Here is a 141,613-nt window from a genome sequence, read left to right as displayed (position 1 = left end):
TCCTGAGATGTCTGCTTTTCTTTCAAATTGCTCTCAGGAAAGAGAGCCATAAGCTGTTGGTGAAGCGATGAGGGGGTCCAAGCAATGGCCCCCTGGTGCTGCAGCCCGCATGCCTTCCCCTCCACCCTGGCAGCCTCTGCCCGTAGTCCCTGAGCGACAGTTCATCACCTGCAGCTGGGCTTCTCAGGCTGTTCTTCGGTACCACTAGGGGCAAAGTGTCCAGCTTTGACCCCCAGAAATGAGATCCCTGATCCAAGCCAAATTCCTCTGGGGACTAGAGATTCTTCACCACACTGGGTGGAACAGCACAGGGCAGGGACTCCCTGTGACGGACACTCCGTGAATGTCTTCTGGATGAAGGAGTGTCTGACAGCTAAGAACTGGCAATGGAGCAGGCATTTCTGGTGTGATGGTCCTGCTGTCTGGGCACCGTCAGTTGGCATCATGGCAGTTTCCACCCCTCTGAGTTTTCATTCGGACCCACTGCGCTGCCCACCCTCTTTCACCCTCTCAGTATTCTGAGTGATTGCCATGACAAGAGGAACTTGATGCTAAGCAAAGTAGCAGAGAATCGATTCACAGAGAAACCAACTCTTCCCCCAACCTCCCTAGTTTCCCACAGATGTGGAATGGGGATGATGAGCCACCATGTCAGGGAGTGTGAACTTCCTGAGGATGAAGCCGTGTCTTAGTCATGGCCCCATCCCTAGTACATGACACAGTGCCTGGGGAGTGGTTCAGACTTGAGGATCAGCTCTTGCAAGGAGCCTGAGCATCCCAGCCCTGCCTGAGCATCAGTGCCCCTCCTGGGAAGGACCCTCGTGCTGTAGTAGACCACTGGGCAAGTCAGCTGCCTCAGCAGGCGTTCCTCAGGTGGCAACTACATGTCATTATTCCCCAAGAGCCTCATTGGGTAAGCACAGAAGCCCCTGCTTTCTTCCCTGAATTTTATTTGCTAATTTCTCAATGGGTAACACAGCCCTGCCAAGATCCATTTCCCTCCTATTACCAGGCTAGCATTTTTCTAATGGCCCCTTTCCTAATGATCCTCAAACAAAGAGACGATGTTGGAGGGTGACGTTCCAGTGCTGCCTCTCACTCCCTGGTCATTCCTGCTAACGGGCTTAGCTGCGCTTCACAGTCATTATCACATGTCGCACTGTCTTTGGGATGCAGAGATGATTTGCCAGCTCCATGATGCTTCATTTTTACTAAAATGAAGGCAGAGCAAGAAAAATTCCTGTAGTTAAAAAAGTGTACAATTACTCCTGACAGATCTCATCCTAAAACCCTCCTATGTCCCCTAGTCCCTACACGATGGTGTCTCACTCCTTGGCCTGGCATCCAAGACCTTCACAACCTGACCCATGATCTCCACTTTTCAATTCCCTTCACATTCTCCTCCCATCACTCCAACTCCCCTGGTGCAGCTATATTCCCGAGTGCCTTGGGCTGCGTTCTCTTTGCCTAGAACACCCTCTGTGGTCTGCCCAGCCAGGCTGTCAAGGCTCAGCACATGCTTCCCTCCCTCTCTGGTCCTCTGTGAAGCTCTTCCTGACTGTGTGCCTGGGAGTGACCCCTTCTCTTCCTTTGTGCCTCCTTTAAACCCAGCAAGGTTCTCTCCTGACACCTGGGCCAGGCAGTGCCCTCATGTGCCTGTCTGTCTCTCTCACGAGGCTGAAAGCACGTCAGTAACAAGCCACACTGGAGTCCTTGGTGGCCCCTAGTGCCCAGCACAGAGCCTAACTCACAGTTAACCCTGTGAACATCTGCGGAGGGCAAGGAAGCCATCTCTGAGAGGCCTTCTCAGGCTTTCTATATAGAATGCATCTCTGTCTTCCTCTCTTGTTCCAAAGGAGTCCCTTGGAAATCTTATCTTCTAGGTGTTTCTTTAGAATTACGTGTCCCTCTCCCATAAGGTAGTAAGATCCAGCACCCAGGGGTCAAAGACAAAGCCAACTGGCCCAATAGCAAACTCCCCTCCCACCCCACCCAAGTCTAGGGTTGCATAGGAGCATGTTAGAGGGTGAGGACAGGAAATAAGAAGTTTGGTTTGGGACACATTGATGTTGACACAGCACATTCAGGTAGAGATGATTAGTAGATAGTGAGACATTCAAAGTAGAGGGCTGGAGAGATCTAGGGCTCCCAGGGTCCTGGATGGACTGGAGGGCCTCTAGCCTTGAAGTCCGTGAGAACAACTGAAAATGTTCTTTTTCTATGAGATGCAGGAAGAGCAGTCACACAGGGTCTATAAGTGGGGAGGAGCTCAGAGACCCTTCTTATTCTTTCTGTTCACCAGTCAGCTGAGACCCAGCACGCTAACATTATACTAGAGCATTCATGGTAGACCCTCACTTATAAGCTCCTTGAAGGCAGTGGCTATGCAAAGTAAGGCCCCACAATGCTAGTATCCAGCCACTGGAATTACCTGTGAGGCTGGCCAGAACAGGCCTTGACCACCTGAAGGAGGAAATGTCTTTGGGTGTGTACGTTCTGGTTTGTTGGCTAGACAGCCAGTCATTTTCCTTGATGTCGTACTTAGCATCTCAGAGCCTCAGATCAGAGAGGACGTCGACTTCCTATCCATGCAGATAGCCTCTTTTGCAGGCTGTCTGGCTTTGGCCTACACAGCTCCCTCTGCTGTCAGGGAAACTCGTTCTGTAAAGGGCCCAAATGTCATCATCATGGTTTTCATGCCCTAGTCCTAGTTCTGCACTCTGCAGCCACATAACACCAGATCGTTGCTGGTGATTTTCCCACTAGTGCTAGAAGGATCCGGTTCTTCTCCACTAAGCGTTCTCACTCCCAGTCCTTCAGATAGTCTTTGCCAGGCTCTGGTTTATCAGTGTCCCTCCTAAAAGGCCTGAAATGCCAGATATTCTGGATATGGTTCTGTTGAGAACAGAGTGTAGTGGACTTATCTCCACCCCTACTCCAGCCTTGTCACATTCAGTACAGTGGCCTCTGGCTACATGTGGCTGCAGAGCACTTGCAATGTGCCTCACCCAAATGGAGATGTGCCGTAAGGGAGGAATACACAGCAGTGTCCTGTGACCTAGGATGAAAAAAACAACATAACTGTCATTAACAATTTTCTATATCGATTAAGTATTGAAATTATAGCATATATTGTATGAAATAAAATACATTATGAAGATTAATTTCCCTTGTTTTTTTTTTTTTAATGTGCTACTAGACAATTGAAAATTATGTACGTGATTCACATTATATTCCTGGGGTTTTTTTGTTTTTGTTTTTTTTGGTTTGTTTTAGATGGAGTCTTGCTATGTCACCCAGGCTGGAGTGCAGTGGCACGATCTTGGCTCACTACAACCTCTGTCCCCTGGGTTCAAGCAATTCTCCTGCCTCAGCCTCCCCAGTAGCTGGGATTACAGGTGCCCACCACCAGGCCTGGCTAATTTTTTTGTGTTTTTAGTAAAGACGGGGTTTTACCATGTTGGCCAGACTGGTCCGGAATTCCTGACCTCAGGTGCTCTGCCCATCTAGGTCTCTGACAGTGCTGGGACTACAGGCGTGAGTCACCTTGCCTGGCTGATTATATTCCTGTTTCTATTGGACTCCACTGCCATTGAATACAGCTCAGGATTTTCTACTTCTGTGAATGTAGTGGGTCGCATTATTCTTTTGTTTGAACTACATCCTATACTGGCCATTGCTGAACATGTATTGAACATAAAACTTTGCACCTTGTACACCTACCATGGAAATTGTTTTCAAAACAGGCCAGCCTTAACTAGTACTTCTGAAGGTGATTTTTTTTTTTTTTAAACAAAGTGTAGAAATCTACAGTTGTCCCAAACACACCTCAACTTGTTCGTTTCGGCCTATTGTTCCAGTCTCCTGAGAATTTTTCTGGTCCTTTTTGTCACCAGCTCCTTTATAGATTTTATCAGCATTTTCTGTGTTTTAACCTAGGTGACTACTGATGATGTTGGTTGGGATCAGAACATGCTGGGAGCGTACAAAGCACCTTCACCAGCAGTGTTGACAACAACTACTAACCCACCGTCTAGCTGTGGCTGTTCAGCCCGTGTTTTTCCAGTTTGCCCATAAGGAGACTGAGTTTCTCCAGATGTCTCACTGACACCAGCCTGTGCTGTGTCTAAAGTAGCCTCCTCCCACTGAACTCAAGCCCCGCTCCCAAGCCACCTGACCACCGGTTAGTAAAAGAAACTTGCCCTTCACTGCTTTTAGACACCAAATGGATGAACTAATTTTCACTAAGTGTTAGTGACTGATAAGAGCCAAACTTGACTTTTATGTGAAACAACAACAAGCTGTAACTGGGGTCTTCAGTACCACAAGCAGAGGAAGAAATTTATTTGGAGCTCATGCCACTGAGACAGAGTTAATAGAGAAGAAGTCGGGGGACTTGGGTGAGGAAAAAGTTCAGTGCCCTTCGGGCCATTTCTCATTGCTGTTGCCAAAGGATGAGGCTTCCTGCAGCTGGTGGTAGAGACCTGGTCAGGATCATCTACTCCAGTGCCAGGATTCATGGATGGAAGCATTTCCTGTGTGTGCCACTGCTGTGTTAGCGGCTCACATGGAGCGCCTCCACCTAAGCTCGCTCTCCCTTACTCTCCTTTCATCATAGTAAGTTTTGGGAATAGGAATAGAACTTCTAACTTCAGATCACTTGCTTTTGGCATGACCTTTATCTGTGGTCTCAAACACAGTCCCCTCCATTCTAGCTAGGTCTGTGGTTTTGGTTCTTGCCTGCAGCTGTGCATGTGCACGTCTGAGGGGTGTGTGTGTGTGTGTGTGTAACAGGGAAGAGGAAGATATTCTCTCAGCTGGCATAGGGCAGAGGGGAAATCTTTATTCGCTTCTCTACCTTTGAAGCCTTCGCTATAGGAAATGTTTTGAGTGTGGGAGGCTAGAGGGGAGCATTTGCAGACCTCCTGCCTGGCCAAATTGTAAGCATTAGCTGTCTTTCCCGGGTGGCTCGGCAGGCCCTCTCTCCCTTTCTTTGGGGATGATAGATGAAGGCAGGCACCATGCGAAGGTGCCTGTTTTCAAGCGCACCGCATGAGGGATACTCACTTTATCTCTGGTTTGTGGAGCATCTCTCCCCCAGAGGACAGAGTTTACTTTATGTAATGTTAACATCTTCCTTTAATGCTGTCTCCTTAAGAGAACTACATCCTCTGCTTTAGAGATTTTGAGGTTCATGTCCAGAGGGTCTCTAGTCCAGGGCCGTGGAGTGGGGAGGCCCCCTAAGGACCTCACAGAGGGTCTCTTATAGAATTAAAACTGAGGCAGGCTGGGGGATAAGCCCTTGAGCCCCAAATTAGTAGAGGATGTGTATTTACTAATCTTGCCCATCAAGAAGAGAATGATTTCATGATTTGGACCAAACAATTCTGGTCCACTTTTCAAATTGTGGGTTACAAATCAGACTCCTTCATTGGGATCTGTCTCAGAGGCTGTGGTGTCTTTTGCATTTGGAATTAGCCGGATGTAATGAATTCTGGATTTTACATATTTATTACCATTGTCCATGCTCCCTCTGGTCTTGTAACCACTTCTGCTACCCAGCCTGACTCCCTCCAGGGAGAACAAGAGGGAGGCTCAGAGGTAGCTGGGGGAGGGGGAAGCACTGTCTCACAATTGAACAAGCAGGGTTCAAATCATGACTCCATTGTCCATGTGTTTACTCCGTCAAGTATTCATTGCAGCCCTGCCCGGGCCAAGCTTTGTGCTGGCGTCTAGGATCTGGAGGTGAATGAGTAATGGTGTCTGCCTTGAGATCCCATCTACTGGCAGAGTCTGCCCCGTAGCCAGCAGGAGGACACCCTGTGGGAGCTGCTGGCTGGATGTCTGTGGGTGCTCTGCTGCTGGTTCTGGGAAGGAGGCTTCGGGTCACATGGGAGGCAACACTGGCTGGGCTTGAAGGAAGAGGAGGAGACATTTGCCCAACTCTGTGTTGGAAAGCAAATTAACCTCTGAGCCTCAGTTTCTTCATCTGTTCTTCACCTGTGAAATGGGGATAGTACATCAAACATAAGGGCTCCAGAAATATCAGCAGTCCCCTTTCAGAGTGCTTGGTGCTTATATTTAACGGGAGCAAGTCTTTTGTTCCCCCAGCCCCCCTCTTTTTTTCAATTCTTTTAAAGCTGTTGATTCTGCGGGACATTGTGTATGTTTATATTTCTGTGGTGTCTGTTGTCCAGACTAGGAAAATGGTAGAAAGGGATCTCAGGAAAGACCTTTGAGAAACAGAGGTCTTTATAAGGAGCATGTGGGACAAGAAAGTGTCCACAGGACAATCGCATCCAGGAAAGCCATTTGGGGACCATACGTTTGGTCTGAGAGTAGCCTCAGGTCCTGCCATATATTTGCTCATGGTTCGGGGAGAAAACCAAGAACTGTGGCCTTGGCTCTTGACTAAAAGACACAAGAGAGAAAACTGATTCTGAAGACCCTGCTCTAGTCACCAGCAATAACCTGCCGGCTGACTGGGCTGGCTGACTGGGCCCTAGACTCGGTTAAACCCTGGCTTGGCTTCTGTTAATCGTAGATGGTAGAAGCCCAACTTAAACTAACTTGAGCGAAAAGGATAGCAGCGAGAAAGTCTTGGCTTATATAACTGAGACGTCCCCGGCTTGTCTTTGCTTTTCATTACCTGTTTTATTTTCAAACATTCTCTTGCTTTGCTATAGAAATATGGGGGCCTGTATGGTCCTTCTAGCTTGAAGTGAGTCCCTCTCAACACCAGTGTCTGTGTAGCAACTCTCAGTGGAGACTGCTCAAGTTAGTGTAGGTCACTTCTGGGCTACCCTGAACTCATTGCTGTGACCAGAGGATGGAGTCCTCCAGTCAGCTCCCAAGATCACATGCCCACCCCTGTGGCTGGGCAGGGGGTTGGCAGGATCAGTCCCAATGGGAAAAGAGGGTTTTATTATCTATTTCCAGAGGAGTGGAAGAGACAAATGTGTGGTCAGTAGTAGGGTGGAGGGTGCCCAGAAGGTTGAGGGACCATGGAAGGTATGGAAACTAACATATGAGGTAAGGGTGAGGACTTGGATATCAGGGATGGTTTCACCAAGGTGCTTGCGCTGGCACTGGGCTCTAAGGACAAGGAGGATGATGCCAGCACACTCATGCTGAAGTCTTGCTGGCTGGACACATGCAGTTTAGTTGGTGCCAACTTTCCTAGAGGCTCCTGTTGGCCATGGCTGCAGGTTAGAAGATTGAAGGGGTGTTTTATGGAGTGGGATTCATGGGGGAGACAGGAACCAGCTGCTTCCTTCCTGTCCTCCCAGAAGTCTTGGGGTGTATCAAGCTGAGGCAGAAAGATTCCAGGGCTGGACTAGCAGCTCTGGGGCTGGTGGCAGAGCCCAGAGCCAAGGTGGCGCTGTCTGTGAACAGTGCAGAGACGCCCCACATCTGAGAGCACAGTGTTCCGGGGGTGAGTCTCTGTTCCTGTAGCCTTGACCTGGAACACGTTGCCCTCTGACTAGCTCAAGTTCACGGTGCGGCCTTCGCTGGAATTACCTATCCACTTCCCTGATATTCAGCCTCTCCCCGCTTTTACTGAAATTTTAAACATATTTATAATTGAGCTTCTTTTACAGAGGAGGACATTAGGGCTCAGAGAGGTTGTGACTTGGCCAAAGCCACAGAACTGAGAAAAGTGGCAATGCCAAAATCCATCGATCTCTTCTCTTCTCACCTGCTCCCATCCATCCCACCATGCAGCCAGTGATCCATGGCACCTGGGGTATGCCAGCCACTGAAGATCCAGGGGAATCAGCCCCTTGTTCCCAGGTCACAGAGCCCACAGACCAGGGAGGAGATGGGTTCAGAAAATGAAATCTACTGCAGTGTGAGCGAAATGTTAGCAATGGCTAGAAAATCCAGAAACCAAGGCATGGGAGTTTTATCCTCCATGTGTGGAAGCCAAAAAACAGAGTCTTTGATCCATTCATTATATCCAGGAAACCTTGTAAAACCAGCACATGCTCCTCAAAGGTGAGTGCACACTAAGAGCAAAGCATCTTCTTGGATGCTCTGGCTTCTTTCCCCAGCAGCTGACCCCACACTGCGGGTGTCTGTGTGTGTGTGTGCGCACGCATGTGTGCATACGCTCGCACGCGCAGTGTCTCCTGGCGGAACCTGGCACGGGGAGAGGTAGGGTCTTTCAGCCTCTCTAAAGCCCATGGTCAGGTAATCAGGTGGGGGAGCCCTGCTCGCAGCCCCGAACCTGATCTACTTGTGTTCAGCAGAGGAGATTACAGAGCTTAATGATTAGCTCCTCCAAGCTGCAGCTGATGCCAACCCCTACCCCCTTTACACCTAATTACTCTCATTAATGAGCTCCTCTGCTCTCCATAGAGAGAGTTTCCTCTTTGGAATAAGAGGCAAAAATACCTTGCCCAGGTAGATTGCTGAAGCCTTTAATTATTGCCCACACCTGCTAAGCCTTGTGACTCACACCTAGTGATAGTGCTGAGCTGAAATGGAGCTTGTTTATAATCACAAGCAGATGTTAACTCTTTCAGCACCAAAAAGGCTTCTGATTTCAAGAGATGTGTTTCCCCAAGATTTCACACATGCTCATTTCATGCATGCACACCAGGCTCTGCCCCCTCAACACTGGGGATCCTGAGGCAGCAGAAGTGCAACTCCTGCCCTGAGGGAGTGCACAGTCTAGGAAGAGTGACAAGCTAGAAACTACACAGACAATTATAGTGGCTGCCACTCACCACTTTCCTACATCGGGTCTCCTGTACCGCTCAAAATAAAACTTTGAGGCAGATGTTACTACCTCCATGTTACAGAAGAGGAGAGGGGGCGCAGAGGGAGGATGTCACTTGCCCCAGGTGCCACAGCTAGAGAGGGTGTGAGGAGAGTGGGATCAGGTCTGCTGGGCTCCACAGTCAGTGTGCACCCCACTGTTGCCCAGAACCTCCCTTGCATGCCAAACTGTATTGAGGGCCACAGTGAAGTCACTGCAGGACACGGTGAGGTTAGGTGGAAACAGGACTATGTGAGTAACAACCGTCTAGGCAGAAGGAATGGGAGCAGAGGCTCAGGGGAGAAGGTGCCCTGTGCGTTCATAGACTCTTCAAGCACTCAGTGTGGCTAGAAGGTGCACTATGGGGTGCGGAGCAAGGGGCAACAAGGCAGGAAGGGCAGGCGTGGGCCACAGCAGGGCCCTAAATGCAGGGGAAAGACCTTGGGCTTCCTGTCCGCTGCACCCTCCCTAGTACGTCGCAAAGCACCCAGTACATAGCAGGTCAATACATGTTGATAAATGGAGGGACAGCCATGCTAAAGGCACGATAACCATTGAAGGATTTAAGGCAGGGGAGGGACAGTACCAAAGGGCTATCTGGAAGAATCTCTAGGCGGCTGACTCTCTGAACACTGAGATTCAAGGGCAAAGTCCTCACCACAGCCCTTTTAGCCCCAGTTGAGAGGTCTGCGCTAGGCTGTCTAGTTGCTCAGTGTTAGAGGTGCGATTAAACCCAGATCTTAGTGTCTGCAAAAACCCAGCTCTGTCCCCTTCACCTTGTGTCCTGCTAGATAGAAGATAATATACTAAATGGCTTAGAACAGAAAGACAAGAGTTTCCCGGCATGGGCTGCTAAGCGGATTCTGAATGAGAAACTTTCAGGATAGGAGCACAGATTTCCAAAACACCAGAGCAGCTCAGACAGAACCAAGGCCCTCTGACCAGATTTAGACAGATTGTTAAATGAATCGATGTAATATTTAATAGCACATATGGCATGGCTCTGATGACCAGGAGACACTAACCCGTTTGCTACAAGTCCTAGGAGACTGAAAATAATTTAAAAAACAAACAAAAAAACAACAACGCTGTGTCTCAAAGAACAACAACCCAGAACTGAGTCTCTCTTACATATCTGACCCTGGGGCAGGTACTTTATGTAAAATCTGTCTGTGCCTGGCAGCAACTCTGGGAGGTAGATGGAATTATCCCCACTTTACAAACAAATTGCGACTTGGGGATCTAAAGACTTCTCCACAGCCACATGGATAATGAGCGACAGAGCCAAGAGTCTCAGCCCAGCCTGTCCCACTACAGCGCTGGAGCCGCCCCAGGACACACTGCCCCTTAAAAGCCATCCAGCACAAGACATCAGTCACCACAGGTGGAGCCCAGAACAGACCTTGGCAGACTCAGTGTGTGCATGTGTCTGATCAGCCCAGAGCTGGGGAACCCATCAAGTGCTAGCCCTGGGAAGCCTGTGTGTTCTGGATAGAGACTGTCTGCACTCAGAGGCTGGCCTACAAGACCCAGGCTTTGCTCTGCTTGAGATTTGTTTCCTGAGTTCTTGGAGGCTGCCATGGTGGGGGTCATCAGGCAGCCTGATGACTGGAGAGGAGAGCGGACTGGAGCGGCAGCCATGGCATGGCCCCCCAGCATCTCTGGAGCACGATCTGTGTGCTAGCCCCTTCTCTTGGGGTTGGGATTCCAAGGTACTCCATCCCACAGAGGCCTGGGGCTTCTGCCCACCTTCCCCTCTGAGCACACAGGTTACTTTCTCAGGAATGCTCTCTGCGGCCTCCAGGTCTCTTCTTGGCACCTTGTTCTTTGTTCTCTGCACAGCGGGAACCTCTGCTTCAAGGCCATTGTCCCAGGGGGTAATTGTTCCTTTATGGGGCTGCTTGACCATCCTCAGGTAGCTGACTGCTGCAGTGAATCAAGATGGCGCCACTGTGCTCCAGCCTGGACGACAGAGCGAGACTCTGTCTGAAAAACAGAAAAGGCCAAGCATGGCGGCTCACACCTGTAATCCCAGCACTTTGAGAGGCTGAAGCAGGTAGAACACTCAGGGCCAGGAGTTCAAGACCAGCCTGACCAACATGGCCAAACCCCATCTCTACTAAAAATACAAAAAAAAAAAAAAAAAAAAAGCCAGACATGGTGGCACACACCTGTATTCCCAGCTCCTCAGGTAGCTGAGGCATGAGAATTGCCTGAACCTGGAAGGCAGAGGTTGCAGTGAGCAGAGATCACGCCACTGCACTCCAACCTGAGCAACAGAGCAAGTCTCTGGCTCAAAAAAAAAAAAAAAAAAAAAAAGACAATATGCATATTGAATTACAACTTTTGTAAAAGCTAACACCCTTTTTCTGAATAGGCGTAAAGAAGCATAATCAAATTCAGCTCAAGTGTTCCCCCTCCAGGAGGTCTTCCCTGATCACCCCACCTTTAAATAGCAGGGGCAATGATGCCTACTGCAGACCTCTACTTAGTGACTAGCTGATGGCAGGTGGCTGGTAGGGCCTGAACCCACCACTCTTTATTTGGGTTTCTTAATCTCTCAGAACCTCAGTTTCTTCACCTTTAAAATAGGAATAATGATAACTGCTGGGCAAAGGCTGAGTGAAGGATGGCCTCTTCGGCAGCACCTGGCACAGGAGGGCCATCTGTAAATGCACGCGTCCTTCCTGGTACCTGGGCTTCCCTCACTGTTTCTTCCTCCTGCTCCCCCTTCCTTGTTTCTACGTGTTGCTATGCAGCCTCACCGTCCTGGTAGGTTTCTAGGTAGTTGCCATCCCCACCATTGCCACCTCCACCGACTAATAGCTGCTGTTTAGCTCACACATGCATATTTTAGCCTTATAATTTTTCTTCCTGAGTCGGCCTCTGCAGATTCTAATCACCTCACTTTCTCTTCCCTGAATTCCCTCCAATTTGGAGATTCAAAAGAGGCGCTTCTCTGCATGAACATGCTGTGATTCAAGTTGAAAATAAATTTCTGCTGGCAGCAGCCAGCTTTCTGAAAAGTGACATTTAAGACTGACAGTGGACAAGATTGTAAACAGGTTTCCAATAAGAAAAAAAAAGTCAGTGTGAAGTGCATTCTATGAATTTTTTTAAACAATGTGTGCGCATGTCTATAATTGCAGCCTTGCTGTGACGCCGTCTGCTTCAGGAAGAATTCTGGGACAGTGTATGTCTGTTTCAAACTATCTTGGTATTCTTTTACTTTTTGGAAAGCAGCTTCATTTCATGGGACTCACTCCCATACAAGAGTGTAGTGTATTCATTCATTTGACACACGTGTGTTCAGTGCACCATTGTGTGCCAGGCTGTATCCTTGGTAAGGTCATGAAGACGGTTCACTCCCTATCTGTAGAGAGTTCACATTCTCAAGGGGGAGGCTGTGGATCAGCAGGTGACTTTTATGTAATAGGATGGAGGTAAGCTTAGAGTGCTATGGGACCCCAGAGGAAGACCCCAAGAGGGATGGCTCTGGGGGCAGGGACAGCTTCCTGGAACCATGGCATCTGAGTGTGGCTTGTGAGATGAGGAGATGTTAGCCTAACAAAGAATGGAGGAAGAGGCATTCTATTCTAAGCAGAGGGAACACCGTGAGCAAAAGCAGGGAGGTTTGAAAGCACAGCGTATGGAAGGCTCCAGGCCCTTGGCAATGATTGAGACTTCTGGTTTGCAGGGCCAATGTCAAGAGGTGTGGCTGGAGGGGCCTTGAGGGGCTGGCATGCCAAGCTAAGAAGAGCCGTGGAGCCTCTCACAAGGGTAGTGCAGGGCTTCCGCAGGTGTGGCGTGATCACATGTCCAGAGTGGTGCCTTGGGGAGTTCTCTCGGGAATGTCGAGACACAAGGTTGGGTGGAGAGAGTCTGGAAGCAGGGGCCCTGGGAGGAGGCAGTTGCCGCTGTCCAGGCGGAAGACGGGGAGGCCGGGAACCCTCACAGAGTCAGATGGAGGGCTCGGGATAAGAACATTTAGAAAGTAAAATAGCCCATCTGCAGAAGGTCTGTTATTTTGTATTTCTCCCAAAATAACCTTGTTCATGAGTGCCTCAGATTATCAGCTCCTACTTGGGCGGGGGAGGTCTGCCCTGACACTAGGGAATATGTTGCTGACATTTGCCTTCCCCATTCATCATGACTAAATGAAAACTCTTTCTTGAGTTTCTTGGAATGGTCTTTTGACAGTCCCCTGGCCAGAACCACAAATCACCCTGCAGTTAGCGTCTAAAGGAAGCAAGAAGCAAGAGGCTCCCAATGTGTAATACCGCCAGAGCAAGCGGAAGATTCATTCGATCCTTGTAGAGGGGTTTTGGCAAAGGCATTTGGGGTCCTGCAGGGGCAGACAGGGCAAGTGGGCAGACAGGGAAGGGCATGGCACTATCTAGGCAAAACTCTGGCATCCAGATGCTCTCCTGGGGCCGCTTCTCTTTCCACCCAACTAACCAGTCCCTACGTGTTTCAGTAGCCCCGCGACAGAGGGGAGCAGAGGGCTGGGCAAACAACGTGTCACTTCGGGCCTCACGGGTCAAATGGGCTGAAAACTACAGGAATTCCAGGCCGTCTTTCAGGGCTGTGTGCAGGTTAAATGAGGTAGTGATTGGGACGCCACCTGAAAAGCCGAAAAGTTTCCCAAGTGAAAAGAATTTCAACAGCAGCCGTCCATTTGCCAGCGTTCTAAGACTCAGTCTGATGAGAAGCAGGGCTAAAAGTCATGGCTATAATGGAGTTCATATAATGGAGAAGTGATCCTGGGATGTCAGTTTCCTTGTAGCTCCTCTCATCAAGAGCAAATGAGAGGCGATCATGTTGGTGACCTTTTGAAAGGTGGCAGGTGACAGAGGAAAGAACCCAGACTTTAGACTCAGACATGTCTCATATGAACCTGACCCCAACTGCTTGTCACGTGGACTTGGGCAAGTCACTTGGCTTTTCAGAGCATTATTTCCAAATCTGTGAAAAGATAGTAGATGCCTTACCATGCCTGTCACATATTTATTTGCTTGTTTATGTGACCGCCCCACCCTCTCTGAGAGGTGGTTTATTCATTACCATTCAGGTGCTTAAGCAGTGCCTAGCCTGTAGTAGGTGTACAATAAATAGTTTGGTTTTCATTTATCACTCACTTGTTATACCTCCCTGTCACTGCATCAGCAGTAAACTGGATTAACACAGTATCTCATTTGGTGTCGGTTGTGGAATAACACAGTCAGCTACCACTCACATCCCTTAAGGTTCTGGCTCTTCATGTCCCCTTGTGGGTCTTTCCCCAACATTTTATTATAAAAATTTACAAACATACAGAAAAGTGGAAAGAATTTTATGGTGAATACCTGCATATCTACCATCTAGGTTGTACCATTAACATTTTACTAGACTTCCTTTATCCCATATCTGTCCATCTATACATCTATCAATGCATCTCATTTTTGATGCATTTCTGAGTAAGTCACAGATATCAGTACACTTTCCTGTAAACCATTCAGCATGTCTATCAATAACTAGAGTAAATACTGTTTGAATGTGAGTAGCAGGCACTCAGTAAATGTTCACTGCTATTATGGTTATTGGAAAGGAGGGAGGGCAGCTGATGGCAATTCAGTCTTCCCAAAATGAGACACCTGCTAGCCAGTGTTGGGAAGGGCCACCATTTCCCAGGAACCAGACTGCTCTTATTTCACAGGCTAGCCTCGGGCAGGGACATGACTGGGAGTGACAGCTACCGTGGTGCCCCCAGGCACAGACTTCGGCCCCATCCCCTGGATGCTTATTCCCCTAACAACCTCCAAAAGCCTTTTGAAGACTTAATAATGTGACAGGAACAAGGGAGGTTGGGATTCTCACAGTGGATTTCTACAGGGCACAGTTGAGTTTGGTTATCTGGGTTTAGTCCGTGTCAGGCCCTACTTGGCCAGATGCAGTCCCAACCCTCTTTTCTCAGCATTGCCTACCTCAGAAGGGACGCAGGAATTAGGAGATCATAAATCCAGGTTCTAGAAACTCAGAATATGGGGCCCTGACCAGCAAATGCCTTGGCCTTGCCTAGGACTGGTATTTTCCCCATGTCCCAGTGAAGAGCCCGGGGATGGACAGACCCCTCTGAGAACTTGAACTTCTCCAAGAACCACGTGGAGCCATCAGCTCAATTCATGTGTTCACATTCTGTCAACAAATACCACTGAGCACCCTTGCCTTTGAAGTTAACAATCTTGGAAGAAACTGAGGCAGTCCCCAAGCAGGATTTGGAAAGCAATTTCATTTAAAAGGGGTGGGGGGAGGGGGAGGCACTTGTGTTCATTTAATCTTTTTTTTTAATTATTATTTTTTTAAGTTCCATGGTGCATATACAGGATATGTTCATTACATAGGTAAATGTGTGCCATGGTGGTTTGCTGCACCTATCAACCTATCACCTAGGTATTAAGCCCAGCGTGCATTCATTTTCCCTAATGTTATCCCCGAACCCCCACCCTCCCCTGACAGGCCCCAGAGTGTGTTGTTCCCCTCCCTGTGTCCATGTTCTGTCCCCCAGGCTGGTGGAGTGCAGTGGCATGATCACAGCTCACTGCAGCCTCAACCTCCCGGGCCCAGGTGATCCCCTGCCTCAGCCTCCCAAGTAGCTGGAACTACAGGGGCATGCCATCACACCCAGCTAATTAAAAAAAAAAAAAAATCGTAGGGATGGGATCTCACTCTGTTGCCCAGGCTGACCTCAAACTCCTGGCCTAAAGCAGTTCTCCCGCCTTGGCACCAACCAATCCTGCCTTGGCCTCCCAACGCACTGGATCACAGGCATGAGCCACTGTACCTGGCACATTTAATCTACACCCATCTTCTGGAGCAGGAATTTGCTCTCACATCCCATTAGGTTGCAGCAGGAAATAAAGGAGCAAGCCAGGCTTGGCCTCAAATTCCAGTCTCTTCACTCACTATTGAAATGACGTTCAGCTGCTGATGGAATACCCTGCCCTCAGTTTCTTCATCTGAAATTGGAGGGTAATGAGACCAGCGTCCTTGGGATATAGTGAGATAGAGCCTGTGCCGAGGGGCCTAATGGTTTCATTGGCATATTGACCACCTACCCTGGAAGGTTCTACGTGGGGCATTGGGGATACAGCCATGAGGAAGAGAAGTAGAGCCACCGCCCTCTTGTGCTACCATCTGGGTCAGGCATGGAACCAAGCATGACCCATGCTGCCCTCGAGAAGTTATGTCACATTACTGTGGCTCAGTTTCCCAATTGTAAAGTAGACACAGCAACAATATCTAACTCGTGGGGTTGTTATGAGAATTAAATGAGTGAATACAGGTAAAACACCTAGAAAGGCACCTGGCACATGGGAAGCGCATACAAGTGTCTGTTACCCTTGTACTACTAGACCACCACCACCACCACCTACCATACCTGGTTCCCAAATGCATTAGAATCATCTGAGCAACTTGGTACAGGTCTAACCCATGGCCCAGGAATGGGCATTGAAAAGAACCCCCGTAGGGGAATCTCCATATGCTTCAGGCTGTGGGAACCACTGATCAGGTGACCAACAAATGCTGGGTTCCAAAACACAGGTGTAGAAGCTGAAACTCAAAGGGAAGGAGCATGCTCAGGAACACACAGCTAAGAAGCGCTAGAACTAGAACACCATGGAAAGCTGGATACTCCCACATCCAGGCTCTTGGGTGGACACTTGCCCAAGATCAGCCAGCCCAGCCTCCTGCGCCTTAAACCAAATCTGGGTTCTCCACACCACCGTGACCCCTTTATCAGCTGGAGAAGATCACCTCTCATCTAAGGAAATCCCTGTATCTCAATATTAAGACACTTGCCAAATATTGTAACCAAGAATCTCCCAAACATTTTTTTTTTTTTTTTGAGATGTGATCTCTCTCTGTCACCCAGGCTGTAGTGCAATCGTGTGATCTCAGCTCACTGCAGCCTCCACCTCCCAAGTTCAAGCAATTCTCCTGCCTCAGCCTCCCGAGTATATGGGATTACAGGAGTACACCACCACACCCAGCAAATTTTCGTACTTCTAGTGGGGACAGGGTTTCACCATATTGGCCAGGCTGGTCGTGAACGCCTGACCTCAAGTGATCTGCCTGCCTTGGCCTTCCAAAGTGCTGGTGTTCCAGGCATGAGCCACCATGCCGAGCCCACCCAAACATTTAAACTCCCTGGAGGAGGCGTATAAGAAGCTGTCTCCCCAAATGATCACCTCACCTACATACGTGTATGGAGGAATATGCATGCCACTCTAGCATTCTATCTGGGCAATTCTTATAATTAATATTTACTTAAAACAATCATTAGTCTCTGCTGGGCGACATGAAGCCCACGTTAGCAATATTTTTAGCCAGGCCTTCCCCACACCTGCGATGGCAGGTGAGTGTGCAGCAGCGGGAACCCCCACGGTGCTTTATAAATAAGCCTGCCTGCACCTGGACCACTCAGGCAGCGGGCCAGGGGTGCTCGGATGGGGTCCCCACATACACTCAGAGCAGCCCGTGCTTCAGTGGGTGTCCACACTTTGCTTTTCTTTCCAAACATTAAAAATGCAACTCCTCTCCCTCGACACATGTGGCATCTACCCCAGGCTAGACCCGCAGAAAAGGTCTGAGTTTTCCTTCAGTAAGGGAGAGGGGGATCATAATAACAACCATTTATCGGATGCTATTAATAACTTATTTATGTTCATTGTTTCTTTAAAACCGCACAACAGGCCGGGGCGGTGGCTCATACCTGTAATCCTAGCACTTTGGGAGGCTAAGGTGGGTGAATCACTTGAGGCCAGAAGTTCCAGACCAGCTTGGCCAACATGGCAAAACCCTGTCTCTACTAAAAATACAAAAATTAGCCGGGCTTGTTGGTGGATGCCTATAATTCCAGCTACTCAGGAGGCTGAGGCAGGAGAATCACTTGAACCCGGGAGGCGGAGGCTGCAGTGAGCTGAGATCACACCACTGCACTCCAGCCTGGGCGACAGAGCAAGACTCTGTCTCAAAAAAAAAAAACCCCACACAGCAGTGTGACAAAGTACGTCTTATTTTTATCCTGCTTTCCCAGAAAAGGAAACTGAGGCTCGGAAAAGATGAGTGCCTCCCCAAGGTCATGCAGTGAGCAAGTGAGATTCTAACCTAGGCTGGCTGAACCCATGCTTTTCACTGTCCTCTTCCTCAGCCTCAGTCTTTTTTGATTCCATTAAAGGAACGAGGTGAAGGTATATGCTAGGCAGTTTACATACATTGCCCCAGTTACTTCTCACAACTGGAATAATAAGCTCATGGGAGCTAAGAACGATGATCCCCATTTTACAGAGGAAGAAACCAAGGCTCTAGAGAGTTTGAAGTCACTTGCTCACCGTCACACTGCTTTTAAGCTTCAGAGGCAGAATTCAAACCCAGCCTGATCCTCCAATACCAGACAGTTTCCCACCTTATCAAAGGCATTAATGAGAGACATTTGCCATACATGTGGGTAATAAAGTATTACTTTATATAGACCCTAGGATTTTCTCATTTTCCTACTGCTCTGCATGAGCTTTTTGCTTAAAATATTTGAGCTTTTTGTTTAAAATTTTTTGCTTAAAATTTTAAACTTCTTGCTGAAAAATTTTTATCCCAGCCAAAAACTACCATGGTAATAACAGCTGATGTTTATAGAGAGTTTTATAATTGTCAGGATTCTTCTGTAATTATTTGATCCTTAAAATAATGTTGTGAAAGTAAATGGTACAGGTCAGGCAAGGTGGCTCACTTTGGGAGGCCACTATCAGGTGGATCACCTGATGTCAGGAATTTGAGACCAGCCTGACCAACATTGTGAAATCCCGTCTCTACTAAAAATATAAAAATTAGCCGGGCATGGTGGTGCAGGCCTGTAATCCCAGCTACTCAGGAGGCTGAGGCGGGAGAATCACTTGAACCCAGGAGGCAGAGGTTGCAGTCAGCCGAGATTACACCATTGCACTCCAGCCTGGGCGACAGAGCGAGACTCCATCTCAAAAAAAGAAAGAAAGAAAGAGAGACAGAGAGAGAAAGAGAGAGGGAGGAAGGAAGGAAAATGTTACCCCATTTTACAGAGCAGACAACTGAGCTTGGAGAGGCCAAGTGCAAACCCATGGCCGGTACCAGCAGAGCAGGAGCTCGGCCACCGAAGCCCGCGTCCTCCCCATACTGGGCACAGTGTTGCTCTGAGGCCTGGATATGTTAGATAGGGCCTAAACAGTGAGAGATTTAGGTGCTTTTAGTGGAGAAAGAAACTGGGATGGGGAGCCAGCAGGGGAGCCTGGCCCTGGAGGACCCCCTCATTATAGGTGATGACATCTCCTCACCCAGAGGAACAGGCCGGAAGTTGTGGTGGTCAGAGAACTACAAAAACAGCAGCCCTCACACTGCTTCCTACACAAGAGGAACGGGTGGTTCCAGGGCAGATAAGAATGACTTTACAAGATGAAAATGATCAGTGAGGGCACGCAGGTCTGGAGAGGAGCGGAGTTGGCATTTTTTGGCCCTGCAAATAGCTGCCCATCTGCTCTCTGTCAGAATATGTTAGGGGTGCATCTGGATTGCTGCCCCTGAGTCTCGGCTCCAGGCTGGTCATGTGGTTGTCTCCACGACAACTCCAGGAGCGGTGTAAACGGCTGTGCTTGGAGCCAGATGCTGCTCTGCACATGTGGTCTAATTAAACGGTGTTCCCTGTCTCCCTCCGCCCTCCCCTGCCCCTCCCAGCACACACATACATTCTTTCTTTTCCCTCCCTCCCTGCACCCCTCCTCCTCCTTGCATCCTCAGTCAGCCTATCTGTCTCTCCACCCTGTGTGCCTCTTCTTCAGAAATGTTCCTGTTGCCTGATCTGCAATAGAATAATTCATGCAACAAGCGTCAGAGTGCTTGCTCTGACCCAGGCATGGGGCTAGAAGCTGGAGGTGCAGAGGCGAGTCAGACATGGCCTGTGCCCCTGAGGAGGTCACCATCTAGTAAGGAACTGACGGGCAGCCAGGCAATGTAATGCATGGCAATAAATGCTACAGCAGAGGTGAGGGTAGGGCTGCAGAGCCCAGAGGAGGGATACTGACCCAGCCCTGAGGGGGGAGGAAGCATCCCAGGGCGGCTCACTCTGGGTTAATCCTCCAAGGGTGAAGGGCAAGGGGGACTCCCCAGCCTGATGAAGCAGGGGATGGGGTAGCCTCCCCACAGACAGCCCAGCACACACAAAGGCAGGAGACTTACAGACCTACCTGGAGACCCGTGGCTGGCGCCGTGTTATGGGAACGCAGGATGTTTGGTGAATGAGGAGCCACGGTGGGCAAGGTGGGCAGGATCACGCCTTGGGGGCCTTCTCTCCAACACCATACTCTGCTTGCTTCTGCGGGCACTGGAAGCCAGGGAAATGGGAGCAACTCAGTGGCTGCCTGGAGGGGCAAGGGGCCCTGAGTGAATGAAGCCTCCTGGGCATATTTCCCTCCATGCCGTCCTGCCCTGGACATCCAAGGCACTGTTCAGGGCTGGGCGGGGTGTGCCGGACATGCTGAGGAGCTATTTTGTGTGTGTATTTTGAGGGTCTGGCACCCACCACATCTCAGATCTCTGGCTCTCAGGGAAGATGCCCCCAAATGAGGAAGAGGGGAGCCAGCAACTCCCTCGCTCACTCTGTCCATGACGTGCCCACCAGCCCCAGTGACACAGCTCCTCGCTGCGAAGCCCGGGCTGGCTGCTCCACCAGGCCCTCCACCTGCTTCCCAGTTAGGGAGTATCTGCTTCTTCCTGGTCCTCGGTTTTTATGCCTCCCCCTCCCCAAGTGGCCTTTCTTGGACCCCAGCCCACCTGGGCAGAGCCCCCTCAGTCACACATATTTGTGGAATGACAGGTACAGAAGGCCCCATCCAAGACGTGATGCCCAGCTCGCAAAGGGCATCTCAAAAGAGCCATAAAGGGTGTTGATCTCCCCTGAGGACCTGCTGTGTGCTCTGCAGTATGGGCAGCTTGACACGCATCGTATCACCTTAAACCTCACAGTATGAAGTTGGTAGGTTCCCCCAATTTATAGCTGAGGAAACTGAGCTCAGGGAAATTCACTTGCTTCCCCATTTCTTTGGAGGCCCTGGGCCGTACAGAATCCCCATCCAGAGATTCCAGTTTCCTCAGTCTGGGACTGCAGCTGCAGTACATGGAAAAGGACATTTTTGTGTAAAAAATGGTCTAACGTATCTTGGGTTTCCCAGAAGCCCAGGGGAAAACCGTGTTTGGGTAACTGAGCATGCTCAGAGCTTGGGGGTGTCGTGGGAGGAGCCTGGGCTTTGGGGTCAGAGAACTGACTTCAAGTGCAGCTGTGGTTCTTCAGCTCTGTGACCTTGGGCAAGTCACAGCTCCTTCCTCTGTAAGATGAGGCTGAAGAGCCTGTCTTTGTAGGGTTCTTACGAGAAGTCACCACGCAGCCACAGAGAGTTGCCGTGTCCTGCAGGTGTCCCAGCCCTAGCAGGCAGCTTTGCGGAGGCTCCTTTTCTTCTTGCTGTACGTTGTGGTCTCACCTCCACTGCCCCGTCGCGTGTCCTGCACAGATAACGCGTGTCACATGCACTGAAACAGGGCTGCTTGAGTAGAATCACTTCCCATGTGCTTTGGGCAGGAAACCGTCCTAATTTAGGGTGGAAAACAGATTCTTTCTTAGCCCCTCCAGTAAGAGTCAGTCTCTCCACTAGGCACTTTCCATGCATCGATTGTCAATCCCTGCACAGCCCTGTGAAGTAGGAAGTAGCTCCCCAATTTGGCAGATGAGAAGGTGATATCTGAGGGGCTAGGGACTTGCCCCACGTTCCAGACATGTTAAGTGGCAGAGCCTGCATTCCCATTCAGCGTCTTTCACTGTTCCCGACTCTACATCAAGCACTGTGCGTCGTGACACATTTCTCTGTGAGAGGCTGTGGCAGACCTCGTAAAGAAAAGCCTTTTCTGTATCTAGGAACAATACATTCGCATTAGAAAGCACCTTGGAGATTTTCCAAGCTTCCCATTTTATAGAGGAAGAAACCAAGGCTTAGGCAAGGAAAAGGAATCCAGACCAAGTCAGGCGTTTGACTCCCCTGGTGCTCTTTCCACTTCCTGATGCTGCCACGTGCTCGCAACTAGAAACTTCCTACCGAAGCCTCCTGTGGACCAGGCCCGTTTCAACGCCAGAGACTCAGCCCTGGACGAGTGACATTGTTAGGAGGGGTAATAATAAATAAAAGAGTCACGGGGCTAATAAGTCTAACAATTAATCATATGGACAGTGCCACAGAGCACTCCCCAGGGGACTGTGTCACCAAGTGATGGGTGGGCAGCACACCTTCAGGGGGGCCTGTCTCCTCAGTTAGGGGGTTTGGGCTTTTCATTTGTAGAGACGAATCTGTGCCTCTTCTGTTTTATCACTATGTCCTTTTTTACCTTGAGATCTGTGAGTCTCATTCCCATTGCTGCAGCTAACGTTGGTTCTGCTGCTGATTGCGTTTCGGGTAGATTTCTGTTGCTCTAGGGGCCTATCAGGTCCCTGACACCTGTCCTCTCTCCAGTGCACTCCCTCAAACCGTGTTCTCCTCACTCGGCAAACGGAAATCTCTAGTCAGCTTGGCGCCTCCTTTCTTGGGACTTTGGATGCGAGTGTCATTGTGTTGAAACCAGGAATCTGACCCCCGGTGAGAGTGAGGCAAGCCCTGGCGCTGGCCACGTGGTTGAGCCAGCAGGTGTTTGAGGTTGAGATTTCAGTGGGCACCCATTTGGTTTCCGTACCAGGGAGAGAGCTGTAGCTCTGCGGCAGCACAGGGGTCGTCACCGTCTCGCTCATGTCAGCTTTCACCTTGCGCCACCACTGCTCTGTGGACTCACCCTATGTAATGGGGTTGAATGCGTAGAGCATGACATAGCTATTATTTCCATTGTATCTGTAAGCAACAGACGCTCCAAGAGCTGAGATGACTATAGCAGGCATAGAGTGCAGCCAAAACCCACTTCATTTCTCCAAAGCCTCTTCTGTTCAACATCACCTTAGAATCCCTGTCTTTGAATTGCTACTAAGAGTGGCCACTGATACGTCAAATACAATCTTGTGATTACTTTTCTTAATCAAACATAAATAATATTGTGCTGCATGAGCCCCAGCACCAGACAGACTTCGCTTCAAACTCTGGCCCTGTCATTGCCCAGCTCTGCACCCTCAGGCAAGTGACGTCCCCTTTCAGAGCCTTGATTTCCTTATCTGTAAAATGGAGATCATCATCCTACCTACCTCACTTGATGCTGTGAGGAGTAAGTGAGCTAATGCATGTAAAACCACCCAGTGCAGGTTTAGGGCTCAGCAAGCGGTAGCTGTTTTTAATCACTGCACCTGCTTTCCTCTTAGAGCCGATTCCCATCTGCATTTCTTATGGGAAGAAAATCTTACGCTAGTATGCATGAAGACCACCTTCATTGTGTCTCCTCATCTTCCACAGGCCTCCCAGCTCATCTGCCATTCCTGCGCTAATCAGAATTTCCTGACTTCTCCCTGTTTGTCTCGGTTAATGCAGAAGGAAGGGGCTGCTGGCACAGAGGAGCCGAGGCGTGGGCCGACACGCCTGTGATTTGAATGTCTTTACTGTAATCTAGCAGGGGGCTTCTGTCAATACCAGAGCGGCTGGCCAGAATGGGCAAATACCGGCAGCCCGGCCATGCCTGCCCCTGCAAATCATCAGAGTAGCTCTGGGCTGACACCCACATTTCCCCTAACTTAAATCATCTGAACAGTGAGCTGGCTTCACGATGAGACATTGATTCTTTGTTTAGGGCTTGTTATAGTGACAGGGGCCCAGGCTGGGAGTCTGTTTCTGACGTGCCTCATCCGCTGTGCAAATGGTTCAGAAAGCTGCCTTGGTCCTGTCACCCCAAAATGTGGCATGGCCCAGCCCAGCCAGAGTCATCTGACTGTGGCCATGCAATGACCTACCTTCCCAAGTCCACTTGGTGGTCCCGGGATCCCTGGTAACACAGGCCCTCTGAGGGCGGGGAAGGAGTGTGTGTGGGCTCGGGGGTCATTAGACCTTGAGCCCTGGGACCACAGGCAATGCACTTTACCTGTGTGGGCATCCCTTCCTTATCCATGAAGTGGAAATCATTTCGGAATATCTCCTTTCTGGCGAGGATTTGGTGAGTGAAGGATGCAGGTCATCTGGTCCCAAACAGGAGCTCAGCAGACATTGGCTGCCTTCTCCCCACACTCATGCCAGCGTCTGGCTAACCTGAAGTCATTGTCATCTAAGCCTGCTGGCCCCACTCTCCCAGCCTTCTGGTAAACAAGGTCTTGGCATTCTTTAGGCTAGACACCACACTAGCCTTTTCTGTGTTGGCTGGGACCTCACCCTGGCTCCTTGGCAGCTGCCACAGCTGACACTGTAAGAAGAAGCCCTCGAACCAGGACAGCGTTCTCCCAGCTCTGGGAGGGATCCTGAGGCCCCAGCAGGGAATTTGGAGGCGTTTAAACAAAATGCAACTGAGATGGGACTGCTGGTGAGAAATGGGGCCAAATTCCCTAGCTTGCTTTATTCTTAAGTTTTTAAAAAGACTTGTCAAGTGGGTCCAGGCTCTGTGCTGGTCACTTTCACCTGCACCAGGGGTTGTCCGCCTTAACTGCACTGGAGTCCATTGGGGAATTTCAAAATCTGTGACTCTAGCATTGGGGATTAAAGTAACCCAAGTAATTCTGGTGCATAGCCAAAGATGAGAACTGTGAACCTCCACCATCTCATTCATCCCAGCTTAATCCCCCAGTAGTCCCCAGAGGCAGGTAGCTCTCCCCACATTACAAGTGATAAGGATGAGATCTAAGAAGTGTAGTCACTTCCCCAGAGTGGCACCAGGGGCAGCAAGAAGCTGAGACTGGAACCCAGCTGTGTGCCCCACCCCCGCAATCTGCCACTTCTCGGAGTGACCTTGAATCAGACCCTGCCTTCTAGGAACTTGTAGTGTGATGGGGACAGTCCTCCTGGGCACAGGTGGAGACACTGAGGGGGAAATGGGGTCCTCTTCATCTGAAGGATTCAAGTAAGGTTTTCCCAAGGAGGTACCATGAAGAAGGCAGTCAGGAGTGAGAGTACACAGAATGCCCAGGGTGCGGTGGACAGTCCAGAACCTCTGGAGGAGGAGATGTGTGTGCGAGTGAGGTGGACAGGGTGTCATCGCAAGAAAGGCAGCTGGAGAAGATCACTTAGAGCCTTGAGTATCATGCTCAGGAGCCAGGCTGGCCCCACCTGCATGGACCTATGCAGTCACACAGGGCCCCAGGCTTGGCTTAATGCTCTGCTGTCCCATCCTGAAATTCCTAACATTTTTACCTTTGAACTTGTGTGGGGTTTTGTTGTTTGTTTTGGTTTTTTGAGACGGAGTTTCGCTCTTGTTGCCCAGGCTGGAGTGCAGTGGCGCGATCTCTGCTCACTGCAACCTCTGCCTTCTGATTTCAAGCGATTCTCCTGTCTCAGCCTCCTGAGTAATTGGGATTACAGGCACCCACCACCACACCCAGCTAATTTTTTGTATTTTTAGTGGAGATGGAGTTTCACCATGTTGGCCAGGATGGTCTCCATCTCTTGACCTTGTGATCCGCCCACCTCAGCCTCCGAAAAGTGCTGGGATTACAGGCATTGCACCTGGCCTGAACTGGTGTTTTATAAATGGGACAGTAGAGTAAGGACATTAGCAATGGAGACATGCATAGAACATGTGTCTCCATGGGGCCTCGCCATCCCAACCCCATACAGCTTTCCAGTGCCCGCAGCACCGAATTCCAGTGGACCCAGGATGTGGGGACATTCAGCAGGACTCTAAGTGCTCACAAAGTAAACATTCCATGTCCGACAGCCCCAAAAGGCCACACTTACCATTAGAACCAGAACTTGCTTCGAATACAGAGAGAAGGCAATAATGTTTTTTTGTTAAGTTTTTGGTTTTTTGGTTTGTTTGTTTTTTCTGAGACAAGGTCTTGCTCTGTCACCCAGGCTGGAGTGCAGTGGTGTGATCATGGCTCACTGCAGCCTTGACGCCCTGGGCTTGACTTCTTCCTGCCTCAGCGTCCCGAGTAGCTGGCATAACAGGCTTGAGCCACCACCCACACCCAGCTAATTTTTTTTTTAAGAGATGGCATCTAGACGGGATCTCTCTATGTTGCCCAGGCTGGTCTCAAACTCCGGGGCTCAAGAGATCCTCCCCACTCGGCCTATGATGTTCTAAGAAATATGAATGACCAAGGAAACCTATAATATTTCTTATTTATGTTACTTTGTACTTAGCCAATCATTTATCCCAAAAATGATGACATAGAAGGAAAGGAAAAGATAAAACAACCATGGTTCCTTTTCCTTTGTCATCAGTAAGCTGGAGATAGATAGAGAATGTGCAGATAGCAAGAAGTGAAGTAGGCCGGGTGTGGTGGCTCAATGCCTGTCATCCAACACTTTGGGAGGCCGAGGCAGGCGGATCACTTGAGGTCAGGAGTTTGAGACCAGCCTGACCAACATGGTGGAAACCTATCTCTATGAAAAATGCAAAAATTAGCCAGATATGGTGGCAGGCGCCTGTAATCCCAGCCACTCAGGAGGCTGAGGCAGGATAATCACTTGAACCCAGGAGGCAGAGGTTGCAGTGAGCCAAGATCACATTGCTGCTGTCTTACCTGGGAGAAAGAGGTAGACTCCGTCTCAAAAAAAAAAAAAAAAAAAAAGGCAGACACAGTGGCTCATGCTTGTAATCCCAGCACTTTGGGAGGCTTAGGCAGGTGGATCACGAGGTCGGGAGATGGAGACTCTCCTGTCTAACACGGTGAAACCCCATCTCTACTAAAAATACAAAAATTAGCCGGGCGTGGGGGCGGGCGCCTGTAGTCCCAGCTACTCCGGAGGCTGAGGCAGGAGAATGGTGTGAACCCGGGAGGCAGAGCTTGCAGTGAGCAGAAATCGTGCCGCTGTACTCCAGCCTGAGCAACAGAGTGAGACTCTGTCTCTAAAAAAATTAAAAAAAAAAAAAAAAAAAAAAAAAGCAAAATAAAAACAATGGAGTTAGTTTCGTATGGTGTTTCCACTGTCGAATAAGAACAAAATACAAATGCATGTACAAGCTATAAAATGCAATTCTGCATATGAGTTAGCATTTAAAACTGGCATTGCACAAGGCCAAGCTAAATGACAAAGTCCATGCAAATATAATTTACATTTTTATTTTTCCTTAGAATGACATTAAATAGTAAATTTAAAAGCATAGTGATAAGTCTTAAAAAGACACCATAAAAGAAAAAAGGTTTATATTTTAGTTCGGCACTTCTATATTTTAACAGCACTTTTTTCCTACATATTTATTTTATATTTGGTCTTGCATATTATGTTGCCAGCCCTGGTAAGACCCAGTCTCCACCCTCAGGGGAAACAGTTATTTGTTGAAAGTCTATTGTGGAAGAATCTGTTTGTTATCATCTGTTTTAATCTTCAAAGCAACCCTGTGAGGTAGGTTGGCATTATATAATTGTCACAGATGAGGACGGACAAGTTAGTCGCGTAAGAGCACACAGCTAGTACAGTCAGAGTCAAGGTTCAAATGCAGGTCTTTCCACCCAGGACACATTCTCACTCCACCATGTTGTGTCATCTAAATGGATCAAATAGAAACAGAGTTTTAAGTTTCCATAAAGATGTCTCTGCAAAAAAAAAAAATCAAAGACAAAAGCCAGCCCTCTGGTGTGCTAGCTGTCACACTGTACTGTTGCTATTTGCTCCCTGAGCTAGACAGGATTCCTTGATAACAGGAGCTTTTCTTTTCAACTTTGTTTTTTTTGTTTTTTTTTGTTTTTTTTTGAGACGGACTCTTGCTGTGTCACCCAGGCTGGAGGGCAGTGACTCAATCTTGGCTCACTGCAACCTCCGCCTCCCTGGTTCAAGCGATTCTCCTGTCTCAGCTTCTCCAGTAGCACAGGTGTGTGTCACCACGCCCGGCTAATTTTTTTGTGTGTGTGTATTTTTAGTAGAAATGGGTTTTTGTCATGTTGGCCAGGCTGGTCTCAAACTCCTGACAATTTGCCTGCCTCGGCCTCCCAAAGTGCTGGGATTATAGGCGTGAGCCACTGTGCCCGGCCTTTTTAACTTTTTATTATGGAAAATTTCAAACTTACACAAAGTCAATGAACCCATCTCCCAGCTTCCACTGCTATAAATATTCCATTCTATTTTTTTTAAGTTAAAAAAAGTTTTAATTAAAAATTTTAATTTGTCCTTAAATATACTTAAAAGTTGCCATCTTAACTATTTTTAAGTGCACAGTTTAGTGGCATTAAGTACATTCACATTGTTCCATCTCCAGAATTTTTTTTGTCTGGCAAAACCGAAACTCAATACCCATTTAAAAACTCACCCTTCCCCCTGCCCCAGCTCCTGGCACACACCATTGTTTCTGTCTCTGTGAGTTTGACTACCCTAGGTACCTCATACAAGAGGAACCACGCAGTGTTGATCTGTTTGCAACTGGCTTATTTCACTTCGCATGTTGTCTTCAAGGTTCCTTTGTGTTATAGCATGTATCAGATCTCGTACTTTTTAGGGCTGAATAATATTCCATTGTGTGTCTATGCCCCATTTTGTTTATCCACAGATGAAGCCTGGGGTTGCTTCCATCTTTTGGCTGTTGTGAGTAGAGCTGCTGTGAAATAATGTTCTGCCATTCTTACATTATCTGTATTTTCATCCACTTCTCATCCCTCATTCAGTTATTACTATTTGTAGCAACTCTGTTTTATTCATGTTTGCATTCCCCTAACACAGAGCCTAAAACATAGTAAGTGCTTTAAAAATGTTTGAGTGTATGGATGGATCTTCCAAAATTATGTGTTTTCTGAATTTTAATTTATATTTTATTGTTTTTAAGTTCTGGGGTACAAGTGCAGGATGTGCAGGTTTGTTACACAGGTAAGCATGTGCCACGGTGGTTTGCTATACCTATCAATCCATCACCTAGGTATGAAGCCCAGCAGGCATCAGCTCTTTTTTTTCTTAATTTTTTATTTGTTTGAGATGGAGTCTCGCTTTGTCACCCAGGCTGGAGTGCAATGGTATGATCTCGGCTCGCTGCAACCTCTGCCTCCCGAGTTCAAGCAATTCTCCTGCCACAGCCTCCCGAGGAGTTGGGATTACGGGCACCTGCCATTATGCCTGGCTAATTTTTGTACTTTTGTAGAGACGGAGTTTTACCATGTTGGCCAGGCTGGTCTTGAACTCCTGACATCAGGTGATCCGCCCGCCTCGGCCTCCAAAAGTGCCAGGATTACAGGCGTGAACTACCACTCCTGGCTGACATTAACTCTTTTCAATGTTAAGCAAAGTCCATAACGAGGTCTGAGATTCTTTCCATTTCTCATAAGAATCTCATAAATGTACACATAGAATTTTGATAAAAAATTAAATCAGTAAAGGAAGAATGTAATACTCTATGGGTCTTCAGAACAAGGAAACTTGCTGAAAAATCTGATGAGAGATTTTATTTTTATGCCAATAAAAATATCAGCAATGTTGTGGATAGAGTCATTTATTTCTGGAAGTATCAAAAACCTTTGAAATCACCAATTTTACCTGTTAACAAGGATTCAGCTCTTAATGATAGCGTGTCCAATGGATTCCATATGTCAAGAAGATAATCCAGGAGTAAAATTTGTCTTTTTCTAGCAAAGTTCTTGACAGGGTTAAACAGCTGTGTTTTACTGTCCTTCAGGTCATACTTGGAAAACTCTGCTAATGTGATCTAAGCTTGAACACTCACGGCCTGAATTCCCTGAATTAACATTGCTATCAGCCAGTAGCCCCAGCGCCTAGAGTGTCACCTAAGAAGACAAAGGGCTTAATCAGCCTCGTAGGAGAACTAAATCAGCACTTCTTATGAAGGGGAGAATAACGAGACACCTTGCCTTACTCTTCTCCATGCACAGTGGAGTGGGGGCTGCCATTTCTACTTGCAGGACGCAGGTGGACGAGCTGGTGGGCGTGGCTTGTCACCTCGCCTTGGGCCTGTGGCACAAAGAGCCTTCACAGTGGCTTGTTTACTCCCAGGAGCTGTGTGTCTCTGAAGGGCTGGTGCTTTGTGTGTCCAGGAGAACCTAAAGGGATCCAATTTTATTTTTTTGTTTTTATTTTTTGAGATGAAGTTTTGCTCTTGTTGCCCAGGCTGGAGTGCAATGGCATGATCTCGGCTCAACTGCACCCTCCGCCTCCGGAGTTCAAGCGATTCTCCTGCCTCAGCCTCCCAAGTAGCTGGGATTACAGGTGCCTGTCAGCACGCCCAGCTAATTTTTGTATTTTTAGTAGAGACAGGGTTTCACCATGTTGATCAAGCTGGTCTCGAACTCCTGACCTCAGGTGATCTGCCCGCCTCTGCCTCCGTAAGTGCTGGGAATACAGACGTGAGCCACCACACCCGGCCAGGGTTCCAATTTTAAAGAGAACTCTCCTGTCCAGGGAGGTCTAAGGGCAAGCAGTTAAGACTGAGGCCGCAGGGAGGAGCCAGGCCTGCGGTAGACCACATGCATGCTGCACACCTGGGCTTGGGAGACCACCGGCTTTTAACCCTGACTCTGCAATGTCTGAATCCTGTCACCTGGGCAGATGTCTTTACCTCAGTTATTCCTCTGTAAAATTTGAGTGTAATTTGACTTCATAAAAGTTTCCAGAATGTTGAAAAGAGTTGTGAAGTGCATAACACTGTGCCTCACACAGAGTTAGACTATGATTATTGCCTTTGTCTTAACAAGGTGAGTTGCTCCAGGGAAAAGAGCCTTCTGTGCCTGATGCTATGCAGACCTTTATGCATGGTTCTGGGTGACAACGTCACTGCCTTGTGGCAGGATTAAGATAGAAGAGTTGGGCCCTGAACAGACAGGATTTGCTCACCTAACTCCTATTCACCCTTCCAGGCCCAGGTGAAGTGTCCACTTATCATGTTTTCTGACCTGCTGCCCTGGGAGGATTCGCCTTTTCCTCCTTGGACTCCTGTGGACACATTGCTGCCCACCCCACCCCACTCTGGTAACACTACACTGTGTGGTAGACTTTCTTCCCATGTCTAATTCACACATCTGATGCTGCTCTTTAAGCTCTTTTCAGAAAAAGCCCATTGTCACACTTCCCCTGATCTTCCCCTTCCATGTCATGTCCTGTTGCATTTTTAGGGCACAGACATCTGGCCCAGGGGATATCACCTCCCGTGAGTACACACACAACAGGCCCAAAATGTTTATGTCTCCCCAAAGGTGAGATTCTTTCTGCTCTCCTGCAGCTAAATTCTGTCTCAGGCTACCCTTGTCTACGAATCTGGTCGCAAACTCTCTTGAACGTATCAGGCCCTCAGCAGATGTCTTCCTGGCAACCCTGGGCCAAAGCTCCAGGAGTGAATGCCAACAACTTCAGTGAGCATTTCCTTGGAGCAGCTCAACTCACTGTGCACGGGTGGTACTTGCCTGGCATTGTGCTCTGAGACCTCTTTACCATCAGGCCAAGCAGTGTCAGAGACACACTGAGACCACAAGGCTCCTGTGGCTGGAAGCAGGGTTCAACTCATTTCGTGCTTTTTTAACCAACATCCCTGAGCTTCTAATTAGGCGCTGGGCTCTACCTGGGGCATATAGAGATGAGTTCAGCCTCTGGCCCCTTGAGCTCCTGGTGAGCGGGGATACCAGTGAAGACTATCCCAGCGCCCAGGAGTGCACGCTGCACTGGGAGCAGCAAGCAGGGATGAGTGACTGCCACACAGAGGCCTGCATGTGTCAGGAGGACAGTCCAAGGAGGAATAGAACTGGCAAAAGCAAAGAAGAAGGCAGGGAACGAAGGATGTGGCGGGTGATCATGGGATGTGTTTGGAGCATGAGGTATGTGGAAGGCCAGAGGCAAAGTGACACAGAAGGACTCTAGGAAAGGAAGCCAGGGTCAGCTTCGGGAGGGTGCATTTGCTGGTTAAGGAGCTCTCCCTTTCTTCACCCACCCATGTGGGCCACACATGTTGCTAGGCGCATAGTGTTGAACAAAACAGACACCATTCCAGCCTGTGTGAAGCATATAGCCTAGTGGGAAAAAGAGACATTCGTCAAATAATCACACAAAGGTAACATCTGTGCAGAGTTCCTGAATAGGATAGTGATGTGGTCTGGTTTGCATTTTAGAAAGCACTCTAGCCAGAAGAGTTGGAGTAGAATGGGAGGGATGAAACAGGAGAGGAGCATGGAGTTAAACCTCCACCATGGTTTAAGCCTGTCCAGGCATGCGCCAAGGTAGTGAGATGGAGAGCCAGGAGTGAGCGTGAGACAATTCTCGGGTAAAATAGGAAGGAGTAAGGAAGTCTGATAAGTCCACTGTGGGTAACCGTGGAAAATGACAGTTAAGAAAAAAACAAAAATAGATTTGGGGCTCAGTCTTGATGGGATAATAATTGGAAGTTTCAGGCTATTTTGAGTTTGAGACGCCAGTCTCAACTTTGGCTCAAGTTTGGGCCATCAGGTGGAGGCTGAGATGGATGGGTATAGAGCTTCGGAAAGGTGTCTGAGCTGCCAGGATTTGTCAGGAGTCATCAGTGTATGAGTGATGCTGGGTGCATGGATGAGATCACCTGGAGAGAGAATTAATTGCCCTGCTCTGGTCCCAAGAGTGAGAACAAAACTTCCAAGCCACAGGAATGGAATTCTAGCTGGGCTTCTGTTAGTTATCACTAGCTGGTTTCTCGGCTATTGAGCAAGGAAGATGTAAACCCATGCCAACGTAATAAATGGAACATAAAGCTATTTTTCCCAAGGAACTAGTGTGGGTTTTTTTTTTTTTTTTTTTTTCTTGTACACAAAGTAAAGTTTACATTGTTTTCCTTCTTGCTCCAGCAGCCAGGAAGTTTAGAGCTAATTTTGTAACTTAACTTAGAAGCTACATAGGACCTACATACCCAGCTACTTTTTTCTCAAATAAATACTTTTTATATATCTATGTATTTTGCAGCCCTGATGTTTTTCTTTGTTGTTTTAGATGCTCATATAAGCTGCCTCAGATCATTTGTAAAATTTAGGTAGGGTGCAACTGTATAAAAACAAATATTCTCCTTACCCTAATATTTTTGGGTCATCTTCACAGCTCTTGTGCAATAAGTCTGCCCAGTTTCTGAGTTAATATTGGCTAGATTTAAGCAGGAAGAACTCTTAGAACTTACAGAAGCTCGACAGTAAATTTAACACTCATGCAACTCATTAAAATAGGATAAAAGTGGAGCTTCAAACATCTCTGTGTTTGCTACCAAGGCTGGGGGGTGGGGTGTTACCCTTAATTCAGCTCAAGATCTGAAAGTCTGATCTTTCAGAATTGAGAATACACCGCTGAAATTAAAGACTTGTCTGTGTAGACAAGCACTCCAGATGTGTTCAGAGAAAGATTAAGGTGTTAACTCTATACGGATAGGAATTTTTTTTTAACTCAGGGTATCGTCGTCTTGACTCATAAAATATGGTTTGGTAAAAGCAAACTTGCTTATCAAACAGCATAAGCACAACATCGATTGGATAGTATATTTTATTTTTTATCATCCCTGTTCTTTAAAATAATTATTTTAAAATTTCAGTTCGCTATTGGTTAAGATCACTTTCTAAATCGTTTTCAAAGTGTGTCCCACAGCCAGTGGCCTAGGGACTGCAAAGATGCCTGCGATGTGGGGGGATGAGAAGGTGGCTAAGCCTGGAGAACCCAGCCACCACCCCTGCTCTATGCCCAGGTTCTCCAGAGCAGCGGAGCTCTGCATTATGGAGCTCAGGTAACAGGCTTCCTTCTATGTAACTGTTTTTTTTTTTTCTTTTTTGAGATGGAGTCTCACTCTGTTGCCCAGGCTGGAGTGCAATGGCGCCATCTCATTTCACTGTAACCTCTGCCTCCCAGGTTCAAGCGATTCTCTCTCCTCAGCCTCCCGAGTAGCTGGGCTTACAGGCGCCTGCCAACACACTCGGCTCAGCTCATTTTTGGGTTTGTTTTGTTTTGTTTGAGACGGAGTTTCGCTCTTGTTGCCCAGGCCAGAGTGCAATGGCGTGATCTCAGCTCACTGCAACCTCCGCCTCCTGGGTTTAAGCGATTCTGCTGCCTCAGCCTCCTGAGTAGCTGGGATTACAGGCATGAGCCCGCATGCCCCGCTAATTTTGTAGTTTTAGTAGAGACAGGGTTTCTCCATGATGGTCAGGCTGGTCTCAAACTCCTGACCTCAAGTGATCCACCTGCCTCGGCTTCCCAAAGAGCTGGGATTACAGGCATGAGCCACCATGTCCGGCCTAGCAGGGCTGCTTCTGCATAAAATCCTATCTGAATAAAGGGTTCCGCTGCTAAAAGGGAAAAGTTTGGAAATCTTCACATTGGAAGGCATGTCTCCCTAAATAGCCCTTGGAGTATGGAAGGGGAGATGGGGTGTAGAATCTGACTGTTGGTTCCTGCTCTGCCGCCCACCCTCTCTGTGACTTTGCAGGATGACTCTTCCTCTCTGAAACAGCTTCCTCATCCATTTCCTCGTCCTTTAGAAATGAATTCCTTGATAATAGCTACTGCACTCATGAGGGTTAGAAAAGTTAGCAGATGGGGGCCAGAGTGGCTCACACCTGTAATCCCAGCACTTTGGGAGGCCAGGGTGGGTGGATCACTTGAGTTCAGGAGTTTGAGACCAGCCTGACCAACATGGTGAAACCCCATCTCTACTAAAACTACAAAAATTAGCCACTCATGGTGGGGGGCACCTGTAATCCCAGCTACCCGGGAGGCTGAGGCAGGAGAATGGCTTGAACTTGGGAGGCAGAGGTTGCACTGAGCTGAGATAGCGCCACTGCACTCCAGCCTAGATGACAGAGTGATACTCCATCTCAGAAAAAAAAGGAAAAGAAAAAAAAAAATAGCAGATGGGGAAGCTCTGCATATAGGAATTTCAGAACTGATGGCTCTTACACTATGCCAGTGACCCTCCTCTCCCCTCTGCACTTCCCAGGAGGAGCCGATCACTTTCTGTGAGGAAGCCTTCGTGTCCCACTACCGCTCTGGAGCCATGAGGCAGTTCCTGCAGAACGCCACGCAGCTGCAGCTCTTCAAGCAGGTGCCACCCTCCTTGGTCTGGCGTGGGTCTGGCTCCCTGGCGGGGATTTCTGCAGCTGTCTCCACTCTAAGCACTGAGGCCACAGGCATGGATGGGACTCAGGCCCCAGGCAAAAGAGGCTCAGGGGAGGGGGATTGGGTGAAGAGGGCAGTCACTGACCAGACAGACCCTTTGCAGATCTGCCATGTGGTTTTCCAAGTTATCATAAACATGCAGCCGGTATTTTAGAAAGAAACTTGCCTGTTGAACCTTACTTTTAGAAAACTCCTACCTTGGATACAGTAAGGCGCCCAGCTGAATGGTTTTTCCCCCTTTTCTTCGTAAGAGCTGTTGTGCTTTTGTTCTTTCTTTCTTTCTTTCTATAGTTTATTGATGGTCGATTAGATCTTCTCAATTCCGGCGAAGGTTTCAGTGATGTTTTTGAAGAGGAAATCAACATGGGCGAGTACGCTGGTGAGAAGCATCTCATTTTCCTTCCGGGGCTGCAGGCTGCCATCGTATAGGGCATATTTGACAAGGAGTGGCAGTGACTTGCTTTTCCTTTACTGGGGCTTAGGAAGAGACTGATTTCAAGCTTGGCCTTGAAATGTTTGAAGAATTCTTCTTCGTTTTCTGACAAAATGCACACTGGCCCATATGAAATCCCCCAGCCTAGGGTCAGTTGCTTCCCCTGTCTAGACAGTCTAGTTAAAGTAGTGGCCAGCGTGGTCCACTGGGAAGCACGTGCAATATTCAGTTAGGAGGCCTGGATTCAAGTCAGGACTCTGTCTCCTCACAAGCTTCGAGACCCTGGGTGAGTCATTTCCCCTCCTTTAGCTAAAGTTCCTATCCATGCCCTGAGAGTACCATGTCCTACCTCACAGGGTTCCTTTTGAGATTAAATCAGAGTATATGAGGAAAGGTTTATACAGTCATCCAGGACAGTCCCTGGCATAGGGACCATGTACAGTAAGCTTTTTTTTTTTTTTCCTTTTTCTTTTCTTTTCTTTCTTTTTTTTTTTTTTTTTTTTTTTTGAGACAGACTCTTGCTCTCTTGTCCTGGCTGGGGTACAGTGGCGTGATCTCCGCTCACTGCTGCAACCTCCGCCTCTCAGGTTCAAGTGATTCTCCTGCCTCATACTCCCAAGTAGCCAGGATTACAGGCATGTGTCACCACGCCCAGCTAATTTTTGTATTTTTAGTAGAGATGGGGTTTCACCATGTTGGTCAGGCTGGTCTCAAATTCCTGACCTCAGGTGATCCATCCACCTCGGCCTCTCAAAGTGCTGGGATTACAGGCATGAGCCACCATACCCAGCCCTATTTCTTTAAAATATGACAAATTATTGCTGAGTGCCTGGTCTCTGCAGATCTGAAGAACTGAAGGGCTTGTCTTCTCATTTTTCAGAGGAGGTATCTGAGGCCCAGAGAGGTGTTGGTGGCTGAGTCGGCCTCCTGAATGCCAATCTGACCTTTCCAAATCCCATTGCCTCAGTCTTTGGCAGCGAAGGCAAAACCAGATGCAAAATAACACCCATGCTGCTGGCTGATAGTAGTCCAGAATAGACACACACCCCTTTTATTGCTGGGTGTGTGTCTATTCTGGACTACTGTGATAATCCAATTGGCAGTTTTTAAGCTCACAGAGCAAGGCACAGTATCCACCTATAAACGCTGCAGGCCCTCCCAGCCTGTGCTGTATGGAAAGCACAGTTAAGAAAATCACCATGAAGTCTACGAACAGCAATAGCCAGTCGCTGATAAGCATTTCCTAAACACCTGCTATGTCCAGAGCCCCATGGAGTAAAAAGCGGAGGACCCAGTTCTGCCCTCAAGAGGTGTTAGGTAGGAGAGAGAAATGCATGACTAAAGACAAACAGAAATTAAACCAATGCAGGAAAAGGAGTAGAAACAGATTTCGGTGCAGTTAGAATAGGGCTCTGTTAATCCTTACTGTGTGATGTGAGGGCTTAACAAAGGAGGCCAGGCTAGAGTTGTGTTCTAATGGTTGCATGTGAGTTCCAGGAAAACAGGCTTTAGGTGTTGCTAAACTGAGTTCACTTATTCAGTGGATTAAGACTCACCATATAAAATGAACAGAGTTTACCAACAACACCTCCATTTTCTTACCGTCTCATTCTCTGAGGGTTCAGTGTGTGTCCAGCAGGGTCCTTTCAATGGGGCACACAGCCCTGGGGGTCCCTGCTCTGGTGCCCTTCACAGTACTTCCCAGAATATGGATGTCTCAGTGGCTGTTACCTATTCCAGAGGGCTGTTCAGAGGAAGAAGCTTGCAGAGGACATCACATCTGAGCTGCCTGCCAAGTTTACTAAGCAGAGAGAGTAGGATGTGGTGACTAGGCAAGGGAGCTGTATTTGCAAGGGCCTGGAGGCCTGCGAGGATGCTGGCTTACCGACCCCGTGGTCCCTTAAGTAGTTCCCTGTGGTGGGACATAACGTAAGGTGGTGCAGCGTCACAGCAGCACAGGATGGAGAGCTCACCAGGCACGACTAGACGTGAGTGGCGGGGCAGCCTCGGAGCCTGACCTCCAGCCAGCAGGCAGCGGGGTGGTGGCTGAGTTTGCAGTCAGGGCACTGCATGATCGGCTCTGTTTGAGAGGGAAACCTGTGACAGTGGCTCGCTGCCGCCTCCTTTAAGAGCAGGATGTGGGACCCTCCACAGGGATCTCCAAGTCCTGAATGCGGAAAGCAATTTCGGCTGGGCGTGCCGGCTCACGCCTGTAATCCCAGCACTTTGGGAGGCCAAGGCGGGTGGATCACTTGAGGTCAGGAGTTCGAGACCGGCCTGGCCAACATGGTGAAACCCCATCTCTACTAAAAATACAAAAATTAGCCAGGTGTGGTGGCGGGCATCTGTAATCCGGGAGACTGAGGCAGGAGAATTGCTTGAACCCAGGAGCTGAGATCGCACCAGTGCACTCCAGTGTGGGCGACAGCGTGAGACTCCGTCTCAAAAAACAAAAAAGCAATTTCAAGGACTCCCAAGGACAAATCACCTCTTTAAGTAACAGCTTCTCTGACTTCTCTTTCCCTAGGCAGTGACAAACTGTACCATCAGTGGCTCTCCACCGTCCGGGTAAGCGTGCACCCAATTCTCAGCCCCCTGGATTCCTGCCTTAGCTTCCTGGCAGCCTTCCGCTTCCCTATACTTCCCCTTCCATCCCGAAGCACTCCATTCTCTCTGCTGGAGATGCCTTTGTTTGTAAAGCCAGGCTCTTCTCATGCCAGATGGAGACTAGAAGGGTGGGATTGTCCAAAGCCATCACTTGGTGAGGTCAGAAAAAGGCATGAGAGGCTTCCTCCTCTGCAGGAAGCCAGCCAAGGAGAACTGAATGGAATGTTGCTGTTTTAGAGCATTTGGGGGGGGTCTCCTTCTAGGGCCAGAGCAATTGTCACGATCACAGGCAAACCAAAAATGTGCCCTCTTGCTGCTGTGTAACCTCTTTCACAGCAAAGGCTCCTGGGAAGATGGAGAACACATCACTGGGAGGTTGACTGTTGTTGTGAAGTATCTTGATGTGTCAGAAGCCAGTGGCATAGGGCTTCTGAAGCCTCTACAGAATTTGAAATATTGACTTTCCCTTCCATCAGTTTATAATTGAGGTGTCCTGAAGGCCTACTGTGTGCCAGGCACCATGCTGAGTACTAGGGATGCAGCAGGGAGCAGGGTATAGGCCCTGCCCTGGGGGAGCTCCCTGTCTTGCTGGGGAGGCGGGCACGAAGCAGGCAACTCCAGCATCAAGTGATAAGTGTTCCCTCCTGCTAATGCGTCAGTGCACTGCTGCCAGGCAAGTCCCTTGGAAGTGGCTGCAGTTGGCGGAGAGTAAGCAATTCCTTCATGAAAGACTTCCTTTGTTCCTCTTGTATGGCCAAACACAGCACTTGGCAAATCAGAGAGGAGTAATAAGGACTTGTTGATTGATTGATAAAGGGAGTTTCAATACTCCAAAGGACCATTTAAATGGGATACTGAGTAATTTTGGAAAGCAGTATGGAATAAATGAGTGGGTGAAAATTTCCCATTGTCCTACAACATAGAATGCTTTCTAGGTCAAATTGTAATGTTTTTAATTAAAGCTCAAAATTTCTAATGTGGGCAGTTACCAAAAATTTTGCTAAATGTTAAGACCAATAATTACATTACTATATCTTATTCTCTTAGGTACCCACTGGTTCCAGCCTCTCTCCATCCGAATCAGTTTTTTTAAACCAACACAGACCTGATTCTGTGATGAATTTGATTAAAAATGCTCCATAGTGTAGACCCCTTAGCCTGGCATTCCGGGCCCTTCACGAGCTGGCCTCATCTGGCCTCCCAGCCTCACTTACTGCTTCTCTGATGATACACTCATGGGAGTGTGTCATGGTGCAGTACAGGAGCCACTTGTTACAGCATACGCCACGGCTTTTCAGCTTCTGCATTTTCTTTTATGTGCTATTTCCTGTCCCTAGAATGTTCTCCTCCCATCTCCTACATCAACTCCTATTTATCCTTCATGGACCAAGTCCAATGTTTCATCTCCAAGGCCTTCCCTGATCTTCCAAGTCTCCATGCTCCCTGTGCACACAGCCATTACAGCCAACATCACCTGCTGTTGTAATTATTTACTGTGCTGTCCTGCCTCTCCGACTGGAGGTTTTAGAAGGCAGAGACCAGGCCTCCCTCGGCCTGGTGCCTTCAGAACCCTCACGATGTATCTGCAGGGATGAGACTGAGAAACGGATTCACGGACAGCTATGAAAACGTGCCCTGTGCACTTCAGGTCCCTCCACTGTCTCCTTTAGGAGCCGGACGGCCTTCCCTTCTCCTTCCTCCCACTTTTGCTCCTAAAGAAAGTGAGCGAGAAATTGCTGTGTCGGATTTAACTAAAGCCATGGTGAACATTTGTGGCTATTCATTCTTTCCTTTTCTCAAGATTTAGACGTTAAGGAAGGCAGCCTACCAGAGAGATTTAAAAAAACAACACAGAAAACCAAGGCAAGAAAAGGAAGTTGCACGGTGAGGGCAACGTATTTCCCAACGATCCTGGCTGAGCAGGGCCCCACTTTCTGCCCCGGCTTGGTGTCAGCTGTGGAGTCCATGGTTATTAAACTTACCTGAGTGTCATCCGTGGTAACTAGAATGTCTTGAAAAGCCACAGATGCCCATAGGGAAGCCCTTGCCTTAGGCAGCCTGCGATGCAGTTCCCTCCAGCCAGGGAACAGGTGCCAAGCAGAGCACTGAGACTAGAGTCCCCCTCCGCCAATTCACACTCCTCATCCCCAGTCCACACTCACCCACGCACCCACAGCTCCCACCCAGAGCCCTTCCGCCAGGACCATAACTGGCTGGCTGCGACCAGCTATCATCCAGGCCTATTTCTCGATGTGCATTTACATACCTTTGAAATGTTGCTTAGCCTGATTGAAGCGAAGCAGTCTTTGTTGGTGTTGGATGACTCTATCTTCAGCCCAAATTGCTAATTGACATTTTTATTATAGAAAGGAAGTGGAGCAATTCTGAATACTGTAAAGACCAAAGCAAACCCAGCCATGAAGACTGTCTACAAGTTCGTAAGTACTGGTCTTGCTCTCAGGAGCCAAAACAGATCAGTCCCTTAGCATGATGAGACTCTTTATTTATTCACTTATTTTTGAGACAGGGTCTTGCTCTATTGCCCAGGCTGGAGTGCAGTGGTGCGATCACAGCTCACTGCAGCCTTGACCACCAGGGCCCAAGCGATCCTCCCACCTCAGCCTCCCCAGTACACCAGGAACTACAGTTGTGCACCACCACACCTGGCTTTTTTTTTTTTTTTTTTTTTTAGACAGACATGTCTCCGTATGTTACCCAGGCTGTTCTTGAACTCCTGGGCTCAAACAATCCTCCTGCCTTGGCCTCCCAAAGTGCTGGGATTACCAGCATGAGCTGCTGCACCCAGCCGAGTGATGAGACTCTTAAGTATACCTGGTCCTCTGTTGCAGAGATGACTCAGGCTGCTGAGCTCTTTCCTGAAGGTCTCAATGTTCTTCAAATTATTTAGCAGATTATTATAACCGGTTCAGTGACATTTTTGATTTATAGTGTTGGTGCTCACATTTGCCACAGTAGAGAAATGGGAGGCTACTGGTTTTAGCTTTTAAAATGCAGACTAGGTGGCTGCACCCTGCCTGTTTCTGAGACCCAGAAGCATGGTCTATCTGGTGTCTGGCAAAGCCTTCCTGCAGGCATCGCCATTATTGAGTCAAAATAAAGCAGCTCCTTTGCAGGTTACTGAAGAGTGTTCGCGGTGGCTTACACCACTTAATTTTTGTCCCCAATTCTTCATCATCTCTCTGATCACTGCCCTATAGGAAATGCATTATTTGTAAGACTCGTGTCCACAGCCGAGTGAAAATAGGAGAGCACATCTGTTCCCGGCGCTCCATCTTTCACAAGCATCGCGTATTTTTTCTTGTGACTTCTGCTTGCTAATTTGACCGTGAGCCACTGAAGCGGGGTGGTTTTATTTTATTTCCATTTTTAATTGTGTTAGTCCTCTCTGTGCTTAAACTGTGGTCATTTTAGCAGGGTGGGTGGCTGCCAGCAGAACCACACAGGTCTAAAATGACCTGAAATCAAAGCCAGGGTGTCTGCCAAAGTGAGATGTAGGAAATGGCACTGTAGAAACCCAGCAATGTGTCTGTTCCGGCCATTCAGCCTGGGTAGAAAATCGGTCCTGAGGCCGTGCCCTAGTGAAATAGAATGGATATTCTGAATCTTCCAGCCAGAAACACGGCTGCTGTACTCTTACTGGTAGCTGTCACCAGGCTGCCGAGATAAATAATTATAGTGAGCAAAAGAAGGGCTTTGGAAGGGAACAAAAAAAAAAAATCTGTGCCATCAAAATGCAGAAAATAAAATCTCTCCAGCCTCTTTAAGGGTTTTTTTTTTTTTAAACCTTTTACCGTTGTATTTGTTTTCATAGCCATTATGTTTTCGACTTGATGATCCCATTTTTCCTTCCTTTTTCTAGTAATCAGAGAAGGTGATTCTCGACGGACTGAAATCAAGCATAGTCCCTGCTGGAAACAGAAAGGGAATCTTAACTTAAATTAATTTTTCATGCAGGCAAAAGATCATGCAAAAATGGGAATAAAAGAGGTGAAAAACCGCTTGAAGCAAAAGGTACTTGAAGTTCTTATTCAAAATGTATAAGCACCATGTATGAAATGCATGACCACAAAAAAGTATGAGGGGATCAATAGAGGGCTGTTTGATACAGTGTTGTTAACACACTTCAAAATGCATTACCAGCTGTCCGGGAGTTTTCACACTGTTATAAATATTCACAGACAAAAAACTGTCTTCAAATAACATTAAGAATCTGGCTTAAACCCACAAAGGCGAGCAAGTTCAGAGTTACCACTGTCGGGCTGTCCCTTGCCCACCCCACTAGGCCTGGGTTCACAGGCATCTGTAGAAATTGGCTTGGTGTTCCCATCTGGCATCCGCCCACCGCCTATGGCCGACCTCTGCCCCAGGGCCGGTTGTAACCAAAACCAAGGAGCATCTCTGGGGAATGATTGCCATGGTCCAGCATGCACATGGCCACCGCCCAGACACAGCACAAGGGGTGGGGCTGAGCAGAATGCTGTGGGCTTACCTCGCCCTGGGGGACCAAGTGAGCATAACCCAGTGGGCGCTGTTGAGACTCTGAGTGTGGAGGGGAGGGCTCTGATTGTCTTCACCCAGCTATGTCCTAGCTAAGATTCCCCCAGCCTGAATCTCTTTTTTTTTTCTTTCTTTTTTTAATCTGACATTTTTTTTGTATTTTATTTTATTTTAATTTTTTTATTTCCATAGGCTTTTGGGGGAACAGGTGGTATATGGATACATGAGTAAGTTCTTTAGCTATGATTTCTGAGATTTTGGTGGACTCATCACCTGAGCAGTATACACTGAACCCAATTTGTAGTCTTATCCCTCACCCCCTTCCCAGCCTTTCCTTGAGTCCCCAAAGTCTATTGTGTCATTCTTATGCCTTTGGATCCTCATAGCTTAGCTCCCACTTATGAGAACATACGATGTTTGGTTTTCCATTCCTGAGTTACTTCACTTAGAATAAGAGTCTCCAATCCCATCTAGGTTGCTGCGAATGCCATTAATTCATTCCTTTTTATGCCCCCAGATTGAATTTCTAGACTTAAGACAGTGAGGTTACTGTAACAGGGAGGGCTTTTTTATATTATTATGAATGGCATCATCGTTATTACTGTTGCCACCTTTTTTTTTTTTTTTTTTTTTGAGACGGAGTCTCACTGTGTTGCCATGCTGGAGTGCCTCAGCCTCCGAAGTAACTGGGACTACAGGCACACGCCACCACACCTGGCTAATTTTTGTATTTTTAGTAGAGACGGGGTTTCACCATGTTGGCCAGGATGGTCTCGATCTCCTCACCTCGTGATCCGCCTGCCTCGGCCTCCCAAAGTGCTGGGATTACAGGCGTGAGCCACCGTGCCTGGCCTGTTGCCACACTTCTTTAAGCTCCTCTTAAGGGTGGTCCAGGCTAGGAGCTTTCACACTTAGTCCTCAGAACAGCACTGTGAAGTATTGTTCACATTTCGTGAGTAAACAGACCACAGTTCAGAGGTGAAGTCATTTGCCCAGGGCCACCCTGAGCCTAGCAGAGCCAGAATTGGATTCCAGCTCCATTGACATCTGGTGGCTATGTGTTCTTACTGCTATTGCATTGCACACTGCCTTCCTCAAACAAGTGTTTTGTTTTCCAAAAGATGTTTGGGATCACCTATTTCATTATCCCTATGCCCCCAAATGTACCACTCTAATAAGGCCCTTTGTCTAGCTCTGCAGTTTTTAAAAAATTGAAAGCAGTTTTAATTTTGTGAAGTCAGAAAAGACCTCTAATTAACTTGAAAGGGTCGAAGGAATTGATTCCTTTCTTTTAATTGGAAAATAATTTGCTCTGACTAAGCATTTAAATTCTTAGTTTCAGCTGAGAGTGGATTTTTAACAGCTGAGATTCACATCCTGAAATAAAAGCTCTGTAATGTAAATCCAGATAGACCTTAAACTGTAGTCTGTTTGCACCCTGCCAGAGACTGGCAGGTGGCATTCTTTACTTGGATGTTATTTAAGTCCCTAAATATACCTTTTTATCTCCCATCCCAGTTGCATGTAGCTGAATTGGATTGCAGATATAAAACAGAGTGGCAGGGAGTGGGGAGTTTTCCCTCCTTGATGCCTGGATCGTAGGCTCTGGTTGGTATTAGAATATCCCCTGAAGTAAGCAAAGAAAGGGGTCCCTCCTCAGGCAAAGGCCCCATGCGCCCTCATTGGTCAGATCCACTCTCTGCAGACCATTAAGCTACAGACATCACCTTACCTCCCTACTTGTATGTGCAAGCCTCTGGTCTTAGGAAAATCCCCTTCTTATGATAAGTAACATTTCTGCAAATAACCAGTTAAGCTCAGATTTTTTAATGTGGTTGTTCAAAGGTTTGTTTAAACAGTCTAGATCACTTTGCTTCCACGCTCTCTCCCTTTCCATTCCTTGATAGTATCTAAAGCAGATGTCTCCCTCCCCTTCCCTTCCCCCTGCCAGTCTTTTCAAGAATAGCTTCAGGAGATAATGTTCTATAGAGAGTGTCAGTACATTTCAGGTGACACAAACGGTGAAGGCATTTTATAGAAATGTGGCTTGTCACCATTGGACTGTTGACAGATCTATTAGTGCACCCTTTTCAATTTTCACTTTTCCCCCCTTCGGTCGTACAGATTTCCACAGACTTGATATTTTGCAGTTGTTCTTGGAAGAGAGCTATTTTGTAATTGAAACTCTAGCATTGTTCGCATCTATGGGACTTGGACTCCAGCACTCTCCAGCGCCCTTTCTTGAGCTAATTTAGGATCTGGCTGCACCTGACCTCTCACATAGCAGTAGAAAATATTTCCTTGGTTTTTTTGTCCTTCTCCCCTTTCCCTCCTCCCCTTTATCTGGCAACGAATGTACCTCGTGGCTCCCCAGATGCCTCTAATATAGACATCTCAAGTTTGGTTTCTGCCATGAAATTGAGGCAGTTTCCAACAAAGATCCAATTTTCAAATGTGCTGGGTTGCCACCTGGCCTCCTCTAACTCTGCATAGCAATGGTGACCTTGCAGATATAATCAAGAACCCAAGCTTGCCCTCTTCACCCTCGCCTTGGGTTTGAATTGCAAATAGAAAATGTGGGGCCGACCTGTGGAGAGGTCACCATGGTGTGTGGAGGGTCCATCTCTAATATGACTGAGCAGGGCCCCTTCTCCATCCCTTGTTCATTTGTGCTGCAGATTTTCAAAGCATTTGAAATCAGAGCTTTCAGGATATCTGTATGACCATTGGCAAATAATTGTTAATAGATCCGATGGTGTGGCTTTTTTCCATACCTGCTCTGCTTCAACCCAACAACAAAAAAAGAAGGATGGATAACATATTTCTCTAGATAAATGGAGCAAGGTGGTCAGGTTCTTCTATAGTTTGGCCTCCTTTGAAGTCTGACTTGCTCAAAAGTAGGAAAAAGAAGAGATGGCAAAGATGCTACCCTGCCATTGCTTTCTGAGGAAGAGTGTAGTGCTTTCATCTGGAGTGTCTCCCTGCCAGAAGAATGCCTCCTGGATGGCTCGTGACTGTCAACAAATTGCCTTCCGCTGCAGCACCAAGCAGGGCTGGCATGAGAATGCCCCGCTTTAAAAGCAGTGGCCTCAAATACATTTCTCCTCACCTGCAGGCAATGTTAAGACAGCCACCTAGGGATGTCCTCTTTTGCCTTTTGAGGAACCCCTGAAATTTTTCTCTTTTTTCTTTGGTATCAAAATGATTTAGCCAAATGGGCCCATTTCACAGCCCTTTGTAAAGTTTCTGAATCTTTGATCCTCTTCTTTTCTTTTTGTTTTTTGTTTTGTTTTGTTTTGTTTTTCTTTGTTTTAAAACAGGGTCTCACTCTGTCTCCCAGGGCAGTGGCACAATCACTGCAGCCTTGACCTCCCAGGCTCAAGGGATCCTCCCGCCTCAACCTCCAGAGTAGCTAGGACAACAGGCATGCACCACCATGCCTGGCTAATTTCTTTTAGGGACAGAGTTTTGCTGTGTCACCCATACTGGTCTCAAACTCCTGGGCTCAAGCAATCCTCCCTCCTAGGCCTCTCAAAGTGCTGGGATTACAAATCTTTGATCTTTAAAAGACAAATCGAGCTTGTTGATTTAGAGTCTCTGTGATTGAAAGGAGCAAATTCACAGTTGCTTTCACAGACGCTTGAATTTCTGGCCAAACTGTTCCCATTGAAGGGAGTGAGTAAGCATGCGTGGGGCAGGGTGAGCTAGGTAGACTCTGGTAGAACAGACGTTTTCACACCTTATCACACAACTGTCAGCTCCCTGTCTCCCGACACATTAAAATACGCTGCAGCCTCAATCACAGAAAATTCCAACTTTGGTTACTATTTTGATATCAATATTCATATTTTAATTTGCATTTGCTGTGCTGTGAAGTGGCCTGGGAAAGGAAGGGTGCGGCACGAGTCTGTAAATGGAGACGGGAGTTCTCACACCCGCAGCGTGAGTCAGACGGGAAGGCCTCTGCCCACAGGGGCCTTTCAACTCCCCCACATGGTGATGTGGTGTTTGGGCTTTTGAGGCAGGCAAGCTGGGCTCAGTGCTGGTTGTGTAGGATATTAATCGTGTGACATTGGGTAAGTTACGAGACCTCTCTGAACCTAGTTTTTCTGATCTGTTAACTAGAGGAAATACAGGTTTTTGCTGGATCGTTGGAAGGAGTGGAAGAGATAATGTGTTGAAATAGCAACACTTAGTAGCCACTGAATAATTGAGAGTTTCCCTTTTGTCTGTCTTTTGTTTGGATTTGAGATGGAGTCTTACTCTGTTGCCCAGGCTGGAGTGCAGTGGTGTGATCTCAGCTCACCACAACCTCCACCTCCCAGGTTCAAGTGATTCTCCTGCCTCAGCCACCCGAGTAGCTGGGATTACAGGCACCCACTGCACCTGGCTAATTTTTGTATTTTTGTAGAGACAGGGTTTTGCCATGTTGGCCAGGCTGGTCTCGAACTCCTGACCTTAGGTGATCCACCCGCCTTGGCCTCCCAACATGCTGGGATTACAGGCATGAGCCACTGCATCTGGCCCTCTCTGTCTTCTTATGTCCCACATCTGAAACACCCAGTCTGCCCAAATACCCATGCACGCACATCTGGAGACCAGTCCCTTGAGGTTGTCCATACAACCACCAGAGGAATCTGTGTAGGACCCAGCACTGACCAAGTCACTCCCTTGGTTAAAACATTTCAGACCTTTCAAACCTTCCACCTCCTTGCCTGGGGGCAGCCCAGGGGTGGAATGCCCTGGCCGCTGGGCCACAGCAGGCCCTGCTGTCTGCCTCCCTGGGCCTGGGGCTCTACTCTCTCATCGCTGGCTCATAAGTCCTTTCCTCGGTTCCCACCCCAGCCCCTACCCAAGGCCACCCAGAACCCTCTTTGTCCTCTAGTCTTCTGAGACTCTGGGTCCTTGCCTCCCCGATTTCTCATGGAGACTCATGTCCAGAGACTTACCGTATGCTGTGCCTGCCTTCTCCGCAGAGGGCTGGAGGTTAGAGCATAGTCATGGCTTCTGATTCCAGTAAACGCTCAAGGAAAATAACAGGAATACAATGACTTTCTGACTGCCTTGCTTTACCAAGGGACAGGAACTGGCAGGACCCCCGTAACTCTCTGAGCTGACCCTTGGGGCTCTAGGAAGAGATTTGCCACCCTGTGGTGGCCCCTGCTCTGTAGCTCTGTCTGGCGTCTTCCTCCTGTGTGACCCTTCGGGAAGGCGCAAGTTTAACTCTCCTGCTAGCTTCTTGTTTCTGCTTTTTAAAAATGACATTTAGAAGGTCGGGTTTTTTCCTGTTTCAAACAAAATGCATGTTTATTGAGGAAAACTCAGTGAAACAGAGGAACAAAAAATAATCTCATTTTATAACCTGCATTTTCATGTACTATATCCTGGGCATTTCTCATACCACTAAATATTTCTTCAACATGTCTTTATTTTATTTTGTTTTGTTTTATTTTTTGAGACGGAGTTTTACTCTGTTGCCTAGGCTGGAGTACAGTGGCACGATCTCGTCTCACTGCAACCTCTGCCTCCCTGGTTCATGCGATTCTCTTGCCTCAGCCTCCCAAATAGCTGGGATTACAGGCGTCTGCCACCACACCTGGCTAATTTTTGTATTTTTGGTAGAGACGGGGTTTCACCATATTGGCCAGACTGGTCTCAAACTCCTGACCTCAAGCGATCTGCCCACCTTGGCCTCCCAAAGTGCTAGGATTACTATACCAGGCCCACGTGTCATTATTTTAAATGATTACATCAGTTTTATCTGATGGACATACATACATTATTTAATATTCCCATTGTTGGACCCTTACATGAGTTCCAATTTTTTTCTAGGCAAATATCCGCATAGGCAAGACTTAGAAGAAATTCTTATTATTTCATTAGGATAAATTTCTAAAAATGGGAGCAGTGGGCCAAAGGGCATGTACATCTTTTAGGTTTTTCATATAAATTGCCAATTTATATTCCCACAAGAAGGGTTTGAGAGTATCTGTTTCCCAAGCCCTTTGCTGACAGCTACATTAGTTCTTAGGCCACAGTTTCTTTAATCATGGGAATCAAAAGTTGCCGTTATTAGCTCCCTACCATGTGTAAGATCTCTACCAGGAGATAGAACAGAGAATTTGAATGCCCCCTGCCTTTTTTTTTTTCTTTTTTTTTTTCCTTGAGACAGGGTCTCACTCTGTTGCCCAGGCTGGAGTGCAGTGGCTTGATCACGGCTCACTGCAGCCTCAACCTCCCCAGGCTCTGGTGATCCTCCCATTTCAGCCTCCCAAGCAGCTGGGAATTCAGGCATACACTACTGCATCCAGCTACTTTTTATATTTTTTTGTAGATACAGAGTTTCCCCATGTTGCCCAAGCTGGTCTCAAACTCCTGGGCTCAAGTGATCCTTCCACCTTGACCTCCTAAAGTGCTGGGATTACCGGCGTGAGCCTCCATACCCAGCCTCTCTTTCTTGACTTGGGCTCCTCCTATTCTGCTGCCTGTGGCATCCTGAGAGGAAGCTGTTGTCCTTCTTCAGGTGGAAGAAATAGTAAAGAGGCTAATAAATTGGTAGCCTGCACCATAGGACTTTATAAGAAACCTTTTGCATCTATGGATCTTCTAATAAATGAAGGTGCAGCACTGCTTTTTGACACACACAGGTACATTTGTGTATTGGACACATTTCCCTTCCAAATGTTTAACTCCACTTTACAAAGCTTTATTTGGAGCATGTACTAAATTCAAGGCTCTAGGTTAGAGAACCCAGACCCCAATGAACTTACAGTTGATAGAAATACAAAAGTAAGATAGTGCTAAGCATGGCAGCCTATGATCAGTGTAACCAGGGGCTTCTGAGGAGATTACATCTGAGGACTTGTTGAGCAGCTCCTCAATTCAGAATACCTTCACTTGTGCTGTCATTACGGGTTGATGCGGCATAAAAGCACCAGGGCGCCCATAGCTCTGGGCTCCTCCACCTTCTAACTATGTGGCTGGGGTAAGTTACCCCTTCTGAGCCCTATTTCTTCACCTATAAAAGCAGGATAATCCCATTTACCTTGTGATCATTGTGGGAACTAAGTGTGAGAATGAAGGTCAAGGGTCTGGAAGAACGCAGGGGTGGGCCATCCACACAGGGAAGCTCTGCTTTTTAGCAGGCGCTCTCTCCGTTTTGCAAATTGAGGTTCAATTTGCACAGTGCTGTGACATTTTTCAAAGCTTCCTCATATCTCATTTCACCCGTTCTCCCAGTAGCTTTGACGTTTGCCAAGCAGGTGGTAGTCTCCCATTGCAAAACTAAGGCAATAGGTGCAGAGAGGTTGAGTGAATTGGAAAGATTAGACAACTAGTTAATGGGAAAAACAAAACTATAAGATAGTATTTTTACTTATAAGCGTGAACTAAGACACTTTTTCCAAAACTACTACGTGAATTGTTCTTTTTTTTCTAAATAGCTATTACCTTAGAGTTTTCTATTAATACCAATATTTTCTTACCATATTACTTTGCAGCTTCATTTTTTTTTCAGCCAAACACAAACAGGCACACACACCCATGCACAAAATTTTACCTGAACCAAAAGTGAATTTGTTCATGTTTGACCTTATTCACTCTCTCATGTCTATCCTGTAGGATCTTCACCTGGATCCAAAATGCCCCTTTTGCCCGTTGTTGTTTTCTAGCACAGATGGAACCCCTCCCTGTCTTTTTCCACTTGACCTGAGCACCTTTGGACAGCCCCTTTCCAAAAGAGCTGTTTCTGTTTAGCCATCGACAACCTCTTTCATCACTGAACCTCAGCCTGGCTGAGACTGGCTGATCAAACGTGGGCCACTTGATCCAAGCCCTCCCTGTAAAGCCAAGAGGTCATCATCTCCGTTTGTTGTTTACCAAGCAGTACAGATTCCTCAGGTCTGGCCTCTACAGGCAGCCTTGATTCCTTAGGAAAGGAGGCCAGCTGGTAGGCAGCTGGATGTGTGAGGTCAAATATTGGTGGTGGAGGGTAGGTTGTATAATTTCCATAATTTACTAAATGGCTAATAATGTTCTTGACACTCAGTTGTATTATCTGTCTCCTTTAATCTTCATGCTACCATATGCCCATTTCACAGATGAGGAAATTGAGTCTTAGAGATGTATATAAGTTTCTTCTTTAATGCATTATTTTTCAATAAGGGACCACTTTCCTCCATGTCCCACCATTCTCTCTTAGCTGAGAAGTTAGAAGCAACCAAGTATCAAGTTTCTCATGTGCAGAATTTAATCAGTACTAAGGGGATATGTTTTGTTGACCAAAGTATTTGCTTTCCAATGAAAATAATTGGAACTTGTGTTCATTACATAATTCTGGCTGAGTTATTTTTATTTGGTAAGAAAAATGATTATTTAAATATTTATTTGTACACGTATTCTCTGCCTGGTTCCAATGAAGACTGAAGCAACTTCCTTGACTTGAGTAAAACACGGGACCCTTGATGCATGAGTGGCCCCATCCATGCTCCAAATGACCCGTGTGTATAGTCAGCTGCCAGCTTCAGCCACCAGAGCCGTGACCTGCCTTTTGCACATTGGGGTTTTCCTTTTCCTGATAATTTGACTTCAGTCATCGGAAGCACAAATTAAATGTAAATTTCTGGATTTAAAAAGATTTCTTTGGTCCCTAAATGTTTCCCAAGTCATAGAGTGCTGATTCAGACTTCAATCTTTTTATTTTCTGCCAGAAAGATTAGGGGTAGGAAGAGGTAGGAACAAACACATCTTATTCACAAACAGCAACATCATCAGTAAACAAATGTGGAAAAAGTGTCCATACTCATAATTAAAGTAATGCAAATTAAAGCAACAATGAAGTCGAATTTTTCACCTATTAAATTAGTGATACATTTTTAAAATGATACGGCTCACAAATACCGTGAAACTGGTAATGCATCCATTGTTGGTAGTTGGTGTAAATTGGAAAGCAATTTGATAGAATGAATAAAAAGCCTTGAAAATGTTTATATCTGTTGACCTAGTAATTTCATTCCTGGGGATTTCCATAAAAAGAAATAATATGAAAGAAAGAAAAACTGCAGTATTTATCACTGGCATTTCAAACGTTTAAAAAAAATTAGAGCCCTAAATGCCCAATAGTAGTGGAATACTGAATTGTGTTGTATTAAATTATTGTATATCCGCTCAATGAAATATGCATTAGTAAAATTATTTTTGTAATGACTTTGCAGCAACATGAAAATGCTTGTAATATATTAGGAAAAGCAGGATATAAAATTATGCATGAGCTGTGATTGCAAGTAATTTTTAAATGTCTGCATGTGGACAAAGTGAATATATAAAAATGAAAATAGCCGCGTAAGAGAGTAGGATGAACAATAATAATTGTTTTCCCCACTGTTGTGAATTATTATGTTATCTTTATAGTTTGACATGGATGGTTTGGGTTTCTCTAGTTCTTAAAAGTCAAAGAGCCAAATTAGCCCTCCATTCCCCCCATCTTCATCAGGAGGACAGGCTCCAAATGTCACAGAGAGAGGCACGTGGCAGGCCTCTTCCTTGTGGGGTGAGAGGGAACACAGGTGCCAGAACCCCAGTGCCAACCCTCGACTATCCTTCTCCCTGCAGGACATTGCTGAGAATGGCTGCACCCCCACCCCAGAAGAGCAGCTGCCAAAGACTGCACCGTCCCCCCTGGTGGAGGCCAAGGACCCCAAGCTCCGAGAAGACCGGCGGCCAATCACAGTCCACTTTGGACAGGTGTGTACCCTGGCCCTCCTACCTGTCCGTTTGGGGTTTTTTTTTTCACTTTTAGCAGCAGCTGTAGCACATGCAGCAGACAGTTTTTCATTTCAGTTCTCTTTGGCAGTGCAGCTCCACGGAGATTTTCACATCTTTAAATGTTTATTTGGTGCAAACATGTTTTGCAGGCAAATTTTCAAAAATTTTGAGGAGACAGCACGGCTGAGGTCATAAATGAGTGGGACTGTTGAATGAAGTCATTAAATGCACTGCTGCCTCCCTTACTCCAAGGCAGTCTGCTTAAGGTGCCTCTGTTAGCTAAGCATCTCATTAGAACACTTTAGCATCCCGGGCCCTTCTTTGCACACTTCAAATAAAAGGCAACAAGCGAAGTCTTAAAAAAAAAAATCAATTAGGAGTTCTTTATTAATGTACTTCCTGAAAATCAATATCAGAAGTCGTGCTTCTGAGAGTAAACACCCGCACTACAATTCTAGAGGTTCAGTTTTTTAAGCAACTGTTTTCAACTACCTGAGCATTTGAAAAATTGTCTATTTTTTTTCCCTTAAGTAAAACATTGCAGTCTGTATAGAAACTAAAATTTTGCATCCCCTTCCTATTTGTAATTATATTTTTGGTTAAAAAGGATTGTGTACCCTTTCCTACATCTCTTGAATTGACTTTTGGTTAGTGAAAGTCATCATTTGGAGAGATCTACGAGAAATGGCTCTTTTGGCAAGATATAGGCTGTAACAAGAGTTTGCAAGGTTATTTATTTTTAAATCACCTGATTCTGTAGCCATTTATTAGATGACGCATGATTAAGAGTCTTTATGATTTTTATCTTAAATGTGATTGCTATTTCACCACGTGTAAAGGACCTAGAAGCCTACATTCCTGTTTTTAACAGACCTTTATCAAGTGCCTACTATGCACCAGGCATTGAGCTATTCAGAAATGAACGAAACTAACAAAATTCTTGCTCTAGGTTATTACTGTAAGGGGTGAGTTGGTTGGAACATAAAAGTCACTCTTCTCTAATCAGTATTTTCAGATAATATATGTTTATACATCTTTAACTTGGGGAGGTTCTTCCCTTTTCTGATTTTATACTTAAAAGGGTTATAAAAATTGAAATGAAATGCAAGGAAGAATAATCCACAGGGTGATACTCATTTAGTTAATGAGTATTTTCAAATTGCACTGGTGTCTGCTCCCCTGAAGAGCTGCCTCCCCCCAGCCCCAGGCACAGGCCCTGTTGGAGAAATCCGCACCCCAGTTCCCTGGCTGTGTTTGCTGAAAGCGCAGCCCCTGGTTGTCGCCAGCGTGGCATTCCAGAGTCAGCTTCCTGCTTTCCTTTGTCCTCATTCCTGCACACACCAACCTTCCCATGAAAGGAGCCCCTCACTGGAGTTTGGAGCCCATTACAGAGAAAGAGGGGGTGGGGGAGAGGGATTTCATGGTGTTAAACATTCCATTTTCGAAACACAAAAAAAGGAGTCCCTATTTGAAATGGAGAAAGACCTTCTTTCCATTTCAGCCAGAAGTAGAGATTCTTTAATGTCATTCCCAGCTAAATGCAGAATAAGAGTATGTGTGTGTGCACGGGTGGGGATAAACAATGAAAAAAGCCACCCCAAACTCTGTTGAAATAAGAGCTGTCTGTGCCTTCACCGGTCTGCAAACTGGAGAGGATGAAAGTGGCTTTTTTTCCCCGTTTGTCACTTCCCTCACGTGGCTGCCAGCATTATGCAAGTGTACAGGAAGGCAGGATTTTTTTTTTTTTTAATGCATGCATGCGGATTAAGGTCAAGCCCCTAGTATCAGCCATGCAGCAGGCTCTCCCTTCCAGCTGCAGCCGCAGAGCCTACCCACAGCCGCGAGATGCCTTAATTGAGACGTGCTGTCAAAGTGACAAACACATTTGCATACAGTCTACACTCTATTTATTTTCTCTGGAAAGGTCTACAGTCTGCTGTTGGTTGAACATTCTTAATCAGTTTGCTGTAAGTGAACTGCCAGCTAGCTCACTTGTGCCGGCCCCTTCTTCATTAGGTGACAGATTAGCTGCGGGGGGAGGGGGGTTGAGCCAGGGAAACCACAGACCCCTTTCTTTTAACTCTTTCCAGCTTTGCCCTCATAGTACGTTGTCCTTGAGTCTTTTCCCGGGTCCCTGGTTTGATGGGCTGTTGACCGTAACAAGTACCGTTTCTAGAGCACCTACTGCCGGCAGGAATGAGTTTTAAGTACTCGATATTCTTCCCAAAGAACAGTCTCTTGAGTTTCATTTCAAAAGTTTTTACCACACTCTCTTATCATCTATACTATTTTTTTTTACTTGATAGTTTTCTTTAAACAAGACTCAGACCTGACATCTATAGCATCTTAGACTCATCTTCAGAGATGCCATTGGTGAAATTATAGGTTTAATATACTAGTACAAGTTCTTTCTAACATATAGAACAATTTGAAGTGTTTATCTGTGGATCACCTAATCCACTCACGTAGCCCTAATGGTATATATTCTCGTTTTGGAAACCAACAGACTCCTCGGTATCTTTTTTGTTGTCTCCACCATATCCCTTTGAGGAAGGGACCATTAGCAGTATTTTATTGACCCAGAGCTGGAGCTCACAGACATGAAAGAACCTGCCCAGGGCCACTTCACCAGTTTGGAAACCCAAGCCCAGACACCTCACCTTGAGCCCACACCAGCTCTCAAACCAAGCAGGGACTGCATGTGATATGTCTATTAAAGCTGCTGTACCCTGCCCTGGCAAAATAATCGTAACCAGCCAGAGAGAGCCCCTATTTTAACCTCAAAAGATATCCTTGCCTTGGGTCTGTGTTTCTGTGGATTTCATTCTTTAAGAACACTTAGCTTACCAGTGGGGATGGAAACCGTTGAGATTGTTGCCTCCATCTCTCTACCCGGGAAAGCTGGAGCCTGTGCAGCTAGCCAGGGCAGCTCCACAGAGACCTCTGACAACAGCTCTGCAGCGGGGGCTGGCAAGAAGGGAGCTTAGTGTTGAGGCAAGAGCTGCTACTACCAGGGGAGAGAAGGTGCTGCCTTACCCTCTGCCTCAGTGGAGTGTTCCTCCTTCCAGGCTGTGATCATTCCTCCATTTAAGTATGCGTCTATTCATCTGTCTATGGAGACCTACCATGTGTAAGATGCCATGTGTAAGATGAATAAGTTCTCAGTCCCCACCATTGTGGGGCATATTGATGAGACAGACCAGCAGATGGACAGGCCCAATTGGAGCGATAAAGGCAATGAGGGAAGTAGGCTCCAAGCACTCCCAGGGCCCCACAGAGGCTCCCTCTTCATCTCCAGGCCCACTTCGTAGTCATAGTCACTTCGTAATCAGTCATAGTCCACCTCATAGTCCCAACTTGGATACTATAATTAAAAGATATTTTGTCAACAGCCTGATCAACATGGTGAAACCCCGTCTCTACTAAAAAGATAAAAATTAGCCGGATGTCATGGCGGGCACCTGTAATCCCAGCTGCTTGGAAGGCTAAGGCATGAGAATTGCTTGAACCCAGGAGGCAGAGGTTGCAGTGAGCTGAGATTGTGCCACTGCACTCCAGCCTGGGTGACAGAGCGAGACCCTGTCTCAAAAAAAAAAAAAAAAGATATTTTGTCAACAAACCGAACTCGCCAATAATTCATTTGTTTTCTAAAGCAGACATGTTAGGCCACTCAGCTTGTCAGAGCAAAGTAAATAGGTTTTTAGTTAGCCTCTGCCTCCTGATCCTGTAGTTTCTTTAAGAATTCAAAAGTATCAACTTGAGAATGCCTATTCCTGCTTTGGAGGATGTTACAGTTTAGAGAGGCTTTAAATTACTGTTTTTCCCCTTCTCAAGTTTAGTATCATTTGGGAAACAAAGCCCAGGGGACAGTCCAATGAGATAAAAGTGTTTATTGATAAGCCTGAAAGGAGAATATTGCATTAGACCTGAGGGCAAATGTTGCAAACACTTCACCTGAGAATGTGAAGACTGCATTCCTCCACTCAGAATAAGTGGACAATGGCAGGTCTCTCCAGCATGGAGCTGCCCATAAACTCCTAGCAAGGAGGAGCTGCGGGAGGGCCTTGCGCTGGCTGCTCCCCAGGAGGAAGCTGGAAGGGGTGATGGAGCTCAGTTCCTTCTCCCAGATTCCCCCGGAGGGCATTCCTCCTCCTCCTCTGGGCAGGATTGAACAAGAGGGTGCCTGGCAAGCCAAGGATTCCCACTGTGAATTTCTTTCCTAGGGTAGGAAATGGAAGCTCCTCCTTCCCACAGCTATAGAAGGAGTGAGGGAGCAGTGTTCTCCCCAGCAGTCCTGGGCACCCCTTGGTTAGAATAGCTGGCCTTGACCCGCTTCCCTCCTGAGGACTCCTGTGGAAACTGCTGTGCTCCCTACACTTAATAAAATGGGTGAGCCATAGATGCTTTCACATCCGTGGGCATTGACTTGAGATTTTGCCATCAGCAGGTGAGGAAGAAGGCATTTTACCCATCGTACACATGAGGAGGCACGCTGGGACAGCGTTGCTGGAATGAGTAGCTAATTCTTACTCCAAAGCCAGCAGCAGCAGCACCTCTGCTTCTCTTGGCTGTGTGCGGCTCTCCCACCTTGCTAGGAGAATGGCCTGATTGTGTGAGTTCAGTGACACCGGACCCTAGTCCTAGGTGCAGATGGCCAAGGCTCTAGGCCTTGGCCGAGACTGAGGCTTCCCTGAGAATATCACAGCAAACCCCTTCCAGAGCCCCCTTCTTTGTGTTTCCCCCAAATGATTGATCCTGCAAACAAAGTAGTTGCCTGCCTTCCAATCTGATAGATTCCAAAAAACGTGTATTGAAAGTTGCTGCCTCTATTCTTCTCCCATCTGAACAAAGGTTTCTAAACCTCTTTAATGTAAAGTTTGAAAAGCTGGTTAAACCAAAACCAAGCACCACTGTGGCTTTCAGAGAACTGCGGCAGAGAGGTCTGGATAGCAGCCCAGGAAGTTCTTGGGATGTGGTTGCCGGCTTGTCTGTGCGTATGGAGAATTCTGGCATCAGGAGCACGAGCCAGGTCATTTAGTGCCAATCCCATGCTAGGGTGGAGAAGATGCCGAGCTAGCAAATGCCTTCTCAGCACCCTTGGCTCTGAGTGCCCTGAGAGATTCCTCCTGCCCCATTGAGCTTGGAAGCCACACACAGTTCCCTTCACTTCAGCCATTGCCTCCTCACCACCTCCAGCAGGTGCACACCCCAGGCCTCTGGTCTGAACATACACTCCCCACCAAACTCACTCCTTCATCTTCCACCCTATGGAATGACACAGGCTGTCTATCCAGAGCCAGGCTCCACCCTCCCCCTCCCCAGATCCTCTCCTTCCGCCACTGAAAACTGCTTCATCTTCTCCTCTCCATCGCCTTTGCCACAGCTGTGGTGCAGGCAGCATAATCGCTCACCTGGACTGTTTCACAGGCTCCTTACTGGCACTCCCCGTAGACTTCATGTGACCTTGCTGGGGTCCACTGTAAGCATGCACTAGTGGCCGCCTCACCCCTGCTCCCAGCCTCTCCTAAAGATTCCATCTTCCCCCTCAGCGCCTTCGTGATATGCCTGTCCAACCCCAGAGCAGGCCTCCCGGTAAATTCTCCCAACTTCCCTAGGAAGAGTGAGTTGCTCCTATCTTCATGCTACCCCAGAACTTTGCACACACCACTTGTCACGCAGCCCTGCGATTTTTCTTTAATGCTTGTCTTCCCACCAAAAGTCCACTGCAGGGCCTGGCACTGAGCTGGCAGTCAGTGCACATCCTGGGGTTTTATTATTGGTGTGGATGTTTAAATTAAGGAATAATTGATTGTTGTTGAAGCACTTGCTGTGCATTCAGCAAGTTATTTGGTTTCATTTCTGTTGCTATGCTTATAATTCTAATTCATTTGAAGAAGAAAAATGAACATTCTCTTAGTGGTCACAAACTATTTCCAAATTCACTTTCCACAAATAAGGATTTTGAAGTGAGGCCAGGCGCAGCCAGCACTGTAGGAGGCCAAAGCAGGTGGATGATCTGAGGTCAGGAGTTCAAGACCAGCCTGGCCAACATGGTGAAACCCTGTCTCTACTAAAAATACAAAAATTAGCCAGGCATGATGGCATGCGCCTGTAGTCCCAGCTTCTCAGGGGGCTGAGGCAGGAGAATTGCTTGAACCCGGGAGGCGGAGGTTGCAGTGAGCCGAGACTGTGCCACTGCACTCCAGCCTGGGTGACAGAGCGAGACTCTATCTCAAAAAAAAAAAGGATTTTGTTTCCATACAGAAACAGCTTTGTGTTATGGCAATTTAGATCCTTGTCTCATTTTATTTTGTGTGTTTTTCTGAGTTCCTAAGGTCAGTCATATATGCCCCCAGAAGGGAATGGAGAGGAATGAGGCGGAAGACTGGGAGCCCCGTTCTCCTGTGCCCCAGGGATGGGCAGAGCTGTGCAGGAGCAGCACAGTGGGGAAAGCAGTCAGGGGAAGGGAGGGGCCCATCATCCCTTGAATCACATCAAGTGAAGCAAGCAACAGGATAAATTAGGCATAAAGATTTTATCTGTGAAAGAGACTAGGATACATGCCCAAGTGCAAAGCGTGAACCTAACTTGGATTTTTTTTTTTTTTTTTTTTTTTTTAAGGAAAAGAAATCTTTAAAGACGTTCTTGGGAAAGTTGGAAAATTTGAAGATGGACTGGAATGTTAGATGATGATATGGGATTAATGTTAATATGATAGTTTTGTAGGGGTTAATCTTTATTGCGGAGAGGCAGCCTGAAGTCTGAGGGGTGAAGTAACACAATGCTTGCAAGTTACTTTCAAATGGTATTTGAAAAAACATTACACATCATGTACACACACAGGCTCACACATATATAAGATCCATTTGTAGAGAAGAGAGAGAAAGCAAATATAATCTCCTGCTTCCCCAAGATGTACCAGCTGAAAAGCAAATGTGGATCAGTTCCTGGAGACAAAGAGGTAGAGTGGACAAAGCACAGGTTTTAGAATAGGGCAGTTCTGGACTTAAGTTTCAGCTGTGCCACTCACTACCTGGTGACCTGCAGTAAGTTACTTAGCCTCAGTGAAATTCCGTTTCCTCATCTATAGAGGGGTCCACATCATAGGTTGCTATAAGGATTAAATGAGACATTGCCTTTAGTACCTAGGTCAGCGCAGGTGCACAGTCCCCAGTGTGCAAGGGGGAGCTGGCTGTGAATCATTTGCTGACACTGCCTCCCACCCAACCCTGTCTGCCCAGTCTTGGCCTTCACCGAGGTTCTCAGAGCACACACTCCCTCGGGCGGCCGTCTGCATGCAATACATGGCAACACACCTCTGGGTGGGAAAGGCAAAACCCAAGCCCAGAGGAGGCCCAGTGCCACCAGGCAGAGGGAGAAGGCCCAGAGCCAGCACCAGCAAGAGCAGATAATGCTGCCCAAGCCTGAATCAAACATGTGGAAAGAAGGGGCCATGGGGCAGGTTGGGGCAGAAGGTACCTGGTGGTGAGCATTGTGGTCTACAATCCAGTCATTTTTTTTGCCCACCCCAGTCACGCACCCACAGTCCATGAGGCAGTACACCCTGCACACTTCTCTTTCAACCCCTGTTGTTTCCAAAGCATATTTCTCCTTTTCCGTTGCCCCTGTTTCTTGCCCTCTCATCCATGTCTTTGTGTGAGAGAGCAGAGGTAGGGTTGTGATGTCCCCACTCTGCTCCCTCCAGCTTCTCCTGCTCTGATCCAGCCTCTGTGCCTGCTATAGGGTGACCGTGATACTACCCTCCCTTCGATCCTGATAGGGTGGCTGTCCAGAGTTGTTTGGACTCATTTGCTGCCATGACCAAAAGCAGTGTGGCCCCTAATTGGTGGTGCGTTTGTCAGGTCTCCCTGATGAGGGTGGCTGGCTAGGCCTGTCTTTCCACGTGCACTCACCTTTTCAGAGCCCAGGCTGGCCCAGAGACAGTTTTCTGATGAAAGGTTAACAAGGCTGGGGTTTGCTCCTTTGAGCCAGACATATTCGATTTCAAGAAGAAAAACTTGCCAATCAAAAAAGAGAAATCAGATTCTGGAAATTCGTAATGATTGAGTTGAACATTCAGAAGCTGTGTGATTAGGCATTCAGCGTGGCCTCCTCAGGTGGTATTCCTCTCGTTATAGAGAGCTGGAGAAGGCCAGAGAGCTCTGCAGTGAGGCCAGGGCTCCTCATGTGCCATGGAAGAACTGAGAAATGTCAGCAGCCGAGTGAAAATCCAGGTGCAAAATAGTAATTTGCTCTCTAAGCTATACCACCTCTGTTCAGCCCGAGTTTAGGTTGGCTGCAGAAGGGCTAGGGACCAAGCTCAGTCCACCTCTCTAGACCTTCCAGATCATCCCTCCTTCTGGAACTTGAGCACTGTAAGGTCAGTTTAAGCATCCCATATGTGCAAGGTGTTGGGATGGCCTAAGAGCAGTGTGAGAGGGTCCTGGAGATAAATTGCTCACCTCCCATCAAGCTCCACACTGAGACCTGGAGGGAATGGGTCTCTGTTTCATCTCCAGGGACCATGCTAGGCCATTCCAGTAGATTAGCCTACTGAATCCCTCCAGCCAACCTGTAAGAGTCTCAGGTGGTATCCTCTCTTGCAGAGGAAGAGACAGGCTCACAGAGAATGGGGCCTTAGTCAAGGTTACACAGGTCAGAATCAACAGGATTCAAAGCTACATTGTTTATTCTAAAGCTCGCTTTCTTGCCCAACTCTATGCTGAGAACATGGCGGTTTCCTGGGTTGTAGTGAGAGGACCAGTGCAACCACCTGGGCAGGTGGCCCAGGATCACAGAAGGGTGGACCACAAGTGAGACTGTTTGTGGTATCCTTACAGATCTCAGGCCCTCCTTAATATTTGTGGGCCTCAGTTGGAACCAAGACAAGTAAGCTGGTATCCTGCACCTGGTGTAGGTTCTGTACATCAAACTCACCCCTAGACCCCAAAGGCATGTTGGATGATATTCTGGTGTGTGTGAGAGAGTAGAATGCAGGATAAAAACTGGGCATGTGTGGGAGCTAGCACTGGAGATACCAGAGGCCAGTCCAGTCCCATACCCACAATTACTTTGGCATCAACCTAATACATTTAGCTGTGTCTACATTTAGTTAGGGTACATGAGACATAAAACCCAAAAGAGAAATTATTGGCTTATACTAGCTTCAGGTATGGCTTGGTATCCAATCATGTTTGTCAGACCCCAGTTTTTTGGGTTTTATTTTTTGCTTTTGCTTTGTTTTGCTTGAGACAGGGCCTCACTCTGTCACCCAGGCTAGAGCGCAGTGGCATGATCTCGGCTCACTGCAGCCTCAACCGTCCAGGCTCAAGCCATCCTCCTGCCTCAGCCCCCCAAGTTGCTGGGACTATACAGATGCACACCACCACACCTGGCTAATTTTTTTTTCTTCAACTTTTGCTTTAAGTTCCAGGGTACACATGCAGGAGTGCAGGCTTGTTACATAGGTAAATGTGTGCCATGGTGGTTTGCTGCACAGATCAACCCATCCCCTAGGTATTAAGCCCAGCATCCCTTAGCTGTTCTTCCTGATGCTCTGGCTCCCTTCACTGCCCTTCACTAACAGGCTCCAGTATGTGTTGTTCCCTAAGTGTGTCCATGTGTTCTCATCATTCAGCTCGCACTTGTGAGAACATGTAGTGTTTGGTTTTCTACTCCTGCACTAGTTTGCTGAGGATAATGGTTTCCAACTCCATCCATGTCCCTGGAGGACAAACGAGGACATGATCTCATTTCTTTTTATGGCTGCATAGTATTCCATGGTGTACATTTTCTTTTTTCAGTCTATCATTGGTGGGCATTTGGGTTGATTCCATGTCTTTGCTATTGTGAATAGTGCTACGGTGAACATACATATGCATGTATCTTTATAGTTGAATAATTGATATTCTTTGGGTATATAACCAGTAATGGATTGCTGGGTCAAATGGTATTTATGCTTTAGATCTTTATGGAATCACCACACTGTCTTCCACAATAGTTGCAATAATTTACACTCCCACCAACCATATAAAAGCGTTCCTTTTTCCCTACAACCTCTCCAGCATCTGTTGTTTCTTGACTTTTTAATAATCGCCATTCTGGCTGATGTGAGATAGTATCTCATTGTGGTTTTGATTTGCGTTTCTCTAATGACTAGTGATGTTGAACTTTTTTTCACATGTTAATTGGCCACATGAATGTCTTCTTTTGAGAAGTGTCTATTCATGTCCTTTGTCCACTTTTTAACAGAATTTTTTTTCTTGTAAATTTGTTCAGTTTCCTTGTAGATGCTGGACATTAGGCCTTTGTCACTGGATCGATTGCAAAAATGTTCTCCCATTCTGTAGGTTGTCTGTTCGCTCTGATGATAATTTATTTTGCTGTACAGAAGCTCTTTAATTAGACCCCATTTGTCAATTTTTGCTTTTGTTGCAATTGCTTTTGGCATTTTCGTAATGAAATTTTTGCCTGTACCTATGTCCTGAATGGTATTGCCCAGATTTTCTTTTAGGACTTTTATAGTTTTGCATTATACAATTAAGTCTTTAATCCATCTTGAGTTAATTTTTGTATACGGTGTAAGGAAGGGGTCTACTTTCAATTTTCTGCATGTGACTAGCCACTTCTGCCACCACCATTTGTTAAATAGGGAATCTTTTCCCCATTGCTTTTTGGTTTTTTGTTTGTTTGTTTGTTTGTTTGTTTGTTTGTCTGAGACAGAGCCTTGCTCTGTCACCCAGGCTCGGGGGCAGTGGTGCAATCTTGGTCACTGCAACCTCCACCTTCCCAGGTTCAAGCGATTCTCATGCCTCAGCCTCCCAAGTATTGGATTATAGGTGTGTACCACCATACCCAGCTAATTTTTGTATTTTTTAGTAGAGATGGGGTTCCACCATGTTAGCCAGGCTGGTCTTGAACTCCCAGCCTCAAATGGTCTACCCTCCCAGCCTCCAAAAGTGCTGGGATTACAGACACAAGCCACTGTGCCTGGCCCCTATTGCTTGTTTTTGTCAGGTTTGTTGAAGATCAGATGGTTGTACATATGCAGTTTTATTTCTGAGTTTTATATTCTGTTCCATTGGTCTATATCTGTTTTTGTACAAGTACCATGCTGTTTTGGTTACTGTAAACTTGTAGTATAGTTTGAAGTCAAGTAGCATGATGCCTCCAGCTTTGTTCTTTTTGCTTAGGATTGTCTTGGCTATTCGGGCTCTTTTTTGGTTCTATATGAATTTTTAAATAGTTTTTTCTAATTCTGTGAAGAATGTCAATGATAGTTTAATGGAAATAGCATTGAATCTATAAATTACTTTGGGCAGCATGGCCATTTTCATGATATTGATTCTACCCATGAGCATGGAATGTTTTTCCATTTGCTTGTGTCCCCTCTTATTTCCTTGAGCAGTGGTTTGTAGTCCTCCTTGAAGAGGTCCTTCACTTCCCTTGATAGCTGTCTTCCTATGTATTTTATTCGTTTGTAGCAATTGTAAATGGGAGTTCATTCATGATTTGGCTCTCTGCTTTGTGTATAGGAATGCTTGCTATTTTTGCACATTGATTTTGATCCTCAGACTTTGCTGAAGTTGCTTATCAGCTTAAGAAGCTTTTGGGCTGAGACTATTGGGTTTTCTATATATAGGATCATGTCATCTGCAAACAAAGATAATTGACTTCCTGTCTTTCTATTTGAATACTCTTTATTTCTTTCTCTTGCCTGATTGCCCTGGCCAGAACTTCCAATACTATGTTGAATGGGAGTGGTGAGAGTGGGCATCCTTGTCTTGTGCCACTTTTCAAGGGACATGTTTCCAGTGTTTGCCCATTCAGCATGATATTGGCTGTGGGTATGTCATATATGGCTCTTATTATTTTGAGGTATATTTTTTCAATACCTAGTTTGTTGGCAGTTTTTAATATGAAGGAATATTGAACTTCATCAAATCTCTTTTCTGCATCTGTTGAGATAATCATGTGGTTTTTGTCTTTAGTTCTGTTTATGTGATGGATTACATTTATCAATTTGTGTATGTTGAACCACCCTTTTTTTGATGTGCTGCTGGATTCAGTTTAACCTGGTTAATTTTTGTATTTTTTTATAGAGACAGGGTTTCACCATATTGCCCAGGCTGGTCTCGAACTCCTGAGCTCAAGCGATCTGCCCAACTCAGCCTCCCAAAGTGTTGAGATTATAGGCATGAGCCACGGCGCCCAGCCTAGACCCCATTTTTTTTTGCTTCGTTTATTGGCCTTGCCTCTTTTGCTATAGCCATTCTCAGGCAGGCTTTCCCCTCCTGGTGGCAAGATGCCTGCAATCCTTCCAGGTGCAAGACCAACAGGAAAGTGATTGTCATATCCTAGTAACTCCCATGCAAGGCATGGCATTGACTCGCTGGGCTGACTTTGATTATATGCCCATCGGAACCAATTACTGAGGCCAAGGGTTTTTTGTGTGCCACAGGTAGGGCCTCTCCTGAAACACATGCCTAAGGGGTCATTCCTAAAAAGGAAATTGGGGCCATTATCAAAAGAAGGGAGAGAAGATCAAGTTGACAATGTGTACAGAAGCCAAACAGGAGACACTGTCTCAGCTCTTTGTCCATATGTCTCACAGCAGAGAATGGTTCATACCCAGAGCTGTGGGGATCCTAAAACCAAGAGAGCATGCAAGGCTGAGAGTCAAGGTCAGACATTAATCAGGGCACCAGAGAGAGGAGGGACAGAAGAGAAATGGCAGGTTAGCGCATGGCAGACCAGAGAAGTAGGAGGCAGGGGATAGGGATGGGCACAGCTGTCTGCAGTTGCCTGTGATAGCTCCTGGAGACTCAAGTGTGACAAAGTCCACTGCAATCCCGGGGCTAGGAGAGGAAAAGGGTAGAAGCTAAGAACCTAGGTCATTCGTTCAGCAAATCATCACTGATGCCTACTCTGTGCCACATCTGTGAAAACAGAGATGGCAATGACACGGTTCCTGACTTCAGGGGTCTAACATTCTTGTGGTGAGTGGTTCAACTTAATTCTGATGGACAGAATCCATCTGGTAATTTTGAAAGGCCCAGATTTGTGCTTGTGTGATCATGCCGTAAGGCATCTCTAAGTCCCCTTTTTGTTCGTTCTAAACTTCAACAAGTTTGGTCCTCAGGGTGGTCTCCCCACCAGCATTCTCATGAGGTGCCCATCAGCTCCTCACGGCCAGCTTGCTGGAGATCACTGGGAAATAAATGGAATGTTTTGTTAACACCCTTGCTTTTTATCTGTTTCAAGGACTAGACAGAGAGCTTGTCTTTCTAAGATGGGAGTGAGCATCTTCTTCAGGCTGCATCTGAGATGCATGGGGAGGGTTTCAAACCAGAGAAACTAAACACGGTGGCTGTTCCAGGCTGCTCTGCGATGAAGTGGCAGCTGGTTTCATGCGAAGGGTCTGCCCCTGGTCTAGGCAGTCCCCACTTGCTTTCCCCAGCCAGTTGCAGTGGGCATTTCTCACCTTTTAAATCCTTTCTTTGGCACAAGTTATGGTCTCCAGAAAAGTTCAACTAAAATACACAAAGAGGAACAGAAACTAGACTGGCTGCAGCATGGCTGACTGTTTGAAGTGTAGAGTCCAGCCAGAGAAGGAGGTCTGAGCTGGGCTTTGCACCTAGGACCTGTGTTTGCTCCTCCCTTCCCTTAGATGGAGCTCCTCCCTGGCTCTGTTCTGCCTCTAACTCCACTCCCTTAGGAGCCATGAGGCGCTTTACCTGTGGTTTCTAGCACCACCTTTGTTCTGGGAGCTCCCGGTTTCTGTTTCTAGCTCATTCCTCTTTCACAAGCTTCAGCTACTAGAATGTCTTAGTCAGACTTCCCAAACCAGCTGCATCCCAGTTCCACCAAGGTGTCAGCCCCTCTGCACCTATACATTCCTCATATCCCTGGGGTCCTGTGTCTCTCTCCTCGACTGGTCCATGAGGCACAGTGGGCATCAGAAAGCATCAGCACTTAGTTGATATAGGCAGGCCTTGCAGCCTCCTGAATGTGGGCACCTCTCCAGGATTCTCTCCCTGACCACTGGTTTGCCTGTATGGTCAAGAGGACGTACCCAGCCTCCAGGACCCTCCCTGCCAGAAATCACTACCAACCCTGCCAAGCCCGCCCTGACCACAGCTGGGCCTTCTAGACTGGAGCTCCCTGCCATCCTCCACTCCTGGCAGTTCCTGCCCACCCTGCAAGACTCTGCAAAGTGCCCGTGCCCTGGGCAGAGTCCCTCCTTCTTCTCTAGTCCCCAGCGCCTCATATTTATTTGTTCACCAGCTCTTCATGGGCATCTGCACTGGGGGACCCAGGGATGAACCAGCCCCTACTATCTCCACTGCCAGGAATGCTTTTCCTCTTCTGCTCCATCTGAACAGAAAATCCTCCCAACCCTTCAAGGCCCTGCTCAGGCACCGCCTTTCCTTGACAAGCCCCCGCCCCCACCGACTTCTCCAAGCCCAGTCATTCCCTTGCTGCTCTGAGCCGGCACTGTCCCTATGCTGGCTTGCTGGGGGTGCATTTATACCCTGTCCCACAGAAAAGGACAGAATTGGCCTTCTCTGTATCCTTGGCACCCTCACAGGGCCTGGCACAGATGGGCTGCCCCATGAGAGTTTGGGAAGTAATCAAGTGGTGAGTGAGTGCAGGCAGGAAAGGCAGTGACGCAGGGAAGAGGTGAGGCCTGGTCCACTCACTCCTTGTGCCCTTGAATAGTCAGTCAGTTCAGCAGAGCAGGAGAAATCCAGCAAAAGGCAGTGGCTCTTGTTCTGCAGTGCCTGCCCTCACTTTAGAATCCCCGCATGCGGCGCCGGGTTGTGAGAGACAGGATCCTGAGTCCCCCGAGGCTCCACCTTCAGCGGTGTGACAGCGGGGCTTCTCTGCCAAAGGACTGGCCAGAGCCTACAAACAGCATTTCTTTAAAGGTCTGTGTCAGAGCTGCTCAGAATCCAGCTCCCTGCCGGGGAGATATTGAGCCCAAGAGGACAAGAGCAGGAAATCTAATTCAGCGAGACCAGAGGAGACATTTTCTCAGATTAGAATTCTCTGTGCCAAAGGTGGGGAGTTTATCACAGCAGGGAAGGGGAAATAAAACATAAAATATTGAAAATAAATTATATCCCACAAGCAAGATCCTCCGAGAGAGTCAGCTCTGTGTCTGTGGCTGTGCGGGGAGTCCCCGCCCCATGGCCACAGGAGTGCTGTGCCAGAGGCTGCTTGTCGCACATCCACCATCAGTCCCTAACCCTGGCAGAGCCAAGTAGTGCCTGCAGGCTAAGGAAATTATTAACCTAGCCATGCCCAGAGGAAGGGATGGCAAGGACTAACCAAGACATGGAGAGTAAAAAGGGGTTGGGTAGACTGAGGGGTTTTCATTTACAATGTAGACCTCCCGTGTCTCAGCCAAGCCCCTTCACAAGCTTTGTCTCACTTAATCTTCTCAACAGCCCTCTAAGACTGATGCAGTTATGATGATCCCCAGACAGCTAATGCTCAGAGAAGTTAAGCACCTTGCCCAAGGTCACACAGTAAGTGGCAGAGCAAGAATTAAAATCCAGGCCTATCTGATGCTGGAACCTGGGCTCTCCCCACCCTTCTCAGGGGTGGGGGAGCTTGAATTTTATCCCATAGGTGCCTAGGAGCCAACGAGGGTTGTATTCAGAGAAACAGCAGCTGGGAACATGTATGCTGGGCCACTGTGGAAAGGGATGGAAGTAGTTGAGGCAGAGAGACCACTGATGATCCCATGGACATTGCTCAGGCCAGGGCTGGTGGGAGCCTGATCTGGGACACTGCTTATGGGGGTGAAGAGGAGAAAATGATCCCAGAGACATTTAGGAGACCCAAAGGACAGAACTTGGCGGGCAGCTGGATGTCCTGCGTGGGAACTGTTGAAGTTGATCATAGAACACCACAGGGCTGGACACAGACTATGTTCCTCTTCATCCAGCCAGCATGCTCCAGTGAGGCTTGAAGTGCAGTCCATGAGGAAGGGATATCCCTTGGGGTGTGCAGGATTGATGGACACCTCCCTCAGCAACCCACGAGTAGAAGTTTCTGCTCAGGGGCAGAGTAGCCTGCTTGGAGGAAAGAGGGTACAGCTCCCCCGACCCTCACTGTCCTTGCATTTTCCCTGGGGCTGTCTACCAACCACCTTCCTTTTTATACTCCCAGGGTGCTGTAAGCACCAGGATACCCGTAACTTACTCCACCCCCTCTCCCCAGCCTAGGGCGTGGAATGTTATGGCTGCTTTCTTCCAGGTTGCCAGCTCTTCAGCCCCCAAGTCATTTCCACCAAGGATGATGTACAGTATTATGCTAAACCAACTTTATGGGCAGCCCCTTAAAATGCAGGCCTGTACCTATGATGGATGGAGAGCATCCAGTTGTTTAGCCAACCACTTACAGTTTGTTGCAAACTTGCAAGAACCACACATGGGCCTCTTGTTAGGCCTGTTACGCCAAGGACCCCATAAATAAATAGTAGCGTGTATCTTGGTGCATCAGGACTGGAGTATGGAAATAGAGGTACTGTATAAATAATGCATATTTACAAAATAAATATATCCCATACATGAGTGTGTGCAGCCATAACCAAAGCACCTGGCTTAACAACCACAGAAAGCTTTGAGGGTCTGCCAAGTGATCGGCTTCCATCCATCAGTGTGCACCAGCATTAGAAATGACCACCAAAGGGAGGGGGTCCTCCTGCACACTGACCTTGAGGCCTTTGCATTGAGGCAAGTGGTGAGATTGCAGGTGGGCACCCTGACACACAGCTTTTCTGCCAAGGTGTGAAACCTACCGCAGCCATGTGTTCCTGCAGATGTCTTAAGGTCTACCGCCAAGCAGAAGGCTGATTAGCGCCAAGTTGCAGGACGTAATGGGTTGCACCTACAGGAAGAGGGCTGGCTGGGGGAGGAAGAGATTTCCTAATTATGCAGATTCACTTAGGCTTGCGAAAGGAGCTGGTGAGTTGCCTTTCCAGGGGACTCTTACCAGAGCCCTGTAACTTTCAGCCTCTCACCCTGAAGGCAGGGCCAAGCTTTCGGGAAGTCAGTGCCCCGTCTCTGCTGCCCCTTTTTGAGCTCTGAACCCCACCGGGCATCCGGCTCTAGCATCTGGAGCTCGGAAGAAACAGCTGACAGAATGGCCACTGGAGTGGGCGCCCCTCCCCTCGGTTGTAATGGCACAATGCTGGATTTCAGTATTTTAAATGAAAAATATATGCAGTTAGCTGTGCGCTGACAATGTCCTTGAGGATTTGACAGTGAGATTTTCCAGCAGTTGGTCTTCGTTAGGATCCTGGCGGTGTTTAATAAGGCAGTCGAACTGCTGGCACCTTGGGTTCCTGTTTGTTCTCCGAGGGCTCAGGGGCTGCTGCGGTAAGCACATCGACCAGAGCTGATCATTACAAGGGCGTACGCCACCATGAATAAAAATGTCACACATTTTCCCATCTCACAGCGGTACAAAATGTCAGTCCTGTCAAACACACATTGCAGGGAGCTGTGTGCAGTCCGTACAAATTGGAGAGCCGCATATTCCCCCAGCCTTCTGATATTCTTCATTTGAAGCTGAAGAAAAACAGTTGTTAACCTATTAGCTAGGATTTTAAACTCTGCTGAGGCGGTGGATGGGTAGACTTTGACACAGATAGAAATGTATTCCAAGGTCCAGGAATTTTAAAACCAGGTTCTCCGTCCATTTGTTCTGAGGGAAGGGAAAAAAAAAAAAAAAAAAAACCTTCTGTCTGGTGAACCTGACTATCTTTAACAGACACACTAGGGAAATTTTGGGATATTTCATATCTAAGCTTCCCATTGCTTCCACGTTTGCATTCCACTCGAAAAGTCTATTGCTTTGGGGGATGGCCCTGGGGCTCAACCCGTTAGGCTAGGAAACCTGTAGGTAGAGAATTTTTGCTGATCAGAAGCATGCCAGTAATATTGCCAGTCTTGCAGACAGAGTAACTCAAATGATGGGGACAATGACTGGCGGGTCTGGCATTATTCAGACGCTGGGTGATGGCTTCACTGATAATTTGATGCTAGTTCCCCACTCCTGGGCACCCATTTACTTTAACTTGACCACGTGCCAGGCCTTGTGCCAGGAGCCAGATGTGAACCCTCAAGGACTCGCCTTCTTAGGGGAAGGACAGAGGTAGGAATGCCCAACTTTGTGAGCCAGGAAGAGAGAGAGGACTTCTGGGGGAAGGGAACAGAGTCGTGAGGGATGCAGGAATCCATCAGGTGGTGAGGGAGGGAAGGGCTTATGGGACCAGCACGTGTGCTGTGAAGGGCCATGGCCCGTGAGGGGCTGGCTGGAAAGAAGGAGCTGCTTATGGTGGGGTTTCTAGGGGGAAGGGCCGGGTCTTGAATGGCCTGCTGGGGACAGGGATGTGAGCAGCTCCCCTGGGCTGCCAGTGGCAGGGAGAACAGTTGGAGGGTCGTGGTGACCTGACCGAGGAGTCCTGGACTCCCTTTCTAGAGGGTGCTGTGCACTCGTCTCTGAACCTCTGCAAAATCAGGAGACTGCTTCTAATTTCCTAGTTGCATCCTGTTGGGGTGGACATCATTCCAGAGATGATAAATTAGCCGGGTTTTGCTGAGCTGGCCCTGGCCCTTAAAGGTACTGAGCAAATTCTCACCGAGTAGGGACACGGGCCTGGTGAAATGCAGGCGGCTACAAAGACAAACCTTTCTGTGTGGTCAGAACAGACTTAGCAGGACAAAAGTCTCAAAGGATGTCAGAGGGAGGACTTTCCAGGGAGAGAGAGGAGCCCCCTCGACCCGAGGAGGTATGTTTTAACATATTCCTTCTGCTGTTGTATGTCAGGTCTCCTGGGAGGAGCGCGGGCTTCTTTGGAGTCAGGCATACTTGGACTTGGATCCTGGCTCCGCCACCAGTTAGCTGTCAGGCCTGGCCTGGGCAAGTAACTGAGTGACATGGCCTCAGTTTCTTCATCTTTCACCTTCTTGGAGGGTTGCTGAGATCAATAGAGACCTCGCATGTAGATCTCCTAGCACGGAGCCTGGTACATAGCAAGTGCCAGAAAATAGTAGCCCCAGGGAGGAGATCATCTCCCCCAACATCTGGAAGCCCCTCCTCTAACCTCACCTTGTGTCCCCCTCCTCCTGGGAATGTCACCCAGGCACCCTAGATGCATCCCAGCAGCAAGGCGCCTGCCTCCTCGTTCTGTCTGGGCAAAGAATGGCATACGTCAGTGAGGTCCCTGCCCCTGCCCAGGCACCAGCCGCATCTGGTGCCCGACCTCCGGCCGCCAATGGGATGCCACCTATTCAGACTGTGCACCTGCACCCGACTAAAAACAAAGGGCTCCCCTCCCCCTGCCCCACTGCTGGCCCTCCTCCCTCCCCCGCCTCTGTCCCCCAAGCGGCTAGGGTCACCCGGCCCCCACACAGCCTTCCCTCACAGCTGCCTCGCTGCTTTTGTTCAGCATGTGAACTTCCCCATCAGCCGAGCTCCTTGCACGGGAAGTAATCAGGGATCTTGACAAGGCTTCAAACCACAAATGCCACTACAAATTAACCAGCACCACTACAAAATACTACTCCTGTCAACATCGGGGAAGAATGCACTGCTCTTCAGGACCAGTCTGAGACGTCTTTCAGCTCAGCACTCACTCACCGCAAAGAGAGTGCCCGGACCCAGCCAGAGAGAGTCGTTGACAGGACTGGTGAGCCCCTGAATCGTGAGCATGCCCTCTCCGGAGACCATCTCTGCAATACCCCGCGGCAGGTGCTGCAGCTTTTCTTCCAGGACCCCCTTCAATCCTGAGCACCCCCTCATCTCCCTCGCAGGTGGTGCCTCTGGAGGGCAAGTCGTGGGGCACCCAGAAACCTCACTGTGGAGTCTGCCATTCAGAGAGTGAAGCCCAGCCCCACCTCTGTGCGTCCTACCTATGTGCTGTGCCTTTGGGCAAGAGGCTTCCCTTTCCCTGTCTACAGAGCGGCAATCATAATAGAGCCTCTGTCTCGAAGTCGCAAGGACCTCTGGGATATCCTGAGTAATACCCACCCCTCTCATCCTCCCTTCCTTTCCCTGAAGAAACACGTTGTTGTTGCCCTGTGTGAGGGGACTCTCACCACGTGGAAACCTCTTCCTCAGCGTGACGTGGAAGTCCTTCCTGTACAGCATCTTGCAAGGAGCATCCCTCTAGAGTGACAGCTTGTTATCTCTGCAAATGCTTCAGGCCTCAGGATCCCCACATTTCCTCTGGGTGCCCCGCTGAGTGGCTCAGGCAAGGAGCACGCTGTACGCTACATGACACGGGGGCCTGGTCTTCTCCAGCTGCCCTGGCTGAAGCTCTGAAGCGGAGGCAAGCATTTGATCCTCCCCAACAAGCAGCACAGCCCTCATCCAGGGTGGACGGAGAAGATCGGAGACAGCGATGGGAGCTGGGGGCTAGGTGAGAGCTGTGCCTGCGAGAGAGCTTGTTGGGCATCTCAAAGGAGACACTCCACAAAAATATCGCTTCAATGCACTCCTTTTTGGAGGCATATCAAAAGAAGCCCTCTTTTATTTCCATGCCTTGCATAATAGCAGATTTCCAGTCCCAAAGAGTAGAGGAGGCTTGCTCTCGGCCCAGAGGCCCTTTGTAAAGCTACAGAAAGCTTTGTCTTCCCCTCCCAACTGGGTCTGTTTCATGCATAGGTCAGAGCATTGATGTGGCTACTAGCCAGGAAAATTAACCAGGTGAACACTCTCCTCGTTAAACAGCCACAGAGTTTAATTGTGAATTTGCTCTCTTCCCCCTCTCCATTCCTGGCCATGTATTTGACTCGGGCATGTGCCTGGGACAAACTGAGAAATGGCAGGGCCTATCCAGCTTCCCCCTCTGGGGCCAGGCCTCCTTCATTTGAGGCAGGTATGTGCCTGGCAGGGAAGGGAGAATTCAGAGTACACATTGCACACAGAGGATCTGAGACCCCCTTTGGGGCCAGCTTCAGAGGCTAGCTCTGTCGTGCACCAGCTGCCATCAGCCACACCCCACCTTCTTGGCCTCCCCTCCCCAGCCACCCCAATCTTTACATGCACAGTCCTCAGCCTTTAGTGAACCTGGTTGGTCCTTGTGACCTCCAGCGTCTGTTCACTTCTGCCTCCTTACCTATACCACTCCCCGGTTTGGGTCTGGCCTGTCTCCCACCAACTTTGACATTTCACCTTCTATGTGGCCCTGTTGTCCCAGCAGTGAAGTGGGGTTGCTCATTCTGACGGCACAAGGATGTTGAAGGGATGGTCTCAGATGTCCCCTTTACTGGGGACTGAGTGAATCCATGAGTCCATTCCTAAACAGCTGCCTGCCCTCTGCCCCGTACACGAACATCATAGCACCCCTGCCCCAGCCCATAATTAACTCAGGATGAGCTCACTGGCCCTCTTCTCAGGGCCTGTCATCCACCTGCTCCAGGCAACCCTGGGCAAGTCCCTGCTTGCCCTCATCTGTGAAATGGGTAGCAGCCCTCATTCCCTGCAGAGGAGCCTTGCACTGGTGGGTGTGCAGCAGCTGCTCAGGCCCTGGAAGCACTGGCAGCAGGAAGTGCCTTGGCTCTGCCCACAGCACAGGCAGGCTGGCTCCCAGGCAGCAGGGACACCGCCTCCCCTCCCCTACACACTGCGCTCTCTGCCCCCAAGTCACCACCTGGCAGTCAAGCATTTTCCACCCTGCAGCCCCGTGCAGGGCGCCCACTCATCCATGCCACCCAGGTAATTAAGTTGATATTACAACACGCCTTCCCCTCCTGACCTTTTGGAAACAATGTGTTTTGCTGCATCAACAAATTAACTGCAAATCAGATGCTGTCTTCATAAATGCCGGTTTCATATCCAATGACCATACTCACCTGGCCCACACAGCTGACAGATAAGAGATTCCGAGGGCCAGGCAGAGACCAACAAAGGCCAAAGAGGTCCCCTCTTCTCGGGGACTTCTGTGTCAATCACACCTTCGGTCTTACCCTCTCTTGTGTTCACATCTCCCAGCAGTGGTGTGGCCAGGGCGGGTGGGTTGACAATATGGAGGCCTGGGCAGGCTCCTGTGATTGGAGGGGAGTATCTGTTCTTAGAAGCCCACCCATTCTCCTCCAATGCATTTTCTATACCAAGGGCGTCAAGGTTTTCTTATTGTATCTCTGATTATATCCCTCCCACTGAGCTCAGAAGAAAATCCGCACTTCTCAGCCTGATATTCAAGGCCCTCTTTTTATCTGACCTCCCCCAGCCCCTCCCAGGTCCTGGCCTGCCCTGTCCTCATATTCAGCCCCACTCTTGTCTGATTGGACCACTGTGGTTCCCCTGTCCCTGCACTCCCTACCACCTCCAATCCGTGTCAGAGACCTTCCTCTGCACCCCCTGCATGACAGCGCCCTCTACCAGAGTCTTGTTCAGACACGTGCCCCTGTGCCTGGGACGCCACGCACTGTTTGTTGAATGAATAGACAAATGAATCACATGCCTCCTTTGGAAAGCACCACAAAAAGATGCTTAAATAAGGAAAGAAGGAGAAGGTGTCAGTTACTCTGTCATCCGCCTTTTCTCTGAGGCACAGATCTCTAACAACAGATTCTAACTTCAGAAGGGACAAGGATTAGAAAAACCATGTCAGAAAGGATTCCAGGTGACTTTGGAAATTTTAGTTGACAAGGGTAGCACAATGGGCTAAGAATACCTGCTTGTTTTAGTTTTCGCTACTAGCTGTGTGACCTCATACTAGTCCCTTAACCTCTCTGGGCCTCCTGTTTCCTGTCTCTGTAACAGGGAAATAATCCTTCTCTAACTTGCCTCACCAGGGACCGTGAGGTTCAAAAGAAAGTGGAGAAGTTAAAATGCTTTGAGAGGAAAACACATCATATAAATAGAAGAGATTATTAAAATCCAGTCTCCTTCAACAGAACCTTGCTGATAGCACACAACTTTGGAAAACCAGGGTCCTCACATCCATAGGACTTTTCTGGAAAGACCTGTGGGTCCCATGGGGAGATGGAAGATGGAGTGGTCCCATTTCATCCTCAGGATATCAAACCAGAACCTCGTGTGGCTGTAACTGTACTCTCATCCTCATGCCAGGGTTTGTAACCTGGGAGTCTTGCCATTTTACAGAAGAGTTCACTGAGACTTAAGAGAGGTTAAATAACTCACCTAAGTTGCAGAGCCAGTATTGAAGTCAGCCAGAAAATGACAGAGCCAACTCGTGAACCTGTGTATTTCTAACCCGAAGTCTATTTCTTGTGGTTTACCCCACCAATATTTCTTTCACTTTAAGGAAGATATTTTCCCATCATGTAGGTCAAATCCCACCAAACTCTGCAGTCCTTAAGGACAAGGACTCTGTCTTATTCTCGGAATTCCCCTCGTCCTGGCCCCCAAATAGTTGTTCCATAAACCCACATAGGAGGAATCCTTCCACTCTGTGACAGTCCATCTGCTTCCCCTCCAGAAGTGTTTGTCAGGCGGGCAGGCACTTTGCGTTGACCATCGAAGAAACCTCCAGCCTTCTCCCTGCTTCGCCGGCCCTCTCACTCCTCCTACCCTGACCCAGCTCGGGAAGTGCTGGAGGAACTGTCGAATTGAACTCTCCTTAGGAAAAGATCGCCAAAGGCCCAGTCTTTTTGAACTAACTTAAGAAACAGCAGTCTGTGTAGCCACATTTCAACCCGGCCAGGGGACAGAGGATCACATATAATGTAACCTCAATGCAAAGATGCCCAGACCGCTTCAATTCTCTGCTGCGTCTACTTTAAAGCTCTTCCGGTTTTACCTTCCTTTCCTTCAGCAGTGGAAAGAGCGCTCAAGTGGTCAGCGGTCAAGAGGCCTTCCCGATGACAGTCAACACTCCCAGCTCTGCCCGTTACCAGCCGGGGGTGTTGAGCAGGTCACTTTACCTCCCTCCAATCTGTTCCCTTTTCCATGGCCACTAGGACACTTAGTGAGACCAGGAGCGCCAGGGTGAAAGAGGAGCAGGCTCAGGGGCCCAGCCCTGGGCTATGGGCCGGGACGCGGAGAACCAGAGTGGAGTCAGGTGGGAGAGGAGCCGCTCCAGGCTCAGAATAACTTTCCCTGAGTCCTGGCCAGCTCTGCCGTCTTCTCGGGCCTCACACCACACTGTTGGAGTCCCTACATTCAGCTAGTGCTGGCTTCAGCTTCCAGAGCACCAGGGCCACTCTCTGGAAGATAGCATGCTTTTCTGAGTTGATCCTTTCCTAGCTCATCTCCTTACCCCCTCTTCCCACCCAAATCACTACCACTCACCTCCTCTGGCGTTTAATGGCCTCCAGAGTACTCATCCCCCATCTGTGTCCCCAGCTGGGGACACCCCAGCTTATTTGGGAAACTGCAACCACCATGGCCAATGGCCCCGCCACGCCCTGTCTAGGAAGCAGAGGCCTCCCCCGGCAGCGTGTCCACTGTGCCCCTGGCCCTGGGTGAAGTGCCATCAGACGCCCCACATCCCTGCAGCAGGGCCCTCGTGACTGGGCTCACAGATGAGGACACTGAGACCCAGGGAAATCACTTGCTTGCCAAAGTCACTCAGCAAACCAGCTAGGCCTGGAGCCCCTGCGGTGGGAGCAGGAGGGCCCTGCACACATCACATGTTCTAGTGTCCGAAATCTGAGACTGCTTCCCATGAGATTACTGTCTAATCCACTGGTGACAGTCCAGCTGCTCATCTGTCCCCAGCCTCAGCTCTGGTCCCCAGGGCCTGCACACTCCTGGCAAGGCACCCTGATAATTACTGCAGCTCTCCCCTTCTCCCTCCCCCCAGCCCCAGGGTGGGGGGTCTTTAATGCATACCCCCTGGGAGTTCACCTTTCTCTTCCTGGCCGCCACCCCACAGGAGGTGTCCCTGTCCTATGCTCCAGCATCAGAACAAGCCCAGGATCCATGAGTGCAGCCCCCTGTCCCTGTGCGTTTCCCCTGGTGACAGGATCCCTTCGTGCCAGCAACCCACAGGGAAAACTCCCCGAGTGTCAGAAGGGGCAGCGTGGCTTCCTGTTCTTGGTTGCCGTGGTTGGGTTTTATCTGTCTGGGTGCGCCAGGACATCTGTACCACATTACTCTTTCTTGATATCATTACACCCCCGCCTGGCTGACTCTGCTAACTTCTAGGATGGGTGTGGTCAAGAGGCTGCCTTCTTCCCACCATTTATCAATTCAGTTGCAAAAGAACCAGCACTTCCTGATGACAAACAAAAGAAAATAATTTAAGAATCTGGAGAATGGACATTTGGTGTGTTTTTACATGTGCCAGGAAGTTGAAGCCAAATCTAATTTGCTGAGCACCTTTTAGGTATCAAGTAGTCTACTAGACCCTATGGTAAATAGAGCAGTGAGTGAGCTGATAGACAGCCGACGTGCTGTGGATGTGAGGCGGGGTTTCACCAGAGATGAGATTGCTGAGGTGGCTGGTGGAGCCCTGAATCTGGAGGGCTTTGAACGCTTCAGACAGCATTTTCCAGGGGATATTCATGGGTGTTATAGGGAAAGCAAGTCTATGTTCAAATAAACTTGGGAAATAGGACTTTTTAAAAAAGAGTTAATAGGTTTTTGCCTGGTTTGGGTGGGTTTTTTTCTTGCAAGACTCACCAGCCTTTGCTATGCTAACAGGCATTGTGAATCCCCGAAAGGAGCAAGACAGAAGACAGCATTTCTCAGATTTGCCTGACTGGGGAACCTCCTTTTTTCCCTTCATACAATGCATCTCCCAGGATGGTGTTTCTCAGCAGACACCCTGTGAGATGCCGGCCTTCCACTGAGATGATTTCAGCTGCCAAGTGCCAAGATTGGGTGGGCATTTTTTTTTTTAAGTACACTCTGGAAACAAATGTAGGCGATGGACTGGGAGGGAGAGAGGCTGGAGGCAGGGAAACCTGCTGATGGTAATGGTTGCTAATGTCTGTTGGCGGCACTGTGCAAAGAACCTGACGTCCATCATCTCGTTGAATCTTCCTAACAGCACACTCAGGTAGGCGGTGCTGTCATCTGCACGTCACAGATGAGGACAGTAAGGCTTGCAATGGTCAAATCGTGGGCCCGGAGTAACCCGGGGAGTAAATGGGAGAACTGGGGTTCTGTCCAAAACTGTCTGACCCCAGAGGCTGCCTCCTGAGCGCTCTGCTGCACTGACACCCAGCAGGAATGGAAATAGCCCAGGCCAGAGGTGACAAGCAGTGAGGACAGTGGGGCGGGAGAAGATGGTTCCCCTGAAGTAGAAAGGCCAAGCATAAGAGAAGCAGTACTGGGGGGAGTGGTGTAGGAGAGCGGGGTGTCTACACAGAGGGTAGCAGCCTGTGCACCAGTGTGGGGGGCTGGGCTCCCCTCTCCCTGATCACCTCTTCCTCTTGATGAACGGTGTGAATCAAGGCATGGGGGGCTGTTCCCCTTTACCCCACACACTTCCTGTAAGCCATGAAGGGGAAAAAGCATGACGACCTTGCCTATCCCTAGGCAGCACCCCCAACTCCCCGGTAGCCACCAGCTGAGGAAGGGTCACCAAGCGTGGGTCGGCCCTCACGCCCAGCTAATGGCATAGGATCTGGGAAGCCGCAGTGTCATTCTATCCCAACGTGTTCTCCATGTGCCGCCAGGGAATCCTCCACCAAGTCCCTGGGCCCACTTTCCCCTCAGGCTGCCCCGACAAGTTCCATGCAGGGCACCAGGGACCCAGGGACAACTGGGACACAGGGGAACCCTCCACCAAGTCCCTGGGCCCTCTTTCCCCTCGAGCTACCCCGACAGGTTCCATGCAGGGACCCAGGGACAACTGGGACACAGGCCCTGCCCTCTAGGAGTAGTGGGGCAGGTTCAGAAAACAAGTTCTAAGGCAGATTTGAGATCTGAAGCATCACTCCCACTCAGTAGAGCCCTGTATCAGCGCTGTCCAAGGAAAACAATGGGAGCTTCATACAGGAGTCACATGTGGAATTCTGAATGTGAAACATAAGCAGATGAAATTGATTTTAGTATTATGAACCTAATATATCCAAAATATTATCATTTCAACATGTAATCAATCTAAAAGTTATTACTGAGGCGTCTGACATTCTTTCCTCGTGCCAAGTCTCTGAAGTCTAGTGTTTTGCATTTACAGCACATCTTTTTTTGTTTTGTTTTGAGACAGAGTCTCGCTCTGTCACCTAGGCTGGAGTGCAATGGCATGATCTCGGCTCACTGCAACCTCCGCCTTCTGGGTTCAAGCGATTCTTCCACCCCAGCCTCCTGAGTAGCTGGGATTACAGGCGTGTGCCATCATGCCCGGCTAATTTTTGTATTTTTGTATAGATGGGGTTTCACCATGTTGGCCAGGCTGCTCTTGAACTCCTGACCTCAGGTGGTCCGCCGCCTCGGCCTCCCAAAGTGCTGGAATTTAGAGCACATCTTAACATGGACCGGCCACATGGGACATTGGCTCCTGTTTTGGCTGAGGCAAGTCTGGATTTTGTCCAGTTAGATGTATCTTTGTGATGTATCTTGTTAGATGTATCAGAAAGATACATCTAACCTGAGCGATACATTCCGACCTGAGTGATGGAATGGGCAGAAAACAACCGGAAGCCTCCTGGGGATTGCTGTGGGTCCACGGCCTGGGTCTCGCGTGAATTTTCACTTTCCTTACTCGGCCTCCCTGTCTCCCACGCATGCGAGAGCATCAAGACAGGCAGGCTGTTGAAAGGACACTGCTGGGCTTTCAAGATAAAGGGTTTGAGCGGAGAGCTGAGAAGTCTGTGCTCTACTGGTTTTGATTCAAATCCTGATTTCAGAAGCCAATCATTTTGTACAAATTGTATTTGTTCATCAGACATTTGTTGAGCAGATTTTTTCCCCAAGTACCACAGAGCCTGCAGGCACAGGGATGAGCCCCCTTGGAGACGGACCTGTAAAAGGTTCTGTGGGCGCAGGGGTGAGGGACCACATAGCAGGAGACATGAGGCACCATCCAACCTGACGGGCTCTTGAAGGACAGGCACACGTTTGCCAGGCCAGTCTGGCTGGAGCAGCTCATTCCACCCAGAGGGCGGGCAGGAAACAAGGCATGGGTGAAGGTTGAGAAAGGTCTGTGTGGGGCATAGTGGGGTCCCGGTCTTGGGGGACATGCAGTGCCAGCCCCAAGCCTTGAGCAGGCGTCCAAGGACAGGACAGGGCGTGAGAGGTCTGGAGTGGAGTTGGGCTGGTCCTATTGCACCTGGGAAGGGCCCGCAGCCTGTGTGGAGTGTAGTGGAGGGCGGAGCTGGGGGCCCTGTTGGGAAATGATTGCAGTAACCAGGCTGGAAACAAGGCTAGAAGGAAAGAATGAGCAGAGGAAATGGCTTCAGTAGGTGGACAGTGGGGTTGAGGCAGGAGGCGTCGAGGATGGCCCTCTGGTTCTGGCTTGGGTGATGGGGTGCCTTCCCCCAGGCCGTGTGTAGAAATGCATTGAGCCTTCTCAGTGCATCCTGATGTTTTAAGTTTCCACTTTAATGCAGCTGCAGAGACTGCGTCCCACCCGACCGCCTCCCAAGATACAGCGCTCGAGGCCCGTGAGTAACCGGTGGTTCTGCCCTCCCCACCTAACACTGCCTGAGCCATTCTCCCCTCAGCCTGACTAAACCTCCAGAGTTTGGACCCTCCTGCCTGGCAAAAGAAAACTGGGAATTGGGTTTTTCAGCTTCCCTCTCTGTGTGGCATGAACTTGAGCTTGCATTTTCTGGGCTTCTCTCGCTTTTTTGTGAATAAGTTTGGTGATTTCCAGATCAGAGCCATAGGTAGCAAGGGGGCCACTGTGTGGTGCGTGTGCTGTGTATGCATCATTTGAGCAAGCCTCACAGGGTGAGCAAGGGGTTGAAAACCTTCCTCCATACCCCTGTTCCTCACAAAGGAAGCAGAAGTCCAGGGACAAGGGTCTCATTCCTGCCAGATCTGGGTCTGGAAATGCATTTGTACCTTCCCATGGGTAGAGGCTATGTCCAGAGAGTACGGAGCCCGCTCATATGGAGACAGGTACCGCTCCCCTGCCAGGCCTTCCTTGGAGATCCACCTTCCCATGTAAAGTGCCAGGTAAGGGGAGTGATGGTGCACGCCTGTAGTCCTAGCTACTCAGGAGGCTAAGATGGGAGGATCACTTGAGCCCAGGAGGTTGAGGCTACAGTGAGCTAGGATTGTGTCACTGCACTCCAGCCTGGGTGACAGAGCAAGACCCTGTCTCTTTAAAAAAAAAAAAAAAAAAGCCAAGTAAGGATGGAGAAGCAGGACAACATGTGATAAAGCCACCATCACCTGGGAATGGGGTGGGAGGCGAGAGAGATCTGTCCCTGGAAAAAGATTGGATCTGGATCGCGTGTTAAGCATCAGTGGAGCCGTTTTCCATAGTAGGTCAGATTTCGGCCATGCTGAGCCATGCGAACTTTGGCAGGTGCTTTGAAAGTGGGAAACCTTCCAGGACCTTTTGGTGAGGGCTGTTTACCAAGAGAAAAGTTTCTCCATCTACCATTCAGTGTGGCCACCACTCTGTGGCCAACCAAAGAGCACCCCACAACCCAGTGTCCTAGCCCTCCCACCCTCTGCAATGCACATGTCCAAATCCATCTTGTGAAGGCAAAGAGGCCAGGGCATGCAGGTGACCAGGTGATCTGTGTCTGTTCACCTGAGGAGATGCACCCAGCATCCACCGGGTAGCTGCTCTCTGGGTGGATGTTGGCCATTCTGTGGCATAGTTTTCCTTCCCTTCCCTTACCTGCTGTGGGTGGGAATTAGAGGGCTAGAGGGGAGGCCTGGGGGACTTAGATACCTTCCTCTATGACCGTCGTGAGTCCACACTCCCAGCCACATGTGACAATGGATCCATCGCGTATCCCCATCAAACTGTGGTTGGCCAAAAACCCCATCAGCACAGCTGGCAAGGAGCTAGAATATGTCTGCTCACTGTCACTGGAAAGAAGACAGAAGCAGCAAAAAGAAACTGCTTTGGGGGACAGGAGGCCCCTTCTAAGCAACCTTGTGTGACTAGTGAGAGTTTCAGTATAGTCTTTAACAGCACGGATTTGGGAGGCCGACAGAGCTAGGCTTGAATGCTGAAGTCGTGTGACTCTGGCAAGCACTGAAGCTCTCTGAGTCTGATTTCACCTCCGGGGCTGTGCCCTCATTCCTAGAGGGGTTTCGTGAGAAGGAAAGTGGTTGACATTTGTAGAAGACACACAGTAACAGTTTTTATTTTTATTTTATTTTATTTTTTTTTTTGAGATGGAGTCTCACCCCGTCGCCCAGGCTGGAGTGCAGTGGCGCGATCTTGGCTTATTCACACCAGTCTCCTGCCTCAGCCTCCCAAGTAGCTGGGACTACAGGTGCCCGCCACCACATCTAGCTAATTTTTTTGTAGTTTTAGTAGAGACAGGGTTTCACCATATTAGCCAGGATGGTCTCGATCTTCTGACCTTGTGATCCACCCACCTTGGCCTCCCAAAGTGCTGAGATTACAGGTGTGAACCACCATGCCTGGACAACAGTTGTTATTCTTAACAGGTTTTTGCATCTTACAGCTTCTAAGGAATGGCCCAGTTTATTAATAACCATCACTTGCCTAGGATTTTATAGTCAGCAAATCATTCTTAGGTACCTCATCCCAGCTGCGCCTCACAGTAGCTCAGTGAAGTAGGCACTGTCACCACTCAGTTTAGCAATGAGCAAACTGATGTTTGGTAACTTAACCCAGGTTCCTCAACTGCAAGTAAGGTCATCTGGACTCTAGAACCTGTAGTCTTGCCACTATTCCAAGCTCTCTGGACCCTCCGTCTTCTGCATGGGACCCGAAGAGTTTCAGCTTTCAGTTTGTTTCGGATTTTAGAATATTTGCATGATACTTCCTGGTCGTGTGCCCCTAATCCAAAATCCAGAATCCTCCAGTGAACGTTTCCTTTAGCATCATGTTGGGGCTCAAGAAGTCTTGGATTTTGGCGTGTTTCAGATCTCTGATTTTCAGATTAGGGATGCTCAACCTATATAAAATGCTGGGAGAAGGGAAAAAAAATTCAGTCAAGAAAAAAAGTAATGAGTAGCGGCTGAACTGTCTCCAGTGCCATGTTAGGTCTGGCAGAGACACAGAAGAGAAGAGAATTAATATTCATTGAGCACCTTTTCTGGTGCCTAGGACTGTGCTGGGCACTTGTGTAATTACTGTCTCATTTGTCCAGCCCAGAGCAGGCAGATGCCATCTCCCTAATTTGTAGCCAACACCACAGGGATGATGACAGGCCTGATAAGTCCTGCCTTTGAGCCCAGCTTGCCTCTCTCCACTGTCTCTTTGTTTTCTACCAAACAGCCTCCCCTTCAGCCAAAGTCAGCAGCAGGTAGCTCTCAGCATTCCCCTTTGAGGCTTGGGATCCAAGGCAGGCACAGAATCTTGAAAGTCATGATTCAGGGAAGGATCACTCCCCTTGGAAGAATTCAAGTATTGGAGACAGCAACAGTGGACTCTGTGTTTTCTCACCGGTGTAGGGATCTGTGCAGATTGGGGGGTGGGCCACCACATCCATTGGCAACTGAGGACTCGGGAGACAGACGCTGTGAGAGACACTGAGTAGCAGCTGCCTCAGGCTCTGAGCTAATGCAGGAGATGACTAGCCTGGTGCTAGCTTTGGCCGAACCTCCTGGATTGATGGCATGCTGAACAGGCAGGATGCCTAGGAGAACCAGCTCTCCTAGGCTTGGAAGTCAGAGAGGCCTGCCCTGGTTTGAATTATAGCTTGGCCACTTCCTGGCTGTGCGACCTTAGGCAGGATCCTCACCTTCTCTGAGCCTTAGTTTCATCATCTGTAAAATGGGTTTAACAATAGAGGTTGTGTATGTATAGCGCCTAGCACGGCCCCTGGCATGTCGCCCGAACTTATTCTGCCAAGCAGCAGCACTAAGAGACCAATCTGGGAGTCACAGAAGGTTTATGCTTTCTGGGCCCCTAAGGACCATTTATTCTAGGTGCATTTATGCAAGCATTTCCAGTGGACCCTGCTACAGACTAGGTGGGAACCGGGGAGACTCAGCATATAGAACCCCATGAGGGCCTCAAAGAGGACAGCCTACCAAGCTCCCATGTCAGGAGCCATCAGCCTCCAGTGTGGCTTTGCTGGGTCACGTAGCCACAAACGTTCCAGACAGAAGTGCAGCCGTTGGCCCGGGGTAGCAGGGGCGGGGGAGGGTCTAGCCAGTCAGCCTTTCTGGAAGGAGGTTTGTAGCCTGGCACCTGTGGCTGGAGTTCAGATGTTACCCGAGGATTTGGGTTTTCTTTTTAAAAACAAGAAAAAGGAAAGAGCAGAAGAAAACCATGCCAGTGTCTCCTGGACGAAGGGGTATGGGTTGGGGCCTGCCAGGGAGAGGCAGGCTGCCGTCGGCCTGCGTGTGAAGCGCTTTATAAGCTCTGTATTTATTATTTCTTGCTCACCATTAAAATCAAATGTACTCAGTGCTTTTGTATTCAATACACATTTAACCCTGCCGACTTAGATTTCTCAGGTTTTAAATCCAGTGGGGAATTGGCTGGCTTCCCAAGTTTCCCCTCCAGTCCCCCTTGAACAGAGCTGGAAATCTCTGTTTAGCATTTTCTCCCTCGGCGCGGCTGGGATCCTCACACTGGTGGGGCCAGTCACTGTTGTGTGTGCCTGTGGGTTTCTTCCTTCATCCCCAATACCCACCCTTCCTAAGCACCCCAGAAAGATGGGTGTGATGGCTGAAATATGACAAGACTTGTCTGCATAGTCTGTGATTCAGGCTTCATTAATAAACCGTTTTGTCTGTATGTGTCTGTGCCTGGTTGTGGTCCGCCGCCATGCATGTGCGAGGGTGCGTGTGTGTGATTCATACATGTGCCTTCACCTCTTGTGCGTGCCTCTGTGAGTGTGTATTTCTGAGATAGTGTTTACATGGAAGTCTGGAGGCCTCAGTATATCTCAGGATGGTCATGTCTGTGAGTGTAATTTTGTGTCTGGCTTGTCCACACCAGTCAGGTGTGTGTAACTCTGGGTAGGTCAGCAGCTGTGCTGGTGACCAACCGCCTCTGGGTCTGGCGTGTCTTTCTCTCCCTCCCCAGCCTCCGCGGCTCCGGCTCTGTGCTCCCCACCCCCGCCCCTCCCCCACTGCTCTGTCTGTTTTATCATCCCTAATGAAGCAGTCTCCTCCACCGATCCCGCTGATTGCCAACCCATTCCTTTTGTTTGTTGGCGCTGAGCCATTCAGCGGCACTCTGACAGCTCAGCTCGTCTAATTAGCTCTGTTGTTCTTTTTCCCCATGTTTCACCACGTTGCAAGTTCAGTTGAAGTTGCCACAAACTTAATCCCCCCATTTCAGCCACAAGTTCACATTCTTAACCCGCCTTTATTGTAGCAAGGAGCAGCCCTGTGCAAGGACGAGCTGACAGGCCTTAAAGTCTGACCTTTCCTGAAAGCTCTGCCCCAGGGCCCCCCGGGGCAGGGGCAGAACTGCTCCTTCACCCTACCCACACTCCTGCCTTTTGTGGGGAGAAGTTGGGGGTGGGGATCATTCCAGCCAGGTGACCCTGTTGACCAGCTGCCAGAGCTGGGGAAACCAGTTCAGAGTTAGAAGAGGTGCAGGGATATCCACTTGTTTATTCAGCACAGGTTGCCTGAATGTGAGTTGTGTGGCAGGCACAGTACTAATCACGATGATACTAGCAACATCATTATGCACTTCTCAGATTCCGAGCAGCAATGTTCACTTGTTTCTAAAAATCTTGCTGAGCGACCATGACATACCAGGCAGTCCACAGAATGCGAGGCAGGGATAAGAGAATCCTAAAACTCATCTTCTAACTCAGAGATACCCACTCTTCGTCTTCCTTTTGTTGTTGACAAGAAGGGACATCCAGGTCACAGAGGAGCAGGATGAACATTTATTGAGCCCCCACTGTGTACCAGACCCCATGCGGGGACTTTCCCTGTATCTGGTCTTCACAATCACCCCATAGACGAAGACAGCCAGTTTGGTGGAATGCCTTTGGTGTTTACCACATCCCTGATCTGCCAAACCGGTCTGAGATCAGACTGGCCACTCCACAGGAAAAACTTTGGTTAGATCAGACGTGCACAGACCTGAGGGCTTGACGAGACTCCATAAAGACTTGTCTTTTATGCAGCCAGCTTCTGTCATCTGTGTTCCTAAGCCATTGTGCCCTGTCACCCACAAGCTTCTGGGGGGCAAGAGGTGTGATGTTCAGGAGCAAGGGCAGGCAGGAAATGGAGTGTGTGCCTGCTCTCCTTCCCTGTCTTGTCCTGGAAACTCAGCAACTGTGGCATCCCATCCGTGGAGAAAGCAAGCCCCCTGCCCCGGCAGGCTTGGTTGTTTTTATCGGCAATGAAATTCAGAGATAGACTTTCTCAGCTTAGCTCTCAACCCATCCGTCTCAGGCACTGGGAGTGTACAGAGATGGCCATGCCAAATTAAAGCCGTGTAATGTCAATTGGACCAAATGAGTATACTTCTAAGGGTACCTACAAATTCTCAGCCTAACATCCATCATGGGCTCTGGCAGGGGATGAGGGTGTCCTTCTCTGTGGGCCCTCATCTTGGTTTTCAGAGGCAGTAGGTCAGAAAAACCCATCCGCAGCTGTGGAGTTAGGAAGCTGGGTCCTTCCTGATGTGCCCACTGGAGACCCTCCCAGTAGGTCTGCTCAGTGCATGTAGCTACACAAGATGGGCAGCATCCAGGCTGAACCCTGTTGGGAGGACCGGCACGGGGATGCCCTGGGAAACAGAAAGACGATTCGTAGTGGCACTCTGTCATGCCTCTCTTATTTAGAGAGGAAAAGAAGCACCCTGTGATTCTGTTGTAAAAAGAGCAAACTAAACATGTGCACCCTAAAAACAAGTGTGAGCACAACCTTTTCTTTCTACAAAACCAGCTTCTGGGTGTCAGAGGAAGATGAGAGGGAATTGTCATTGATAAGGGCCTCTTTGTTCCGGGTCCTATGTAGACATCATCTCATTGGACCCTCACCGCAGCCCTGCAAGGAGGCCAATGGAACTATCCTCATCTTGCAGATGAAGAAACCGAGCTTTCCAGGAGCACCTTTCTGATTTAAATAGGCCACAGAATTGCAGTTAATGTGTCTATCTGCTGCCTGTTAGATGGCGATGCGTCTGTGATAGGTGGGCTATTGTAGCCTGTAGCTTTGAAATTTCCTAAACATTTTTGGGGTGGGGGCGTTTATCCAAATCTTCAGAATGTTCCTGTATGGCTTTTCCAACTCACTCCTTCTTGGGGTCTCCCCTTGTACTCCTCTAGGTGCGCCCGCCTCGTCCTCATGTTGTTAAGAGACCAAAGAGCAACATCACAGTGGAAGGCCGGAGGACATCTGTGCCGAGCCCTGAGCAGTGAGTATCGCGCCTCTCCCCTCTGTCTGCAAGAACCCTCTGTCTGCCGGCCAGCACTTTGTGAATCTCAAGCGTGTAGCCCTGGCCTTTGTGAGGCTTCCCCGGGGCCCCCAGTGGGTGTTTCACAAAGGGGTCATTCAGGGAACAAGGCTTGATCTCTTACTCGGTCTGGTTGTCACACCAGCGGGAGGCCCCAGAGGCCAGGGAGCCAGGCACTTGGGCTGGATTTCGAGTGGTGGGATCCAAAGGGTACTTGGCTGGGTGCAGAAGAAGGTCCTAGGCCTCTTGTGCTGAACATACCGAGTCAGTAGGTGAGGGTTAGAACCTGGTGAAGGAGGCCAAGTGTTGAACTGGGTCCACCCACCTTCCTAGGCCTCCATGGCCGAGATCTGTGCACAGGACTGCCCTTATCCACTGCCCCAGCCCCACCAGAACCCTTTGCCCACCTGTGCAGGAGCATTTATGTTACTGTGATTTTTCTTACACATCTCCCTGAGATGCGGAGCTCCCTGGGTGTTATGCCCGGCACTTCCCGTAGGACTGGCCTAGAGTCACCCGCCCAGGAGACGTGGGGTAGATGAAGGGAATGAGGGAGGCAGAAAGACAAGCAGTGGCCTGAGGTGGAGCTGCCTGTGGGGGACGAGGCAGAAGGCCGCAGACCAGACCAGACCAGAGCCGTCCAGACCAGAGCCGTCTGCAGAAGGTAGTGCTGCTTCCCTTTGTCCGCAAGGCGCACAGCCCTCGGTCTCTATCCAGACAACTCAGTGGCTACACCCTGGCTTCCTGTGATGCCTTGAAAAAGTGCATGAGTTCATCTTGGTCTAGGATTGTTGAAGGAGTCAGAAAAATTACCCCAGGGATCCTGAAGTAATTTGGGTGGAAAGGGGAAGGCCCCCATGTCTGGCTGGCTCTCAGAAAATGTCTCAGGGAAAGAAGGTAAGGGACATGGCAGGTCCTAGACAGAATTGGAGTGAGAAGGGGGAAAAATGATTTCAAACTGTCAAGCTGGGGCCTAACCCAAGTTTCAGTTCACTTCAGCTCCCTGGGATTCTCTGGTTAATAGTAAGGGGAAGGAATCAGCCCACCCAGACAGCCCTCAGACTTTGCCCAGAAAGTCCTGGAATTATGTGTGCGTGTGTGTGTGCACGTGCTTGCACACAAGGATGCTAAGTTATGAGAAATTTGGAAGAGAGGACTCCTGAAGTTGGATTAAGTTTAAGTTTTGCTCTGCACAATAGCCTGGTGGGAACATTGAGGGATGGATTATGATTGCCCCCTTGTGGAGAGAATGCTGCATGGCACCTGAGTGCCTCCGACTAAAGATTCTTCCTTAATTAAGGGAATGAAATTTGTCACATTTCTTTTAAGTCACACCTTTAAAACTGGACTAAACCTTTTAGACACTGTACCAGGATACAAGGTCACAGGCCTGTTGATACTGAGATGTAAATCCAGAATATTCTTGCATTACACAGAAACACTATTGCAACACCAGCTATGCTCCACATCCTACAGAAAAGCATTACCCATTTTGTGGCCAAGTTCCCGATGAGAGGCTAGACCTCTTCATTACATTGACTTATGCTGTTGCCTTTCCAGACTGGGCAGAGGGGCTGACTCCGCAGTGTGTGCCAAAGAGCCAGTGTCTGATGATCCCATTTTACTGCTTATCACCTGAGCCGTGTCAGTATCACTTTCGGGTTTGTTGGTTGGTTGGTTGTTTCAATATGCCCTGTTTTCTACTTCTGTTGGGAAATATTTGAGGTTGAAATAAACCAGTGGGAGCTTGGGAGCCAGTTTGGTGGTTGACAAACTAACAGTGATAGAAAACAAATGACAGGTTTTCTGTGAGCATATGTCACAGCGGCTCGGGCCCACAAGGAGATAGAGGGGTACGTTTCAGGACGTCATTCCAAGGGTTTCTGTTCAAGTGTGTTTAACGAGGAAGGGGAGGTTGTCCTCCCATAATGCCAGTGGCATTTCTGGTGCAACCCGGGTGTTTTTCTACGCTTCTTCCCATGCTGCCTCCCTACCCCCCCACTGTGCTCCGCCCCTTCCAAATGCCATGTCACAACAGCACTTGAATGTGTTTTTCTCAACTGTCATCAGCTCCAGCTGGCAGGACCAACTTCTTGAAACACAGGAAGCATCCAGCGGAAAATATTTTAATAAAACAGACTCCTCATAAAATATTGTTCAGGGGAGGGGGGAAGAAACCGGCTCCACCAATCTGTCAGCATTGTATTGGGAGATGCGAGAAGCCAGGCCTGCAGCAGGGGCCCGATCCTAATGGGGCTTTGTTGGGTGGTGGTTCCGTGTTGGGCACACAGACTCGGTGCCTGGCCCTTTAATCTGGCCTGGGTTTTCTTGAATCACAGATCTTCATCTCCACTGGGAATATGAAAGTGCTTGGGAAACTTAGAGGACCAGGGCGGCAGAAGGGGATGCAGGATCTTTGAAGTGGAGGGAAGAGATCCATTCCTCCTGACTTCTTGCCCCGACTCTCACTTCCAATTGCACATTAAATAATCCCAGCACTTTGGGAGGCCAAAAAGGGTGGATCACCTGAGGTCAGGGGTTCGAGACCAGCCTGGACAACATGGTGAAACCCCGTCTCTACTAAAAGTACAAAAATTAGCCAAGTGTGGTGGTGCACCCCTGTAATTCCAGCTACTCGGGAGGCTGAGGCACAAGAATCACTTGAACTGAGGAGGCGGAGGCTGCCGTGAACTGAGATCACACCACAGCAGTCCAGCCTGTGCAACAGAGACTCTGTCTCAAAAATAAAATAACCAGCTCTGTGGACAGCAAGATGGGGCTGATTGAGAGCAAGATTGTCTCCTGAAATAGCTGACTCTCTGGCCAGTCCACCCGTGAAGTTCATTTCTTCCTTCTCAGCTGATGTCCATCCCTCCGTCGTTCCATCTGTCCATTCATGCATTCATTCATTCAGCAAGTAACTTTGAAAACCTACTAGGCACAAGCACGTAATATTTTTTTTTAAAGGAGGGCTGAAAAGGGAGTTTCCATGCTGACACTTGATTGACTTGCATTTTCCCAAAATGAAATTTTCCTGTGTCAAATTTTCTTTCTGAATCAACAGTAGGTTTCCTAGCCCCTTAAAACTGGCCGTTGACAATTGGAAGAAGACTTCAAAAAGATTTCCGGGGGAAACATTCCCTCTACTTTTCAGGTGACATTACTTGGTTAATATTCAGTTACTAAATCTCTTCAAGAAGTACTGGCTACTTCCATTACTATTCAGAGCACAGCTAGCTGATGGGATGCCCGGGGCTTCCCTGGGGCAGGGATCAGGGTAGGAGGGATCCTACAGGAGAGGCTGTGGGTCAGACACCAGTCAGCAGGGGGTGCAGTGGAGCACCCATTGATTTCTAGGCCCTCTTGGGCTAGCATCGTTTCTTCCAGAGTGGGAGCTCAGGCTCAGAACATGGATTTGACCAGTCTTCCCAAGGTCACCCAGTTGAAAAGTGACCGGGCCAGCATTCACAATTCTTGATTTCATTCTCTCCATGACACTCTGATGCTGTCCTTGGAACGGGGCCCTTGAGGGTCTGTCTTTAGTCTGGCTTTGCCCAGAGAGAGCCCCACATCCTAAAATGAGATGGCCTGTCTAGCAGGCCACCCTTCCTCTCTGGCTCCCTGAAGGCTGGAGTTCAGTCTGAACTGGATCTATTCAGTCTTCTTACCACCAAAGAAACCATGTGCACTCGTGCCTGACTGTTTCTTCTTGGGGAAGGAAAGAGAAATGACATTTACCAAACATCCCTTAAGATTGTCAAAGGTATTAGCTGGGCATGATGGCGTGTGCCTGTGGTCCCAGCTAGTTGGGAGGCTGAGGCATGAGAGTTGCTCGACCCCTGGGGAGTTGAAGGTTGCAGTGAGCTGAGATCATGACACTGCAGTCCACCCTGGGCCTCAGAGTGAGACCCTATCTCAAAAAATAAAATAGAAAAGATTGTCAGAGGTAGGTGGTAGCTTTCCCACAGGTAGGTGGTAGCTTTCCCATTGAACAGACAGAAAAATTGAGGCTCAGAGAGACTTTCAGTAACTTGCCCAAGGTTTCTCAGGGCCAGAAAATGGTAGGATCGGCTGTCTGATGACAGAGGCCTGGTCCATTCTTCTCTACTATCCAGGCTTTCTGTTAACACCTAATTAGCTTCATGTGCTTCTCTGACTAGTGGGGATGATGGCTGTGGCAGTGAGCACAGTGAGGTTCACAGCTTCCCTCCTATTAAAAGTGGGTCGTGGCCAGGTGCGGTGGCTCACGCCTGTAATCCCAGCACCTTGGGAGGCTGAGGAGGGTGGATCACTTGAGGTCAGGAGTTCAAGACCAGCCTGGCCAATATGGTGAAACCCCATCTCTACTAAAAATACAAATAATTAGCTGGGTGTGGTGACACATGCTGGTAATCCCAGTTGCTAGGGAGGCTGAGGCAGGAGAATCGCTAGAACCCAGGAGGTGGAGCTTGCAGTGAGCCGAGATCACACCACTGCACTCCAGCCTGAGTAACAGGACAAGACTCTGTCTCCAAAAAAAAAAAAAAAGAGAGAGAGAAATAAAACAGGCTGTGGTGGTTTCTGTGAGCTGTGCACGGCTGCCAGGCCCCAAGTTATTTTCCTTTTGGGCTGCCAGATATAGGGGAATTGCCCATCCAACTGGGTGCTTGGAAAGAGCCAATGGCAGGCTCTGAAAGGCAGCGTTGTGGTCTGAGCTGCCGGGCCCCTCAGGGTGGCACACTGTATGCAGACTAAGGCCAAGGCAGAGAGTGACACATTGATCCTGGGGAGCATCTCTCTGCCAGGCAGCTAGTCATTTGTTCCCTGCTGGGAACAAATGGCAGTAGGGGCTGGGGCACTGGCCCTCACAGAGTTGCTGAGAGTATGGAGGGAGATAATTATAGGCATCTGCCACCTGTTTAATCTTCACAGCCCAGATATAGGGCTGTCTTCTGAGTCTTAAGGGTTAAGGGGCTTGCAGCTGGTTGTGGATCCGACGTGCCCCTCCTGACCACCTGCACGCAGAGCCAAATTCTTTCCACTGCACACCTTGTCTCCTAGTGGGTGAGATACTGAACACCCTCCAGTCACATGAGGGTCTTGACTGGCTGCATCCTGGTTATTTGAAGTTCCACTGTACTAAGTAAGAAGGGTCCAGACTCAGCCACCAGGGCCCAGGGCTGTTGCCCAGCTCACCTCTCTGGCCAGATCCATGCAAAATCTGCTCTTTTCAGGTAATTTTTGGTTTGTGAAAATTACCTGGTAGCCTGATAGACAATCTGGAATGTTAGGGGAAAGAGACAAATTCATTCTGAATCCCATTACTTTCATTCCACTACTTATTAGCATTCCTGGAGATCCCCGCCCAGTCTTTATCCTGCATGTCTTTTACAGAGCTGCAACTTCCTTGCAATATGCCAGCATGTGGACTTGTTCCGTGTGTCTCTGTAACCTCTATTGTCTGTGACTGCGGAGGATCTCATTGTGCGTACGCTCGTGGTCTGCCTAACTATTGCCGTCATACTGGATCTTTAGATCCTTTCCAGGTTTTCATTAATATGAAAAACTGCGAGGGTAAATATCCTTATTCTAGGCTGGGCACGGTGCCTCATGCTTGTATCCCAACACTTTGGGAGGCCGAGGTGGGTGGATCACTTGAGGTCAGGAGTTCGAGACCAGCCTGGCCAACATGGTGAAACTCCGTCTCTACTTAAAATACAAAAATTAGCCGGGCGTGGTTGCGCACACTTGTAATCTCAGCTACTTGGGAACCTGAGGCAGGGTAATCACTTGAACCCGGGAGGCAGAGGTTGCAGTGACAGAGATCATGCCACTGCCCTCCAGCCTGGGCAACAGAGTGAGACTCTTAAAAAAAAGAAAAAAGAAATGGAATTATTGACAACTCCCATTAACTGGGAATGTGCTAAGCACTTTCTGTACACCATTTCATTTAATCCTCACGAGAAATATGTAGGGGGAGCTCTTATGAGATCTATTTTACAGAAATAGCTGAGACTTCAAGAGATTGTCACTGCCCTTGGTCACACAGCTAGTTAGTAGCAGACCTGAGCCTCAAACATGCCTCTTTAATACCAAAAGCCTTTACCCTTAACTAGTCATAAGAAGATTTCTGCTTCATATTGCCAGACAACTTTCTAAAGAATTGTACCGCCTTATTTTGTACCCTCACCAGAACTGGACTCCTGGATGTCTGGTTCTGATGGACCCAGAGAAACATGTGACTGGCATTCAAACATGCGTCCGAATCCTTCTGGACAAGGAAAACTTTTGCAGGCCATGCTAGCTAGGTAGACAGTCTGTACCCCAAATGCCCAGCCCCTCCTGCCTAGGAATTGGAGTGTCTGATCCTCTGAATTGCACTGCGTGACCCCGGCACCAAAGCCCCAGAAGATTAAAATAAGATCAGAAGAAGCTGCCAGAAGCATTTAGTGAGAAAACCCCGCCTGAAGTCCAGGTCTCAGAATGATTTGCAAGGGACTCTTTGGACACTCGCACACATGCTCTGGCAAAAGCTGGCGTGCCGCTTGTGCACGTTCAAAGCCTTGCCCTCCTCGGGCCTGGGCTCAGCACAGCCTCGGCAGTTCAGTTGCTCCCAGCTGTGGATCACGAAAGGGTAGAGCACTTTCCCTCCTGCACAGCCCCACAGCTGCCCTCGGGGCGTGGGCCCATCATTTGGATGGCGGCCTGGTGCATGGGCAGAGTTCTGGCATCCAACAGGCCTGAGTCAGCCTTCTGGCCCACCAGGCACCAGCCTGGAGGTTCTGGGCATGTCTCCTGGCCCTCCTTTCTTAACATGATGCCTATTAACATCTCCAGGAGTGTGGCTGGGGAAAAGGCCCACAGGAGGCACTGGCATCCTGAGTGAGCAGGGCGTGTGGCCTCCCTTCTGGCCTTACCTCTTAAGGTGGCCGCCACAGCCTCAGCACTCTGATACCTCCCCCACGAACCACCCACTCTCCTCCCTCCCATGCCCACAATCCCCTGCGCGTCTCCTGATCCGGCAGTGACCTGCCATGTTGTAGTTTTCTCTTTATCTCACACACACACACACACACACACACACACACACACACACACACCAGGCACACCAGTAGTCTGTGAGCTCCTCCTCAGCTTTGACTCTCCAACTCCTGGACCACAGCCAAGACCAGACCTCTGCTCGGAGATGTTTCCTGGGTGAATGAAGAAAGGAATCTGTGAAGGCAGAGTGTGGCTTGCTGTCAGGTGCCTGGGAGGCCGGGGAGGGGCATCCAGTGACAACCACAGACAGGTGAAGAGCACCTACTGTGTGCCAGGTGTGATTAGGACGTGCGTATGAAGCTGCCAGTGCATCCCCAGCCCTCTAAGAGCCAAGAACTCTGCTCAGCCCCAGGAGTAAGTCTCCAAGATGCCAGCTGGGTCCTCAGCCCCAGGGGGTAGGGGCAGCTGTCTGGGCTCTACCCCCTGGCAGGGTGCCAGGGCCCACTCCCAGAGCAGCCAGCCATTCAAACACATAAGCAGAAGGTCACAGACCCAATTAGCAGGGCTAGAGGCCTCTCACTATCACTCTCTCTCTCTCTCTCTCTCTCTCTCTCTCTCTCTCTCTCTCTCTCTCTCTCTCACACACACACACACACACACACACACACACACACACACAGTGGATTCTGCGCCCTGGAGACAAAACCAAGCCTGAAGCCAGCTGTGGAGCCTGAACCTAGACTGGAAAAGCAGGCAGTGCCAAGGATGCCTCACCTCTGCCCGCCCAGCATCCCCACAAGGATCTGCAGCAGCCCAGGAAGACACGGGACCCATTTGTCTGTCACCGCTTCTGCCTGGCGACTCGGAGGAAAGGACTTTTCTCAGGAGCTGTCACCACGGGGAGTTAATTCCAGCTGGAAACCAAGCCTTGGGGATGCTTTAGGAACGGGGGCCTCATCCTCAAGACATGACTGATTTCAGTCACCCCTGAAAGGCTTTGCCATCCCACCTGAGCCCTCTGCCTCTTCCAGATGCCACATCGCCATTTCTCAAGTGCCTATTTTGTGCCCAGCAATTTCACAAGTGTCGTCTTGGCTAAACTCCCTGCTCCCCAAAAAATCTTCACAGCCTGGGCATTCAGCCATGAGGGAGCCACTGCTGTAGCCAGTGGAATGACGTGCCCTCCGTCCAGGATGTGCACCTGGGCAGCCAGGTCCCACGGCCACTGCTTTCTTGCCCGCACCCCATGGTTCCCAGAACTCAGTCTCCAGATCTGGGCTCCAGGATGCAGAGGCTGTCCTCGGGGTGAGGGGCCGTGTTCTGCACAGTGCCTCTTCCCTGCAGAGAAAACTGTCCCCAAGGCATCCCCAGCTCCATCTTCCCCTCACCACAGAGCCTGAAGCCCACGTCTTGTGCTCGGGCCACTGCCTATGTGAGTGTCCAGCCAGTGGCCGTGGAAGCATGGGTATGGATGTGTGAAATTTGCATTCATGATTTTTGTTGAAAGAAGGAAGGAGTGAACCTACAGACTGAGAAGTAATTAAATAAATGCCTGAATAAAGGCTGGAGAAGCCAAGGGCATAACCCAAGAGAGGGGGATGGGCAGCCAGGCATGCTTCCTGCTTGACTGCTGCCACCCCAAGGCCTTGCACCACCCCTAAACTTGCACATAACCTCTCATCCTTGCACTGGCTCCAGGCCCTCCACGACCTGGTCCCTGCCAACCTCCAGCCTCTTCTCTTGAACTCCCCACCCTGACATCAAGTTCCCTGTGCCTGCCCCTTTCGGAGATGCGTCCAGGTCATCATGATACCTCTCCCATACTCAGGATTAAAAGTCCAGCTCCGGCCAGGCACTTTGGGAGGCTGAGGCGGATGGATTGCCTGAGTTCAGGAGTTCAAGACCAGCCTAGGCAACATGGTGAAACCCCATCTCTACTAAAATAAAAATAAAAAAAAATTAGCCAGGCATGGTAGTACATACCTATAGTCCCAGCTACTCTGGAAGCTGAGGCAGGAGAATCGCTTGAACCCATGAGGCGGAGGTTGCAGTGAGCCGAGATTGTGCCACCGTACTCCAGCCTGGGTGACAGAGTGAGACTCCATCTCAAAAAAAAAAAAAAAAAGTCCCGCTCCCACATCACCTCCCAAATGGAGCCTTGTCCAAGACCCCTTGAGGCAGGCACGCCCCCACCACTGTCCTCTGGCAAAGCAAGTCCCCAGTGGGGCGGGAAGGACCTGGTGTCGCACACTCACCCATCTCCCCTACCTCCCCTAAACCAGTTCACTAGACAGGCAGAACAAGCAGAGCACCCTGGTGATCGTGACTTGTTGCAACAATAATTCTTCTTATCGTTGTTGCTTTTAAGTAGATATTCACCTGCAACTGAATATACAGGTTCCTATGTACAGTAGCTTCCTCTGTCTTCAGCTCTTCCTCCCTGAAAACAGTCCTAGCTCTTATCCTGGGTCTCTCAGAGAACAGCTCCAGTCCAATTCCAGTTTCCTCTATGGGGCATGTGCCACTCTGTACCCCCAGAGACCCCGCAGTCTTGGTTCAGAGCCACCTTCTATTTTTTTTTTAAGATGAGGTCTAGCTGTGTTGCCCAGGCTGACCTGGAACTCCTGGGCTGAAGCGATCCTCCCACCTCAGACTCTTGAGTAGCTGGAACTTCAGAAATTCCTGTGCTGTGGAATCTCTGGCAGGAGACTGTGGTTCCCAGATAATTCTGATATGCTGAGATATAGCCAGCTGAGGACCACTAACCATGCCTGGAAAGTTCTGGGAAGGCAGGGACTGCCTTACTTATCCTTGAACACCTAGGAAAGACCCCGCACAGCATACAGATGCCCAGAATCTACTTGTTGGCCGGTGAACGTGGCATGTGGACAGTAGTGGATTATTCACTGTGTGCTCAGCACCATGCAAAGCCCTTTACAAATACAGTGGAATATTCACTGTGCTCAGTGCCATGCAAAGCCCTTTACAAATACTTGCATTTAAGTTTTCCTATAAGACTCTCAGGAGGGCTACAGAATCTCCATTTTACAGATAAGAAAATAAGGTTGCCAAGATGTGGAACAAGCCCAAAGGTCCATCAATCAGCAAGTGGATAAAGAAACTGTGGTACATCTATGATGGAATACTACTCAGTCATGAAAAGGAATGATTGAATAGCATTCACAGCAACCTGGATGGGATTGGAGAAGACTCTTATTCTCAGTGAAGTAACTCAGGAATGGAAAACCAAACATCGTATGTTCTCATAAGCGGAAGCTAAGCTATGAGGATGCAAAGGCATAAAAATGATGCAATGGACTCTGGGGCCTCGGTGGGGAAAGGGTAGGAAGGGGGTGAGGGATAAAAGATTACAAATTGGGTTCAGTGTATACTGCTCAGTGATGGGTGCACCAAAATCTCATAAATCACAGCTAAAGAAATTACGCATGTATCCAAATACCACCTGTTCGCCAAAGACCTATGGAAATAGAAAATTAAACAACAAGAAAGTTAGGTTCAGGGAAGTGAAGTGACTTTTCCAAGGTAGCCTGGCTAGGAGGGGGAGGGTAGTGGACAGTTAGACTGGCACCCACCAGACAGGCGGGACCCAGCCTCACCCTGGGACCTGTCCCTGCTCGTCAGCACCTGCCCACTGGAGCCACATGACAGAGGGACACAGCGTAGCCAAGACATTTACAAAATGAAGATCCTTTGTGCCTGAGTGAAGTGATCCTTTCAAAAATGATCGCCAGCTCCCCTTCACCACCTCCGGAGACCAAGTCCTGGCTGATTTTTCCCCGTCTTTATCTCAAGTACATTTAAATGTCAATTAAATTTGAAATATCTACATTTGTCAGCATTTCATTTTGGGCCAGCGTGACGTGCTGCTGATTTGTCCACGCGATGTGACACATGAAAAAAACTCCCGAGATGCAGATCTTCCTCATTAAAAAATAAGCCGGTGCGATCCCGGTGCGGCAGAGAGCATGGAGCACATCCCCGCTTCCCGACGCCGTGTCTCTGACATGGTATTTAAAAAGGAACAGCCTCGCCTGTCACCACTGTCACACGCGCACGCTAACCAGCGACACGTTAAACCAAACATTAGAAGGGGTTCGGGAAGTCATCTGCATGGGAACTCCGCGCGGAGACGAGGTGGGCAGAGGCGGGAGCAGCCGTGGGGGACGATGGGGTCTGATCCGTGACGGACGGCCAGCCTTTCTTCCACGCCAAGCAAAACTCTGGCAGCCCTCGCTGGGCAGCCAAGTTTGCCGCAACCTGCCTTTTCACAGATAGCTCTTTGTGTGTAATGAAATCCAGGCAAGTGGTGGGTGGCAGACTGCAGGGGAGTAGCTGAATTGGGTTAATGAGGGAAAAGGTGCTTTTTTTTTTTTTTTTTTTTTCATATTCTGCCTTAAGCTAATAAAAAATTTAAGCCTGGACGTTTTCAATGGTTCATCCTTTATCTCTGACAAATATATGACTGTATGTTTCATGGGAGAACATGGGCAGCTGAATTTAAGTAAGTTTATTTTGAAACCTCACCTTTCATTAAAAGTAAAAGAGGAAACACCCTATCTCTTATTTCGTTGTTTCTGACCCAGGAAACTGAAGAGGTAAGATCCCGTAGTGGTTGAAAGTCGGCGAATCCACATTCAGTTCCCAGCTCTACCTTTAGCTGCTGTGTGACCCCAGGCAAGTGACTCGCCCTCTCTGAGCCTTGGCTACTTTGTCTGCAAAATAGGGTTGCAATAAAGAATTCATGAGAAATTGTATGGACAGCATTTTGCCCAAGGCTTGTAAGTACTGCTGGTGTTATCGCCATCCATGTGGCCTGGATTTTACAAAGCTCTGATCTGACCACATCAGATCAGATGACAAATTTCTCATCTGGGTGTGCCCTGCCACTCTCAAGAGATGGGTGGTATATTCTGGAGACAGCTGGGTCTCCTGTGGAAACCATTGCCGAACCAGCCTGGCCCGGTCAGTACATCTGACTGGAGAAGGAAAGTGGCCTGTGAACTGGAACCTGCGGTTCCTTCTCTTCCCCCATCTGCCACAGTCACGCCAGTGTGGGAGCCCCCAGCCCCCTCCACCATCACAGCAGCATGGGCGGCACTGGATTGTGACACTGGCCTGAACAGTGGCTGCCTGATCTACCGAAGCCAGGGCGCAGCCCAGCACGGAGGCTCCTCGCTCCTAGGTGAAGCCGGAAATTCCTCGCAGGTTGAGTGGCGTTGCACCAACATGTCAAGCTGTGATCTGTGCCCTCTTGTCAGAGCCAGAGGTGGGGGCCTGTGCTTAGATAGATGTCAGAAAGGCAACCAAGGTGGATACGAGGGCAACTGGAGAGCCTCCTCCATTTGGCCCAAGCAGGGGCTGGTGTCCCCTCGTGTGCATCTAACCCGAGCCCCGCTCACAGGAGAGTGAGGACCCTGGGAGTGGACTGTCCGGGCTGCAGTCCCCGTTCTCCACTTCTTGGCCACATGGTCACCTCTTCACCAGTGATGCCCCAGTGCACAGCTAGCCTGGGTCTGCCCACAGCAAGCGGGCTGAGAGTGCCTGTTGCTTGGGTACTCAGATGGACAGATGGATGGGTACACTCATGAAGACCTCATCCTCTAGAAAATCAGTATGGTGACACCTTCTTGTTAGGCTCTTGTGAGGGGTAGAAATGGCCTCTATAAAGCACAGTGCCTGCTTGTTGATACCGTTTTAAACACTTTCTGCCTGCCCCTACCTCCCTGGCACCCTCACCTTCAAACATCGTCCCATTCTTCACGTCTTAGCATCTCAGAACAGTCTGGGGAAAGGGGACAGTATGGTGCAGCTCCAGGAAGATGGTAAAGTGGGGGTTCCCCCAGCAAGCTGGCTTTCATTCACAAACTTCCACGGCATTCATGCTGTACCCCAGGTGGGGAGAAGGAGAACAAGCCAGGCCCTGCCCTTGAGAAGCTCGACTCAGAAACAGTGGCAAGAGGCTAAATGGTGTCTAAGAAGTGCTAAGACGCACAGCTAGAGAGCGCTCCTAGACTCCAGTGGGCTTCACAGCAGTCCCATTAAGCTGAGTCTTCAAGACCGAAGAGCAGTCAGTGCTCCAAGCAAAGGTGACAGGGATGGGGAATATCCAGGGCCGGTGTGGTCACTTCGGCATGGCCGAAGTGCAGGGGAGGCCAGGAGAGGGCCGCAGAGGTAGGCAGAGCTGACACACAGCGTCACTCCTGCCCTGCTTGGAGCCCAGGCCTGGCATGGCTGCTCAGCAGTGCCTCCCACGAGCTCCCCAGAGTGCGGTGGAAGCCCACGGCCTGCCCACCCTCTGCCCCTCGCCTGCTCAGGAGAGCAGTCAGTGCTAGAGTGAGAGTGGGCTCCCCCTAACTTTGAAACAACTTTGAAATAATATGTCTGAACATATTATTCCTAACGCTTTGCTCCACAGATTTATTTACTCACCATACCACCAACTGCGGCAAGATCACAGTTCAGAATGGCAGATTCGTAGGTTTTAGCAGGAGAGTGACAAGTGTGGGTTTGTGATTGAAAGAGACTCTGGTGGCTGTATGGAGGGTAGCCTTTCTGCTCTGTCTTCTTTGCTGTAGAAGTGGCAGGAGCCAGGTGCCCTGGCCCCAAGATTCCTGCAAGTCAGGTCTTCCTGGCCTCTCCACTGAGGCAGGAAAATGCCCCCTGGACCAGAGCCCTCTCTAGTCCAGGAAGGGCTGAGTTGTGTCTTGCCCCTGACAGCCAGCAAGGCAGCCTGGGAGCAGAGAGGAGCCCAGCGCTGCGACTCGCCGCCTCCTGTTATATAACCCTGGGCTACTGGCTTCCCCTCCTGAGCCTCAACCTCTACTGCAGTTCGGGGACAAAAGTCTGCCTGGCCAGCCTCTGGGAGGAAGTGAGGGTTCTGATGTGCAAGTGCTGGGGTGGGCACCAGCCCTGGCGGATTGCAGCAAAGCGCAGGCACAGGCCACTCACCCCGTCCCCCTGTGCAGCCACTGTCTCTGACTCACCCTCCAGCTGTGGTTCTTGAGCTCTTTTTTTGGACACATTGCCCTCTCCTGAAATAAAACCTCAAAAGAATTCCAGCATACAGAGCAGAGAAGGGAGACAGCTTTGGCTGGGGGGTGAGGGGAGAGGAGGTAGCCTATGCCAGCCTCCATACTCCATATTCTCCCCAAACTTCACTTGCCTCAGAGCAAGCCAGCCCACAGAATGGGGCAGGGGTGCGGAACACCCCGGGTCTGCTCACACCGAGCAGACTCAAAATGCCTCTTGGTGGAACGCACAGAGACACCTACTCCCCAGCGCAAGGGCCGGGATTTGAACCCAGGTCTGCTAGTCCAGCTCGCCCCTGCTGAGCACATGGCCTCTGGTGGGCCCTGGTCAGTATATAATTCATGGGAGCCGGGCGTGGAGTTTCTCCAGGCTGTGTATGTGTTGGTGTTTATAGAGGTAGAGCTCACAGGTGGCTGACAAGGGAGATGCATTTTTTATAACAATGAATATTTAATTTCCACATCACAGATGAAAAAGACTCTCTGAAGAGGCATCTGAGGGAAACTCCAGAGAGCAGCCGCTAATCAGAAAAGGGCCTTCTCGCGAGAGCTCTTCTGCACGGCTCACTTTTTTCTTTAACTTTTTTATTTTTTATTTCTTCCTGATTATTGGAGTAGATATGCTCATTGTAGAAAATATATAAGACACAGAAAAATAAAAAGCAGCAAGGGGGAAAGAAATCACCTATGATTGCACTGGCTGTTATTGACATTAGCCATGTACCTTTCCAGTCTTTTTTCTATGAATTTTTCCATAAGCAGATAACAGCGAATGTGGTGTGATTGCAGTTCTGCATCCTGATCTTTAAATTTGTCTTCATAAACATTGCGTTTCGTGGAAGGACAAGATTCAGCCACTGCGCCAGCTGGCTGTTGCTGACAATGTAGGTTGTTCCATGTTTTAATATTATAAACACCAGTGATGACCATCTTCAGGTGTGATTCTTTGCCAACTTTGAGGGTTAACCAAATGGAAGTGGGATTACTAGGTCCTATGTGATGGGTCATGAGTTGAAGGCTCTGGACACATGGCAAATTTAGTTTCTTTTCTATCTGGAACGAGCTTCCTCTCCTGGGGGCTGCCACCCCAGGCTGGCACAGGGAGCCAGGCATGGAGCCCAGAGGCCTGCTTCTCGCCTGCACATGAAGTTCTGAGGGTGCCCCTAACTGCCTGTTCTCTTCTCTTTTGTCTTCCTCTGCCCCAGCCTGGTAAAGCCCTTACGACACTACGCGGTCTTCCTCTCCGAAGACTCCTCTGACGATGAATGCCAGCGGGAAGAGGGCCCAAGCTCTGGCTTCACCGAGAGCTTTTTCTTCTCTGCTCCCTTTGAATGGTCTCTTCTTCCTTCTTCCATTTCCCTGAGCTCGGCTTGGTGACTCTGCGGGGCTGCATGGGGAAAGCGGGGGGCTGGTGATGCTTGCCTTTGTGTCGGGGGGGAGGGTGTCTGGAGCTGCTGCCTGCCGGTGCCCCAGTGCCAACATGCAGGGTGGATGCCACCTCCGTGTGCCACCTCTCAGGGCATCCGTTCTGCTAGCTCCACAGGGGCTGTGACAATTGAGTAAGGTGACAGGGTGATATGCGAGTGTTGGTCCCCTTAGAGATGGAAATGTGCTTGATTGCTAATGGAACTGGTGACTACAATTAGCCTGGTTGTTGATCTCCAAGTCCTTCTTTATCTCAGCATGTCTTGGAAAGCCATGGAGATGGGAGTCAGAGTTTAAGTTAAAAAACAAAACGTTCCTCATATGAAATGTTTGTATTGAATGCCAGCCTATCCAAGTGTTCTAATCTGCCTGACTTTTTAAAGATAATTTTAATCATTATTATTTATAGCCTAAGCCTCATACCAATTACAAGTAGTGATTTTTTAAAGTTTCATCCACCATCCAGCCACCCCTAAAATTAAGCTGCTGTCACCCTCCTTTCTTTACCCGTTCTTGCCCCTCTACCCACAAGTGTTTCAGGGCTGGGATTGAGCAGACAGACAGACAAAAGCTGTTTGCCCTTGTTAACACGGTTCTGTGTTTTTAATGGGAGCCTCTAAGGGAATGGAAAGTGCCCTTTGCTGGATGCCCACGGTGACCACAGCAATCTTCCAGGGAGCATGTTAATCGTTTTAGTCATTGCACAGAAGAGGAGATGCCTTTCCCTCCCTCTCCCTCATGTCCCCTGCACCCTCTCCCTGTCCCAAACCCCAGCATCAGGTCCCTCCCCATGGGGTGGTCTATGGGTTCCTCTAAGGACCTTATAAACCCCAGGCTGCTCGGCCCCCTGTCATCAACCCCACAGGGTCAGAGGGTCCTGACCCTTTCCTGCCACCACGTCACTGGGGACCCAGACAAGTCACTCCCCTCCCAGTGTCCTCACTTAGAAAGTAGTGGCCTTGCCAAGCACAGTGGCTCACACCTGTAATCCCAGCACTTTGGAAGGCCGAGGCAGGTGGATCAGTTGAGGCCAGAAGTTCGAGACCAGCCTGGCCAACATGGGGAAACCCCATCTCTACTTTAAAAATACAAATATTAGCTGGGTGTGGTGGCACACACCTATAATCCCAGCTATTCAGGAGACTGAGGCAAGAGAATCACTTGAACCCAGGAGGCGGAGGTTACAGTGAGCCAAGATCGCACTGCTGTACTCCAACCTGGGTGACGGAATGAGACTCTGCCTTAAAAAAAAAAAAAAAAAAAAGTAGTGGCCTAAGCTGGTGTCATCCAAGCATCACACATCACTTTTGCTGTATATCAAATCTTTGTTTCAATTTTTTTCAAAAGATTTTAAAATTAGCCTTCTCCTAAGCAATAATATCTATGATATCATAGGCTTAATGTATTAGTTATTATTTCTGTTGCTAATTAGAACAAAAATAGAACCTTTAGCATAAGACATGTTCATCTATGTGTCAACTTAAAAAACTTTTGGGAAAAGGCACCCTGCTGCCAGCCAGGAGTACACCAGATCAAGTCCAAGACCCAGCTCCATCATATCCTCTCTGAACTAACTGATGCCTTAATTATTTAAATAATGGCGAGGGCTCGCTTCCTTAGCCCATGACCTCAGAGGTCAGTACAGGCCTTTGTGTGTGTGTTTGAAAAGAAACTGGCCCATCCTGGCCAGGCGCGGTGGCTCAAGCTTGTAATCCCAGCACTTTGGGAGGCCGAGGCGGGCGGATCACAAGGTCAGGAGATCGAGACCATCCTGGCTAACACGGTGAAACCCCGTCTCTACTAAAAAGCACAAAAAACTAGCCGGGCGAGGTGGCGGGCGCCTATAGTCCCAGCTACTCGGGAGGCTGAGGCAGGAGAATGGCGTGAACCCGGGAAGCGGAGATTGCAGTGAGCTGAGATCCGGCCACTGCACTCCAGCTTGGGCGACAGAGCGAGACTCCATCTCAAAAAAAAAAAAAAATAAGAAACTGGCCCATCCTAACTCAAAATGGGTTCAAAATGGGTTCCTTAAGTTCCAGAAGCACACTGACTTTAACCTTTTCATTGTGCTCATCTTGATTAAAGGGTCTCTAATTCCTTGGTCAGGGTGAGTGAGGGACGTTTGAAGCCTCTCAAGCTTGGCTTCCATTTCCACCCCTTGGGAGTGCTGTGTGACATAGGTGAGTTATTAACATCTCTGAGCTTCATTCCTCATCCATAAAGTGGGGGTGTAAGTCCGACTTCCTGGACTGCTAGCATTGCTTCAGCGAGAGAGTACATGATGGAGTCCCTGTCCGTCACTGATATTGTTTGATGAGCCCCCCACCCTGCAGTCTTCACTGCAGTCTTCACTGTGAGCCTACCCTTGACCGCCAGGTGGTGCCCTTCCCCCACGTTACCAGTGCCACGGGCATGATCTCTGCCTGATCTAGGGCCACGACCAGCCCCAGACTTGGGGTTAGAAGAGGCGAGCTGTGGCCAGGTGCGGTGGCTCACACCTGTAATCTCAACACTGGGAGGCTGAGGCAGGCGGATCACGAGGTCAGGAGTTCGAGACCAGTCTGGCCAACATAGTGAAACCCCGTCTCTACTGAAAATACAAAAAATTAGCCAGGCGTGGTGGCAGGCGCCTGTAATTCCAGCTACTCGGGAGGCTAAGGCAGGAGAATTGCTTGAACCTGGGAGGCGGAGGTTGCAGTGAGCCGAGATCGCGCCATTGCACTCCAGCCTGGGAGACAAGAGTGAAACTCCATCTTAAAAATAAAATAAAAAATAAAAAAATAAAAAAGGTGAGATGCAGGTCCCACTGGGGCTCCACTAGAGGTCAGGGTTGACCCAGGCACTGCCTCTCCATCTACCCAGTGGTGCCCTGGGACTCAGGTCCATGGGAAGGGAAGGCAAGTGGAACCCTTTGTTACCTATACTTGTATCAGCTGCAAAGTAGTGGTGTGGGGTTTGTTTGTGGTTTTTTTGTTTTGTTTTTTGTTTTGTTTTGTTTTGCGTTTTTGTTTTGTTTTGAGACAGGGTCTTGCTCTGTCGCCCAGGCTGGAGTGCAGTGTTGTGATCTTGGCTCACTGCAACCTCCATCTTCCAGGTTCAAGCAATTCCCATGCCTCAGCCACCCAAGTAGCTGAGACTACAGGCATGCACCACCACACCCCGCAAAATTTTATAATCTTAGTAGGGACAGGGTTTCACCATGTTGGCCAGGCTGGTCTCGAACTCCTGACTTCAAGTGATCCGCCCACCTCGGCCTCCCAAAGTGCTGGGATTACGGGCGTGAGCCACCGCACCCAGCCAATGGCTGCAAAGTTTTGATGTGTAAAAGTATAGAAAGCTGTTAGCAGAAGAGCCCGTGTGACAGCCATGCTCACTGGTGGGCGCTGGATGCTGTAACCAACCTCTGCATGACTGCTGTGTGCCGGGCACCGCATTTGCTCATGTAACCACCACCACCACCACCTGAGCGCCTGAGGCTCAGAGAGTTAAGTGACCTGCCGAAGGTCCCACAGCAAGAAATAGCATGACCAGAGCTGGAACCAAGCTTAGCAGGGCAAGCTTAGGCCCGACAGTTCCCCTGGAGAGCTTCCCCAGTTCAGTTCCCCATGAGCTGTTCACAGAACCTGACTGTGGCTATGCCTAGGCCACCAAACAGCAGAGCAGGGCGGGAGTAAGAGGAGCATGACTGCTGGCCTGTGAGCCCCCTTCCAGTCCAGTCTGTTCTTCGTACCTTGTCTGAATGGCTCATAAGCCCACTAGCTAGTTTTATGAAAGGACCTGTAGTTTGGGAGGGGCACTAAATGGGTCCCCTCAGTGCAAGTGAGAGCCAAAGCGACTTGCCCCTGTTCACACCCCCAGGCCCATCGGCGTGCCCAGCTTGCACCCTCGCAGCCTCCCAGACTCCTGCCCTCACGGAGACCCTGGGACACTCTCCTGTCCCGAAGGCTCCTGCGTGCACCCCTCAAGCCCTCAATGTGCTTGGGCTGGAGGCTGCTTGCTCCTCCCCTGAAGGCCTGGGTGGGAGATTCCATTCTGCTCTGTCTCCCCACAGGCCACAGCCGTATCGGACACTCAAGGAGTCAGACAGTGCGGAAGGCGACGAGGCAGAGAGTCCAGAGCAGCAAGTGCGGAAACCCGCAGGCCCCATCCCAGCTCCCACTGACCGGGCTGCCAGCATCGACCTTCTGGAAGACGTCTTCAACAACCTGGACATGGAGGCCGCATTGCAGCCACTGGGCCAGGCCAAGAGCTTGGAGGACCTTCGTGCCCCCAAAGACCTGAGGGAGCAGCCAGGGACCTTTGACTATCAGGTACGGCATAGGGAAGGCAGGGGATCTGCCGGCCCACACTGTCTGCAGACCCCCATGTGACAGTGGAAGAGACTAACAGAGAAACAGTGACTTTCCAAGGCCCTCAGCCAACACTTAGGGTCAGTGTGACTGTAAACCCCTCCCAGGGTGCCGGGGCCCACACCACCCTAACAGTGACAGTAGGAGAAGATGCTAGAGCCCGATGGAAACTTGCCCCACTCTGTGTGTGCATCAGACAGGGGGGCGGGTGCTGCCAACCACTCTCCTTGCACCCCCAGGCGGGGCTGCAGCCCCTGCTGGAACTGGGATTGCATCCATCCCTGCCAGGGCTCCTTGGCAGAGCCTTTGGATGAAAGTTCTTGGTTCTGCATTATGAATGCAAATCAGTGTGTAATTCCCATTGTGACGTCCAATCCATCGCATCCCTTCTCGGTGCCTCAGTTTCCTTACTTGCAAGTGGGGGCTTCTGACTTTGCATCACTGGGTCACACTGTGGGGTTCATAGAGCTCCAGTCATTCATGAGTGTTCCCTGCTGGGAACGAGGACCTGGGCCAGAAGGGGACTGGTGCCTGGGCCATGTGGCTTACAAGTGGCAGAGCCAGGACTCCAACTTGGCCTCCTTTCTCCCCAGCCAAGGTGCCTTCTACCAGGCCCTGAGTCTCACTCACCCTCCCAGGCTTACAGGTGATTGCAGGTGCCTGCGATCTAAAAAGTAAAAAGGGCCAGCCGGTAGCTGGAGTCACTTTCCTAAAACTCCTTGGCAACCACCACTGGTGTAAAGGGACGAGAGCGTTCTCTTGAGTTCCCAGAGCACAGGCTTGGAGTCCCAGCACACCTGGGTCCTCTGCTGGTAACCTGGGGGAGTCCCCAGCTGTTCCAAGTCCGAGGAGCTAATCAGCCGCACACCTAGGCCCAACATGCATTCAGCACACAGGAGTGGTGTAGGAATGGGCACACATATGTCCCAACTCAGCCTGTGGTCACTGCTGCCCTCCTTCCCTCCCAACAGAGGCTGGACCTGGGCGGGAGTGAGAGAAGCCGCGGGGTGACAGTGGCCTTGAAGCTTACCCACCCATACAACAAGCTCTGGAGCCTGGGCCAGGACGACATGGCCATCCCCAGCAAGCCCCCAGCTGCCTCCCCTGAGAAGCCCTCGGCCCTGCTTGGGAACTCCCTGGCCCTGCCTCGAAGGCCCCAGAACCGGGACAGCATCCTGAACCCCAGTGACAAGGAGGAGGTGCCCACCCCTACTCTGGGCAGCATCACCATCCCCCGGCCCCAAGGCAGGAAGACCCCAGAGCTGGGCATCGTGCCTCCACCACCCATTCCCCGCCCGGCCAAGCTCCAGGCTGCCGGCGCCGCACTTGGTGACTTCTCAGAGCGGCTGCAGGTGGATCGGGACAGGCGAGCTGCCCTGAGTCCAGGGCTCCTCCCTGGTGGTGTCCCCCAAGGCCCCACTGAACTGCTCCAGCCACTCAGCCCCAGCCCTGGGGCTGCAGGCACGAGCAGTGATGCCCTGCTCGCCCTCCTGGACCCGCTCAGCACAGCCTGGTCAGGCAGCACCCTCCCGCCACGCCATGCCGCCCCGAATGTAGCCACCCCATTCACCCCCCAATTCAGCTTCCCCGCTGCGGGGACACCTGCCCCGTTCCCACAGCCGCCGCTCAACCCCTTTGTCCCATCCGTGCCGGCAGCCCCACCAACCCTGTCCCTGGTCTCCGCACCAGCGGGGCCTTTTGGGGTCCCTCCAGCTTCCCTGGGGCCGGCTTTTGCGTCCAGCCTCCTGCTGTCCAGCGCTGGCTTCTGTGCCCCTCACAGGTCTCAGCCTAACCTCTCTGCCCTCTCCATGCCCAACCTCTTTGGTCAGATGCCCATGGGCACCCACACAAGCCCCCTACAGCCGCTGGGTCCCCCAGCAGTTGCCCCATCGAGGATCCGAACGTTGCCCCTGGCCCGCTCAAGTGCCAGGGCTGCTGAGGCCAAGCAGGGGCTGGCCCTGAGGCCTGGAGACACCCCACTTCTGCCTCCCAGGCCCCCCCAAGGCCTGGAGCCAACACTGCGGCCCTCTGTTCCTCAACAGGCCAGAGACCCCTTTGAGGATTTGTTACAGAAAACCAAGCAAGACGTGAGCCCAAGTCCGGTCCTGGCCCCGGCCCCGGCCCCAGACTCGGTGGAGCAGCTCAGGAAGCAGTGGGAGACCTTCGAGTGAGCCAGGCCGTGAGGGCAGGGGATGCACCAAGGCCCAAGGGTCCGTCCACTGCTGCGGTTCCGAGGGTCCCCGCCACGCTCTCCGCCCAGGTTCTGCTGCTGGGAAGGAATGGGACCCCTCTCTGCTGCCCCCTCCTCCCCTCCACACTGCCCATCTCTGAGGTCTGGCCCTGCGGAATGGCACCAGTTCCAGTCTGGGAATCAACCCAGTTCCTGAGTGCCCATCCCACCCCGCGGTTGCCCGTCCTCGGCACCCTTGATTGGGTTTTGCACTAAAGAGGTCAGCTGGGCCAATGATTGCCCCAGACCAAGTCCTACCCACCTTCCCCCTGGAAGTGTCCCGAGAGGCTCCGAAGGCCTATCCTCTGAGCCCAGCTCTCCTGTTCCACCACAGCCAGGCCCTGCACGCCCACCTCCTCGGACACAAGTGTCAGGGTTACCCTCTGGTGTGAGCTCCTCTGCATGAGACACAGGCGGCTTGGGGTTGAAGTTAGGACTCCTCCTGGGCTGGAGGACTTACCTGGTGGGGCACTTCCAGACTGTTTCTAGCAATATACACGTTCTTTCCTGTGTCTTCACCCCAAAACTTCAGTTGATTCTGACCTGGGAGGGTCTGGGGACCAGGGGGTCTGGACTGCCTTGTGATGCCCAGCCCCAGCCACCCTGCACGGGGACTGCGAGCACCAGCAACATTGATTGATTTATAGAAGGAAAATAGAAACCCCCATCTGAGTGTTTTGGGGGAGCCCCCACCCCCTCATCCAACTCTCTGGTACTCTGATACCTCCAGGTTCTCTTCTCACTGTCAAAGCTGGGTCTCAGCCTCTTGTCATCTGGCGCTTTGTGGGCAAAGCTGAGAAGCTGCGACCCAGACATCAACTCGAAGGTCGAGCTGAATGCCTCAGACTGATGCGGAGGCAGCTGTCCTTCCTGGGTTGGAAAGAGGCAGTGGCCCTGAGCCCCTTCTCCAGAGCCGGGTAGAAAGGACAAACTTGGTCTCTGCCTCAGAGAAGCAGGAGAAGGGCTAGAAGCCAGTCCCTCCCCACCTGCCCAGAGCTCCAGGCCAGCACAGAAATTCCTGAGGCCACCATCACCAAAGTTACAGTGAATGTTTTATTGTTTATCTTTTTCCTTTTTACCTTATTGATTTGATGAGTCTTGAAATTGATTCATTTCCATAAACCAAGTTAAAGTATGCCCTGACCATTTAAGAAAACAACCATCTGAGACACGCAGGAAATTGTGAGCGTTTCGACCCGAGCTCTCATTTCCTATTCGGGATGGGTCAGACAGACACACAGTCTACCCAGGGGTGTCTGAGGGGGACAAGGCGGGGGGGGGGGGGTGTCTCTGGAGATCTGTCACCCAGGGAGCCCCCTCTGTGTCTAAGAGGCCACCAATGCTGCACATGGTCAGGGAGGTTTGGTGGCCATCCTGGCACATGGCTTTTCCTGGGCCAGCGGTGACCTGTCTGCCTCAGGAATGGGCTCTGGCTGCTTGGGGAGCCGTGTCACTCCTGGGCCATGGGGGCACCTCCCGGGCACTTAGGTGTTTCACAGAGATTCCAGTTTCACTCCCTGGGCAGATCCCCAGGCCCCATCCGGGATAGGGCAGAGGAGGCGCTAGCAGCCCCAGGGAAGGAGGGTATGTACCCCAAGGCCCCCTGGCTGTGCTGGGGGACTGGGGTGAGCGCTCCATGTTCACATGAGCACTGCTGCCTCTTCACTTGTGGGACTGACTTTGCAAACCCAAGGATGAACTTTGTGTGCATTCAATAAAATCATCTTGGGGAAGAGGCTGGCATCCCCGTGTCTTTGAAGCTTTTGGGGTGGGGAGGCCCCGCATGGGCCTGAAGCCATCCTCACCACCCGCTCCTGTAGAGGCGGGGGGCCAGGCGTGGAGCAGTTAGGGAAGGCGTCAACTTCCCACACCCTCCCAAGCCGGTGCCCACTCAGGGCTCCAAGCCAGCTCATGCTCTGCCCCTCATAGACCAAGCACGGGGTTGGGCTGGCAACAGGCCTGCTCAGCCCTACTGGGGCCATGGAGCAGACTGCAGGCCACCAACGATGTTGAGGGCACCCAGGAGCCAGGAAAAAGTTCAAGGGGACACCTGGCAAGTCGCCCCTACAGGTCTCATTAGCAAGAACAGAGCCTGGGAATCTGCCTCTGTTGGATGCTGGTATTTGGAGGGGGTGGAAATGCAGACCAATCGACCACCCATAGTGTGAAACACGCCCAGTCACACCACCCACCCCCTCCAACTCGCCCAGCATCTGACCATGCTCTCCCTTGCAGGACTGACAGGCCTGAATGACAGGCACCCAGGCCAGGCACAGTGGCTCATACCTGTAATCTCAACACTTTGGGAGGCCGGGGCAGGTAGATCACGAGGTCGGGAGTTCAAGACCAGCGTGGTCAAGATGGTGAAACCCCTTCTCTACTAAAAGCGGGCACCTGTAATCTCAGCTACTCTGGAGGCTGAGGCAGGGAATTGCTTGAACCCGGGAGGTGGAGGTTGCAGTGAGCCGAGATCACACCACTGCACTCCAGGTTGGGTGACAAAGTGAGACTCCATCTCAAAAAAAAACAAAAAACCAGCCACCTGAACCAATAGGAGCCAGGAACAGAGGGCACAGCCAGCTTTCATCTACATGTTGGGGGTTCCACATAAAATATCCTAGGAGTCACAGCTGACACAGGTTTTCCAAATCCCTAACTCAGTAAACTGACCCTGGAACCGGCTAAGGCAACGGAACCGGGTGCCTCCTCCGCCCCCCCCCCCCCCCCGCCCCCGTTCCCAAGGTTTGTAGAGAAAGTACAGGGAAAGATGGTTCCACCCCCTACAGGATAAGGACCAGGCAAGCCCCTGAGCCTGGCGTTCAGGGCCCTCTCTATCCCAGCCTCTGCTGACTTCCCAGTTCCATGTCCCAGTCCCCCAAGTTGTCACGTGGTTCCACCTTGTATTGGACACCCACGCCCCTGGGACCCGCCGAAACCGAAAGGAAAAGCTGACTGTTGACCCAAAAGCGTAAACGGATCTCCTGGCCTGAGAAGCAGGAAGGACGAAAGGGCACATCTCCAGGCCCATGAAGCTGGAAGGAGGCCAGGCCCTTAGGCAAGTGCCCTTCAGGGATCGGAGGTCACAGTGTGATGGGCATCGCTGGGGAAGGGGGCTGCGAGCAAGCAGCGGAGTCTCCCCTGAGTCTGCCTCTGCAGGCCCAGCCCTGACACAGAGGCAGCGCCAGTGTTCACTGAGCTCCTCCACTCAGCAGACAACCCAGAGGGCTTCCTTCGAGTCCTCTCGCCGAATCTGTGTAGAGGCAACTAGTCATCAGGGGAAGAAGCTGGCTCGCCAGGCTGCCAGGGAGGACCGGAGCTGGAGACCCAGAGGTGGTTGGGTGAACTGGGGGGGTTTGGGGCAGGAGAAGGGTTGCTTTGTCATCCTTATCCCAGAAGGACACGCAGACGATCCTTCCCATCAGACGTGAGTTGACGACGTCCAGATTCTCTCCCCACTGTCGTCCTCTCCGATCCTCACAGCAGCCCTGTGAGGTAGGCAGGGGGTGCCTTCCCCCTTTGACAAATGACCACAGCAGGATGGGAAGCTCCAGGCAGCCCCTCCTCTGCTCCCTTGGGCTGCTCCGGCTGCGGGGATGGGTGGGTCTGTGGTTCCCTCGCATGACTGGCTCTGGCTTCTGGCAGACAGACCTGCCTGAAGGGACGTTTGTTCTAGGAGCCAGAAGCCCACTCGGCCTCTGCCAGTGGCCTCCCCTGACTTCCCAGCTGCCTCCACAGCAGAAGCAGCCCCCAGAGGCGGGGAAGGAGGCAGGAGCCCTGGCCTTGGTGCCGGGGCAACCCTGGCCTGGCCTCCTGGAGAACATGCAGCCTTAGGCCGCCCCTGCCCCAGGACTGTAATGGTTGACCCCATGGAGCAGCCACTGCCTCCTGAGATCAGCCACACCCATCACAGTCATAGACACAGAGCAAATGCAGCAGACACGCCCTGGAGCCCTGGCAGGACACACTCACACTAGCATCTGTAGACTAACATGGGCCCAGGTACACACTCAGACACACACTCCTCCAGAGACACACACTGTGCACCCACATGTGCCCTCCCACGCACAGCCGTACACCTGCCGAGGCAGAACCCCGAGGGTGGGATGAAGTCCGCAGCCTCTCTAGGCCTCTGTTTCCCTGAGTTGCTCCCCTCATCCTCCATCCACGATGGGGCAGAGGCAGAGGCTGCCAGCCAAGGGGACACTTCCATAGCAATGTCCCGAGCCCTGGCAGCAGCTTCCTTGGGTCTCCAGGTAGAAACCATTCAGGACCTCCAGGTGCTGGTGCCAGCAGCCAGGCTGGCCTAGATGAGTCTCTCCTCCGGTGGCACCTTGAGTACACTGTCCATCTCCAGCCGGGCCCCAGCCACCTCCTGCTGGCTTGGGCTGTAGGTGCCCTCGGACTGGCGGCGCTTTCGGGCTGCCAGGATCCCTGAAAGGAGGCCTAGGAGGAGGAGGAGGAGGCAGGCACAGGCTGCAGGCACGGCCACCTCCAGCAGCGGGAATGGCAGCGGCAAGGGCACGCCCTTCTGCAAGAGACACAACACTGAGGCCTGAGACCACAGAGAAGGGGAGGACCCTGGGCCCTCAGCAGCACAAGGACCTGCTCAGAGAAAATCAGAGCTGGGAGCAGGCTGCCCTGGGAGTGGTGAAGACCCAGCCCCAGGGGTGTACAGGCAAGTGCCAGGAAACCACCTGTCAGAGCCACTGCTTGGGGAGTCCTGTACAACAAAGGAGTTCTGGCTAGAAGGACAGAGACAGACACCTGGCAGGAGCTAAGCAGGGTGCATGGGTTTCACAGAAGCCTACAAGGGTGAGATGAGGCAGAGCGGGAGCAGGGGCAGACTGAGCGGCCCCCTGCCACAACAGCAAGGTCAGAATCCACTGGGGCCTGCCTGCCGGGGCGGAGTGGCACAGGGAGCAGGGGACTGTTCTGACAGCTTGTCCCTGCAAGCCCTGGCCCAGGCTTCTGGGGGCCCAGCAAACCTTGCTGTCTCCAGTCACAGGCTCCCAGGATGCCCCATCAAAGCCTTTACATGCCTGGGACTCTGAAGTCCCAGGATGCGAGGATTCCAGAGGCACAGGCTCTGGGACTCACCCGCCTCCCTCTGTACCTCCAGGCTTCTCAGCCCGCTGTGACCTGGGTCCTAAAACTAGAGAGGAAAGTCCCTCTGGTCCTGAGAGGGCCCTGCCAGCCTCCACCCCTGAACAATTTAGGGGAGGAGCTGTAAAGCCATTTCCTTCCCCTGCCCTGGGAGGTGGCTGGGTGGGGAAGCCAGAGGCTGTAAAAGTTCAACTTGAAAGGAAACATTCCCCATAAGCGGAGGGGATTTGTGGTTTATGACCCAGGCTGCCAGAAGCCTGTGGAGATCAAGGCTGCTCCTCAGACTACCCTTCCAAGCCTCTCCTCGCCAGCACCCACCTTCCCCCCACCACCCCCGCCCCGAGGAAGGGGTGTGTCAGGGAGGGTCACAGCTCCAGCCCCTGCCGCCTTCGCCTTCGTCTGTCCAGGCTCCTCCCGGGCTGAGCCCCTGGGGTTGGGGCCAGCCTGCACAGTGGCCAAACCTGCTCCGGTGCAGACTCCCAGGCCACCCCCCATCGCCCCAGGTCTTCCAACTCAGTCTGGATTCACCAACCTAAATCCCAGAACACCAACATCCTCTTGGCCCTGAGTCCTGGTTGGATTGGCAGAGACCATCTGTCCTCACTGCCACTGCCCTGGGCACTCTGGGGAAGCCCCTGACCCAGCCAGGAGCTTTGTGCTCTTGTCAATAGATGGTGGCAGCGCCCAAAGCTCTCCCTGGAGTGGAAATACCTCCTGTATGGGGGGTGTGGAAGGGACCTGCCCCACCCCATGACAGAGTGGCCCAAGAACAGCCCCACGGTGCTGTGCTCTCTCCAGCAGCAGCATCTCACCAAGGGCCCAGCAGGCCACGTCCACAGCCCCTCACCCCAGCAACACTCACCACCACTTCACAGAACTGGCCGGAGAATCTGGCATTGCAGATACATTCAGACACCCCTCCAGCTGCCCGGCAGGTGCCCCCATTCAAGCAGGGGTTGGTTTCACAGGGGACGGTGGGGACCTGACACCTGGAGAAGGAGGGGGGCTGAGAAAGCGGCTCCCTCATGGCTGCCTCTTGTGCTCCCAGCTGCTCTGCTGCCCACCCCCTCTTCAGCAAGCATCAGAGCTTATCCATTCACTGCCCCTGTGCACTGCTCCTGCTCAGCTGGGCCCTGCCAGGTGACCACCCGAGCAGTCATGACTGAGAAGGACTCTCATCCCATTAGGGTGACTGGGGAGCCTGTGTGAAGGCAGGTGCCCCGGGAGCTGACGCCACTGTCTGCAGGGCCCAGAATCTGCAATTTTACGGTCTCCTACAAGTGGGCTGAGGCTGGTCCCATAACTGCTACCAGGCAACCACTGCCCAGCAGTGGTCTGTATCACAGAGGATGGTCTTGGAAGACATGGAAGGAAACTCAAGTGACAATGATACCAGGGAGGGGTGAGAAGGTGGGCAAGGACCCCCACCCCACCCTGGCTGGAGGAATAGCCCTTCACACTCGTTGGACCCCCTCACAGTTCCCCGGCCTCCAGACCCACCTCTGGCCAGCAAGACCCTCCAGGCAGCTGCAGTTGGCAGCGGGAGAGCCACCCTCACATGGGCTGCCATCGAGGCAGGTGATATTCAGGTTGCACTCCTTGGATGAGACAGGCAACCTGGGGAGAGAGCAGAGGCTGGAGTGGGTACAGGATGCCTGGGACCTGCCCTCCCCAGTGCTGTGACCGTGGGCCACCTGAGCCTGTGTTCTCATGTATGGACTTCAGGGCCCTCCTCTATCGGTCACAGGATTGCGGTCCCTGGTGGGAGGGAAGGGTCACTTACTTTCCAGAATCTCAGAGGACTCTGAGGACAACAAAAAGTAAGGATTCTGAACAAAAGCAGCTCCTAAACGCAACGCCTGGACATTCCTTGAGGGGAGAGGGAGGGATCAGGCCACAGCCAGATCCCCCTTCCACAGGCTGGGCTCCAGGGAGAGCCACCACGAGATGAATAAGGGAAGCGCTAAAGCCTGATCCCCTCCCTCCACCCCACCAGTGACCAACAGGGATGAACCTCGGTGTAAGTGGCAGGCGGCTCCCAGCCCCAGACCTCAGCGCTGTTTATCTGAAATTCCAAGCTAACTGGGTGTGTTTTGATCTGTGTTTTATCAGGAAATTTATCAAACTGTCCTCCTCATGTCACAGATAAGGACACGAGGATCAGAGAAGGGAAGCGACTCATCCACAGACCTGGCAGACTTCTCTGCCCCACCACAGTCCCAGGGGGCATTCGCAGCCCACCCCTGCCCTGGTCACCCCCCTCTCCCGGGCCCGCGCCCCTGCCCAGCCATCCCACCTGCAGCGCGGGCCCCCGAAGCCGGGCGGGCAGTGACACTCGAAGCGGCCGTCGGGGTGTGCGTGACAGCGGCCACGGGCACAGGGCGCAGAGTGACAGGGGTTGACGTGGGCCTCGCAGCGCGGGCCCTCCCAGCCCAGGTCGCAGGCGCAGGCGAAGGCGTCGAAGAGGTCGCGGCAGGCACCGCCGTGCAGACAGGGCGAGGGCGCACATACCGGCGCGCCGCGGCAACCGAGGATGGGGTCCGGCGTCCCAGGCCAAGCCGCGAAGTACTCTCGGGCGCCAGGGGCCACGCCGGGCCGGGGCCGCGCCAAGGGCAGGGGCAGGCCGCCCAGCGCCACGCGGCCCAGGCAGCCGGTGAAGTTCTCGGCCAGCAGGACGTGCGCGGCACCTGGGCCCTGCAGGAAGCCGAGGTCACCGGCCAGGCCGCGCAGCGCCACCGGGGTGGCCGCACCGTCCAACCACAGCAGCCAGCGCGAGGGAGCGGCCGCCGGGCGCTCCATGGCCAGGCGCACTCGGTGCCAGGCACCATCGGCCACGCGCGGCCCAGGTATGGGCAGCACAGCGCCGGACAGGCCGTGACCTCCACGCACGGCCCCCGCCAGTGAGCCATTGCGCACCGCCAGCCACACGCCTGCCAGGGTGCCCGCCGCGGCACGCAGCAGCCAGGCCTCAGAGTCGCGCGTGCGGAAGGCCAGCGACAGGCCGCCAAGCGAGCGCCTGGACGACGCGTTGTGCCCGCTGAACGCGACGGGGGGACCCTCGCGGAACGTGGCCTCGGCCACACCTGCGGAGAGAAGGAGCCTCAGGGAATGGCCCACGGAGCCTTCTCCAGAAATGCCACCTCCCCACTTCCCCCAGCGAGTGGCAGACAAGCCACTTACTGGGGGCGGGGCACACGCACCCACCTATCATCTGATCCTGGAAACTGCAGCTGCCCCCAACCACCCTCACTTCTACCCCCAATGTATTTCCTACCCACGGAGGAGCAGTTCTGGGCCAGTGCTGGGGGCGGGGTGTAGGGGGAGGGGTGCCATGCCTAGGTGACCCTCCAGGTCACAGGCTGGCCAACAGCAACTCTTGGCAGAATCTGGCCCCTTCCCTCCTCTGTGAAGCTGTGCCACCTTAACCGCCAAGGCTTGCCTTTCACTGCAGCCAGTCATCTTTGTAAAATGCAGATCTGGTCATGCCCCTGTCCTGCTTAAAACCCTCCGGAGGCTCCGCACTGTCCTTGGGATAAAGTCAGACCGGCCTGACTGGGTGTCCTCAAAGCCCCTACCAACTTTCCCACCCCGTTCCTGCTGGCCCCTTGCACTTCCGCTGTCCTTGCAGACCTCAGGGACTTTGCACACGCTATGCCCCTCCATAAAATGTCCTTTCCCCCTGTGGCTCTCAGAGTCTGGCCTTGAAGCCCGGTACAGGCTCACCTTCTCCAGAAACTCTGTCCCTCTACATGCGGTGGCCCTGCCACACTGCCCTGGGGCTTGGCATGCCTGGTCCACCAGTATCCTCCAAGCCCTGAGAGTGCAGATGGGATCTAATCAGCTTGGGTGTCCAGCACCCAGCACGGGAGCTGCGCAGGACACACACTCACACACAAAGCCATCAGGGACCTCCTCACACATGGCAGGTGGGAGACAGGGCTGGCCGGGACACCACAGCTGCTGGGCACACGTAGGCCCTGTGAAATTGGCAGGGCAGGTACAGTGGAAGTCATTCCAGGTGACGAGGCAAGTCCCACCATTGAAACAGGGGTCAGGCTGCGGGAGAGGCAGGGCAGGGGTTGGCTCAGGACTGCAGTTAGCATCACCCATCATAACCAGCATTGCAGTGCTTCTTCACTGAGCACCTACTAACAGACACAGTATCTCCTCACAAACGAGTGGAGAGGAAGTCGCTAGCACCCCCATTTTACAGAGGAGAAAACTGAGGCTCAGTAAGGCAAAGCCACTTGTCTGAGTCACCCAGCCAATAAAGAGAGGAACCAGAGTTCATGCCCAAGCTGTTGCAACTCCAGGGCTGGTGGAATTCTGTTCATGATCAAAAGGGTGTCCTGTTCCCCAAGTAGCTCCTGCAGAAAGGCTCGGGCAGCCTCTATCTCAGTCAGTGTGTCTCTCGCAGACCAGGACTGGCTGGGGGAGGCACGGGGACTGCTAGAGGGTAGGAGCAGCTGGGCTGAAGAGGCAGTGAATGCAAATCTGCCCTGCCACCCTCCTGTAGTGGGACCCCGGGCAGGTCACTTCACCTCCTGAGCCTCAGTTTCCTCATCAGCAAAAGGACACACTAAGCCCCAGTGATGTAGGACAGATCCTAGAAAAAGGACCCCCACCCTCACCCCCTGGACACTTACACTGCACATGTCCTCGGAGACACAGCCTGCGGTGAGGTTCCAGGACTGCCTGCCGCCAAGCTCGCTGGGCTGGCTTGAGTTATCCAGTGGCAGAGGAAAGAAGGGGAGGTGGCGGCCATCGAGTCGCAGGTCCTGGAGGCAGCCTCGGAAGGGCCCACCCCAGGGCTGGCTGTCAGCAGCAAGGAGCCTCCCACCCACGTGCATGTGCTGCCCCAGGTCCTGCAGCTGGTCAGGCCCGAAGCTGAGCGTCACCAGGTGACGCAGCCCATCATCCCAGCGTCCAGGGAGCACTACAGCAGGACCACCCGGCACCTCAGCCCGGATCCGACCCTCGCTCAGGAATACTGTCAGACCAGCTGCGGACTCATTGGCAAACTGGAGCAACAGGCCAGCGGGCTCTCGAGTACGGAGAAGGAAAGACACTGTGAGGTTGGGGCCTGGCAGCTCTTGAAGCAGAAAGGAGGCAGAACTTGGGGCGCCTCCCAAGCCAAAGGTGGCAGCAGGAATCTCTGCAGGGAGAGAAGGTGCCAGGTGTGAGGCCTGCAGGCTGAGGGAGCCAGATCTCAGGTGCTGCCTTCCCACCTGGCTTATTCCTCACCATCAGCACACGTGGGACCCCTGTGGGGCCGAGGACAGTTGCAACGGAAATGAGTCCACAGATCCACGCAGGACCCTCCATGGACACAAGGCAGAGGCTGGCACTGCTCTCGGCGCTCACAGCCCAGGAGGACGTTCTCGCCGAGATCCTCAGGCAGCAGGAGGTGCCCATCCACACGCACGTCCTGGAGGCAGCCTGCAAAGTTCACGTCCCCCAGCTGGGCGGAGGAGATCCCGGCAGGCAGTGGAGTTGCTGAAGCCGTGGGAGCCAGGGCCACAGGACCAGAGGCCACACAGAGCCGGGCAGGGCAGCCCTCATGCCAGAGCCGTAGCTCCAGGGTCGCTAGGTGGAGCACCACCTCCACCTGGTGCCAATGGCCATCGTTTAGGCCCAGGTCTGGCAGTCTCAGGACAAGCACAGTGGTGCCATGGCTCCAGAGTGTGGCCTGAAGTGTGGCTGCCACCAGTGCCAGCTCCAAGCTTTCCTTGGTGTCACTGCGAGTGGCCAAGGTCCCAGCGGGCAGTGTAGTGCGAAACCTCAGTGCCAGACCCAGGGAGCCACCAGCTGGCACTGATGCCTGAATGGGGCTCCCAGCCATCACAGAGAAGGTGGTATTCTGGCCACAGAAAGGTCCATGGGTACCAGGTGGGCAGTGGCAGACATAACTGTGGACCCCAGACTCGAAGATAGGGATGCAGGTGGCAGCCAGTGGGCAGGTGTGGCCCTGGCAGCCAATGAGCTGCACAGAACAGTCGTGCCCGCCCCACGTGTCTGGGCACCTGCAGAGATAGCCTGCCACAGTGTCACTGCAGGTTCCGCCATGCAGGCAGGGATCTGACAGGCATTCATCCACATCTGCCTCACATGTCGGCCCTTTGGGAGAGACCAAGCCAAGGCTCAGTAATGTCTGGGGCCAGAACCACAGTATTGACCCAGAACTTACATGCCTCTTGTGATGGGGACCTCAGTACCTATCAACCAAACCAATTCCCAAAGGATTTCTCATGGTCCCCTCAAGTCCCCTCTAGGCCAGAAGTCAAGATGTCCCTTCCCTTCCCATATCTGGTGAGTCTCCAGGCCCTATAGATTTAATCTTCTAAACACTCTCTAATGCCCCCTTTCTCCCACCCTCCATCTCCTGCCTTACCAGCTCTCTGGACAACCATCCTACATCCTCCAGTTCACCAGCCTTCAGAAGCCCTTTCCCGTCCATCTCCACCAATAGCCAGAGGTCTGTTTCTAAAGCATCACCTGGCCAGGTTCCTCTGCTGCTTCAGGTCTACCCTGACATTTAAGACGCCCTTGTGGGCTGGGTCCTACCAGGCTCTCAAGCCTCAATCCTGCTTCCCACAAACCTCGAACTTCCCATTCCTCCAAGCATTTCCTGGAAAGTCCTGACTCTGGGGCTTTGCTCATACTGTTCTACCTGCTTGGAATGCCTCATTCTCCCTTACCCTTCCTTTCAAACTCCTACTCATCCTGCAAAGCCCAAACTCAAAGAGCCCAGAGGCTTTCCCTAACTCCCAACCTCAAACTACTGTATCACTCTCCAGTCATAGGCACAGCTCCCCAGAACCCCGTATTAAACATATCTGTTTACTCAGCTAAGATCTTCAGGGACCTGAGTATGTCCTTGGTGCCTAGCAAAGGGCCTGGCATGGCTTTTATGGACAGAGTGATGAAATGGAGGAGCTAGTGGGGTAGTGCACACACCTGAGGCACTCTGAGTGGCCCCCAGGCTCCAACCCCTCAGTCCCTCTGCCCCAGGGCCCTCACACTGGCTGTGAATGGGCTGCCTTATCCTCCCTCCAGGGATCCCTTCAGGTGCTCAGGCCCTAGCTTGGGTCAAGAAGCCATAGCCCGCTGTAGCTCAGAAGGAGCCACATCCCAGCTGGAGGAACCCAGGCCCAGAGAAGCCACCAGGGTTTGAAGCCCATCCCTGATCAGCTCACAAATACCACAGCTTCCTCCTAGGAACCACTACCCACCAACCTCCTCCTGCCCAGGGCCCACATTCCTCCATACCTGTCAGGAGCCACAGGTGGCCCAGGAAGGTCCACAGAGCCCCCGGCTCCATTGCCATGCCCTCCAGACAGGTTGAGAGTGGTGGGTGGGCACTGAGGCTGGGGAAGTGGGGAGGGACAGAGCTCCCTGCCTGGCCCAGCTGCCTCCTTCGAAGCCTGCTCAGGAATGCCAGGCACTGGCCTCCCCCACGCCCAGCACGGCCTAAAGGGAGGGAGGACAGGCAAAGAGCCTGGCCCTGCAGCTGGGATCCCCCCTGTCTGGCTCTGACCTCAGAGGTCTGCCTTCCCTGTCACCCAACAGCTAAGCTCAATCAGGTTCCCGCTCATACTGGGAACCTGGGGGATGACACCCCCTCATCCTCTCAGCTGTAAGATGGGGTTTTAAACCCCTGCCTCATGGGGCTGTGGCAAGGAAAAAACAAGATGCAGAGCAAATGCTTCCCAGAGGCCAGACATGCTGTGTGGCCCCACTGTGTGCCAGGCACCCAGGAGGCCATGGCTCTTGGAGCAGGACTTGGGGAACTTCGGCCCATGGAGGCCGTGGATGGGCCTTCAGGGCCCCCAGGAGTGTCGGCCACCCAGGGCTGGGGGACACTGGGTCCCACCATCTTCAGGTGATGGAGGGAGGGGGAGATGTGATCACCATCTCTTTCCCCTGGTAGAGGAGCCTGTGCCCAGGAACCTGCCAGGGAGAGGAGGCAGTATGCCCCAGCAGGAATGCGGGCGGGCGTGAGGGAGGTGTCGCAGGCATTCCAGAGGGGGCAGGGACATTCAATGTTGGAGGTGGAGTTCCCTGGGCTCACCGGTGTCCTATGTCTGTGCATCTGCATGCACCCAAGGCAGGGGGAGACTTTCTGAACCCCCAACTCCTGTCTGACAGGCCCCAGCTCCCCAAAGGTCAGAGTCATCTTTCTACAGATGCTACCCCCTAAATCTCTGCAATAGCCCCTATGTCCTTCTCTGTCCTGGCTGAACCACCTCCGTCTTTCCTGAAGACCATCCCTCCACATGTTCTCCCAGACAACCTCAGCCCACTATGGCCCCAGCTGCTGGGACTACACACCTGAGCCCCAGTCTCACCTCCAAAGCGAGTCCTAGTTCAGCCACCCTCAGCGGTCACCTGGGCCCTCATATCCACCTCCTCCCCGATCTCCTTAAGCCCATCAATCCACACATCCAGAGAGAAGGGACCTTCTCACCCGAGGACCACCAATTCTGATGGTGCCAGGGCCCACCCCACCCCACCCCAGACACCTGCGTAGCCATCTGGGCAGTGACACTGGAAGCCATTGGGCAGGTCCTGGCAGCGGCCTCCGTTGAGGCATGGCCGTGAGGCACACTCGTCCACCTCCACACCGCAGTCGGCTCCTGCAAGAGGCCCAGCTATGGGTCCCAACTGCACCCTCAGAGCCAGGCAGGGGCTGAGAGGGTCTATTCTATAGCTAGGGAGACTGAGTCCAAGAGAGGGCAGACTCAGGTGTGGGGTAGAGGGTGGCACAAGATCCCTCCCTGGGCATCTGGACACGGGCTGACCACTTCCCTAACAGGGGCTCACCCTCAAAGCCAGGAGGGCAGTGGCACACGAAGCCCGCAGCGTGGGGGAAGCTGAAGGCACCAGGTAAGGTGGCCTGGACGCCCCCGTAGAGGGCCGGGTCAGAGCGCTGCAGGCATCGGCCCCCATGCTGGCAGGGGCTCGATGCACACTCGTCCTCGTCCACCTCACACAGCTCGCCGCTGTAGCCTGGGGGCACACACATGCAGACATCAGGTCTCACGGGGTTGCCAGGCAGCATCTCTTCACTGTCACCGGGCTAGCCAGGGCCAGCAAGGGACCGCAGCTCGGAATAAGCCACGAACGGCGAGGGAGGGACGCACTGAGGGCAGCAGGGATGACCATGGCAGCCTTCAGCAGCAGCGGCCTATTGCTGCTGTTACTGGTCTTACTACTACTTTTTCTTTTTTTTTTTTTTTGAGACAGAGTCTTGCTTTGTTGCCCCAGCTGGAGTGCAGTGGCATGATCTCAGCTCATTTCCACCTCTCGGGTTCAAGCGATTCTCCTGCCTCAGCTTCCCGAGTAGCTGGCACTACAGGCACACTCCACCATGCTCAGCTAATTTTTGTGTTTTTAGTAGAGACGGGGTTTCACAATGTTGGCCAGGCTGGTCTCGAACTCCTGACTTCGTGATCCGCCTGCCTCAGCCTCCCAAAGTGCTGGGATTACAGGCGTGAGCCACCGCGCCCGGCCTAGTCTTACTACTATTACTAGCGTTAATTACCAAGCCCTTTGCAGCTGTCAGGCCCGTCCCAAGGGTTTCCCAGGCGTCGCACCTTCACTCTCCCCGCAGCAACCCCAGGAGCAGGCGCTACAATCAGCCCTATTTTGTAGATCAGGAAACTGAGGCTCCGACAGGTTGCAATCACACACACACTCTGGTCCCGAGGACCCAGTGGGCACTCACGCACAGCCACACATCTGCCCCGCCGCCCCAGGCCGCACACGCGCACACCTACCCCTCCACCCCAGGCCACGCACGCATACACAATACCTATCCGGCTACCCCAGGCCGTGCACCTGCATGCACACACCTGGCCAACAGAGGCAGCGGAAGCTCCCGAGACCCTCGAGGCAGGACGCGTTGTGCGCACAGGGCGCCGATGCGCACTCTAGCACCTCCTGCTCGCAGTGCGTGCCCTCGTAGCCGGTGCCCGCGCAGTCGCACCGGAACCTGGGGAGGGTGCGCGGGCGGAGCTAAGTGTGCACCCGCCCCTTCTGCCCCGCGCCTCCCCGCACTGGGGCACCTGGCGCCCCGGCGCCCCGACCCCCTGCCCCGCCGCTCGCTCACCCATTGACCAGGTCGTGGCACATGCCCCCGTGCGCACATGGCTGGCTCTGGCACTCGTCAAGGTCCAGCTGGCAACGGGTGCCCCCGTAGCCCGGCGCGCACACACAGCGGAAGGAGCCCACGCCGTCCAGGCATGAGCCCCCGTGCACACAGGGCGCCGAGGCGCACTCGTCCACCTCCGTCTCGCAGGTCACGCCTGGACAGGGCAGGGGACACACAGGGCGCAGGATGAATACCCAGAGCAGGGAGGAAGAGGCCGCGCCAGGCCTGCTCCGGAGTTAGAGACTCGTGGGTTCATTCATTCAGAGCCCGGTGGTGGTGGTGGGGCGGGGTAGGGGGGTCACGCCTGCAAAGGCAGGGAGATAAACGAGACAGACAACCCTGCCCTCATGGGGCTCACAGTCTAGGCCAGTACATGGTGGGGGTGGGTGGGATTTGGCCAGTAGTTACGTAAATGAGCTGGGTTTTGATGTTGCCAAGTTCAACAAGGAAAGGGGTTGGGTCTTGGGAAAGCAATAGCTGGGGTCTGCTCTGTTCAGGGAAGGCTTCCTAGAAGAATAGGCTTTTGAAGGATTCAGATAGGGGACTGTGGGCAGTAGTTGGATTCCAAAGAGACTGCAGCAGGAGGCAAGTTCTGCTGGGGGCCAGGGCCATGATGCCCTAGGCGGGGTGCTTGAAGGGTTGGAAGCAAGGGAGAGGGGTGGAAGAGGTGAGTCGGGTGGGAGGTGTTAGTGCCTTGAGGACCAGGTAACCTCCAGGTCCATCCCGGAAGTTTCAGACAGGTAAGTGACTTGGTCCCACGTACATTTTAGGGTTTGTTTGTTTTTTTTTAGTCAGAGTCTCGCTCTGTTACCCAGGTTGGAGTGCAGTGGTGCAATCTCAGCCTCCAGGGTTCAAGTGATTCTCGTGCCTCAGCCTGCAGAGTAGCTGGGATTACAGGTGCGTGCCACCTCACCCAGCTAATTTTTGTATTTTTTTTGTAGAGAAGGGGTTTCACCATGTTGGCCAGGCTGGTCTCTAACTCCTGGCCTCAAGTGATGCACCCACCTCGGCCTCCCAAAGTGCTGGGATTACAGGCATGAGCCACCGCACCTGGCCCTACCTACTTTTTAGAAGGTCCACTTTGGTGGCTTTCAGACCCCAGAGAGGCAGGAGATGCTTGAGTTAGGGTGATCACTCCTCCCGGTGTCCCTGCACTGTCCTGGTTTTAGAACTGAAAGTACCAAGTCCAAGGAACCCTCACAGTCCTGGGCAAATCAAGACAGTTGAGTGGCTCTCCCATGGTGAGGGTGAAGAGGAAGGGAGATGGAGAGTCCCAGCGTTTCAGATACACTGCCTGAGATCATCCTGGACTCACGTGTCACTGTAGACTCCAGTGAGCCCTGCCCCCTAAGTGGGTTTGGTGAAGGGGGGGCCAGAGGCCCAGCTGACTCCAGCTGGAACCCTCCCCCTTCTCAGTTCATTGAGCACAAAACATGGCCCCACCTTCCTGTGATCCTTCCCTCATCCCTCCCCATCCCCACTCCCACCCTCTGTGCCAGGGGGAGCCAGGCCTCGTCTGGAAATCCCAAACTCCCCCACCCGGCTTGGAATGGAAAGAGGAGAGAATGAGTCACGGCAAATGCTGCCCCCACTCACATTCACAGCTTACCCAGGAAGAGTCACCCGAAGTGCGCGAGCACTACACATCCGGGTGCACAACCCACTGCCCACACAACCCACTGCCCGCGCAACCCACTGCCCGCACAACCCACTGCTCCCACAACCCACTGCCCACACAACCCACTCCCCGCACAACCCACTGCCCGCACAACCCACTGCCTGCACAACCCACTGCTCGCACAACCCACTGCTCACACATGCACTCAGACTGCAGAGACACCCCCAGGTACTGGCAGAGCTTTACGGATGCAAAACAGATCTTGGAACTAGGAGACACACAGATGGATGTGACCTCCACTGGCATGTACACTAATACACCCAGACACTGGAACGATGAGAAAGATGCATGGAACCAGCTTCCCAAATCTCTCTTCATCAGCTGCCATCGCTTCGCTATAGGCCCCCTGCCCTGCAACTCAGCCCCCCAATCTGTACCCCTTGCTCTGAAGTAACTTCAAACTGCCCCCTGCCCTCAGAGTACAATTGTCAGAATTCAGGATTGAAGTAGAATCCAGAGCATCTACACTGCAGACTCTAGACTGCCCCGGACTTAGCCTCGCTCCCAGACCTGTCCCCAGCTACCCCCTCCTTCCCGACTTCAGGCCTCTCTAGGAAACCGCTCCAGGATGCTCTCGGCTGAGACCATGGGTGGGCCTGGGACGGGCCACACTCTGGAGAAGGTACCTTCAGTGCCAGTCACTTTTCTGAGCACTTACGTATATATTATCCCACTCCAGGCAGCAGCAAGCCCTGGGGTACGTCAACATTACAGTTTGAACGAGACCATGTATGTCTGTATGCTAGAACTCTGGGGGAGACCCAGAGGCCAGGGGTCCACATTGCATTCCAGACCACATCAGGAGTGTTCAAATGAGCTAATGGTGCTTGTCATGTAGACAGTGTCTACATGACAGCTTGGCACAGGCCTGAAGTAAGTGCTAGAGAGACTATCTGGGCATCCTCATTAAAGTCACCCCAGGCACGTCCACACTGCCAGAGATGTCTGAGGGGTATCTCTACCTCCAGAGCCAAACTGAACTCTAGGCTGGACTGAAATCACATTTATCGAGTGCCTGAGATGTGCCACACACCATGCCAGCACCCGCACATACATACTCTCACCCAGAGCTGCCAGGTAAGCCCGCAAAGCATTAGTTCTGTAGTCAGACCAAGTGGGTATACCCTAGAGGTGCCCAGATACCTAGGGGCGTCCCTACACGAAAGTCAAAGCTGAAGCCACAATGCTTGCACTCTGAGCAGCTGATGGGATCCGTATCACAGACCTCCTCCCAGGGCGGCCCAGGCTGTTACCTGCATAGCCAAGGGGGCAATGGCACTCGTAGTGATCGGCCAGGTTGCGGCAGGTGGCCCCATGGTGGCACGGCCGGGATGCACACTCATCGATGTCCAGCTCGCAGCGTGGGCCCTGGAAACCCGGCACGCAGTAGCAGCGGAAGCCGTCGGGATCTGGACCCTGGGGCACACACAGAGCGCCGTGGTGGCATGGCTGGGTGGCACAGCCCCGGGGCTCTGTGGGCCCGCAGGTATAGCCACCACTCTTGGTAGCCTGGCACTCGGTCCCTGGACCACACGGGTCTGAGGCACAGGCACTGGGGGGCTCTGAAGGCACCGTCCCTGTAGAAAGAAGAAACTGGCTGGGCAGGGCGGGCAGAGGTTACAAAGACAATCTCCTCCCCACCCTCTCAGGCCCACCCCAGACCCCGAAAGCAACATGGGTCTCTCCATGCACAGGATGGATGGAGGGTCAGGGGTCTGCAAGCCAGGTCCCAGTAAGCTGCACACATCTACACCCAGAACTGGCAATGGTTTTAGGAGAGTCTATATAGCAGAGAAATAGGACCAAGGACGCCTGCCTCCTGGGCAGGATTAGTGAACAGAGGCTCCCTGACGCTGTGAGCTTCCCTCCACTGTCTTGTCCCTGCAGGCCCCCTTTGAGGTAGGGTCTGTCATGCCCATTGCACCAGACAGCAAAAGGAGGCCCAGGAAAGTAAGTGAAGACTTGCTGAGTCTGCTTGGCCCTGTCCACTTCACACAGCAAGTTAGTGTTCGCTGGGACAGGCTTCAAGGTCTATCCGGGTTATTTCAGCTCCACCTAGGGAGGGGTCTGCCTCCTGCAGGCCCCATGCATCTGAGGAGGTCCAAGAGGGTGAGGCTCCTCCTACTGCCCCCTCCACCTCTTCTGCCAGGGGTCTGGTAACTCCATCCCTGGGTGAAACTGGAGATGGGCCCGACCTCAACCTCGGGAGGATGGGTGGACAACTTCAAAGGCAGGGATCGTGTGCTCCGCTGGTCTCATTCCTACCCCTTCTCCACCTCACTACCCCCCACACCCTCCACCAGCCACTGGCCTGGGAACTTCTAGAGGGTCCCTGGCCCTCATTTCATCCCCCATCAGCAAACACCTAAGCGGCCAGCCTGGCCGAGGTCGTGTGGTACAGAGCAGGTATTGAGATGGCTCACGGGACACCTGCCCCAGGCCACCGTGATGCTTCCAGCACTGGAGCTCTCTCTAACAGAGGGTCACCAACTGGCTTGGAAGCCACGCCCAGAGATCCTCATCCCCCTTCCTCTCTTCCTGCCTTCCTGAGAGCCTTGTCACCCCAATGCCCAGGCGAGGACTTGGGCTTTGAGGTGAAACAGCCCTGGGTTCAATTTCAGCTCAGAAAGTTACTATGAGACCCTGGGTAAGTCATTTCTCCCACGGAGCCTCCGTTTCTCAGTCTGAAAACTGGATAATAGAAGCCCCTCATCAAATGTTGAGCTAGTCAACCCCTCCGCACCGCAGTCAAGGGCTGCTTTTGGTAGGAACTCGGTAAGGATGGGGGAGGGGAGCCTCCAGAAGACACAGCCCCCATTCCTTCCCCCACCCCCACCTGCAGCTCCCAGAGGTGCCCCTCCCCCACCCAGGTTGTCATCTAGACACTAACCAGACCCCAGAATAGCTCAGACCCTGCACCCTTCCCTCCCCCACTCTGGTGAAGCCCCCCAGATAAGGCTGGCAGCCTCTCAGGCGTCATCCACATTCCAGGCAGGGCTGTCCTGTGGCCTGACCCGCACCCTTCCAGCTCCCTCAGGAAAGGGCACAGGTTTGGGGCATCGGGCAGTCCTGGTTTGTATCTGGGGTGCAAAAAGTGCCCATCTCGTGGAGGTGTTGAAAGGATGCACCAAGGTGATGTGGGGCACAGCCCTGAGACGAGGTGGGGCCAGCACTGCTCAGGAGGGTGCAGCACTCATAACCCACTGTAAAGGACCCCAGCTGCCGGCGCCTGTGCCCACAGGCCCCTCACTTAATCCCCACAGAGCACTGTCCCTCACCTGTGCAGTACAAGGGACCCCCCCTCCGCCCCGCTCCCTGCCATCCAACCCGAAGCTTTGTCCCCTATCTCAGAGCAGTCGGGACCATGCTGGGGAGGTAGCACCAGGGAAAGGATCCTGGGGGGCGGGGGAGGTGCCTTGTCACAAGGGATCTTCCCAGGACCGTGGGAGCAGATGGGCTCTAAATGACAGAGCCCTGGAGACAAAGTCCAACCCTGTGGCAGGAAGGAGTTTCTCCAGTCAGAGCCAGGAGGGGAGGGAAGGGAAGGAGCTGCCCGTCCTGGGAGGCATGCCACAGTCCTGCCTGGGAGGGACAGCCATCTTTCTGTGTCATCTCGGTTGATCTTGGCATTTACCCTCCGAGGCGGACAGTATTATGACCCCTGTTTTACACCTCAGGAAAGGGAGACTCGAAGCAGCCTCAGAGTCCACGGCCCGAGTGAGGCTGGAATCCAAACCCAGGGCCTCACTCCAAGCTTCCCTGAATCACCGGGGTCCACATTAAGAATACAGATTCCTGGAGCCCACTCCAGACCCCACATTTAGAACTGGGCCCTGAGCCTGAGAATCTGCATTGCAACCTGCTCCCACGGGATTCCTTTCACTTTTAGGTGTGGGAACCGCTGACCTCAGGTTGTCTGTCTTCCAGGAGTGAGCCTAGGAGGCCACGATAACCCAGGCCAGACAGGAGAGGCAAGGAGGGGCGGGGTGTGGAGGGCAGCAGGGCGGAGGAGAGGCTGTCCCCGGGCCAGGCTGGAGGGGCGGGGCCTGTTGCCAGGGCAACGAGGGGCCTGTGCTTATCTTCACAAATCCCTCCTGACCTCAGGCTGCCTGGGCCGACCTGGCAGGGAGGGATTAACAGACACCGGCCCCTCCCCTTCGACCTGCTGCCCTGTCCTGGGGAGGGCAGGAGGACCCAGCTGTTTACTGAGTGCTTACTATGTGCTTGGGCCTGTGAGTCTATTATTACATTGTTATATTTGATTCAGACCAGAAAAGGTGGGTGCTATTAAGAAAATTTCTGTTTTTGTAACTCAAAGAGGTTGATAATTTTGCCCCAGGTTGAGATGAAGAATCAGATCCACTCCTGATTTCCCAGAGGTCCACATCTCCCAATGCATGTGAAATTTCCACTTTGCAAACGCTAAATTGCCACCCACATATTGTCACTTTAGTACATTTTAACTGCCTCACCCTGGAAAAAAATCTCTAAAGGTTTTCACAGGAATACATCTTCCAGTATCAGCCTGGGCAGAGTGGGCAATCTTCCCCGTCTATCCAAAACCCAGCTGTTAGCAATCCCACTGTGTCTCAGGCCTCACTCATTAGTAATACCTACTTTTCATGCACTAATAATAGGCCTGTTTATAACAGCCAACAACTGATGAGAAGTGTTTTACTGAAGCCAGGTGTAGCGGCTCACACCTGTAATCCCAGCACTTTGGGAAGCCGAGGTGGGAGGATCACTTCAGGCCAGGAGCTCAAGACCAGCCTGGCAAACATAGTGAGACTCTGTCTCTACAAAAACAAAACAAAACGAGCCAACCATGGTGTGGGTTCCTGTCGTCCCAGCTGCTTGGGAGGCTGAAGTGGGAGGATGGCTTGAGCCCAGGATGTTGAGGCTATGATTTCACCACTGCACTGCAGCCAGGGCAGCAGGGTGAGACCCTTTCTCAGACAAAAAAAAAAAAAAAAAAAAAGAAAGAAAGAAAGAAAAAAAGACAGAAAGACAGACCACAAGCAAAAAAAAGAAAGTGTTTTACTGGGGAAGCTTCCTGTCCCAACAAATCGAGAGAGAGAATATTTCTAAGAAGTGACCTAAGACCTCCTAAGGTGTGGGAACTTCTAGCATAGGTGAATAAATTGTTCATCTAATATCCCTGGGCCCCAAGGCTCTACCCCCGCAAGGGTAGGGCTGAATAACCATGGAGGCTTACAGATGCTCACTCAGTCATCAGGAAAGGGTGAAATACTATTTTGGGCAGAATAATTTGGAATACTCTTTTTCAAAACTGTTTACCTTCTGAGGTTAAAAGACGTAATTCTGATAACAGTAATTGCAGCAATAGCTGTCAGGGACAGAGCACCTACCCCGTGCCTGGCACTGACGAACCCTTGAGTTTGGGCTCAGAGCACAGTTCCAGTGAGTTACCTCCTGAAGTGAGGGGGAGACAGAGCAGGCGGTGTTCCCCACCTGCCACCCAAACAGGCCACTTCTAACAATTTTACTCTTAACTGTTCATGGGCTTCCATCTAAAATTTCCCTTGAAATTGGGGGTTCCATGCCAAAACCTGGGGTGGGGAACCACTCACTGCCTTCTCTTCGAATTCTTGTACTAGCGCTCAGAGTGAGCCAGTCTGTCCCCGTTTTGTGGAGACAGAGAAGAGAGGCGACTTTGCCTAGGCTAGTAGCACAGTGTACTGTGAAATCCCAGCACTGGCTCTGGGGCTGCCTGGGTCTGGGACTGGCCATCTCTGGGGCTGCCTGGCTCTGGGACTGGCCATCTCTGGGCCTTATTTACCTCCTCTGTAAACTGGGGGTATCAGAGCCGACTTCATAGGCTGTTAGGAGAAGTAAATTAGACCTTGTTAATAGCACAGTGCCTGCCATGGAGTGGCTGATCTTATTCATCAACAATTATTTACTTGAGGCAGACACCCACTGTCCAAAGGATCCTGACATTGGGTTGAATGTGTGTGACTTTCTGCTCCATCTCTGCTTCTGTCCCGCAGGCTCCCACCCCCTTCTGGCTGGAGGAGGGGCCGGACTTGGGGCCTGTACTCACTGCCCCTTTGTCTGCTGGGCTCCCTGGGTGTTCGGGGAAGGGAGGGTGGATGTGAGAGCCCAGTGTGCCCCATTGTACTCCAAGATGCTTGGTCCTCTCCATGGCAACCAGCTGGGCCTTTGTGGCAAATTGGGACCAGGATGGAGGGGCCCAGCTCAGGGCCTGGCAGGGGTGGGGAGCAAAGCCAGGGGCCCATGGCCTCCAGAAGCCCCCATCCCCTCCAGGATGGAAAGTGGTTTTCAAGTGACAAAATCCCCAGTCACTCCCCTCCCGGCAGGCAGGCTAGGGTACCAGTGTGCAGAAATGGTCATGCCTGCAGTGTCCCCCACCAACTTTTAGGGATCCCCAGGGATGGGGCTCCCAGCACAGAAATGGCAGAGGAAAGGCTGCCCGCTCCTGGGTGCCCCAGCAGGCCTGATGGGGTGAGTGTACACACAGTGTCCAGACCACCCACAGCCTCCATCCACGGTGTGCCTCCAGGTCCTCTGTGAGTGCACACAGTGTGAATGCACATATGGCCACACATGCGTGTTGGGGTGTGCACATTGGTGTGCAAGCACATGCCATGTGTGTGCACGTGTGTAGGTGCATGTGCTGGTAGATCCACGTGTCTGTGGCACCTGTCCCTGTGGCGCTGTGTGCCCTTGGGCATGCCACACAGGTGTGTGGAGTGTGGGTGTGTGAGCACAGGGCAGGGGACAGAGCCCGGATCCACAGACTGGGATCTTATGTGCTTTGTATGCAGAGAACAGAGAGGAGCAGCCACCCCCCCCCACCATGCCCCGCCCCTCTACAGAGTCCAAGTCACCTGCCAGCAAAGCCCAGCTCATAAGTCTCCGTCCCTCTCTGAGCCTTGGTTTCCTTCATTATAAAATGGGGTCCACATCCTCCCTAGGGCCCCATAGAGAGGCTAGGAAATGAAAGCTTTGTGAGTGCGGGAAACATGAGGGTCCCCAGGTGAGACTGGGAGAGGCTTGGCCCCCACACCCTGCAGCCTGTGGAGCTCTGGGGCAGGAAGGGCTCCCCCAGCCTCAGGAGAGCCCAGGCCCTCTTTGGCTGCCTCCCCAGCCTGTGGTGGTGGGGGCAGGGGACTTCCCATGCCCAGCCCCTGTAACTATAGTAACTAACAGCAAGCGTTCCCTTGGACCCCCCCAGGAGGAATTCCAGCCTCCAAGACCTTGGACAAAAGCAAAAAGGGCTTGACGAACGGGGTCTGGCCTCAGGGAGCCCTTTCAGATTGGCCTTGGAATGCTGGGGAGGGGGCGGCAGGAGACACACACGTTTCCAAATCCCCAGACACCCCGTAGGGACCCAAAGCATCCCCAGCAGCCCCCAGCGCGGGCAGGCCTACCGCACAAATGCAGGGGCGCGGGCAGGGCTACCGCACAAATGCAGGGGCGCGGGGAGGGCTACCGCACAAATGCAGGGGCGCGGGCAGGGCTACTGCACAAACGGAGGGGTGCGGGCAGGCACCCAGCTCCCTAGCGCTCCCTCCCGCTTCTCCACCCAGTCCCCTGAGTTGGGGTCTGCTGTGCCCATCCCACACCCCTCATGTTGAGAGCAAAGACCCAGTTCAACCCTGGACAACTTACACCCCACAGCGTGTGCTGGGACACAGCTCACCACACCCAACGCCTCAGACACAACTCAGGGCTCACCCCAGACAGCTCATCCACCTCCCAACTCTAACACACCCACAACCTGTGCCCCACAACCCAGCATGCGACTCAGAACAGGCTCTGGGGTGAGGCTCACGCCTCCTGCAACTCCCCAAACTCAGCCCCCAGAAACCCACAAGTTCCCCGGCCCCAACCCCCAGCCCTTTACAGAATGCAACAGAGCACCTCCCAAAACATGCACCCCATCCCTCACCCGCATCCGCTCTCTCAAATCACGCCCAGCCCCCAATCCCCCAACCCCGAAACTTACAACCCCCCAACATGAAACAGCCCCCCAGTCTCAGAACACACTCACCTCCGTGGAGCCCCACAGAGTCTGGGGGCCCACAGCTGCTCACTCCTGCGCACCCCACAGCTCAGGCCTGCACCCACGCGGACCAGCCCACCCGCCGCCCCAGCAGCCAAGGCTTGGGGTGTCTGCCGTGGGGGACAGACCCTCTCCCAGGCCCCCCCAGACATGGGCCCCAACTCACCAGCCAGGAGGGAAAGGGCGGGGGCCCAGAGCAGCAGCAGCAGCAGCAGGACATAGGCCAGGGGCTGGGGGTCCCGGGTCCCAGGCCGGGCCAGCGCCATGGCAGCCCGCTCTGCTCGGCTGCTGTGGGAACCAGAGGGCGGCCTGGCTGGCTCCGCACCCCCCTCGTCCCTCCAACCAGCACTAATGCTGTGGACAGAGGCCCAGCCCCTCCCTCCCCTCCCCGCCGCCGCCGCCTCCTCCCACCCAGGCCTCCTGGGCTGCTCCACCTCGTGGACGTCCCCAGACATCAGCCCCAAGTCCTCAAGCCCCCCAGCCTGTGGTGCCGACCTGGTCTTGGCACCCACCAGTGTCTCCCTCTTGACTCCCTGCCGCACTCTCCTCCCACCTCTCCGGTCAGCCTCCTTGGAGAAATTTCTGTTCTGAGGGGCTGTTCAGAACTCTCTTCTCACCAGGTAATGCCAGCTACTCCCAAGTCCTTAGTTACCCGCTCTCCTGGATCTCCCCTCCCCACCTCTCCAGCCCAGGCCTCTCTGCCAAGCCCAGGCCTGTGAGTCTCCCTGCGAGACTGACCGACCCTATGTCTCCTGGGAAGCTGCAGCCCCTCCCACCCAGCTCATCCCCCTACCTGCTGCTCCCCAGTGCTCCCACAGGAGCCAAGGTACCTCCCACCCTGCAGCCCAACGCCCCCTCCCCACTGCCCCCTCCCCACTCCCCACACCCAGTCAGCCTCCAGCTCCTGGCCATGCCACCTTTTCAGTGTCTCCTGCTGTCCCCACCCCGTCCCACCCTGCCACACACAGCTCCTCCCACCATCGGCCTCAGGATCAGACCTAGGCACCTCAGCCCTGCACCACGGCAGCCCCTGCCTCCCTCCACCCTCTCCACCCCTCACCAGTCAAACTGAACCTTTCCCAGCTTCCTTCCACTTGACCTTGATCTCTAGCTCTGCTCTTTGCAACTCCAGAGACCTCACTGCAATCCAAAGCAGCCCATTCTACTGAACAGCAGCTCTAACCAAGCAAGCATTGCTCTCCCCTGCTGGGAAGTCCTTCTTGTTGTCTAACCTTATAGTCTCCTGCTGCACTCGATGTGTGCTTGCTCTCCAGCTGGCCTCTTGTTGGGGTGGACAGGAGGAGCTCTTCAGGGGAACCTGGTTCAGGAATCCAGGCCTGACATTCTGTAGGAATCTCAGAGACACTACAACATAAAACAACATTACGTTCTGCCACTGCCCTCAGCCCCAGTGGGGAGAGAATCCTCTTGCTTGAAGGGACTTTCCTGAAATGAGCCACCGGCCCCTGCCAATGCATGCCTGTTTGTCCCTATTCAGTAACCGTGGATACAGCCCACGCAGGCCCTGGGCTCTGGGATGTGTCCCTGACATGGGAGGACACAGCCTGGAAAGACAGCAGGAGCCATTGAGGGCGGTCCAGACGAGCTAGAGGGATGGACAAGGGTCCCCTGCAGTGCACAGGAGGGAGCAGTGGGCACCATGCAGGGCCTGGTTGACCCTCTAGCCCGGGGCAAGTGCCACAGCCCTGGGTGCCCAGGGACCCAAGAAGGGAACCCAAGAAGCCCTGGGCAGACCCCTTATCCACTGCCCCTACCCCATCCCCACCCTTGAGGCCGGTTCTCTGGGACAGGGATTGCCTCTTGGTTTCTGGGACCCTAACCTCTCAGTCCATCTTTAATCCTCTGCCTCCCCAATACAACAGGATGTCCCCTCCCTAGGTGGGAGAAGCCCCTCTCCATGCCACAGGAAAAGCAGAGACCTTACAGCTCAAGAGATCTGGGTTCGACCAGATCAGCCACTGATTAGTCAATGACCTCAGCACGTGACTTCCTTCTCTGGGCCTCAGTCTCCTCACCTGTAAAACCATGAGGCATTAGTGAGCTGAGACAACAGTGCCAGCTCTCTTTATCCAGCTTCTCGGTGATTCCCCAGAGACCCAGGCAATCCCAGTGGGGGGTTGGGGGGAGCACGGCAAGTCAACCACAGCCCTCTTGTTCTCTGGATGCACAAACTCCCACACGTTCACAGAGCGGGGAGGTCACCGGGCGCAGGTCCAGGCTCCTCTGCAGCCCGGCCCCCAGCACTGTCCTGCAGCTGCCACGCTCCGCCTTGTGGCCAGACCTGGAAATGTCCTGCGAGGTCCAGAGGGTGTGGAGTGTTGGGGGGTCCCCCGACAGCACCGGTGCGGGAGTCCCATGTGACAGGAAGGAAGCCAGGGAGTCGCTGGGCAGCAGGCAGGATGGAGTTCAGACAGCGGCACACCTCCAGATCTGGAGAACGCAGTAGGAGTGGGCCAGCCCCTCTGGGACGGTCCCCCAGGTGCATCCACTTCCACCATCCTCCCCACCTGGGAAGGGAATCAATATAACCTCAGTTTACCGCCCCCCACCCCCACCAGCCGCACAGTAAGGTCAGCATTGGCCCCATTCTATGGATGAGGAAACTGAGGCACAGAGAGGTGAGGTCAGCCCAGCACCAGTGCCTGGCAGGATTCGAGTCGGGTCTGCCCGACTCCAACCTTTCCACTGGTGACCCTCTGACGGCAGGTTACTAATTGCCCCTCCACTAGCCTAGCTATGACTTGCTGCCGCCTCCCTGGCTGAGGGGACACTGTCCTGGGCCGGGATACCCGCCAACTCTCAAGCTGATGGGCAGATGCGATAGCAAAGCTCGGGGGTTGGGAGCCCCAACTTTGGCATCAGGCAGACCTGGGTTTGAATCCAGTTCCTGCTCTCTGCCCTTAAGTGAGTTTTTGTTGGTCTGTTTCTTTTTCGCGTCTCAGTTCTCCTATCTGTAAATGGGATCATCACAGCATCTGCCTGAGAACATTGCAAGGGCTGGGCAGCTGCTGCCAGAGCCTCGTTGTGGGAGGATAGTGACCCTCCCCACCAAGAAGCCCACCAGAAGGAATCCCTTCAGACCCTTCCAGGTGACTCCTGCTCTGGATTCATCCCTCAGGGTCCCGCATCTCCCTTCTCAGGGTCTCACTGGTTGTTCTGTTTGTCCCTACTCCCCACCCAGAGCCACCCTTGCCTTGCTGGCACCTGTGGGCTGTGTCACGCTGGCTCCCTTCCATCTGCTTTCTGGAAAGGTAGGCCAGTGGGAGGCACAGGCCAGAGATGCCAGGGAGAGAGGAGAGGGAGGACAGGGCATTTCTTTCCCTCCTTTGCCTGTGTTAGGCACTGACGTGAGAGTGACTGCAGCTCCAACTGAGGCCCCTTCAGCTCTCACAGCCCAGGTGCCCCCTGCTCCCTCTGTGGCTGAGTCTGGGGCCACTATCAGCCCTGACCTCATTGGGTTTCTCTGAGGCCTTCTCCATTGTCACCCATGCCCTCCCTTCTTGGAACTCTGTCACTGTGGCCTCCCCAACCCCTGCTACCCTCGTCTCTCTACCTCGTTAACTGTTCCTCACTCCTCCTCCCAGAATGTTGAGACCCACCCGGGTCTGTCCCCAGCCCCCTGCCCCCCTCACTCCACATTCCTCCCTGGGCAAGAGTGTCCATGCCCCAGCTTCAGTGACCAAACTTCCACTCCCTCCCAGCCCAGCTCTCACGGGCTCTCCACCAGTGGTGCTTAACCTTGTCTCGACATATGTATGCTTGTAGCTTCCAAAAGAAAAACCATCGCAGTGCCCTAACTGAAATATCAGAGGCAGGCACTATAGGCCAGTGGTGAGGTGCACAGATGCTGATTCAAATCCTGGCTTCTCCACTTCCCAGCAGCACTGCAAAGTCAGCATTGACCCCATTCTATGGATAAGGAAACTGAGGCACACAGAGGTGAGGTTGGCCCAGCACCAGTGCCTGGCAGGATTCGAGTTGGGTCTGCCTGACTCCAGCCTTGGGTAAGTCACCTCTCTGTGCCTCAGTTAGCTCACTGGTAAAAAAGAGACAGCAACTACACCTTACTGCATAGACTTGTCTTGAGGATTAAATGATAATTACACATCAAGCATTTAGAAAAGTATCTGGCAGTGTCAAGAGTTAAATGAATGTTGATTAAATTAATACATAAAGGGCCAGGTGCAGTGTCTCATGCCTGTAATCCCAGCACTTTGGGAGCCGAGGTGGGTGGATCACCTGAGGTCAGGAGTTCGAGACCAGCCTGGCCAACATGGCAAAACCCTGTCTCTACTAAAAATACAAAAATTGTCCGGGCATGGTGGCACATGCCTGTAATCCCAGCTACTCAGGGGGTTGAGGCAGGAGAATCGCTTGAACCCAGGAGGCGGAGGTTGCAGTGAGCTGAGATCATGCCAATGCACTCCAGCCTGGGAGACAGAGTGAGACTCCATCTCAAAAACAACAACAACAACAACAACAAAATAGTATAATGAAGGTAATTTAAAGTGAACCATCATTTCAAATTGTAAATACTCCTGTTGAGTGCGCTATGCTAGCAGACACAATAAAACAATGAGAAGTGTGCACCTACACAGAACTCCACTGAATGTGACAGCCACAGATGCAGACCAATGTGGAGAAGGTCCTGTTGGCTGCCTAAATCCCACGAGAACATTTGCCATGAAGTATGCAGTTTTTCAAACTGGTGGTAAATCTGGGTAAGGCTCCAAACAAGGCACAACCATCCTACAACGTGCATGGAAGGCGTAGTTCTGGCAAATCCAGTCTTTGCTAAAAACCGTGCAAAGATGCTCTCCGTTTCTAGGCAAGCCAGACATGTGCTCTAATCTTGGACTATTACAGACAGGTGTTTTCCCTCTGCACATGTGCCTGGCAGGAAATGCAAAAGTCAAATGGCACGTGGGCCAACCCTTCATGATGGGGACTGTCCCTAACATCACAGGGCGTTTGGCATCCCAGGCCCCATCCACTAACTTCCAATAGTGCCCCTCAGTCATCATAACTGAAAGCACCCCCACAAATGCCCAAAACAATGCCCAGGAGGCCCCTGAGTTCTACACCAACTGCCCCAACTGCCAGAGGGATTTTTTTTTCAAACCTCAAATGGTGTCTCTTGCCTGGTGACCCCCAGTTGCACGAAGGCCAAGTCTAAATTCCTGAGGCTCACTCCCAGAGCCCTTTGTAACTCAGTCCCTGGCACAAACACAGATTGGTATCCTCAGCTCCTATGCCCACCTCTCTACCATTCAGCAGCTCTCCCTCTGCCCCTACTAAAACACACACACACACACACACACACACCTGGGCCAGTGGCCAAGTTTTGCCGACGAGTCTTTGATGCCAGGGTCTGCTCCCCTGGAATGCCCGCCCCGCCCTGCCCCCACCTGACTGAATGCCTCTTGACACCGCCCTGATCCTTTCAGACTCCAGCTCTGGCATCATCTCCTCAGAGAAGACTTCTCTGCTCCTCACCCCACCCCCAGGCTTGGTTGGGGACTCTTCTAGGCTCCCACAGACCCCTGGGCTTCCCTTAAGGCCCCCAGCACTGATCCTACCCTGTTCTAGTCACCAGTGTAGACATCTGCACCCATCCTAAGGCAGGCATGTGGTAGGTGATGAATACACAGATGAGAATCACTCAGTCCTCACCATTGGGGAGCTCATGTCTAGAGGAACAGACTCAATGGCAAGACAGAGAGGGGCTGGATCCGAGCCCAGTGAAAACCCCAAGAGAAGGCCAGCTGCAAAAGAGCAACTCCCCAGGGGAGGTACCACTGTGGAGTGAGAATACGAGTTTTCAAGTGGAGAAGAGGCAGAAGGCATAGCTGGCTGAAAATCAAGCACGGGCCAAGGTCAGGTGTGAGAAGGCATTGTACCTTCAGGAACTGCAGACAGGTCGTTATTGCCCAGGGTCGGGATGCAAAAGGGCAATGATTAGAAATGAGGCTGGTGGGTTGGCAGAGGACAGATGGCGCAGTCCTTGTAAGGTGCTAAGAATTTGGATTTGTGTCCTGGGGCACTGGGGAACCATAGAAGAGGTAAAAGAAGGGGAATGACTTGGCCATGTTTGCATGTGGCAGAGTTCCCTCTGGGAAGAGTGTGAAAACTGCACTGAAGGAGTGCATGCATGGAAATCACCCAGGGAAAGGCCACGAAGCCTGAATCAGGATGGGGTTGGGTGGAGTGGCAGAGAGCAGGAGTGGGTATTTGGGCATCAGGAATAGAATTTGGTGTCCGCTGGGGTTGAAAAAAGGGAAACAGTCCTAGTATGCCCCCAGGATCTCAACTTGGTGAACCCCCAGGAGTGAGGGTAGAGACTGGGGGCTGGCAAGACGGCTTGGGGAGGGTGGCCAGGACAAACCCAGTCCTCCCCTGGATGAAAGCTAGGCTGCGGGCCCCTCTTCAGACACTAGAGGGAGCTCCAGGATAGGCCCAGGCTCCCCTCTCACAACCAGCTTAGCTTCCACTAGCTCCGGGAGGGGATAGAACCCAGCTCACCATTCAGATGTAGGTCCTGGGGGTCCTATCGGAGCCCGGCCCACTGGCCTCACTGTCTCTGGGCCACCTCCTCCTTCAGCCACCGAAATGGCAGTGGAGAGGAGTCTTTTTGAGGTGGGAGCAGGCGGGGGCAGACTTTAGGAACTGCAGACAAGAAGTACAGATGGCCTGTGCCCTTCTAACCCTGTTCCCGCCCCCCTGCCCCTACGGGAGAAGGGGAGTGGCTCACCCAAGGTCACATGCGCAGAGCACCCCAGGTGGGATGGAATGGACTCGGAAAGAGAACAAGCAGCCCTTCCAAACCCCTTCCTGAGCCTTCCTACAAAAAAAACGAGGTAAGGGGGAATTCCCATGAGCCACCCCCACGTA

The 141,613-nt window shown here is 51.3% G+C and overlaps 2 protein-coding genes across 9 annotated transcripts; one reads left to right on the top strand and one right to left on the bottom strand.

Moving 5' to 3' along the window:
- Positions 1-34,743: 34,743 nt before the first annotated feature.
- DENND1A (DENN domain containing 1A) lies at positions 34,744-111,452 on the top strand. 5 transcript variants are annotated; one of them, XM_030919518.1, is made up of 12 exons: positions 34,744-34,894; positions 35,260-35,347; positions 37,929-37,969; positions 40,375-40,446; positions 41,984-42,040; positions 52,136-52,267; positions 80,776-80,829; positions 87,577-87,665; positions 102,919-103,047; positions 107,190-107,448; positions 108,459-108,686; positions 109,530-111,452. In XM_030919518.1, exons 1-12 carry the CDS (start codon positions 34,847-34,849, stop codon positions 109,656-109,658), a joined length of 1,326 nt encoding a protein of 441 aa, XP_030775378.1. In that variant the 5' UTR covers positions 34,744-34,846; the 3' UTR covers positions 109,659-111,452. The 5 variants fall into 5 exon arrangements, with proteins under 5 accessions (XP_030775378.1, XP_030775374.1, XP_030775375.1 ...); XM_030919514.1 differs by having other exon boundaries at positions 108,459-111,452; XM_030919515.1 differs by lacking the exon at positions 80,776-80,829 and having other exon boundaries at positions 108,459-111,452.
- A 694-nt stretch (positions 111,453-112,146) lies between these two features.
- Positions 112,147-135,048, bottom strand: CRB2 (crumbs cell polarity complex component 2). 4 transcript variants are annotated; one of them, XM_010382458.2, is made up of 13 exons: positions 134,868-135,048; positions 127,905-128,228; positions 124,932-125,127; positions 124,675-124,814; positions 123,644-123,829; positions 123,343-123,456; positions 120,065-120,937; positions 119,467-119,975; positions 118,711-118,876; positions 117,117-117,903; positions 116,321-116,437; positions 115,683-115,809; positions 112,147-114,245 (listed from the first exon to the last, which is right to left on the bottom strand). In XM_010382458.2, the coding sequence occupies exons 1-13, from the start codon at positions 134,965-134,967 to the stop codon at positions 114,021-114,023; spliced, it is 3,864 nt and encodes a 1,287-aa protein (XP_010380760.1). In that variant the 5' UTR covers positions 134,968-135,048; the 3' UTR covers positions 112,147-114,020. The 4 variants fall into 4 exon arrangements, with proteins under 4 accessions (XP_010380760.1, XP_030775371.1, XP_030775372.1 ...); XM_030919511.1 differs by having other exon boundaries at positions 118,738-118,876; XM_030919512.1 differs by having other exon boundaries at positions 127,905-128,067; positions 134,868-135,026.
- Between the last annotated feature and the right edge of the window lie 6,565 nt (positions 135,049-141,613).

Source organism: Rhinopithecus roxellana, chromosome 16, assembly GCF_007565055.1.
Source record: "Rhinopithecus roxellana isolate Shanxi Qingling chromosome 16, ASM756505v1, whole genome shotgun sequence".
NCBI classification, from domain to species: Eukaryota; Metazoa; Chordata; class Mammalia; order Primates; family Cercopithecidae; genus Rhinopithecus; species Rhinopithecus roxellana.
Note: the sequence above shows the minus strand (reverse complement) of the source record. Positions and strands in the feature narration are given on the sequence as shown.

Coding starts and splice junctions, on each gene's coding strand:
- CRB2 (XM_010382458.2), bottom strand. CDS start 134,967: ATGGCGCTGGCCCGGCCTGGGACCCGGGACCCCCAGCCCCTGGCCTAT. Junction 115,810..116,320: donor GAGGGTCTTGCTGGCCAGAG/GTGGGTCTGGAG, acceptor CTCCTTCTCCAG/GTGTCAGGTCCCCACCGTCC. Junction 114,246..115,682: donor GCCAGTTCTGTGAAGTGGTG/GTGAGTGTTGCT, acceptor TGTCTCTTGCAG/AAGGGCGTGCCCTTGCCGCT.
- DENND1A (XM_030919514.1), top strand. CDS start 34,847: ATGAGGCAGTTCCTGCAGAACGCCACGCAGCTGCAGCTCTTCAAGCAG. Junction 52,268..80,775: donor TCACAGTCCACTTTGGACAG/GTGTGTACCCTG, acceptor ACTTTAATGCAG/CTGCAGAGACTGCGTCCCAC. Junction 107,449..108,458: donor CAGGGACCTTTGACTATCAG/GTACGGCATAGG, acceptor CCCTCCCAACAG/AGGCTGGACCTGGGCGGGAG.